This window comes from Anabrus simplex, chromosome 2, assembly GCF_040414725.1.
Source record: "Anabrus simplex isolate iqAnaSimp1 chromosome 2, ASM4041472v1, whole genome shotgun sequence".
NCBI classification, from domain to species: domain Eukaryota; kingdom Metazoa; phylum Arthropoda; class Insecta; order Orthoptera; family Tettigoniidae; genus Anabrus; species Anabrus simplex.
This window is the reverse complement of record NC_090266.1, coordinates 241115567-241254732: the sequence shown is the minus strand read 5'-3', so window position 1 is coordinate 241254732 and position 139166 is coordinate 241115567. Positions and strand designations below refer to the sequence as shown.

The 139166-nt window shown below is 38.4% G+C and overlaps 1 protein-coding gene across 1 annotated transcript; it reads left to right on the top strand.

Moving 5' to 3' along the window:
• Positions 1-25372: 25372 nt before the first annotated feature.
• Positions 25373-124194, top strand: LOC136862760 (probable cyclin-dependent serine/threonine-protein kinase DDB_G0278487). Its single transcript, XM_067138993.2, has 5 exons — positions 25373-25538; positions 55055-55327; positions 68925-69140; positions 117322-117999; positions 123698-124194. Exons 1-5 carry the CDS (start codon positions 25401-25403, stop codon positions 123866-123868), a joined length of 1476 nt encoding a protein of 491 aa, XP_066995094.2. The 5' UTR covers positions 25373-25400; the 3' UTR covers positions 123869-124194.
• Positions 124195-139166: the final 14972 nt, after the last annotated feature.

The following is a 139166-nucleotide window of genomic DNA, read 5'->3' as shown; positions in this document are numbered from 1 at the left end:
AACCAGCGCTTCGTCCTAGGTCCGACACCAGACTCCTCAGAGTGGGATGTGTCAGACCCCACCCACTGACGCTGGGGTGTATGCAGGTGAACTTATCAGAAGCTTATTTATGAAGCACAGTCTGATAACTGCATACGGGAGATAAAACTCCACAATGGAATTAATGCCCGCCTAGCAATTCCAAATGGAAATTCTAAGTTCCCATGGAGGGAATTAGATTCTTTTCCACCAATAGAGCATATCAAAAATCAGATCAAAAATTAGATGGATGGCTTTTTCGGCGTTCGCTCTATTAACCAGCGCTTCGTCCTAGGTCCGACACCAGACTCCTCAGAGTGGGATGTGTCAGACGCCACCCACTGACGCTGGGGTGTATGCAGGTCAACTTGATCTGATTTTTGATATGCTCTATTGGTGGAAAAGAATCTAATTCCCTCCATGGGAACTTAGAATTTCCATTTGGAATTGCTAGGCGGGCATTAATTCCATTGTGGAGTTTTATCTCCCGTATGCAGTTATCAGACTGTGCTTCATAAATAAGCTTCTGATAAGTTCACCTGCATACACCCCAGCGTCAGTGGGTGGGGTCTGACACATCCCACTCTGAGGAGTCTGGTGTCGGACCTAGGACGAAGCGCTGGTTAATAGAGCGAACGCCGAAAAAGCCATCCATCTAATTTTTGATCTGATTTTTGATATGCTCTATTGGTGGAAAAGAATCTAATTCCCTCCATGGGAACTTAGAATTTCCACATACCACTTAGTCGAGCAGCTCTTCTTCTTTCTCTCAATTCTTCCCAACCCAAACATTGCAACATTTTTGTAACGCTACTCTTTTGTCGGAAATCACCCAGAACAAATCGAGCTGCTTTTCTTTGGAGTTTTTCCAGTTCTTGAATCAGGTAATCCTGGTGAGGGTCCCATACACTGGAACCATACTCTAGTTGGGGTCTTAACAGAGACTTATATGCACTCTCGTTTACATCCTTACTACAACCCCTATACACCCTCATAACCATGTGCAGAGATCTGTACCCTTTATTTACAATCCCATTTATGTGATTACCCCAATGAAGATCTTTCCTTATATTAACACCTAGATACTTACAATGATCCCCAAAAGGAACTTTCACCCCATCAACGTTGTAATTAAAATTGAGAGGACTTTTCCTATTTGTGAAACTCACAACCTGACTTTTAACCCCGTTTATCAACATATCATTGCCTGTTGTCCATCTCACAACATTTTCGAGGTCACGTTGCGGTTGCTCACAATCTTGTAACTTATTTATCACTCTATAGAGAATAACATCATCCGCAAAAAGCCTTACCTCCGATTCCACTCCTTTATTCATATCATTTATATATATAAGAAAACAAAGGTCCCATAATACTGCCTTGAGGAATTCCCCTCTTAATTATTACAGGGTCAGATAAAGCCTACTCTAATTCTCTGAGATCTATTTTCTAGAAATATAGCAACCCATTCAGTCACTCTTTTGTCTAGTCCAATTGCACTCATTTTTGCCAGTAGTCTCCCATGATCCACCCTATCAAATGCTTTAGACAGGTCAATCGCGATACAGTCCATTTGACCTCCTGAATCCAAGATATCTGCTATATCTTGCTGGAATCCTACAAGTTGAGCTTCAGTGGAATAACCTTTCCTAAAACCGAATTGCCTTCTATCGAACCAGTTATTAATTTCACAAACATGTCTAATATAATCAGAAAGAATGCCTTCCCAAAGCTTACATACAATGCATGTCAAACTTATTGGCCTGTAATTTTCAGCTTTATGTCTATCACCCTTTCCTTTATACACAGGGGCTACTATAGCAACTCTCCATTCATCTGGTATAGCTCCTCCGACCAAACAATAATCAAATAAGTACTTCAGATATCGTACTATATCCCAACCCATTGTCTTTAGTATATCCCCAGAAATCTGATCAATTCCAGCCGCTTTTTTAGTTTTCAACTTTTGTATCTTATTGTAAATGTCATTGTTATCATATGTAAATCTTAATACTTCATTGGCCTTAGTCTCCTCCTCTATCTCGACATTATCCTTGTAACCAACAATCTTTACATACTGCTGACTGAATACTTCTGCCTTTTGAAGATCCTCACATACACACTCCCCTTGTTCATTAATTAATCCTGGAATGTCTTTCTTGGAACCTGTTTCTGCCTTTAAATACCTATACATACCCTTCCATTTTTCACTAAAATTTGTATGACTGCCAATTATGCTTGCCATCATGTTATCCTTAGCTGCCTTCTTTGCTAGATTCAATTTTCTAGTAAGTTCCTTCAGTTTCTCCTTACTTCCACAGCCATTTTTAACTCTATTTCTTTCCAGTCTGCATCTCCTTCTTAGTCTCTTTATTTCTCTATTATAATAAGGTGGGTCTTTACCATTCCTTACCACCCTTAAAGGTACAAACCTGTTTTCGCATTCCTCAACGATTTCTTTAAACCCATCCCAGAGTCTGTTTACATTTTTATTTACCATTTTCCACCGATCATAGTTACTTTTTAGAAACTGCCTCATGCCTGCTTTATCAGCCATACGGTACTGCCTAACAGTCCTACTTTTAAGACCTTCCTTTCTATTACATTTATTTTTAACTACCACAAAAACAGCTTCATGATCACTAATACCATCTGTTACTTCAGTTTCCCTATAGAGCTCATCTGGTTTTATCAGCACGACATCCAGGATATTTTTCCCTCTAGTTGGTTCCATCACTTTCTGAATCAGCTGTCCTTCCCATATTAACTTATTTGCCTTTTGTTGGTCATGCTTCCTGTCGTTCGCATTTCCTTCCCAATTGACATCTGGCAAATTCAGATCTCCCGCTACAATCACATTTCTTTCCATGTCGTTTCCCACATAGCTGACTATCCTATCAAATAATTCCGAATCCGCGTCAGTGCTACCCTTTCCCGATCTGTACACTCCAAATATATCAAGTTGCCTATTATCTTTAGAAATGAGCCTTACACCTAGAATTCCATGTGTCTCATCTTTAACTTTTTCGTAGCTTACAAATTCTTCTTTCACCAGAATGAACACTCCCCTCCCACCATACCTATCCTATCTCTACGATACACACGCCAGTTACAATTCATTAATCTCATATTTGGTCCGTATTGACGACAGTGATTACATATAATTTAAAAAAAATATTTGTTTAATGTCAACCTAGTCAATACTTACAATTACCACTATTGTGGTTAAATGATCATAAATAATTGAAAAATCGTGAACATGTTTCGCCCTTCTTAACGGGCATCATCAGATTACCGCTAGCAACAGAACAAGTTAGACACTCTACGGCATTCGATCCATCCAACATTCCAATCATTGAAAATTTACACAACAGAGGGGATACTACAATTATATTGATAAATATCTTCAATCCAGTGCATTGTCGTGAATTTACGACGTGTATTTTTAATTCAACGTATTCTTATTCGACTGGTTACATAACCAATTTAACTCAAGAAAAATTACCATGATCATCCCTGACCTAATCTTCTACTACATGATTAATTAGAGCCCTTGTTTTGTATATATTTTGTTCTTCGAATTTGTACTTGCTGATGAATACAGCTTAATATGGACCTTCACCAAATGTTAAAGAAAATGGATCCATTTCAATTTCAGACGAATGCCGTTTGACAATCTTCCTACCAACATTAACATATATATTTTTTAGACTAGATTATGAGATTGACCTACAATTGTTTTAACTTGTTGTTTATAAGATTTACTTATAACTTTTTAATAATGGTATCAATAACAACTTTTAATGTCACATTTTATTCCAATCTTATATGATTGATTATTGTAAGACAGTCTTAAATGCAACTATTATTTTTAAAGTTGTTCGTAGTGCTGATGATGCCCGTTAAGAAGGGCGAAACATGTTCACGATTTTTCAATTATTTATGATCATTTAACCACAATAGTGGTAATTGTAAGTATTGACTAGGTTGACATTAAACAAATATTTTTTTAAAATTATATGTAAACACACTCCAGTGCCGTGAGAACATTTCTGCATCCATTATATCATTTCTCAGCCATGATTCAACTCCTATTACAATATCTGGTAAATATATATCTATTAAATTACTTAATTCTGTTCCTTTCATTACAATACTTCTACAGCTCAACACTAACAATTTTATGTCATCCCTACTTGATTTCCAGTTCCCTGTTCCCTTATCACCGCTCCCTAGGCCATCCCGTTTCCCTGAATGTACCTCCCTATTACGCTTCCAAACAAATTTCCTAACTTATACGTAGCACTGCGGTTTAAATGAAGGCCATCCGAGCGCAGATCCCTATCTCCTACCCACCCATTAGGATCTAGAAATTTCACTCCCAGTTTCCCACATACCCACTCCATAGTCTCATTTAAATCCCCAATCACCCTCCAGTCAGTATCCCTCCTACACAGTATTCCACTAATAACAATCTCCGCTTTCTTAAACTTCACCCGAGCTGCATTTACCAGATCCCACACATCTCCAACTATGTTGGTACTTATATCAGCTTGCCTTACATTGTTGGTACTAATGTGAAACACTACCACCTTCTCCTTCCCCTCATCCCTCTCTTCTACTTTCCTCAACATCTGCCTCAACCTAATTCCTGGATAACATTCTACCCTGGTTCCGTTTCCTCCACACACTTTCCCCACGTGTCTAACGATGGAATCCCCCATGACCAGAGCCTCAACCCTACCCACCTCATTTGATCCCCTCCCCTCCTGGTCAGCCCTATCTTTCCTGATAGCTGCAGAAGCTACTTCCTCCTCCCTTTTCTCCTTCCCATGACCCTGTTCCACCTATCTTTTCCTATCCTCTACTCTACATTTCCCTTTCCTACCTTATCCCTTCCTCCTACTTCCACACATCTCAGCAACAGTTCCCTGTCCCTCATCTTCCCTCTGTTGTTCTACCTGGAGTGACTCGTACCGATTTCGCACAGACACCTGTCCTGAATTCTGATCCTGAATAGAGCCCTTAGCCTGCAATCTCCTTCCCCTTAGAACATTAGACCACCGGTCTTCTACAACTCCTCCCTTTCCTTCCCCTCCCTCTTGTACACCTACTGTAACCTGTACATTGTTTGAGGGAGTCCTATCTTCCTTCCTGTCTTCTGTGAGAATCCTAATTATCTCCGTCAAACTTTCCAACTCCTCCCTCAATGCCTCGCCACACCCACAGTAAGTACACTCGCGCTCCTTAGCCATTCTTTATGGAAAAAATGAAATTAAAAATAAAATAATTTATGTGCAAAAAATAAATGAACGGAGGAATATATTGTCTGGGATAGTACACAACAATAAGGTAATTAATATACGACTACACTACAATACTACTTAGTCGTGCTCTATTTTTTTTAAAAATCCTACAACCCCTAACAGGATAAAAACTGCTGTTAATTACTGAATATCGAAAGTAATACACAAGAACTACACAGTTCCAAACTGCAATTAAGCCTATCCTAATTACAACAACAGTATTTTAGTAAGAGTTTCTACGGATACCTCTACTACACCAGTACTACACAAATATTTTACAATGATAAAATAAGCACACTAAATTCTAATAGGATATTACTCGTATACTACTGTACAGTACACTACAGTAATTTTAAACTACTTTCAGACGTATCCTAATTACGATACCGGTACCGTACCGTATGTCACTACTAAGCACAACAGAAATGAAATTTGCAAGAACTACTGTACTCAAAGATTACCAACGAAGCTAAATGCTTAGACAAATTATTATTAGTATTACGGTCTAATAGGTACACACGAAAGATAAAACACGAATATAGCAGGCAAGATACGGCACTATCTAAATGTACTGTATCTATACTACAATGTATCTACACTACACTACACTGCGTTTGGTTAAATGCTTAAGTATCGTAAGGATTGCCGTACACGAAGAAAAACATGAATATAACTGGCAAGATACTATCTAATATATTATACCTTATCTTCACTACAATTCTACTGAAATGTGGTTATGTGATTATTACAGCTGGTGGATTACTATTATTTTCCCTACTCCACGGGATGGAGAATAAAAGTGTCCTTAATTAGGCCTACTGAAAAATACGAGGTTGTCTACAATAATTTCTCAAATATTTCTATCAAAACTACTACTACTACTACTCCAGGGACATGAACTGCAATTACTGGGATATATGAACTTTATTATTACTAGCTAACCGCTCCACGGGTACTTTAACTACCTACTCAGAAGTACAAATGAATGGAATACAAGGTCAGCTGATTTTTATTTATATTTACTTGACTACACTACACCCTTTGTTCACGACTGTAGCCAACAGTGCAATATTTGAATAGGAGGAGCGACAATAACAATACGACGACTGTTAACTATTACCGTGTACTCTCTTTAGCTTCTTTTTAAATGGAAGTTTACAGGCGTATCGTGTTTTTTAATTTAGTAAATTATTACCTTCGCGATAGTTTGAACGGATATCTATACGAAATACCGGAGAAGTTGCTGCAGAAGTTACAGTACTATTCCTTATGATAATCTGCCTTTGTAAGTATAACCAACAAACCTACAGATATTTACAAACATTTTTAAAGTTAATATTATTACCTAAAGTATTTCCTAAACCTAAATTCGAAACAAGGTACACCTAGCTAGCCTACTTAACCTAGAAAACGTAATTTACTGAAGACCAACTGAATTACTTGTTGGCCGTGTGGTCAGGGGGCGCGGCTGTCGGCTTGCATCCGGGAGATAGTGGGTTCGAATCCCACTGTCGGCAGCCCTGAAGGTGGTTTTCCATGGTTTTCCATTTTCACACCAGTCAAATGCTGGGGCTGTACCTTAATTAAGTCCACGGCTGCTTCCTTCCAACTCCTAGGCCTTTCCTCTCCCATCGTCGCCATAAGACCTATCTATGTCAGTGTGACATAAAGCAACTAGCAAAAAAAGAAAAATACAGTTTGAAGAAAAGTAGGCTAAACTTCCATCGATTATGCATTAATATCTTAACATCCATGAGGGTAAAGTAGTGGTAAATCACCTAACTGGCCGAGTGTGAATAATTACACATATGATATTATTCGAAATTCTCACCGTGGCAATAACACTTCACATTGTATAAGTGCCCCTCCATTAACCTTAAAAGACATCAGCTCCTACTGTACATTCCACTGGCACATTTATCAAATAGTAAAGTAAACTTCACATTTCAAAATCCTGTCTAACATGCAAGTTTAAAAACTCAACACACCTTGAAATACCACATTAATTTTGGTGATTAAACTTTATTTTTAAGTGGTTATTACTACTCCTACTGCTCATCTACATTAAATTAAGGAAATGCATAGATCATCCCTTCATTATGTAGTGAAATATTATCTGGAAAAGCCTGGCTCCTTTCCTTGAAATAGCAATCATCACCATCATTGTCACAAATAATTTAGTTATTTAAACTCAATTACCGTGAGGGAGTCTTGTTTTTATGTCACGATTGTGGAAACAGAGTAATCTAAATTTAATTTGTTCACTGAAGACAGCATTCACACACAAATATTCCAAACTACAGTCAAATTCTACCAATACCAGGTTAGAAGAAATAGGAAAGAGTTCTACATTAGAATATTACCTAATATATTTATATTTGCTAACTAGAAGGATCGTACTACAGTCTAAAAGATTGAAAGATAAATTATATACAACAGTACGCATATTTTCTGGTGACGAGACTCCATCTGATGTCCACAATGTGTTCGGGTTTCCAGTAGATTCATCCTTGGTGATGGGATAGCGCTTTGCATTTAGAAGCTCATGTTGTAGGCATTGAAACAGCTGGAATTCCTCTTCATTGTGGTGATCGACGAACTTTGCTGCATTGTGTGGTGTTCGTCGGCACAGCTGGGGTCTTCTTATTCCCACGTTGCGTGTTGACTTCCTTGTTCACTGGAAACTAACAAGATCAATTGCAATTGGCACACAACCAGTCGTATATTCATGGCGAAGCTAGGTTCAACACGTAACTTTTAGTATAATGTTGTGTAACCTACTTAGCAACATTGAAATAAAATTGATGATTTGTAACTTGAATAAAATATAAATAATAAAATTGCATAAAGTTGCAATAAATTTACAGGAATAATTGACTCTGTAGAGCATGAAAGAACTTGTTCTCCTAAGGTGACGGTCATCAAGCTGACAAGGCTCCAAACTTGTTACTGTTTAACTCTGAAAGTAAATTTATGTAGCTTGCCACATTTTTTCTTACTCCACCAATAAAAGATATACCACAAGTTTCACTATGTGAATTTACTCCCAAAACAAAACAAAAAAAACATAAACACCAACAATTATATACGTGATAAGACCAAATCATTTTGCCGTTTACAAAAATAAACCTCTACAAACATCTACTGTGGAATTAATAAATAACGACAACCATGTCATATTAGTCATAAAATGAACAAGTAGTAAACACTTAGCCACTGTTTCATCTAGCCACAATCAGTTCTGTGCACAACAACATATTACCTCCAGATTACACATATAAACCACCTCACACACTGTGCATTATCTTGGAGAGGAATAAACTAGAGCATGACTGACAAATGAACACTATGTAGCGTTTTCCACGGCGTGCACACCGGGAATGAACTTGCTATAATCTTGTAATACACTCGTAAAGACTCCGTAATGCCTACGTAGTCTGCTTTGTAATGGTACGATGATGATTCCACAACTAATGTTCTTCAACACTTCTCACTCCGTAATGGAAAATGCAGTCACTAGCTACAGTAATGGCTCCGTAATAATAGGCAACTTGTTGCGCGTACGTATGCATATATCTCTGCTTCCTCCAGCACTCCGTAATAATACCGCCCCTGCATGCGCGCACATGTATATATAGGCTTGCTCCACGTGGTGTAGCATCTACCAAAGTCTTCTGGTTGTAACGCTACCACTGAAACATCTTCAGGCGTTGCTCAGTCAATGCAAGCCCGTTCAAACTTGGAGCTTATGGATTGGTTACCAAGCGGCTGGTACACAAATAAGCAACCACTTGTGTTCATCCACATTGGTGAATAACAATCTTCAGCCTGTACTTCCCAGCTGTACCCCAGGTTTCCAAGCCACTTGTTGCAACACTTTCAACCTACTTCAACTGTCTTTCGTGATATAGTCACTGTATCCCAAGTTGCACAATCTCCACTGCTAGGCCATGTGTACAGACTCTTACCCAAATTAAAAGTTATACAGAATTAAAGATATACATATTCAGTATTCCCTAACTTCAAATCCTTCTGATAATACTATGCTCTTACACCTTAATTTAACAAATTCACATGATATTCACTACTGTATATTACAAGTAATTTTACGTAAATTTCCTAACCTAAATCGGGAGATTGTTATTTACAAACATTTCCTAACCTAAATTCGGGGATTGTATTTATCTACAATTAATGTTGAATAAGCCATACAGCTCGTAGAAAATAATCTATCCGTTGCCACAGTGCGAAGTTCTAGTTGAGATTTTATAGTCGGGCTCTGTTAAAATTTTATGTAGTCAATTCTCGTAATGTAGCCAGCAGAGAAAAGCAAATTGTAGATGACAAAAAGCAAAATGAGCAAAGAGAGACCGAGTTCTGCACATACCAGCTTATATTAACTCATGTGATGAAGGTGTGTCTATATTACATTCACTATTGGTCACTCAGATGTATTAGTAATTAATCATTGGTTCTTGCCTGTTTGTCCAGCACTGTACTGAAAGAAACTGGTTTCTGCTCACTATGCAGAGTGGGTTTCCAGTCCCTTACTTGCAGTAGAGAAAGTAAATAAATTTATACAGATGATGAAATCCATTAATTAGTGGTCCTGTTACACATTATTCCTACAATTAACATCTGTTCATTAATGCAGTGGGGACAATACGTATTTACTGGACATTGTAATAGGAATTGAATCATGGCTGGGAAGTAATATTATGGATGTAGACATTTTCTCACAGAACTGGAGTGTTTATCATAGAGACAGTTTAGGAACGATAGGAGGGAGAGTATTCATACTGGTGAAACAAGAATTTGTGAAGTAAAAAAAGGTTAAGGATGAGAAACATGAAATTGTATGTGTGAGACGTATCTCTAAAGATAATAGCAACTTGATATTTTTGGGATATACAGACCTGGCACTGACTCTGATGTGGAATTATTTGATAAGATAGTCAGCTATGTGTGGAATATTATTGTTAGCAGGTGATCTGAACTCAACAGATGTTAACTGGGAAGGGAATGCAAATAACAGAAGGCATGACCAACAGATGTTGAATAAGTTAATATGGAAAGGACAGCTGAATTAGAAAGTGATGGAACCAACTACTGTGGAGGGCAAAATATTCTGGATGTGGTGCTACTAAAACCAAATGATCTCTATAGAAAAACTGAAGTGATAGATGGTATAAGTGACCATGAAGTTGTCCTTTTTTGTAGTTAAATATAAATGTGATTGAATCGAATGTTGTAATAGTAGGACTATTAGGCAATATTAGGTGGTGCAGATTAGAAAGAAATAGTTATTAATGGTTCCGGTATTATGGAGAGATAGAAAGTGCATACTAGCAAACTGAATTTAGCAAAAAAGAGCTAAGGGTAACATGATGGCAAACATATTTGGTAGTCATTTGAATTTCGGGAAGCAATGGATGCATATGTATAGATATTTCGAGGCAGAAACAGGTTCCAGGAATCAGGGATCATTAATGAACAAGGGGAGTGTATATGTGAGGATTTACAGAAGGCAGAGGTACTTAGTCAGCAGTATATAAAGATAGTTGAACATAAGGTTAATGTTGATGTAGAGGAGGTCACTTATCTTAGCGAAGTACTGAAATTTGCCTCTGATAATAAAGATATTTTCATAGAAATACAAAAGTTGAAAGTTAGAAAAGTACTTGGAATTGGTGAGATTTCTGTGTAGATACTAAAGGCTACAGGTTGTGATATAGTGCCATATCTGAAATACTTATTTGATTAGTATTTGCATGAAGAAGTGATAACCAATTGAATGGAGAGTTGCATTAGTAGCACCAGTGTACAAGAGAAAGGGTGATAAACATAAACAGGCCAGTCAGCTTGACATGCGTTGTTTGTAAGTTCAGCAAAAGCATACTTTCTAATTATATTAGACATGTTTACAAAATTATTAACTAGTGTGATAGTTGACAGTTCCGGTTTTAGAAAGGTTATTCGTATGAGGCTCAACTTGTAGGATTCCAGCAAGATATAGCAGATATTTTACATTCAGGATATTAAAAGGACTGTATTGCTATTGACCTATCCAAGGATTTTGATAAGGTAGATCATAGGAGGTTACTGACGAAAATGAGGCCTATTGGACTAGACAAGAGGGCGATGAAATGGGTGACTGCCTTTCTAAAAAGTAAAACTCAGAGAATTAGAGTAGGTGAAGTGTTATTTGTTCCTGTAATGATTAAATGGTGGGTTCCCTTAGGGCAGTATTATTGGACCTTTGTTTCCTTATTTACATATAAGTGATATGAGTAAAGAACTGAAATCTCAGGTAAGGCTATTTCCAGATAATGTTATATTGTATAGAGTAGTAAATGAGTTGCAAGTTTGTGAGCGACTGCAGGGGGACTTAGACCGTGTTGCAAGATGGACAGCTGACAATTGGATGATGGTAAACGGGATGAAATGTCAGGTTGTAAGTTCCACCACGAGGAAAAGTCCTCTTAATTTAATTACTGTGTTGATGGGTTGACAGTACCTCATGGGAAACACTGTGAGTACCTAAGTGTTAATGTAAGGAATGATCTTCATTGTTGTAATCACTTTAACGAAGTTGTTAGGAAAGGTTACAGATTTCTTCGCATGGTTATGAGGGTACTTAGAGGTTGTAGTAAGTATATAAACGAGAGGGCATATAAGTCTCTGTTAAGACCCCAGTTAGAGGATGGTTCCTTTGTATTGGACCCACGCTAGGCCTACTTGATATGAAAAAGGATAGCATCATGATTTGTTCTGAGTGATGTCTGACAAAGGAGAAGTGTTACAAAAGTGTTGCGTACTTTGGGTTGGTAAGACTTGGGAGTAAGGAGATGAGATGCTCAACAAAGTGATATGTATGTAAAAAAACTCAACAAGTTAAAAAAATTTCCACCTTCCCAACATTTTAATAATTGTTGATTATTACATTAAAATAACATTAATCTACTTAAAAATGGTACAGGTTTCATTTTCTTTTGAAAACTTCTTCAACCGCCTTTATACATAAAGTACATCGGACAGACAGTGCGAGGCTTCGCAACTAGATACACGGAGCATGTAAATGCCAGCAAACATTGGAAATTCTCCCCCAGGAGTACCCACATGGTAGAGACAGGACATACTTATTTACTTCCATAGAACAAGATTTGAAGGTTATAAAGAGAATGAAGGAAGGATACCTCTTGAACACAACAGAGAACCTGCACTTCTTTCTTGATCAGTTTTATAATAAGATACTTAATCTGAATAAGGAACGATTTTCTCCCTCCTATATGAACACTTCCCCACCTCTCCCTCCTTCCTCCATTAATTCCCCTTCTTCTACCACGCAAGCTGGCTCTACTGGCACACACAGATATAATACTAGAAGGAAGGCAGCTTTGAATGCAGCAGGTAATCAGGTGTGAGTCAGCTGTGGAAGGTGATACAGGGTGACTAATCTTAACCACTCACCCCATATAAAAATTAGTTTGTATCGCTGTTTTTGGATACATAGTTATCCTCTACTTTTTTCCAGATTTTGATACAACAACTGCACATGAAGTTGCTCTTTTAATTCAAACATAATTGGTCAGTTTCGTCCGAATTAAGAAATTTTCCCTTTCCACTCACAGCAAGTGACCTACTGAACGCTCATAATTGTATATAGTTGTAATTCTTTATTCGAAGACAAAAGATAAAGTGGATTTTACGTATAACGTGCTTTTACGAACAGGATAGTGTGTCACATGCTCCAAGATTCAAACACTAATAATTTTTAAGCCTTTTCCATGTTTAAGGCAAAATGTTCTTAACCTTGTGTTTTTTATTGTGTATATCTATGAAAGCTGTACTTTGTGTGTATTTCAGTCTTCAACTACGAACACAGCTGAAGATGTTTTCAAAAGAAGATGAAACCTGTACAGCACAGTTTTTAAAGATATTAATGTTCTTTTAATGTAAGAATAACCAGAGATTATTAAAGTGGTGAAAGGGTGGAATTTTTTTATTTTTAACTTGTTAGTTTTCTTACATACTAAAATTCCACCATGGACCAATATGAAGTTTCTAATATAACATGTAAAAGTGGTATGTTTTGATCTGTCAGCAGAAAAATGTTGAATAAGCTTCATCAGAGCTTTTAAAAGTGTGTAAATCATATTGTGAAGACAAAATTTGAATTCAAGAGGACAGATTGGGGCAAATATTAATTTATAGGACGAGGAGTAAGGGTAGGGGCCGATGACCTGCGATGTTAGACCCTTTAAAACATCAAGCATCATCGAGGAGTAAGGGATTTGAATAATTCATCACAGGGAACGTTCTATAAATTTCCAAGTTCTTTGAAAACATTTAAGAAAGGGATAGGTAAACACTTGATAGAGAATCTGTCAGCTGGGTAACAACCCTAAATGCAGATCATTGATTGGTTTGTTTAGATTTTTGATGGCAAGCATAATTAAGTCTTATGGGTTTTAGTGAAACTGGAAGATTATGTATAGGTACTTTAAGTCAGAAGCAGGTTCTGGGAAGGGTATTACAGAAATCATTAAAGAACAAGGGGAGTGTACATATGAGGATTTATAGATTACAGAAGTATGTAGTCAGCAATAAGTATATAATTGAACATAAGGATAATATCCTTGTAGGGGAGGTGACTAATCCTTGCAAAGTACTGAAATTTACCTCTGATAATAAATATATTTTCAAAGAGATACAAAAGTTAGCAAAGTATCTGGAGATATACAAAAGGAAATGGGTTGGGATGTAGTACCATAACTGAAATACTTATTTGAGTGCTGTTTGCTTGAAAGAGTTGTACCATTAAATAACACTAGTATGTTTTTATTGTTCATCCACCTATTCATACTTGTGTTATTTAATGCAAATACTTTCAATATGAACCCAAAAATGAATTTTATCACATGTAATAAGAGTTGTACCATACGAATCGTAGCCCCAGTGTACAAAGGAAAGATATATAAACATAAAGCAGATAATTAACAGGCCAGTTAGCCTGACATGAGTTGCATGTAAGCTCTGGGAAAGCATTCTTTCAGATTATATTAGACACGTATGGCATAGTACTAACTGGTTTGATTGTTGGCAGTTTGTGTTTAGGTAAGGTTATTCCAGAGAGGCTCAACTTGCAGGATTCCAAGAGATAAAGCAGACATTTTATATTCAGGAGGTCAAATGGACTGCATCACTTTTGACATATCCAATGCTTTTGACAGAGTAGAGTAGATCATGGGAAACTAGTGACAAAATTGATCCTATTGGACTAGACAAGAGAATGACTGAATTGGGTGGCTAAGTTTTTGGAAAACAGAACTCAGAAAAATTAGAATAGATGAAGATTTATCTGATCATGTAGCAATTAATAGGGTGGTTCTGCAAGGCAGTATTATTCTACCTTATATCTATATATATAAAATAACTTGTCCTGACTTACTGACCGACCGACCGACTGACTGATCGCCGAGCCAAAACTACTGGACATAAAGAAATGAAATTTTGGAGATATATATATTAAGATATAGGTGCTCGCTAAGAGAGGATTTGTGGATATTCCTTCGCTAAGGGGGTGGAAAGTGGGGTGAAATTTTAAAATGAGTGTATCTATATCTCAAAACTTTAAAAGTTTACAGATGTAAATATTGGTATTTAGAATCTTAATTAAAAATAAAGAAACACATATTTTTTTTTTCTTTTCGTAAAATCCCAACAGGAGGGGTGAAAAGGGGTGAAAAGTGGGTTGAATGCCTTTAATGAGGATACTTATATCTCAATAACTGAAGATATTACAGACCTCAAAATTGGTGTTTGGGATCTCCTTTAGAAATAAAGAAACACATATTTTTTGTTTTTGGAAAATCCAATTAATGGGGGGTGAAAAGGGGGTGAATTTTTAAAATGAGTGTATGTATATCTCAAAACTTTTATAGATGTAAAAATTGGTATTTAGAATCTCCTTTAAAAATAAAGAAACACGTATTTTTTTCGGAAAATCCCAGTACGAAGTGTGGAAAAGAGTGAAAAATGGGTTGAATGCCTTTAATGAGGCTACTTATATTTCAGAACCTGAAGATACTACAGACTTGAAAATTGGTATTTGGGATCTACTTAAAAAATAAAGAAACGGGTTAATTTTCGTTTTTGGAAAATCCAAATAATGGGGGGTGAAAAAGGGGGGTGGGGTGAATTTTTAAAATGAGTGTGTCTACATATTAAAACTTTAAAATTTTACAGATGTAAAAATTGGTATTTAGAATCTCCTTTAAGAATAAAGGAACACGTATTTTTTTGTTTTCTCTAAATCCCAATAGGAGGGGTGTAAAAGGGTGAATAATGGGTTGAATGGCTTTAATGAGGATACATATATCTCGGAAACTGAAGATATTACAGAACTGGACATTTTTATATGGGTTCTCCTTTAAAAATAAAGAAAGACGTATTTATGTTTTTGGAAAATTCAATTAATGCCGGATAAACAGGAGTGAAAAATTACGGTGAACATTTTGAAAGACTATATCTACAGAATATCTAAGAAACGTAAAATGTTACAGACGTAAAAAGTGGGTATTTGGAATCTCCTGTAAATGTAAAGAAACATAGGTAATTTGTTTTTGGAAACTCCACTTAAAGGGAAACTAAAAAGGGGTGAAATTTTAAAATGAGAATTTCTACAGTATATCTCAAAAAATTTAACAGGTTACAGAAGTGAAAAATGGTACTTTTTATCTCTATAAAAATAAAGAAACGTGTATTTTAAGTTTTCGGAAATACCACTTGGGTGGAGGGGGGGGGGTAAAAGTGACTGAAAATGGTGTTGAATTCTTTTAATTAGGCTACTGCTATCTCAAAAATGGAGATGGTACAGACGTGAAATTTGATATTTGGAATCTGCTTTAAAAGTAAAGAAACACGTATTCTCGGAAAATCTGAAGAAGGTGGGGGGGGGGGGCGGTGAAAGAATGGAAAAATTGACTTAATTGTATGAGAATACATACATCTAATAAATACTAAAGTTGTTACAGGCATGAAAATTGGTATTTGGATCTCCTTTGAGAACAAAGAAAAACGCGTTTTGGGCGGGAAACCATCTTGGGGGTGGGAGTGAAAAGGAGTTGAATTCCTTTCATGAGGACACATACATCAAAAACTGAAGAAGTTAGTCGTAAAAATTGGTATTTAGAAGATCCTTTACTATTAAAGAAACAAGTATTTTTTGCCGGAAAATTCACTTAGGGAGGGGGCAGTGTGAAAGGAAGTGAAAAATGTGAATTATTTTTATGGAGATTCTTATATCTCAAAACTGCAGGTAATAGACGTGAACATTGGTGTTTGGAATCTCCTTTAAACATAAAGAAACACGCATTCTTTCAAATTTTTTTTGGGGGGTGGGGTAAATAAACTTAAAGGCAGTGGGGTGTAAAAGGAAGTGAGACCAATTGATTTTACTGTTCATAATGTACTTATAAGGAGCCTCCGGGAGAAACAGCCCTGAGATATCAATGTCAAGGTAAAGAAAGGCATCGATGTGGCCTCAGATCACTATATGTCTCTTATCAAATTCAAACCAATTCCCGCAAACTCAAGGAAGACAACCAAACAGATCACACGCTTCGACAATGATAAACTTCGGCAAAGGGTCGAGGAGTTCCAGGAGAAGGCTAGGTCAAATGACTGTGACTTTAACAACAGCAAAAGTCTCCTTGTTGAGGCCGCCAAAGACGTTGCAGAAATCAAGAGAAGCAAAAAGCATGCCTGGTGGAATGATACCTGCGAATCAGTCCTCAAAGAAAGACTCAATGCGTGGAAACAGTACTACTCTACGAAATCAGAAAATGATTGGGAAACCTACAAAACCCAACGTGCCCAAGCAGCTAGGGTGTTCAGAACTGAGAAACGTAAATACGAAAAATCTCTCATTGAAAAGATAGAACAAAACTTTAGGAAGAGTATTACAGAGCCTTCAAATGCAAACTCACTGGCTATAAACCACCATCTCTATGCTTTGAGCGAAAGGACGGCACACTGGCGACGTCAAATGAAGAAAATTGCAGCATTCTGGCAGATTACTTCAAGAATTTACTTAATTGCTCTAAACCGCAAAGCTCCATTGAGACCAAGGAACCCTTACTCAGGTACCCAGATTCCAGACCACCCGACAGAGATGAAATCAAGCGCCACATTGCCCGTCTCAAAAATAACAAAGCGCCGGGGGAAGAATCAGTAGTAGCAGAACTATGGAAATATGCCCCAGAGGAATCACTTGATATCGTGTAAAAGCAAATAGAAGAAATTTGGAACAAGGAGACCCTACCCGAAGATTGGAAAATAGCTTTCATTCATCCATTACACAAAAAAGGCAGCATGAAGAACATCAACAACAACAGAGGAATATCTTTGCTACCCGTGACTTACAAAATTCTATCACTTGCCATCCTGGAGCGTTTGGAAGTACAAGTCGAACATCAAATAGGTGAATACCAAGGAGGGTTCGGAAAAGGTCGCTCAACAGCCGAACAGATCCAAAATCTCCAAACGATCATCATATATTGTACACTAAGGTCCAAGCAGTATGTGTCTGTCTTTGTGGACTTGAAGAAAGCGTATGACTCCATTGACCGGGAAGTCCTGCTAAACATCTTAAATGAATTGGAGTTGATTTGAAACTGCTGGCATTAATTAGAGCCACCCTGACCGATACAAAATCCATGGTGAAGTTCCATGGATGTCTTTCGCATTCTTTTGACATCAAAACAGGAATCCGACAAGGTGATGGGCTATCCCCGATACTCTTCAACTGTGTTCTTGAAAAGATCATCAGAACCTGGCGGGTGAGATTACAGGAAACCAACTACAGTCCATTAAGAATAGGAACCAAATCCAAGGGGATCGCAACAGACTGCTTAGCATTTGCAAGTAATCAACTTCATTTTCCGTATCAAAATTTAATCACTAAGTTTTACAATATTGAAAATTCTTCCACCGTTTTGATACTTTTTTTGCCTTTTGGCAAATTTTTTACTTGTCAACAGTACATGTTTCGTTCCTTATTTAGGAACATCCTCAGCTGTTATTGTAGCTTAAGTGAATTGCTAAGATTTTAAACACGTTAATTTGCAGGTACATTGATTCACTTAAAAACTACTAAAAATACCAATTAAATTAAATGATATTAAAAACAATGTGGGGGTTAGTGTGTTAATGATATGAGAACGGATGATTACGTAGTTGGTCAGCTTAAAAACTATGTCTATTCATATGAATAGTTGTTAAAAATTTCATTTTGTTACATTAAAATGTCTGTTTGCGGTTAAAAGTTTTAAAAATGTTTGACTTCGTAACACTGTTCAAATTATTGAATGTTTTATCTTCTGTTCCTTCCAGGTAAGTTATGTTTTATGAGTTTGCTTATGGTGCCTTGGATTGAGTCTAATGTGGAACTTTGAAGCTGATTTCCCATTTCCTTATTTTATTTCATTTCAGAAATTGAAACTAAGCTCCCTTCACAAAAATTGATCAGCAATCAGCTTGAGGTTATACAAAGTTTATAATACATATTTACAGGGAAGCCATGTACTAGTCATGTTTAACATTTAATAAAAGATAATTTAGCATTAAATAAACTATAATTAAAAATATATTAAACATAATAATTGAAGGTTTTTCACCGGTTACGATGTCGTACCTACGACAATTATCCCCCCTAAAACCTTCAATATCTACCCTGTACATTCCTTAATCTAGGTCTTAAATTATATCAAGGTGTCGTTATATCTATTTCTTATTCTCTCTAGTCTTCACTATTTAATTACACTTAGACTACCTCAATCACACTGTCTTCTCGTTTGCGCTATCGCAGTACACATTTCGCAGCCAGATAGTTCGATCGGTGGCCACTACCTTTCCATGGGGGATCCGCTGGGTCTGGCTGTCAGTGTCCCTGTTCTCGGTAGCAATGATCCACAGGTCCTCGCGTGGCAGTCGACATTCCACTGACTTTCCCCTCGCTCGTACTTTTGTGTTCTGTCAGGGCCCACGCGTCTTCGTAGTCTACCAGTGTGATGCACGGGAGAGGCTCGCACGTCGTGGATTTGGCCCTGTTGAGTCTCCTCTTTTTCTGGAGTGTTGAATTCATTGTTCCTACCGGCATATGGTTTCGTGCCGGAACTAGTGTCCTGGTCAGGTGGCACCCTCGTTTGTTGGTTGTCGTCGCTACAGTGATCCCATCATCCCGTGGAGTTGCCATCTTCACAACGCCGGAGCCGCCATCACTGCTTGCAGGCTTCGCCCGTGTCTCCAGATCTGTCGTACTTTCACACAGCGCACTAGCTTTTTCCGCTGGACCTTGAGCTACCGACTCCACCATCACTACAGTGATCCCTTCGTCACGTGGAGTTGCCATCTTCATGACGCTGGAGCCGCCGTCACTGCTTGCAGGCTTCCCCCGTGTCTCCAGAGCTGTCGTACTTTCACACAGCGGACTCGCTGAACTTGAACTACGGACTCCACTGAGGCTCGTACTTCGTTGCCCATGGACTTGATTTGGTCCTTTATTTCTTGAGACTGGGCCTCAATTTTACACTCGAGTTTTTCAGATTGGGCCTCGATTTTTCCAGACTGGGCCTGAAGCAACGCAGTTAGTTGTGTGAATATAATGCTTACCCGGTCGTTAGTTTCTTCCTTCGAGGTGACTTCGAAGTTGAAACTGCCTGAGTCCTCCTCGTTGTCTATCAAATCCTGGCACAGCCTCTCCTGTAGGTCCACTTTGCTTCCAGCCGTCGGTAAACCTCAGGATGCCAGCGCTTTACGTAACGTCGCCACGGTCATTTGTTCGATCTTCATTGCCGAGTCTTGAAGTGTCCTGTCCTGTCCTGTCACAGTCGCCAATTTATCGTTCTGCAATGCGATTTTATTTTACGTAAATAAATATCACATGTGAACACATTCACTTCCTTATATAAATGACCTTATTTACACGGTAAGTCACAACACACAGTTATACACAGTAGCAAATGACACTACAACACTTAATAGCTGAGTACTCTGAAGTCGATTCTGACAAGTACAGATATCAACAACACTGACTCGCGCACTATAACATCCACTCTCTTGAACTCACCGACCCCACCTCGGAGCCAAACAGTTACTCGCAGTCCAACACTTGCCTTCGAGTCCAACACTGACTTGGTCCTTACTTCACTGTCTCACTAACTGACAGCGCGATATATATAGTATTCGATCAGCCATCTAGAATTATCGATTTCTGGAAGGGTTCTTACAACACTCTAATGGAACACACTCGAAACATCGATTGACCAGGTAGTTGAATGCGTACTCGATCTTTTGTTTACTGTTTACCAATACACATGGAAATCTCTACAACATTCATAATGTCTCTACATGTATCTGGATAATAGAACCTTACAGTAAGTTTCCAGAACCCTCCATATATACCAAATTATAGTACAATGTCCGACTCGTTGGCTGAACGGTCAGCGTACTGGCCTTCGATTCAGAGGGTCCCGGGTTCGATTCCCGGCCGGGTCGGGGATTTTAACCTTAATTGGTTAATTCCAATGGCCCGGGGGCTGGGTGTATGTGTTGTCTTCATCATCATTTCATCCTCATCACGACGCGCAGGTCGCCTACGGGAGTCAAATAGAAAGACCTGCACCTGGCGAACCGAACCCGTTCTGGGATATCCCGGCACTAAAAGCCGTACGACATTTCATTATAGTACAGTAAGTCTAACATACGAACATTATGGAATTTTCTACCGCTTTCGACTATATAGATTTTGAGGTAAATAATAATTTCATATGGCTATTTCTAGCCGGGTGCAGCCCTTGTAAGGCAGACCCTCCGATGAGGGTGGGCGGCATCTGCCATGTGTATGTAGCTGCGTGTTATTGTGGTGGAGGATAGTGTTATGTGTAGTGTGTGTGTTGCAGGGATGTTGGGGACAGCACAAACCCCAGCCCCCGAGCCATTGGAATTAACCAGTGAAGGTTAAAATCCCCGACCCGGCCGGGAATCGAACCCGGGACCCTCTGAACCGAAGGCCAGTACGCTGACCAATCAGCCAACGAGTCGGACGATTTTGAGGTTAAACTTATACACAATACGTATTTGAGGTTATACAAAGTTTATTAATACATATTTACAGGGAAGCCATGTACTAGTCATGTTTAACATTTAATAAAAGATAATTTAGCATTAAATAAACTCTAATTAAAATATATTGAACATAATAATTGAAGTTTTTTCACCGGTTACGATGTCGTACCTACGACAGGATCAGTGCGTACTTTTTAAAAACTGCAACACGAGAAATAATCATTTTTTAAAAAGTAAGAAGAAGAAGAAGAATGATAATACATTTAAAATTAAATGCCCCCCTGTTCACCCTACTTAATTAACATCTGAAAATATTTTACACTTTTTGTATTTACGCTTAAAGGAATCCCATAGGAGGTAATCTCTGACTTACAGGTCCTGAATTCTCTGAAATTTACACACCGTCTTTGCCACTCAAGACTATCTTTAACGCACTCTTCTCATTTGACGTGTCGTTCACACTAGCATTGGGCAGGCCTTAAACTCAAATGACATGACATTCACGCACTGCGCCAAGTCGTATGTACTAGCTTATATTTTTATCACCCCTGCAAGGATTTCCCTTTTGTGAACTATGAATAGAAGAGGAATATGGTTTGTTTAAAGCTCTTCTTCTAAGAAATTGCACCATAATTTATTGCGTAATTGTAACTTCTGGAAGCACAAACATTTCCTCAAATGTCAGTCATTCTCCTAGTCATGGCTCCGGAGCGTAGTATAAGGCAAGTGACGGCAGTGCTGTTGCTGAGTTAATTGATTGTGTTGTAGATTCAGAGGGCAGTGCTGGCGGTTATGACAACATTGAAGAAAAGATTTTAAGTGAAAGTGACGGTTCATGTGATACGAGTGACTGTGAAATCGTGGTAAAAACTCAAACCAAAACATAGTGACTGGGTGTGGGTTAGTAATAGTGATAACCAACCAATTATTCATCACTTTACAGGCTATCCAGGAGTATCAGGAGAACTGAGAGACAAATATTTAGATAATTCTTCATCGGAGGTGTCTGTATTCTTGTCGTTTATGGACCTGCCATTTCCCACGTTGCGCGGGAAACAAATATTTACACTATGGAACAATCATCGAACCCACATGGAAAAAGACTGTAACTAGTGGTTTGACACTAATGAGGATAAAAAAAGTCCTGCTTTGCTCTCTGCATTCTGACATCTCATTTTTGTAAGCATCGCATCCAGTTATATTAGAGCAAAGATAAATGTATTAAGACCCCAATTTTTTGAGAGACAATGAGTAGCGTATAACGCTAATGCCTCTAAGTATACCGGAATGTTTCGAGATTTACCACACAAAATCTTCGTTCTAACATCATTGCTGTTGAGTACAATTATTTTGAATGCATCACTGAAAACTGTGCGTGAAAATTCTGGTCACTGTTTCATTTATGGCACTTATTTCAGAGCAGCGCACAGCAGTTGTGACCGGGTGGCTTAATCGTGTAGAGGACTATTTAAATCGCGCGCTTGCGGGACCATCAAACCTGAAGCAATTGGGTTTAAATAGATTATCATTTATCACTAAAAATAACATCTTACAATAATTTTCTTCAAAAAATTATTGGTAATAGGTAGACCGTTAAATGCTCATTAAGAACCCTAATGTAGTTTTTAAAGAATAAAATATGAGAAGTAATAATAATAATAATAATAATAATAATAATAATAATAATAATAAAGGTAGCAATAACAGTGATGATAATAAGGGAGCACTAAGGGTAAAAGCACCTGTAGGGGAAGTGCTGCATGTCATTAACCAGACCAGGGTGGGGGGCATGACGTAATGGAGGGACAGCAGTTTATTGGAGTCAACGAAAGAGCAACAGGTTCTCAAATGCCTTGTATTGTATGCTGCAATGGTGATAAAGCGGGGCTTCATTCTGCAATGGTGATAAAGCGGGGCTTCATTAAGATAAGTTCCAAATTTCAAATTGGACAGAAATAAACATAGATACTTCCAGATATTGAATGTGACATGATAGAATCTCATGTTGTTCTTCTGAGAACAAAGCATGTCATTCTTTTTTAATAGTGTGTTTTTTTCCTTGTTTAATAATGTGTTTCTTCACAGGTATATTATTGCGTAATATTTATATCAAAATTGTTTGTTTGGCAGACTGGAAAACTTAAGTTTGCATTGAGGATAAAATTGGTATTCAAATGGACTACTTGGGGCAAATATTTATGTATGGGAAGGGCATTTAGGGATTGGAATAATTTACCAAGGAAGATGTTTTTGAATTTGAAATTTAAAACAAAAAATAAACACTATGGCAGATCTATGTGGTCGGAGGGAGCAGCAGAAAGACGAGCCTAAGACCATTATAAAAATGCAATAGGACAAGTACAATCTCCTAATCTTGTGCCATCTTAACAGATCTTCAGTCTTGTTGAGTGAAGTGTGGGATAAGAAGAAAGCCAAATAACGCAGGAAGTAGGAAGAAACTTAACTAAAAGATTAATGTTGGGGAGTAAAAGATCAGGACGCAGGAAAAATATAAAAGGATCCCATTTGGATTATACGAGTATTGAAAAGGAGCAAACAGGTGTCAATCCAAGTCATATCTAGAGAGATAGGAACACAATGGGATGAATGCAATGGCATTTCAATGGTAAAAGAAGGAACAGTCTGAAGAGGAGACAAGGACTGTCTCCACATCTTCATAAATTGCTGTCTTTGGAAGGCTCTCTCCTCATCAGTCCTAGATCTGTAGATCTTCATCCATCGAGTGTGTTGGCCATGTGGTTAGGGTCGCGTAGCTGTGAGTTTGCATTCGGGAGATAGTGTGTTCCAATCCCACCATTGGCAACTCTGAAGATGGTTTTCTGTGGTTTCTCATTTTCACACCAGGCAAATGCTGGGGATGTACCTTAATTAAGGCTACCGCAGCTACCTTTCCAATCCTAGCCCTTTCCCATCCTTCTATTGCCAAAAACGTTTGAAGTGTTAGTGTGACGTTAAACAAGTAGCAAGAAAACCAATTCCTTTTACTCAAACTTGCAACCTGACTTTTCACCCCATTTACCATACCGTTGTCTGCTGTCCTCCTCACAGTATTGGCAAGATGTTTTTTGCAGGCGCTCACAGTATAGAAGTCAACAAAACTGATCAAAACAGAACAAGATACTGAAGTAAAAAATTATTGAACAGGATCATGTTTGTCTGATCGTATACCACTCCATACTGACAGAATTCTGAGACAGAATTTTGTGTTGGTATGTGCATGGTTATGAAACCTCGATTTACTACCCCATACAGACATTATATTTAAGAAATTAGTAATTAAATTGCCATAAGACGTATCTGTGCTGGTGCGACATAAAGTAAATTGTAAAAGAAAAAAGTAAAAGTAAGTAATTTTCCATATATTATCTTCAATATTAATTAAGCCAGTTGTTAACTCTTTATGGTCGGCACCATGGTGTAGGGGTAGCATGCCTGAATCTTAGCCGGAGGCCCGAGTTTGATTCTCGGTCATGTCAGGGATTTTTTACCTGGATCTGGGGGATGATTCTATGTCCACTCAGCCTACGTGATTACAATTGAGGCGTTATCTGATGGTGAGATGGTGGCCTGAGTCTAGAAAGCCAAGAATAACAGCTGGGAGGATTCGTCGTGCTGACCTCACGACACCTCATTATGTGCAGGAATTTGGGCTGAGGAGCAGTCACATGGTAAGCCATGGCCCTTTGGGGCTGTTGCACCATGGGATTTTTATATTTTTGTTTTTGTTTACTCTTTGTTTATAAGCTGAACACTGATATGCATAACAGTGTACAATAATGTATGTATGTATTTTTCTCTTGTATTTAATCTGAAAGATGCAACAAAACAACTGATAATGGAATTCTTCATTGATAGGCACGATTTAATTTTAAACCTTCAAGAAAAGAAGTCTGTGCTGATAATGAAATAAGTGATGTTCCATCTTTAATGAATCGTCCTGCATCAGGTCGTTCCCTTGAAAAAGAAAGTCCAAGTCGTGAATCTAATACAGCAGGTACTCAGACAGAGGATGCTGAGGATGAATTTCATCAAGAAGTGGCTTCTCCTTTCCATGAAAATGAAAGTGTAAGTAAGACTATACCTAGTATTCTGTCTTATTCTGTACTTACCACTTCAACTCTACATGTCTGTTTAGCCCATACCTAACGTAATCTGTGCATCATTTAAGTACCTTATTCCAAATGGGAAATTTGCACATAAAATAACATTATGATTACATCACTTCCATAACTGCAAAAATGAAGCAAGTTGAATAATGACTACGAAACCAAAGTCAGTGGTTCTGTTTTAGTGCACAGCTAGGGTGACCAGAACTTCAGACACAGAAACAGGACCTACTGTATTCTTGGAAGTGGTCAAGGTAAATGCAGAATTAGGTTTTTGTCATTTGTGATATTGTTACTCTTAAAGCTGCAATCAGTATTAACACAAGGGTAATTTACAAATACGGTATGCAAGAAAGAAGAAATTATGTCCTAAATTTTATTAATAATGAGAAATAATGCATTCCTAACTGTAAATAATAAGAAATAGTGTTATTTTGAACGAGAATAAGTTGATAAATACTTATTATTCTTGTACATAATTCTCATTCATTGATATTACAAAAACACAACACAGTGTGATTATTCTTCAACAGTTCACATTTCTGGTGGGGGATGTATAGCTTTCAACAACTGCCATTGTCCAAGGAGGAAGTTGTAGAATTCAGATTACACTTTCTGATCAACATACTGTGAACACTTCCCAGTATTCAGGATAGTAAAATGATCTGAGAGGATTGAGACTATCTCCGCTTTATTATTTTAACCATTATCATTTTATCTTTTTATGGTCTGTATTGACTTAAATCCATCATCCACTACTGAAATCACTATTAAATATGAAGTTCTGCCTAGTCAATACTATTAAAATTTGTTTTATTTGTATCACTTAAGTGCCATTTCAGTGTTTCAAGGGCCTTGTTCATTCTCTTCCTCAGCAGCTTAGAAATCACAATATATATCTTGGACTTGATCTGTCATTACTTTATGATATGCGATACTTAAGTCATATTGACCCCCACCAAATCCTCTATATAAAATAAATGAATTTTCTTACACCAAATAATTTAAATATAAAATTACAAAACACCAAATCTTCTATATGCATTGCAGTTAAAGTATCAGACTTGTGAGGTATAAAAATATTTAAAATTTCATACAACCTAATTTTTATAAAATATGCATCTCTCTTACTTAATTACTAATAATATTACTGAAAACAAAGTTTGCACCTGCAATTATAAATTCGTTAAATCTCCGGTTGAACACCACCTCCAAACGACTAAACTCTTTTTGGTCTATCTGCTTATGCTTTCTCTGTACTATGATATAAAAAGAAGAAAAGCATATCTTATATCTAGGATCAAAAAAAAAAAAACTTTTATATAATTTAAGTAAAATTTAGAAAATTACAAAGACTCAGTTGAGCAGAATGTATCTTTGCGATTATATAAGGCTGACTTTGATTTCTGAATTGATCTCTTTTGGAACTACGCAAGCCAGTCTTAATATATTCTTTGTCTTATGAACTGGAATACAGAAATAAGACAGTAACAAATTCAAAACTCACGATGTGTAAATATGAAAGGAAGACTTATTTCTGTACACAAAATTAGACTCGCTGTGTAGCTCTGCAGTTCATAAATGGATAACAGTATTAGAAAAATGTCTCCGTCAGCATGCCTCTCAATACAAAACAAGTATGACCTTGTGTTACATATGATTAAAATTGAGCCGCCCTCTAGTGCCGCCCCGTGGTGTTACTTGGTGTTTTGTCCTTGACTGTGCAGCCCTATTTTTTTTTTTGTTCAGTTTGTGCCAGTCACTTGACTTGTTCAGATGTATCCATTATGTAAATCTTGTTCTTCTTGTGTGTTCAATAAACCTGCACTTTAGATTAACGAGCATCCTGTTTCCCTTTGCAATCCACAGCCTTATTAATAGACTAGCAAGATACCCGTGCTTCGCTACGGTATTATACTGAAATTTATAATTGAATGCTTATTGTTTTATATATAATCCGCCGAAATTCGCGACCTGACTGGTTATCTGAGAGAATACGCCAAAATTCGCGATCTGACTCGTTTTCTAATAGATTACGGCAAGTTTCCTCCCATTTTACAAATTTTTTTTTCCAGCAATCGATTTCGTACTTCCCGGGCTAGGTCCAGGTATTCCACCTGGTCAGTTGGGTCCCTAAATCTTTGCCATCTTTTCCTATAAGAATTTTTGATATGGATCAAATCCTTGAGGAGATCCGGCGTGGTGTCCTCTTGGGTGCCTCGGCGGTACTGAACCCGCGGCTGGACTGCATTCTTAGTCATTACCCTTCCAGGACCCGTTTCAAGCGCGGTGTGCACATTTGACGACGGTCCAGAACATTATTATTATTATTATTATTATTATTATTATTATTATTATTATTATTATTATTATTATTATTATTATTATTAGGGTGGGTGATATCAGTTGGATTTAGGTTATTATTATTATTAATATTATTATTATTATTATTATTATTATTATTATTATTATTATTATTATTATTATTATTATAGGTGTTCTGGACCCCATAGCAAGATGCAAGACCGCTACTTGGCGGTAAATTACATCTGCTGCCACTGTCATTGTAAACAATGTGACCAGCACCATTGTCGCGCGTAGCCAAGTGTGCGGGATTTCTGGTGATACGAATGACATATTACTTGCATTGTTGACCTTATTATAGAGGTGAACAAATGGACGGTCAATCTCATTCCTATTGTTTATTTCAAAGGTGTTTAAATTTTTATTTATATGCCAGGAGAATGTACTGTAATCTAAGAACGTTCTCCGAAGAAAAAGATGGCTCTTGAAAACGGACCCAGGAAAGATAAAAAATGATTGGTTTATGATCATAATAAACACATCGGAAATCTACAGCCTGTTTAAGTCATTCGACAGGGTTAGGAATGGAATGAATGAAGCCCCTATCTGGCGGCGGCAATAGGAATTGTGCCGGCTGCCGAAGCCTGTCGCACTCCTCTGGGGCAATGGATAATGAATGACAAATGAAATGAAATGATATTGGACAGTGTTGCTGGAATGAATGATGACAGGGAAAACCGGAGTATCCGGAGAAAACCGTGTCCTGCCTCCGCTTTGTCCAGCACAAATGTCTCATGGAGTGACCGGGATTTGAACCACATAACCCAGCTGTGAGAGGCAGGCGCGCTGCCACCTGAGCAATGGAGGCTCCTTATAAGTACATTATGAACAGTAAAATCAACTATTCTCACCTCCTTTTACACCCCACCGCCGTTAAGTTCATTTACCCCCCCACCCCCACCACAAAATATAACAGAAAGGCATGTTTCTTTATGTTTAAAGGAGATTCCAAACACCAATGTTCACGTCTATTACCTTCAGTTTTGAGATACAAGTATCCCCATAAAAATAATTCACTTTTTCCACTTCCTTTCACACTCCTCCCCTCCCCCAATTGAATTTTCCGGCAAAAACCTTGTTTCTTTAATTATAAAGGATCTTCTAAATACCAATTATCACGACTCTAACTTCCTTAGTTTTTCATTTGTGTGACCTCATGAAAGGAATTCAACTCCTTTTCCATTCCGCCCCCCAAGATGATTCCCCCCACCAAAAAACGCGTTTTTCTTTGTTTCTAAAGGAGATCCAAATACCAATTTTCACGTCTGTAACAACTTTAGTTTTATTAGACGTAAGTATTCTCATACAAGTAAGTCAATTTTTCAATTCTTTCACCTCCCCCCCACCCTTCATTGGATTTTTCGAGAATACGTGTTTCTTTACTTTAAAGGAGAATCCGAATATCAAATTTCACGTCTGTAACATCTGCATGTTTGAGATATCAGTAGCTTAATTAAAATAATTCAACACCATTTTCAGTCTCATTACCCCCCCCTCCTCCAGCCAAGTGGTATTTCGGAAAACTAAAAATACACGTTTCTTGACTTTTAACAGAGATAAAAAAGTACCATTTTTCACTTCTGTAACATGTTAAGTTCTTGAGATATACTGTAGAAATTCTCATTTTAAAATTTCACCCCGTTTTTAGTTCTCCTTAAATGGAGTTTCCAAAAACAAATCACCTGTGTTTCTTTACATTTACAGGAGATTCCAAATACCACTTTTTACGTCTGTAACATTTTACGTTTCTCAGGTATTCTGTAGAAATAGTCTTTCAAAAATTTCACCCCAATTTGTCACTCCTGTTTAACCGCCAGTAATTGAGTTTACCGAAAAAAAAAAAAAAAATACATGTTACTTTATTTTTAAAGGAGATCCCATGTACAAATGTTCAGTTCTGTAATGTCTTCAGTTTCTGAGATATATGTATCCTCATTAATGGCATTCAACCCATTATTCACCCTTTTACACCCCTCCTATTGGGATTTTCCAAAAACAAAAAATGCATGTTTATTTTTAAAGGAGGTTTTAAATACCAATTTTTACATCTGTAAACTTTTCAAGCTTTAAGATGTAGATACAAACATTTTAAAAATTCACCCCCTTTTCACCCCCCATATTTTTTTCCAAAAATGAAAAAAATACCTGTTTCTTTATTTTTAAAGTAGATTCCAAATACCAATTTTCAGGTCTGTAATATCTTCAGGTTCTGAAATAAAAGTAACCTCATTAAAGGCATTCAACGCATTTTTCACCCTTTTCCACCCTTATTACAGTATAAGGATTTCCCGAAAACAGAAAAGTACGTGTTTCTTTATTTTTAAAGGAGATTCTAAATACCAATTTTTACATCTATAAAAGTTTTGAAATATAGGTACACTCATTTAAAAATTCACCCCCTTTTCACCCCCCATTAATTGAATTTTCCAAAAACAAAAAAATACATGTTACTTTATTTTTAAAGGAGATCCCAAACACCAATTTTCAGGTCTGTAATATCTCAAGTTTCTGAGATATAAACATCCTCTTGAAAAGCATTCAACCCGTTTTTCCCCGTTTTCACCCCTCCTAATGAGATTTTCCGAAAAAAAAAAAAGGTACGTGTTTATTTATTTTTAATGAAGATTCTAAATACCAATTTTTACATTTGTAAACTTTCAAAGTTTTGAGATATAGATACACTCATTTTAAAAATTCACCCCCCTTTTCACCCTCCCATTAATTGGAATTTTCAAAAATAAAAAATACGTGTTTCTTTATTTTTAAAGGAGATCAAAAGTACAAATTTTCAGGTCTGTAATATATTCAGTTTCTGAGATATAAGTACCGGTATCCTGATTAAAGGCATTCAACCCCTTTATCACCCTTTTTCAGCCCTCCTATTTGGATTTTCTAAAAACAAAAAAAATACATGTGTCCTTATTTTTAAAGAAGATTCTAAATACTAATTTTTACATCGGTAACTATTAAAGTTTTGAGATATAGATACAATCATTTTAAAATTTCACCCCCTTAGCGATGGAATATCCAAAAATCCTCTTAGCGAGCACCTATATCTTAATATGAATGTATCCCCAAAATTTCATTTCATTATGTCCAGTAGTTTTGGCTCGGTGATGATGAATCAGTCAGTCAGTCTGGACAAGCTATTTTATATATATAGATTATGGGGCCAGGTGTCACGTGTGAAAACGTGAAATTTTAGAAAGTATGGTTACATTATCTTGAACATTCTGTAATTTGGCAAGAAAGAATGAGAAACAGTGTTGTGTACTATAATGTGCATTGAAATGCTTTCAAAAGACAGTTATGATACGTGGAAAATTTATATGGAAGTGTTACTCGTTTAAAATGATGCGTGGAACTACATGATTGGTGCAAAAGTGAACCCCGAGGCAAATGCAGTAACTTGCATTGTATTTGTGTAACTGAGACATGGTTACAGCAGTCACTCAAATCTGATCTCATTAAACTGAATAACATGACGTTACATCACCTAGATCGTTTAAAACGTGTAGGAGCGGTTGCACTGTATATTGCCGTAGCGACTTAAGAAGTAAAATGGTTATGACCTCAGATCCTAAGATTCCCTTTCGACCTGAATTCATGTTTGTTGAACTCCTGGTTAATAATAAAAAACTACTGATCTGAGCGGTATACAAGGCGCCAGACATACGACACATATCTGACCTAGAAGTGGCATTATCAAAGTTAACTCCGCTGTACGAAAACATAATCATTCTTGGTGACTTCAAGTAATAATCTCCTTGTTACAAGTAATGAATCAACATCCTTACAAAACTTATTCCATGGCAGGGATTACAATATATGGACACTAGATGCGATTAACCACATTAACACAATAAACCACACGTCTCACACACTGGTCAACTGTATTATAACAGACAATCTGCAGAAAGTGATAAAACATGGACAGCTTGCTATACCAGGTATTTTGTCCCACGATCTCATCTACTTATGTTACTCTCTCAAGGTACCAAAGTACAAAACTAGGTACATAATGCGAAGGGACTGCAAGCATTTTGACACTGAGGTAATGCGAAATGAAGCATATCGACTGCCTGGAATGACATTGTACTGACTAACGGCGTTGCTGATAAGGTTGACAGACTGAACTCGTTAATACTAGGACTGTATGATAAATACACTCCGAAGAAGCAAATGCGAGTTTATCACCTTTCGTCTCCTTGGCTAACAAATGAAATTAAGTCATTCATGGCAAATCGTGATGCAGGGTGTGGGAGATTTAGGCAAACTGGAAGCACTAGTGATTTTGAAAATTACCGTATTCTTAGAAATGAAGTTAAGCAATTAATTCGTAACAGCAAGTAGAAATGTATTCAACAGATAACAAACAGGGGAAGTTAAGCACTAATATGGAAACATTTGCATCAGTTGCTTATGGGTTGCAGCCTGACCAAGCAGGCTTACCCAGTATACCACATGATGATCTAAATTCTCATTTTATGAAAGCAGCATACACTAATAATGATATTAATAATATTGACTATGATGATGATGATGATGATGATGATGATAATAATAATAATAATAATAATAATAATAATAATTACACAAACTGGCAAGCTGAAAACCCTCACCAAAGCTCTTCACGAAAATCAGATATCCATAGTGGCCCTACAGGAAACAAGGTACCCAGATGAAGAGATTTTTGAATCTGAAGGCTACCGATTTTTCAAGAGCAAAGCGCAAAGAGGAATCCTCAATGGAGCTGTGATGCTTGGAACTGCGTTTGCTGTTAGAACCACGATCCTTAAATCGGTTGCAAATTTCGAACCTGTGAATGACAGATAGTCTATACTCACAATTAAATGCGCGAACAAAACCTACGCCCTAGTTAACGCACATGCTCCTACAAACGATAAGAACAAGTCTGATCCAGACGAAGTTGATAATTTCTGGGACCTACTGGATGAAAAATTGAACAAAATCCCCAAACACCATGTCAAGCTTCTTTTGGGTGACTTCAATGCCCAACTAGGTCGTGAGCAGAAGTACGAGAAAGTTATAGGAAATTACCCTGCTCACAAAAGAACCAATCCCAACGGCAAAAGACTGGTGACTATTTGCGAAAATCACAACCTGCAGGTCATGTCGACCCACTTTCGCCATCTACCCAGAAAGCAAATGACTTGGCGTTCTCCCGTCCAAGCTCTCGGGGAGTTCCAAATTGATCATGTTGCGATCTCCAGGAGAAACAGCCCTGAGATTATGAATGTCAAGGTAAAGAAAGGCATCAATGTGGCCTCAGATCATTATATGTCTCTTATCAAATTCAAACCAATTCCCGCAAACACAAGGAAGACAACCAAACAGATCACACGCTTCGACAATGATAAACTTCGGCAAAGGGTCGAGGAGTTCCAGGAGAAGGCCAGACCAAATGACTGTGACTTTAACAACGCCAAAAGTCTCCTTGTTGAGGCCGCCAAAGACGTTGCAGAAATCAAGAGAAGCAAAAAGCATGCCTGGTGGAATAGTACCTGCGAATCAGTCCCCCAAGAAAGACTCAATGCGTGGAAACAGTACAACTCTACGAAATCAGAAAATGATTGGGAAACCTACAAAACCCAACGTGCCCAAGCAGTTAGGGTGTTCAGAACTGAGAAAAGTAAATACGAAAAATCTCTCATTGAAAAGATAGAACACAACTTTAGGAAGAATGAAAGCAGAGAGTACTACAGAGCCTTCAAACGCAAACTCACTGGCTATAAACCACCATCTCTGTGCTTTGAGCGAACGGATGGCACACTGGCGACGTCAAATGAAGAAAATTGCAGCATTCTGGCAGATTACTTCAAGAATTTACTTAATTGCTCTAAACCGCAAAACGCCATTGAGACCAAGGAACCCTTACTCAGGTACCCAGATTCCAGACCACCCGACAGAGATGAAATCAAGCGCCACATTGCCCGTCTCAAAAATAACAAAGCGCCGGGGGAAGACTCAGTAGTAGCAGAACTATGGAAATATGCCCCAGAAGAATCACTTGATATCTTGCAAAAGCAAATAGAAGAAATTTGGAACAAGGAGACCCTACCCGAAGATTGGAAAATAGCTTTGATCCATCCATTACACAAAAAAGGCAGCATGAAGAACATCAACAACTACCCGTGGCTTACAAAATTCTATCACTTGCCATCCTGGAGCGTTTGGAAGTACAAGTCGAACATCAAATAGGTGAATACCAAGGAGGGTTCAGAAAAGGTCGCTCAACAGCTGAACAGATCCAAAATCTCCAAACGATCATCAGATATTGTACACTAAGGTCCAAGCAGTATGTGTCTGTCTTTGTGGACTTGAAGAAAGCGTATGACTCCATTGACCGGGAAGTCCTGCTAAACATCTTAAATGAATTTGGAGTTGATTTGAAACTGCTGGCATTAATTAGAGCCACCCTGACCGATAAAAAATCCAAGGTGAAGTTCCACGGATGTCTCCCGCATTCCTTTGGCATCAAAACAGGAGTCCGACAAGGTGATGGGCTATCCCCGATACTCTTCAACTGTGTTCTTGAAAAGATCATCAGAACCTGGCGGGTGAGATTACAGGAAACCAACTACAGTCCATTGAGAATAGGAACCAATTCCAAGGGGATCGCAACAGACTGCTTAGCATTTGCCGATGATATTGCTGTTCTCTCAACCGACATAGAAACCGCTAGAGCTCAAGTTGAAATTTTAAAGGAAATTGCCGAACAAACTTGTTTGCAGATATCGTTTGAGAAAACAGAAGTAATGACTAACATCAAAGAGGCTCCACCAAAACTCCATACAAAATACGGGGACATCACCCGAGTAGACAAATTCAAATACCTGGGTGAGATCATCATGAAAAATGGACTGGACAAAGAAGCACTTCAGGAGCGAGTACGCAAACTGGAAATAGCCTACCAAACATCCCGCACAATCTACAACAAAAAATACCTTTCCCAAAACACCAAGATACGTCACTATGAAACAGTTCTGAAGCCAGTAGTTCTATATGCAGCCGAAACCCTGTCTCTAAATGCCAACAAAGGACTCCTTGAAGAACTGGAGAAAAGAGAACGCAAAATTGTGTGGGAAATCTTGGGATCAAAGTACAGAAATGGAATCCATCAAAAGAGATCCAACAAGGAAGTCTACAGCAAAATAGAGAAAATTACCGACACAATCAGAAAAAGACGGGCACGATTTTACGGTCATCTGAAAAGAGTGGAGGGAAGAAAGTTAACTAAAGAAATCTTTCACTTTTTTGATTCAAACCCCAAAACCACAATTCCCTGGTTTAGAAATACCAAAGAAGACCTGCAAATGCTACATATCTCAGCTGAAGACGCCTTTAACAGAGATCTCTTCCGCAAGAAAATATTGATGAACAGGCTAAACCAAGACAAGCAACCGAAGAGAAAACACGGTGCCCCTTGGACAGAGGAGCGTAAGCAGGCCCACTCACAAAGAATGAGGGAAATTTGGGCTCTAAAGAAGGCCAAGTTCAGTGTCAAATGCAACAAGACTTAACATGGTCCTTGATGGCCCCAGCGAATTATATATAATAATAATAATAATAATAATAATAATAATAATAATAATAGTAATAATCTAGATGTTGACCTAACTGCTGATGATATTAATGCCATAAATACTCATTCCTGAGTAAATCAAATAAAATTCACATTCAAAATGTTAGTGCGAACGATGTGAAGCATGTAATTTACTCCCTGAAGTCAGATGCTCTGGGTAATGATGACATACCATTATCTTTCATAAAAAATGTTATTGTTGCAATATTACCTATTTAATCATTGCCTGATACAGGGAGTATTCCCAACTGTGTGCAAGTATGGTCTCATCATTCCCATTCTCCTAGTTTACCATCAGATTATCACCCTATATCCATTCTCCTACCCCTTTCCAAAGTTCTGGAACAGTTGGTTCACAAACAAGTCCTTACTTACTTGACTAACTGCTCACTGCTTGATCCTTACCAGTCTGGTTTCTAGAAAGGACACAGCACAATGACTGCCTTACTGAAAGTAACTGATGATATCCAACACGCATTGGACACTCGATAAATGACTGTACTGATTCTACTTGATTTTTCTGGTCCTTTTGATACTGTTGTACCTCAACTGCTACTTTAAAAATTGGATTCATTAAATTTCAGCCAGGCGACAATAAACTTTTTAAGTTTGTACCTCATAAGTTGCCGCCAGTGTGTCACAGTAAATAAAAGACCTGAGTGGCTTAACAAACCCCTCGGTGTCCCCCCAAGGGCCTGTACTTGGACCATTGCTGTTTGCAGTTTACATACACGATATTGCCAGATCGATTATACACTGCAAGTATCATCTTTATGCTGATGATCTGCAGATCTACTACCACTCAAGCCCTGATTAAATTCAGAGTACTGTACAACAAGTTAACGCAGATTTAAGTCTTGTATGTAATTTTGCATTGAGTAACAATCTCAAAATTAATCCTCTTAAAACGCAAGCAATAAACATTGGCACTTCAAAAAACTTATACGTCTTAAAACAATACGAAATTCCTCCTGTAGCAATAAACAATACCATCATTCCATATTGTGAAGCAGGAATGAATCTTGGTGTGGCTATAAGCAAAACATTGAACTCGTTGCAACATGTGACGAAAGTGTGCCAAAAGATATATCAAAGCCTGCATCCCCTAAAGTGGTTTAAAAATATATTTCCTTTGTCCCTGAAAATAAAGCTCATTCAGTCACATTTCTTTCCAGTTCTCAAATACAGTGATACAGTTTTTAATGATATCATTAATGAGTAAGGCATGAGACTGCAACGTGCCCAAAATGCATGAATCAGGTATGCATTCGACATATGACCCTATGCCCACGTATCCTTATACTATCTTGGTTACAACTGAATGACAGACGTAGACTCCATGCAACTACTTTGGTGTATCAAGTGCTTTCTGAAAACACTCCTCCTTACCTATCCACCAGATTTCGATACCATAGTTCACTGCACCTTTTCAGTACCCGGTCAGGCTGTATGCTAGAAATTCCTATACATCGAACCCCAGCCTACAACAGATCGTTCACCATCACCGCCACGAGCTGGTGGAATGAACTCCCCAATGATATCAGGTAAGCTAAATCTAAGACTAAGTTTAGAATCTTTTGCCAGCGTCGTCTTATAAGCACTTCCAGTCTTTCTTGATGCATGAATGAGAGTGAATATGGTTGTTTATTGTAATATGTTCCAGTTTATACTTTAGTTATACTTTGCGTTAGTTAGTTTAGTTAGTGATACTTTAGGTAGTTTAGTTTATACTTTAGGTTGTAAAGAGTTAATATTTTCAAATTAGGTCATTTCAGTTTTTATACTGTTACCATATATTAAAATGAAAATTCTTGAAATTCTTGCATTGTAAAACTGTAAAAATTATATTGTAAATTAATACTCATTTATATAGATAAAGTGTTTAAGTGTAAGAAAAGGTCAGAAGATTGCTCCTGCCACCTTCATGCGACTGATGTATGAGGTATTATCAGGATATGTCAGATTTTTGCCAAGTGTATCTCAACGACATATTAATTCACAGCAAGTATTTTCAAGAACACCTTGTACATCTGTGGAAAGTGCTGGAATGACTGAAGATTCATGGACTGACTTGCCAACTGGAGAAGTGCCACTTCGCCCAGTCCTGCGTAGAATATCTTGGCCATGTCCTAACATCTGAAGGCTAAGGAAGGCAACCGGAGAAGAATCGCACTATCAAAGAAGCTGAACGCCCGCAGACCAAGCGACAAGTACATCAGTTCCTTGGCTTGTGTGGATGGTATAGCAGCTTCGTGCCACACTTTGAAGCGAAGGCAATACCACTCACCGATCTACTCCATAACAACCGCCCATTCGGATTTACCAGCAACGAAGAGGCAGCATTCCAAGGCATTAAGCCTGTGATATGTAACGCTCCCAGTCTAGCCCATCCCGACCCTGAACGGAAGATGTGCCTGCAGCCGGACGCCAGCGACTCCAGCTTAGGAGCAATGTTATTCCAGGAGAGGAGTGAGTGCGGAAGGGACTTTGAGTATACCAGCAGGAAGCTATCTCCCACCAAACAACACTACTGCACTGCCGAGAAGGAAGCCTTAGCCATGGTGTGGGCCATGGGCAAATTCAGAGGTACTTGGAGGGAAGGAAGTTCCACCTCTACACCGATAACGCCGCTCTCAAAAGGTTAAACTCAGTCTGTCTCAAAATCTAAATTGATGCGATGGGCTCTGTTAATCGCAGAATTTCATTTCGATGTGTGTCACGTCCCAGGACTGACGAACATAGGAGCAGACAGCATATCTGGCACCCGGCGTTGGAACCTGAATCTAGGAGCACCATTGTCGAGGGGGAGTTCCCACGAAAACACTAGGGTTAGCCTAAGGGATCTGTCCTTATGACCATCAGGAAGGAATTTGATCTGGGAGTGATCAAACAGTGGCAGGAGCAAGACAAGCCCTGTAGGACCATGAGGCAGTGGATTAGGAGACAGAACACCGATAGTCGACTTGTCCCGAGGGAATTCAAGATGTGCTACAAGAACTTCAGGGTTGACGGAGGACTCTTGATGTACAGGTCGCACCTCTACGACACACCTGGAGTAGTGGTGATCCCCACACAGCACACGACGGACATCCTCAAGAAGTCCAATAACGAACCATTATATTGGTATCCTCAAGAAGTTCCACGACAGCACTGAAGCCGGACATCCAGGAGGTGAAGAGACATATCTGTCTATCCGACCAAAAATTCTTCTGGGTCAACATGCGGAAAGACATCCTGGACTACGTGAAGGGGTGCTACATCTGTGCCTGCACCAAGGTGAGCAACAGGAAGGCAGATTCCAGCCAAGGAGGAAGACTGCTACAATGCCCGTGGGAGGTCATAGGCCTGGACTTGATGGGTCCTTACCCTAGAACACCACGGGGTAAAACAGGACTCCTAGTAATCACCGACCTCTTCAAAGCTGGATTCAGGCCTTTCCGATACCTGAAGCCACGACCGGACGCATCAACAGCCTGCTACAAGACAAGGTATTCAGCCGCTACGATTATCCACGGTGAATTCTCTCAGACAACGGGAGTCAGTTCACATCGAGGAAGTGGCAGCAAATGATGACAGAATGGGGTGTGGAGCACTGGACCACCCCTGTCTACAACCCAAGTGCCAATACAACATAACGATGAAACCAGGAGCTGAAAAGAATGGTACGGGTCCACCTGATAGACAAAGTACATTGACTGTGGGTCCGTCTGATACCGCAGTCACTCTTTGCCCTGCGACGATGCATCAACCATGCCACCAGCTATTCCCCAGTGCTGCTGTTCCTTGGTCGACAGCTATACGTCACTGGGGATTGGGAGATTCATCCACTACACACTTCAGGTCAAGATGATGCAGCTGTTTTCCCGGCAGAGTGGCAGCAGTAGCAGCAGCAGAACATCAAGGAGAAACAAGCTTTGGCCGAGAAGAGGTCCCTTACCCAGGCCAAGGATCAAGATGTCCAAGAGACCCAGATCTTCCTACCAGGCCAACAAGTACTGCGATGTAACCACACAGTCACTAATAAGATTGGAGGGTTTCTCGCAGGTCTCGCACCTACGTGGGTTGGTCCCATCGAGATGGAAAAAACAGCTGGGCCATGGAGTCTACTTACTAAAGACCAACCCTTCCTTCTGTCAAGGTCCACACACATCGGAGTTGCGGCGAGCACTCAACCTCTCCGCATACAGAGTAAGCCTGGAGGAGAGGCTGCTAATGACACAGCACCATGTGGTCTTCGTGAGGAGAATGTATTGACTATCGTCAAGGAAGAGGCTGGCAGTGAGGCAACCCCAACCCCCGACATGGCACAAGCTGGTCCATTATTATTATTATTATTATTATTATTATTATTATATCTTATGTGCATACGATACGATCGCGTTGCTCTGAGGTTATATCATGAAACATGCAATGTATGTAGACATTTATACGAGTTCAATTAACAGATGAACCTGTATATAATTTATTCTTACCTTATATATAATTTGTAATCCACTACAAAATTGTGAAACACACTGTAACTTCCAGAAAGATACTGGGCAGACGAGAATGATATATCTACCAGAACACTATATCTATGTATTAAGCACTCTAGAATTTTCGAGTAGGTATTTTTTGTGACATATCTTTCTAAAAGCCTGGCCAGGCACCTATATGAGGAGGCAATCTTGATGGTAGAGAAGAGTTATTGTTTAGTAGAGGTATGGTGTTGCAGGAGTATACTTGTGACATCATGTTGTTGTGACGTGCAGTGGTTGCAGTTGCCATGTTGAAGTGATAGGCAGTTGTTAAAATGGCGGCTTTGTTGATGTGTGTATTTTGCTATTGACCACCGTGATTAAGGTTATGTGTGTGTGTGTGTTTAATTTGTAAATAGATGTGAATAAATAACTGTACCAACTGACAGCATTTTGTGTGTCTCTTTGTGGGTACGTTATTTGTAACATCTTAATCCACGCCCCAGTCTTATACCCCTATCCCAATGCATGCCCCTCCTAATTCAAATCAACAACATCCAGTAGCGCTCATTCCACTCTACCCCCCTCTGTGTCCCCTTTCCTGCTGTTATGAAGAAGCAAGTTCATATTTGTTTTGAATTGACAGGTCAGCTGACGGTGGCATTTGTTGGATAGTGTCATCCATTCATCAACTGCAGGGCCATACATAGTCAAATTTTGTGTACAGAAATAAGTCTTCCTTTCACATTTACACATAGTTTTAAGCTTGTTACTGTTTCATTTCTGTTTTCCGGTTCATGTGATCAAGAATATATTAAGACTGGCTCACATGGTTCCATAAGAGATAAATTCAGAGGTCAAGGTCAGCCTTATGTAATCACAAATATACAAAAAGTCTGTTCAGTCAGTTTTTAATTTTCTTAATTTTAACTTAAGTTATATAAAAGTTTTTCCTTGATCCTGTGTTATATGACTTTTCTTCTTTTTATCTATCTATGTATACGGGGTGTTAGGGGTATATGTGCAGATATTAAGCTAGTCAGCAAAGAAAAATACATCTCACTATATATGCTATGTACTTTTTACCTTGTCCTATTAGTTTGCCCATAACTGAGCCAAATATTTCAGGACCTAATGTGTTTTGAACAGCCGTAGCAGGAGATGCCGGTTACGTCATTCTGTCTACGCGTAGTGGAAGTACAGTAGCAGAGTATAGGGCTTGTTGAATCTGTTTCTTATTGCAGGCCAACACATGATGTTGTGCACTTCCCCTAAAGGCTTGGCAAGTAGGAGAATATGACTCACGTGCCAGGCCACTTGCTGTACTTGAACACCGGTCTAAGGTACTCTGTGTGAAATGTACACAGAATCCTTACAGTGACCTCGAAGATACGTACCAGCACATACATGCGAATCAAGTATTGTGTAGTTGTGTGTGATTTATAAGACGTCAATGGCATTACTCAGTGATCCAAGCTGATAAAATGAAAGGAAATAGTTGATAAGTAAATGAAAAATGAGCGGAACATTTCTGTGCTGTTATTGCAACAGTCTACGATGAATTTCTGGCAATAGACAATGCGAGTTGTCTATGATTATTCATAAACTTTTCAGGTCAATGAAAGGATGGTGGACACTGAAAGAAAAGGCTGTAAGTACTCAGTCATATTGTAATTAATGAGACAAATATCAAAAACCGTAGTTGCAACCATGCGTGAACATTGCTTGAAGAAAAAAAAGCTACTGTGGATTTTTTTTGCTAGTTGCTTCACGTCGCACCGACACAGATAGGTCTTATGACGATGATGGGACAGGAAAGGGCTAGGAGTGGGAAGGAAGTGGCCGTGGCCTTAATTAAGGTACAGCCCCAGCATTTGCCTGGTGTGAATTTTTTTTTTTTTGCTAGGGGTTTTAACGTCGCACCGACACAGATAGGTCTTACGGCGACGATGGAATAGGAAAGGCCTAGGAGTTGGAAGGAAGCGGCCGTGGCCTTAATTAAGGTACAGCCCGAGCATTTGCCTGGTGTGAAAATGGGAAACCACGGAAAACCATGTTCAGGGCTGCCGATAGTGGGATTCGAACCTACTATCTCCCGGATGCAAGCTCACAGCCGCGCACCTCTACACGCACGGTCAACTCGCCCGGTCCTGGTGTGAAAATGGGAAACCACAGGAAACTATCTTCAGGGCCGCCGACAGTGGGGTTCGAACCTGCTATGTCCCGAATACTAGATACTGGCCGAACTTCAGTGACTGCAGCTATTGAGCTCGGTCTACTCTGGAATTGCCGCTGGGCATTTATAATAGAAGGCTTATTCTTCTTTTTCCTAATCTGTTTACCCTCCAGGGTTGGTTTTCCCTCAGACTCAGCGAGGGGTCCCACCTCTACTGCCTCAAGGGCAGTGTCCTGGAACGTGAGACATTGGGTCAGGGGATACAACTGGGGAGAATGACCAGTACCTCGCCCATGCGGCCCCACCTTCTGTGCTGAACAGGGGCCTTGCGGGGGCCTTTCGGGGGAATGGGGAGATTGGAAGGGATAGACAAGGAAGAGGGAAGGAAGCGGCTGTGGCCTTAAGTTAGGTACCATCCCGGCATTTGCCTGGAGAAGTGGGAAACTACGGGAAACCGCTTTCAGGATGGCTGAGGTGGGAATCGAACCACCTATACTCATTTGACCTCCCAAGGCTTAGTGGACCCTGTTCCAGCCCTCGTACCACTTTTCAAATTTCATGGTGGAGCTGGGAATGGAACACGGGCCTCCAGGAGGTGGTAGCTGATCACACTAACCACTATACCACAGAGGTGGACAGAAGGCTAATTACTGGACAGTAAGTGCCGATAGGTAATGTAACGGACCCGTTTAGTTAAAACTTCTGTAATAATAACGTTACTACTACTACTACTACTACTACTATCTTTACGTTCCACTAACTAATTTTCACGGTTTTCAGAGACGCTGAAGTGCCAGAATTTTGTACCGCAGTACTTTTTTAAATGCAAGTAAATCTACAGACACGAGACTGGCGTATTTCAGCACCTTCAAATACCACCGAACTGAGCCGCCATCGAACCTGCGAAGGTGGGATCAGAAGACCAGCGCTCTATCTTCGGAGCTACTCAGACCGGCATTGGAGCTTAGAGTAAGTTGATCATGCGGTTAGGGGCGCGCTGCTGTGAGCTTGTATTCTGGTGATAGTGGGTTCGAACTCCACTGTCAGCAGCCGGGAGATAGTTTTCCGTAGTTTCCCATTTTCACATCAGGGAAATGCCAGGACTGTACCTTTATTAGACTTCGAACGCTTCCTTCTCACTTGTATCCCTTTTCTCTCCCATCATCTCCGTAAGACCTATTTGTGTCGGTGCGACGTAAAACAATTTGTAAGTACATGTTTAGGTAATTTCGGAGACATGTCTGCAATTATAATATTAATAATAATTCGGACCTGTTAAAAGTTCACTATTTTCTTTAGTGTTTTCTGACAGATTGCAAGCTACAAAATTTGAGTGGGGCGATTAACTTTGATTTTCATAATAGTTGGTAATAATAGACTAACACAGTTTTTATAATAATATTGTTACTGGATTTTCGACGGATGCAAGCTGACGGCTGCGCGCTCCTAATCGCACGGCCAACTCGCCCAGTACTAATAATAATAATAATAATAATAATAATAATAATAATAATAATAATAATTCTTTACATGCCAATGGAGACGCGCAGTGTCAGAATTTTGCCCACAGGTATTCTTTAACGTGCCTGTAAATCTACCGATCAGAAGCGGTCGTATTTGAGCACCTTCAAATACCAGCGGACTGAGCCAGGATCGAGCCTGCTAAGTTCATGAAACCAGTGCTTGAACTGTCTGAGCCACTCAGCCTGGCAACGTTTATTTTGATTCGTTTAATAGGCACTGCAAAATCAGCAGTAAGCTAGAAGGCTTTCATTTACATTCAAACATGTTCTCTTCGGTTGGAAGCACGAAAGGAAGGTACGTTTAATTAATTTATGTTTATAACATGTCCCTTACTGGTATGAAGTAAAACGTTCAATGTGTTTTGACATTTCAATTCCGATACTACTCGCTTGGAAATCCTATCCCATGCATTCTTTCATTGACGTAATAAACTTTATTTACGTACACGTCAACACGGGATGTTTCTGCATACGGCGAGTTGGACTCCCAAAAGACCATGATATTGAAATCGCACTGTGGGAGAATATTCCACGTAAGCAGTTCGACAAAAGCACTAGCCTGTCACGTGCCAGTTCGGTTGTCTGCTGTCTGGGATCTGGCTGGACTGGTTCCCCTGCCCCTACATGAAACTGGTCTGTCTGACCTTGACCTGAATAACAGCTGTCAGAGATGAAAATTATCTTCCGTACTAGTACGCGAGTTACTTCGTAGTAGTAGCGTCAGTAGTAGTAGTATTTGAATAATGCCAGTGTATGAATACCACGAATACCATGATATGCTGCTAGTGTATCGTGTGGCAGAACAGAACACGGGTCGCCCTTCATGAATCTATCGGGAAAGGCTTCGAGCAATTTATATTTTGTTTCTTATTCACTAAGAGTTAAAACAAAGGACACTTTGCATTTTTAAGGGCCGATGACATTAAGACAGCAATAATAATCATCATCATCATCATCATCATCATCATGTATAAATATTGAATAAAATAATTGTTTTATATTCATCATTACTGAAATAGGAACTATAAGTTAACATTTAACTTAAGAAGGTTGCCTAGAGTGTTTTGTTAATTTACAAAATAATGTTTAAAATTTCTTTTAGTGTAAGGCAATCTGTATGTTTTTGTTTTCTAAACTGTTGTACTGTTATGTTCAACATAGGTACATTTTTTTTGTTCACAGGCGTTTTCGTGTACATTCGTAAATCCGTACTTTTCTATTCGAGATAGTCTTGTTACCGTCCACCTGGAAGTACGGAGCCCGTACTGTATGTTAGTTTATTTTTCTACAACAGACTGTTACTTGACTATGTGGCTCTCGTTACCTTCTTCTTCCTTTTCTTCTACTGCAGCCTTATGTCTTAAAAGGTATACTGTATTCTACCGACATCATCTTAACACGCAGTAGCGTAAACTGCTGCGATTTACCAAGCTCGATAGCTTCAGTCGCTCAAGTCCAGCTCCATGGCTAAATGGTTAGCGTGCTGGCCTTTGGTCACAGGGGTCCCGGGTTCGATTCCCGGCAGGGTCGGGAATTTAACCTTCAATGGTTAATTTTGCTGGCACGGGAACTGAGTGTATTTGTCATCTTCATCATTTCATCCTCATCATGACGCGCAGGCCGCCTACGGGAGTCAAATCAAAAGACCTGCATCTGGAGAGCCGAACTTGTCCTCGGACACTCCCGGCACTAAAAGCCATACAACGTTTCATTTCAGTGTGGCCAGTATCCAATATTCGGGAGATAGTGAGTTCGAACCCTACTCTCGGCAGCCCAGAAGATGGTTTTCCGTGGTTTCCAATTTTCACACCAGGCAAATGCTGGGGCTGTACCTTAATTAAGGCCACGGCTGCTTCCTTGCCTGTCCTAGCCCTTTCCAGTCCCATCGTCGCCATAAAGCCTATCTGTGTAGGTGCGACGTAAAGCCAATAGCTGCTGCGATTTGTTATTAGCACCATCATAGTAAAATGTAATATAGTTGTGGTGGAATCTTCTTAGATACGTTCGACATCTGTGGATTGTGTATAATTTGATAACTCATCTGTACTCATGAAAGCAACCGTCGGCCTGGCGTTCAGGTTAATAGCTACATGTCTCTAACGTGTAACCTTGTTTATGTTTCTTAGATTTGTTGATGTGTATGTTTGATGTTTATACACAATACGAGATTACAGCTGACTCATCTCCACGAGCTTGACCTGGCTCTCGTCTTACGCATAGTAATCTGTAGGTAACTACTGCGACCGATGCTAACTCACGTGACATACATTTCATCTTGTTTCCTCTTAAACCACGCATATTTTACTATTTTCTTCCACGTATTTCACCTTATAATGACCTGATAATAATAATAATAATAATAACAACGTTGAATGTTTTACGTCCCACTAACTACTTCTACGGTTTTCTGAGGCGCTGAAGTGCCCAAATTTAGTCCCGCACGAGTTTTTTTTATGTACCAGCAAATCTGCCAACACGAGGCTGACATACAGTATTTGAGCACCTTCAAACACCACTGGAATGGGACAGGTTCGAGCCTGTGAAGTTAGAGTCAAAAGGCCTGCACCTCAACCGTCTGAGCCACTCAGCCCGGAAGGAGGCACGAAATGTAGGTACGTTTAATTTATTTAGTTGTATAACATGTCCATTATTCCTTTGAAACTAAACGTTCGATGTGTTTCGATAATTCAATTCCGATGCTACTCATTTGGGCATCCCATGACTGATTTCGTTGGAGTAAGGAACTGCCATCTTTCTTCTACCTTTACGCAATGCATAACAGGGAGCGTACCGTATTTCACGTCCCGGCGCGCCTATCCCAACCAATAATTATATCACACGCTCGTACAGGTCCCGCACCGATACAGGTTTTCAGGTCATTTCCATACTCACTAGACCACGGGGCTGATGGCCACAGATATCCCGATCCCCTAAAGGACATAACAGCAAATGAACCTGTATTAACACTGACAATTCGGTACATCTCCAGGATCCGAAACCGATGACCAGGGTTGTCTGAAGCCCCTAAGACGGAAACTAAATACTGACAACAACGAAACCAGTCTGGTGAGAATGTAACGTTTGTATGTGACTAATGCACATCATCACATGACATTCCTTTGACAATGCAATTTAATCAAAGCTTCATCATATAAATATGTATTCATGGTTCAGCTGAAGATGACCTTGTATATGGGGTCGAAACCGGTCCTGTAGCTTAATATAAGCAATAAAAAAAAACAAGTATTGATTGGTGGAAATTCTTTCCTATTTTTAATTGTGTAATTCGTCAATACGGAAATGAAGATTATAGATTACGAGAATGTAACGTAACATGGCATACACTACTGTAGTAGCCACCTTCAGCTGTTATCGTAGCTCAGTTGTTCTTAAACATTAAATCAGTTTGACAAGTATGTTACGTAACATCTCGTGCATTGCATAAGTAGTGTTCAGCTGTTGCACTAGTACATTTTCACGTAAACATAAACAGAAACCAGTTTGGCGCAGATGGCGCGTGACTCAAGCTATTCATTCACAAGAACAAGGCATACTACCTATTCTAAAAACATCGTATCTCATTGCTCTCGAAAATAACTTCCGAGGATTACTAAAAGTTTGATATATAGTGGTTCATCACATTGTTCTCTATTGCTAGAAGAAATATCTGCAGGTATACACCTAACACCCTGTATATATAAGATAACATGTCCTGATTGACTGACTGACTGACTCGTCAACTGAGCCAAAACTACTTGACATAAAGAAATTAAATTTTGGGAATACTGTCCAGCTCCATGGCTAAATGGTTAGTATGGCCTCTGGTCACAGGAGGTCCCGGGTTCGATTCCCTGCAGGTTCGGGAATTTTAACCCTCATTGGTTAATTTCGCCGGCACGGGAGCTGGATGTATGTTTTCTTCTTCATCATTTCATCCTCATCACAACGTGCAGGTCGCCTACACACGTCAAATCAAAATACCTGCACTTGGTGAACCGAACATGACCTCGAACACTCTTGTCACAAAAAGACATACACCATTTCATTCCATTTGGGAATACATTTATAATACAGTATAGGTGTTCATTAAGGGAGGATTTTTAGACATTCCTTTGCTAATGGGGAGAAAAGGGGAGGGATGAATTCTTAAATTGAGTGGTTCTGTATCTCAACAGTTTAAAGACATAAAATTGGTATTTGTAAGCTCCTTTAAAAATAAAGAAACACATAATTTTTGTTTTGGGAAAATCAATTTAAGGGGGGTAAAAATGAGTGAAAAGTAGGTTGAATCCATTTTATGAGGATACTTATATCTCAAAAACTGAAGATGTTACAGACATGGAAATTGGTACATGGAACCTCCTTTCAAAATGAAGAAATGTATATTTTTAATTTTCTTTTGGAAAATCCACTTGGGGGAGGGGGTGAAAAATACCAAAAAAATCTGTTGAATTATTTTTATGAGGATACTAATATCTCAAAAACAGAAGATGTTACAGACGTGAACATTGGTATTTAGAACCTCTTTTCAAAATAAAAAAACTCCTACTTTTTAATTTTGGAAAATCCACTTAATTGAGTGAAAAGAATAGAAAAAGTGGGTAATTTTTAAAAATGAGCATATCTGAAAAACATAACATTTGCCAGATGTGGAAATTCACTTGGGTGTGCGGCTGGGTGCGGGATTGATTAAAGGGGTTGAATTCTTTTTATGGGGATACTTATATCTCAAAAACTGAATATGTTACAGACATGGAAATAGGTATTTGGAATCTCCTTTAAGAATCAAGAAACACATTTTCTTGTTTTTGACTGGAGAGAAAACTGTTTCTCCAGTGTACAGTTCTATGTCCCATGTTCCAGAGTTAGCTCTGCCAGTAGCCTGGTTTTCTTAGCCGCAAAAGCCAATATCACAAACATGGTTTACAGAGAGGTTCTGGACTAAATGAAACCCAATCTTTTGGTGAGTTTTTATACTTTAGGGATTGTCAGATAATGTCGTAGTGCAGTACCAGTACTTTTATTGAATTATAAAATCCACGCGAGCGAAGCCGAGGGTAATAGGTAGTACATATACCTTCCAACTTTCCCAATTTAGGCGGCAGACTCCCGATTTTTGACTGTTTTTCCCGCCTCCTGATTGTTCTATTATTTCTCCGGATTTCACCTTATTTGTTGCTGAACTTCGAACATTTGTTTTCAAATCCCGCCATTTCAGCTTTTTGAAGCCAGTGGTCGGAAATCCTCCATTCGTTGGCCGCTTTCAAACGAAATATCGACGTTTATTAATGCGAGAAATGTGCAATGTTTATTGAAGCCTGTATATCGCGATGTGTATATCGATTGTCAATCTCTCCTTCTCGCGTGCTATGTTCGTGTTCGTTCACATCAGTCTAGTCAATTCTGGAGACTAGTCGCTAGATATGGAGTTTTTCTTAGTAATTTAGTGACTGAATTTTAATGATAATGTCTGGTGACTTTTCTAGAGATTTTAGGAGCCATTTGGAGACAATTCTGACTAATTTTAATTTATCTCAATATGAATGAAATAAGAGTTTTATCTGTACATTGCTAAGAATTTAAAAAGAATGATATTTCCGTACCTGTCATGACCACGGTAACAAGGGGAAATGCACATTTTAATTTTCTGTAATTTCTGTCTGTCACGAGAAAACGGCTGAAGAGAATTTAATGAAAATCAGTATATAACGTCGGGGAATTAGTCGCTACAATCTAGGCCATAAATTTTATTCGCGCTGAGTGAAATGGTAGTTTAGGGGAAGGTCCAAAGATTAATTCTCAGATATTTATTATTATTGGCCCTATCGATAAGTACTACATAACTTGAGTTACATATTATTAAATTTCCTATAATTTATGTCTTATACATTTTTACCGTACCGGCTGTGATAACAGAGATATTCATGAATATGGATTTTTGTTGCTGAGTCCATATCAGCGCCTAGGTACGAGGAAATGGGTGTACAGAATTTTATGTAAAGTCAGGGAATAAGGAACTACAGTTTACTATATAAATTATTTTATTCACCCTATTCGATATGGTAGTTTAGGGGAAGGTGCCAAATATTTAATTTTTAATATTTACCTTATTGGTCATGTTGAAAAGTACTACATAACAAAAGTTATAGAAAATACGATTTCCAATTATTTATGTCTTATTCAATTTTACCATACCGACTATAATAATATAGATGGTGATGGTGATTAAATTGTGAAGATGATCATAAGAACAAGAAAAAAGTCATCAGGGAACGATCGCTTGAATAATAACACAAGAGGGAGTCATGAAAGAGAGGACGACTCACTTTACATGAGATGCTCTAATATCACAGAGTTAGAAGAAAACTAAATATGAAGGCCTGCAATATAGAAAGCTCATAAAATTGATCAACAATAACATTACATTGACCGTTGTTTGTTGTGATATATTTGGTGTATTCTGCTGCCATTTATCATCGATAGATGGAATTACTGCTGCGTATCGAGTAAAACAGCCTGTCTGAATATTAGTGGGAAGTAGCTGGGGAGTTAGATCTCTATCTTCCTTAGCATGTCATTACGCTGGTTCATAAATTTTCTGACACTACTGGTACGTAACACACTGGATCATCATAGTATTCCAGCTATTCGATCCTTACTCTGAAGCAGTGATTGGAATGAGCAGTGTGCACACTTAAGCGGATTAATTACACAGGAGTGTTCGTGGCTGTCTGCGGCCTTGTCATTCTAACTCTAGAACTTTGAACTGTTAGATCGACACCGTAGTACTTTTCGTTAAAAGTGAGAAAACTTGCTGTTTTTTATTTTATCGAATATTTCATATGACAGCATTGCTTTTAACCGCGACATTCATACTGACGTCATTGTAATGACTTATGTTGACTTCAGTTGCGAAAACTATAAGGACATCTTTCTGAGAATTCCATATCGAAGCACGGGTACATCAGCTAGTTATTTGATACAAATAGCGTTGCCCTTCGCATAATCGCGCGGGCGCTTGATGCAGTATATTAATCTACTAACTGATGTACCCGTGCTTTGCTACGGAATTTTACAGTGTATACAGAATTGTAGGTTAGGTAGAGTACACGTTGTGAGCAAGACTATATTGAATTGCATACCTCTTAACGTTACCCTAGAAACGCGACGGAGAAATTACCAAACGTCTTTCCTCATATGAAGACTGCGTTAGTGAATTTTCATTGTAATGGTAGGCCCGCTTGCTTACCATCAATTATGGTCAGGTTGGGGAATTGCATTATAATGTCAGACACTCACTCTCCACCTGCCTTTTTACATTCTCAGATAGAACATAGGTCATTACATTGACGTCAGTAGGAATGGCGCGAGTAAAAGCGATGATTTCACATGAAATACTCGATCAAATGAAAAACTACACATTTTCTCACTTTTAACGAACAGTACTACGCTGCCGAACTAACAGTCCAAAGTTCCAGAGCTGGAATGACCAGACCGCAGACAGCCATGATCCGTGAGCACTCTTAGTCTTTCTTCAGGGTGGGGGTTCGAGTAGTGGAGAGTCCCAGCCCAAAAACTATGCCCTTTCGCTGATCTGTTCCCTAGAAGTACCCGATGAGTCGGAAAATCTCAATTCACTACACTGGCGGCGGAAAACATCTATCTGACTTGGAGGCAATTTTTTCCTCCAAGCCAGAGGAGAAACCCCCTCTTCACTGCTAATTTTGAATAAAATGAATGTAGAATTTAATAAAAGTGAAGAGGAAGAAGCTCTTTTTAAAAAATGGCTCTTTTCAGGGTTGAATTTTGAGTTATTTAGTGAATTGTGGTGCTATAATTTGAGATATGCCTAAATTGTAATTCTAGACCAGGTCATACTACTACTACTACTACTACTACTACTACTACTACTACTACTACTACTACTACTACTACTACTACCACGCCTCTGCCATAAGAGTGCACACTGCTCTTTCAAAACAGCGCGTCAGAGTTGGGATCGAATAGCTGGAATACTATGATGAACCAGTGAGTTACGTACCAGCAGTACGGTATCAGAAAATGTATGAACCAGAGGGATGACATGCTAAAGAAGAAAATTTTCTGACTCCCCAGCTATTTCCCGCCAATATTCAGTCAGGCTGTTATACTCGGTACGCAGTAGTAATTCCATCTATCAGATTCGAGTGGCAGCATAAGAGAAAATGAACATCACCACAAACAATGGTCAATGTAATGTTATTGTTGATCATTGTTATGCGCTTTCAATATTGTAGGCCTTCACATTTAGTTTTCTTCCGACTCTGAAATACCACTCTTATCATAGTCAGTACGGTAAAATTGAATAAAACATAAATGGTCGGAAATTGTATTCTCTATAACTTTTATTATGTAATACTTTTCGATAAGACCAATAACATAGGTATTTAAAAATTAAATTTTAGGCACCTTCCCCTAAACTAAATTTTGTACAGGGCGAATAAAATTGTTTCTAACTTAGACTGTAGTTTCTTATTCCCCGACTCTGTATACTGACTTTCATTACATTCTGTTAACCTATTTTGTCCTGGCTCGGCGTTGATATGGGCTGGGCAACAAAAATACAAATTCATGAATATCTGTGTTATCAAAGCCATTACGGTAACAATGTATGACAAATGATCGGAAATGTAATTCTGTATAACTTTAGTTATGCAGTATTTATCGATGGGACCACTAATTTACTTTACAAAGGTGAAAAAAATGAGAGTATCCTCCTAGAAGTGAAAAACAAACAAAAGACAGCCTAGACGTCTGTACATTGCGGCTTCTCTCTCTCTCTCTCTTTTTTTTTCATTTGTTCCTTCATTATCCTTTTTGGCATTTTTTAACTTGCATTATGTAAATTATTTCAACCCCCCTCATTTTTCACTGAAGGTGGCTCAAACGAGCCGAAACATGTTCGAATTTGTTTACTCCGTCTAATGATGGAATATATGATGTATTGAATTGGGAGGATACTCTCATTTTTTCACCTTTGTAAAGTGAAAACCGTCAATACGGAATGATTCTAATATCTTGTAAAGGACCACTAATAATATAAATATTTGAGAATTAAATTTTAGGTCTTTCCCTAAACTACCATTTCACTCAGTGTGAGTAAAATGATTGATAGCCTAGATTTTAGTGGCTTATCCTCTGACTTCACATACCGATTTCCATTAAATTATCTTTGACCATTTTCTCTTGATGCGTGTACGGACAGACAGACAGACAGACAGACAGACAGAAATTACGGAAAAGTATAAAGTGCGTTTCCTTGTTACTATGGACCCGACCGATACAGAAATACCATTATTTTTCATTTCTGAGCAATGTACAGACAAAACTCTGATTTTATTTATATAGATGCATTTGCTAAGTAATGGCATCTAAGTGCATGACTGATTCACACATGTGGAGCATGAGTTCATACTAATTTTGGAAGGCTTATCAGACTCTGATCATCTCCCTCACATACTTCCTGTGAGGGAATAGAGATGTGTGATTTATAGCCTTGTAGCCTCGTATAGCAACAGTCGGGCTTTGAGACAATAAGTGTTATAAATATATCATAGTACTGTATTGCGCAAGTCATGTAGAATAAGCAGTTTTGACCAATTGTATCTTCTGATTTTTCCTGATTTTTGGTTTTGTAAAGTTGTCAGGTATGCTAGTATTATAGTATACCTAGTATATTATAGCATAAGCAAACCGACCAAAAAGAGATTAGTAGTTTGGAGGTGTTCTTCAATAGGAGATGCAATGGATTTGTAATGGCAGACACAAACTTGTTTTCAGTAATATTATTAGGAATTAAGTAAGAGAGACTCGTATTTTATAAAAATTGGGTTGTATGTAATTTTAAATGTTTTTATTTTCACAAGTCTGATATTTTAATTGCAGTGCATATAGAAGATTGAGTGTTATGCAATTTTATAATATATTTTAATTTTTAATTATTTGGTATAAGAAAATTCATATACAGGCTGACCTAAAAGTTTAACATTTGATGAGGCAATACTTCACCAAATTTTGGAGGTAGAAAGGTAATAATTGACACACATGATTGGCACGACAGGAGGTTTTATTGACACCAAAATTAAGTAGACAAAATAACCAACAGATGGTGCTGGAGAGCAACACATCAGGTACAAGTGGCCACACATGCTTGACATGACACGGGGTTTTATTGACACAAACGAGTGCACGAACAGGCCAACAGATGCCGCGTGAGAGCCATGTATGGTATAAAAGGAGCTTGATTAGAATAATAACAGTAAGTTATTTATTAAAAGGAGCTGTCGTGAGAGGGGGGGCTTCAGATACACCTGCAATCGCGGCATGTTATGCTTGGTCTCCCCAGTTCTTCGACCTCAATCTGTGTGATTATTGGTTGTGGGGTTACCTGAAGTCTCAAGTCCATCGCAACATCCGACGACAATTTTCTCACCATACCTACGGGTATGTTGTACAGTGCTGTTCACAACATTGTCCCTTGACTACAGGTATTGTTGATGAATGACGGCCAACATGTTGAGCATGTGTAATAAAGAACATCGACTTTGCTAAACCTCGATTGTTATGCTAATTATTGCTTGTGTATTGTATGATGTGCCATCTGTTGGTCATTTTGTGTACTTTGTGTTGGTGTCAATAAAAACCCCTGTCAGTTATTACCTTCTACCTCCAAATATTCTGTGAAGTATTGTCTCGTCAAATGCTAACAGACTTTTGGGTCATCCTGTATTTTATATACAGGACTTGCTGGTGTTCAATATGACTTAAGTATTGCATATTATAAAGTAATGATAGATCAAGTCCAAGAAGTGTACGGTGATTTGCAAGCTGCTGAGGAAGAGAATGAACAAGGTTCTTGAAACATGTATGGCATTTAGTGATATAAATAAAACAAAATGTAAACAGTATTGATTAGGCAGAACTCGTATATTTAACAGTGATTTCATTGGTGGACTATCTCCTCTGCAGTGGCTTGCAAATTTTAACGGAAACAGGAAATGTTTCATATTCTTCCTTCACTCTAGAAAGTATCAACTCATGGTTTTTATTGGGTTTTGACAGTGTCTTTATTAAATTTTGAGATATTAGGGAAGACAGAATTGTTTTTTGCAGGACTTTTAACACGATAATTTATAAATAGCAGGATATTTAATATATTGAAAATATTTGATACTTTAAGCGCACACGTATATATTATTTGGCAAAGTATAAAAACTATATTTGTATGATTTTCCATAGTAGATATTACTTAAAAAAAAAAAACAGAAATATCAGTTTTTTTAAAACTTGTTTTCTTATTTTTCATTCTAGGCTAAAAGTCAGTTCAGTGATGACATGCCTGGCATTAATGCTCAGTATTCTTCAGGAAGCTACCATGAACTTGGAAATAATTCTATACCAGTAAGCCCTCTTAGACTAACTGTTCCGGATGATCCATTACAAAGTCCAAAATTTCAAAGTCTTAGTCCTCGTGAAAGGAAACTGGCTGATCTTCGAGGAAGCGAAAATTATAGTCCAAGTTTCTTTGGAATTCCTAATCACCAAGGTGGACATATAGATTCGGGAACGCTGCACTTTTATCAGGTATAAAATTTGTATTACCATTTATATCTTCATGTGATTTAGTTAACCTCTGATAGTTACTTCTTTTTTTTTTAACCTTTGTTTTGAGCAATGAAAGCAATTATCATCCCTTTTGCATGTTTTTCACTCTTTATTAGAAAGTACTTCAGTAACAGCTTCATATGGAAGAATGGAAAATAAGTGGTAAAAAAAAAAAAAAAAATAAAAAAATAAAAATAAAAAAAAAAAAAAAAAAGGCAACTAAGTAAGAATGAATTTGCTATTCTGGCTACACGGATACTAGCAGTTGCTAAATATGTTGATGTTTGCTGAAATAAGAACATCTAACAGTAGTTAATCTATGATGTCTATTTTCACAGCATTGGGCAATACTGACAAAATTATTGAAACTGAGTGGTGGTTTTTCCATATCTAGACTAATTGGATAATGCTATATCATGGGCAAATTACTGCTCATCGTTCTGTAATGAAGGTCACTCAGCTCGGTGGGAATATCATTAATGGTCATCTGGCTATTAGAATGATATATCTTTGTATATATTAAATTTATCATATGATTTTTACATGCACAACTACAGTATTAATTGAAAGATGACTGAGACCTATGCGGAGTCCATTTTTAAGGAATATTTGCTGTGTGATGTTGAATGTTGTTGTAGAATATTTTATTTGTAAATCCTTTCTAAGGAATATTTACTGTGTGATGTGGAATGTTGTGGTAGAATATTTTATTCGTATTCCATTTAGCTACCTAACCTGTATGGTGTAAGATATTATTGTAGTATATTTTATTTGTATTCCCTTTATCTACTTAAGTAATCACTAGATTGTAATTATTCTGTAATAGCTGGAACAGTCCAGAAAGGATTCTAGAAGGATGTCCTTTCTAATTCTGGAAGATGGAAAGTTCGCAATTAGTGTCTGTCTATGTTCGGGAATATTGCAAAAACAACACGACTAGATAAAAAGTTATGATTGGTGGATCGGGGTGGTGATAGGCAAGCTCCTGTGCTCTGATTGGTCACTCGGTAATCACACCTAGGCCAGATTTCCCTTTTTAAGTGAGCGAGGCAGGATTTCGTGGTCTTTGGTTCTCTCGTCAGTCCAGCGTTTTAACGCACCTCGGCGTATCCTCGCTCCCAGGATGGGCTACCTTGGAGTAAGCACGGTTGATTTCAGTTCCGCTTTAATTTACATTTAATATTTGCTGGTGTTATCACATAGGAGTTTGCCCTACTCGCCACTCTATTTCTCAGATGTTTTAGAAAGCACGTTTACTTTCATTTAAAATTGTATTTGTATCTTGTATGGCTTCTTACTCTCAGAATTGTATTGTAGAACTTGGATTATGCTAGGACATATTTAGTTAACCTCTTGGCCTAATGGCAAACATCTAATCTTGTATTCGTGAATTATGTAAGCCGATTGTTTGGATAGATGAATTTTTTTCGAAACTTACCTTGTAATGTGCATTTTGAAAATAATATCTTGAATCAAAGATCACCGTTGATTTTTCTGGAAACCCGCAATCTTCGTATCTCTATGGCCCCGGTAGGTTTGCCCAGGCCCGTTCCACGTTCCTTATGATAGTCGTCAAATTGCCCAACCTGATATTTATTTGTGCGTATTGGCATAGTCCATCCCATGTTTGTTGTGTGTTGAGATTTTTTAGGTACCGTGTAATTTGATTTATTTTCCTCCCTTTTTAACTGTATATCGTGTAACCGCTGAAAGCTGGTTACAGTGACAAAAAATATTAAATACAATATACATACATAAATACACACGACAAGAAATAACAACATGTCTATATCTATCCAGCCACTGTAACTCAGGAGGTGTGGCTGGTACGAAGTCTGTTGGATCACGTTCATAGGACTGCAGTCTGCACTTGAAAGTGATATTTTGCATAGGCTGGGAAGGAGAACTACAGTCACTGTGGGGACGGAACTTTGCCCTATTTGAACAAGGACTCTGCGCAGATTCCAATGTTTGTGCAGATCCTATTTAGAGTGGACAGTGGCCTCCTTGGGAGATGAAGTCCTGGAACAGGGCTGTTTTGGCTGAGCAGAGGCCAAAGCAGATGGTCTGTGTTGGTAGTCCATTTCCCTTTCCATTCATTAAATGGATTAAAGTGGTTCTCAGTTCCTGGGCATAAGCAGTAGATGGATATCTGGACTTCAGCCTGCCGCTCTGAAGATGTATGATGTCATCGTGAATAGGAAGGTCCAGATTAACCATGATCTTGTCATATTCTCTGACGAGTGACTTTTCTCTGCAAGTGAGGTGGCATGATGTGGGTGAGGACAGGAAGCCAAAAAGTGGGTGTGGGTCTGATGACTCCGCTAATTTTCTGCATGGTATTGAGCTGGGTGTGAATAAGCCAATCACCACCGATCTGCATTTAGGGCAGACGCCCAGTCTCCCTTGGTGAATTATTCCAATTCCTAACTCCTCTTCCTATAAACAAATATTTGCACCAATTTGTCTTCTTGAATTCCAACTTTATCTTAATATAGTGATCTCTCCCACTTTTAAAAACACCACTCAAGCTTCACTTGAGGACTGTTCAGCCATACTGGAGCATAGTATTCAGCCACAGAGAAGACAAGATTCATAGCAGAGGTCCTTAGGGTTTCTGCAGAGGCACTGTACGATGTACCACAAAGTTTGTCGGGGATGTTGTTGTGACTGTTTATTTTAGCTGCTGTATTCTCAAAATATGTCTGTATGAGACAGCAGTACAGCTGCATCAAGAACTTCAAACAGAAACAGCATTATCAGAGAGAGAGATTGGAACTCATCCTACAGAGATGTTGGTGCAGTGTGTCCATCGTAGCCAGAATATGTTGGAAATGGTATGCAGAAGGGCATTAACATAAACAAAGAAGGTTCTGATTGTCAGAAATGGACTACGGTAAAGATGATTATCATCTCAGGATGATGTCTTGGCTGATCGGGCAGCACTATTAACGGCATTAACACATTGTTACACATACGCCCATATCTGATGTTACTGTGTGTCGGCATTTATTACAGTTTGGACTATTTGAACTTCATTTCACCACAGGATACCAATGAAACCCAGTACATGTCTAATATGCTGCAGTGGTGCAACAAATGACATGATTTCATAATCTATTTGCTTCATGTCCCATATTGATAATTCCAATGATCACAAGTATAAAGATGGGATTTTCCACCTAATTAATACAATTATTTATTACAAGGTACTTAAAACATTTTACATTACAGTACCAGTTTCGACCCTATAACATATAATGTTAAAACACTACTTATTTTACCTTTAGTGTTAAAATGTGCTTGAATGAGAAATGTAAAAGTCTAAAATTGTTCAACAGTTCATTACGATGTCACTGATCTTGATGTTCACACATTCTTTTGATTTCTGTATTACAATGTTAAAACACTATTATATTAAATTTTTAAAAATGTTGTATTTCCAATTTAAATGGTACTATGTTTTTATAAAACTTGCATCAATAGGAAGTTATGTTTTCTAAAAGTTTAATAATAAAGTAACACGTGTTGATGTTTTTAACATACTTTGACCTCTACAATAAAACAGGTGTGAATTAAGTGTTTTGAATGGGCGAATGAGTTTAAAATCTTCATGTAATTTACTCGATGTCAAGTTGTCTAAGTTTAATGCTTCATTACCTGGAGTGGGATGGTGAAAAAGTTTCTTTCTTCATAATTGTGATCTGTTGGAGAATTGTGCTGTGTTGAATTATCTAAATACAAGAAAGAAAAGTGTTTTTCTATTAGAGAATGTCTATGAAGAATACCAATATAAATGGTCGTCATTGGACATTATAAATTTTCCAGCTAACTCATTTTTGGTTGCCAGCGTTTCGCCGTCGTGTGCTAGGGTGGGCTCATCAGTTGGTACCTAGCACACCTACCAATACGCTGGCTAGTGCATACCGTGGAGGCCACTGCGTAGGCTAACTGGTATTATAAATTTACTCATTCAGGACAAATATTTCAGATTCCCTATGGGAATCAACATCTATATCATATGAAGCATATTATAAAAATATTGTATGTGCATGTTGCTGCCTCTAGCCTGTCCCTGAGTACTTGTCGGGAGCGCACCGTGCACTGCCTCCTGTACGACGTGGGCTAGGTATTGCGGCAGTGAAGGGGAAAGGTGGTGGAGCAAGTAAGAAGGCTTGGGGATGGGCTGGGTTAGGAGAGGGAGTGTCCTGCGGAGTCTTGATTGTGTGTTCTTTAAGTAAATGTTTTTTAATGGAGGGAGGTGGCATTGAAAAGGATGTTTGTTTTCTCTGTTAGTTTGTTAAGATAAAAATTTGGGTTGGCATATTGATGTAAAATTCCTCCAATATATTGAACAAAGGGCCCTTAGAATTTACACTTAGAATTTCCATGTCAGTTTTGATGTTGGAAAATTTATGTTTACATTCTTTTGTGTGTTGTCCTATGGATGAGAAACAATTATTTGTGAGGTTATGTCATGAAACATTTGTTGTATATAGATATTTATATGATTTCAGTTAGTGTAAGAACCTGTACAAAGGCCGGTGAACTTCAATGTTAGGCCCCTTAAAACAACAAGCATCATCATCAATTTATTATTACCTGGACATATGATTTGTAATCCACTACAGAATTGTGAAACACACTGTAACATCCAGATAGATACTGGGTAGACGAGAACTCTGTAGAGTATTCTCTACATTATAACTGGGCCTTAAGCACTCTAGAATTTACAAGGAAATGTATCTTTCTAGAAGACTGGCCAGGCACATATATAAAGAGGTGGTCTTCATGGTAAAGACCAATTACTGTTTAGAGTTATGGTTTAACAGTAGTATACTTGTGACCACGTGTTCTGGGTGACGTGCTGTTAGCAGTGAACTGTTTCAACTGTGTTTTAATGTTGCAATCTCCATGTGGTGTGTGCCCAGTGATAGGCATTTGTTAAAGATGGTGGTGTGTTGATGTGTATATTTTGTTTGTGACAGCGGCGATTAAGGTTATGTGTATGGTTATGTGAAGTTAAGGTGAAATAAATAAGTGTACCAACTGACAGCATTTTGTGTGCATCTTTGTGGATACTTCAACTGGCGCCCGTGACGAGGTCGTTAAAATTTACAAGTAAATATTAGTGTAAGTGCAAAATGATCAAAATGAAAGTGATACTAGTGAATATCTCGGTCAAACAGCTCAAAGACGAATGCACGAAGAGAAATCTCCCAACGAACGGGAAGAAGAAATCGCTGCAGATGTGATTACGGGAAGATCTCGCTGAAAAAGGAGATGATCCCGAAAAGACTTTAATCGAAGTCGACGAAGATCCAGACGAAACTTCGGAAGATGAGGTAAATATGACCAAAATGTGTTCTAACCTAATGACCATGATGCAGGTACTAAATGACAAAATTTCAGTCGTCAATACCAGCCTAACAGGACAGATTGCAGATCAAGTTTTGAAATTAAATGATAAAATCTCAGATGTCAATTCACGAGTTAATTCCAAATTAACGGAACAGAATGACAAACTTGCGGATCAAATTTTGAAAGTAAACGGCAAACTTTCAGATAAAATTTTAGACTTCACTTCCGCCCTAACAGAAAGATTACAGATCAAATTTCAAAAGTAAACGACAAGATTACTCAGGCTAACTCAGTTTTAACTGAACAAATATCACAAGTGTACACGCATGTTTACAAAGTTGAACAGGGCCTAGAATCAAAAATTTCCACCGTAGATGACAAAACTTAATCGCAAATTACCGACGTCAGCAATCAGTTAACGCAGCAGATATCGGACATCAGGTCAGAACTGGAACAGGTTGGACAGATCGATAGTAGGGTATGCCAGCTGGAAGAGGATATCTCAAACCTCAAGGAGGAGGTGTAAATCCAGGTTTCTGGCATAAAGCAACAGGTATACCAGAGAATTTCTACTGTCGAGGGAAATTTTGAAAGCCGAATTTCTGTCGTTGAGGGAAATTTTGGGAGCCGTTTTTTCGCTGTTGAAGGAAGGTTAGAAAACCGGATTTCGGCCAACAGGGGAGATGTGCATAATATAAGGGAAATCATCCTTCACGCAGTAGAAAATAGATTAACACAAACAGGACGTACCACCACACCTCTAACCCCTCAAACCTAACCGGCAATACAGGACACGTAGGCCCGAAGGTGATTATAGAGAGCCTTCCAGAATTCCACGGGTGACTGGAAGAGAACCCGTCTAGCTTCATCGAGGGATCGGTCAGTCTGTTAGCAAGGACTAGCCTACCAGGGAACGTCTTCGTGCAACTCGTCACACCGCGATTAAAGGGGCAAGCCGCTACTTGGTGGAATAACTTGAAGGGACTAAATTTAAACTGGACGGACTTCAACAGTGAATTTATCGCTAGGTTCAATTCTGAAGGGGTGAAGAGCTCCGTGAAAAGGAAGCTACTGACTGAGGCACAACCACTGGCATGAGAGCTAGCACCTTCGTCCTACAGAAGTACCAAATCTTCAAGCGTCTGCATCCGGAAGGAAGCGAAAATGAGATCTTACCAGACATCACAGAGCCACTGCACGACAAGATTCGACCCCTAGTGAAAGTATCACAACCGAGATCCTTTGATGGTCTACACAAAATCATCGCCCAGCTGGAGGAGCAACACAAGAGCAAAGCTATGGAAGTGCCCAGCGTAGTTAGGAAGTGCTACCAGTGTGGAAGAGTGGGACACTTGAAGAAACAGTGCCCAGCCTCAACATCGGATAAACCAGGTCCGGCCCATTCTGTATTAAGGGGGAATGGGACTGGGAACTGGAATGCCCCTCAGTGCCTGACAGAAAAGCAACCCTGGGCAAGTAGAAGAGGGATTGGTCAGATAGTGAGTAGAATAGGCCAACACCGCCCAGCTATCATCTCAGGGATTGGCAATGAGAATTTTTCATCCATACTCGACAGCCAAGCAAGCCATTCATTTGCCAAAGGGACTGTTCCAGATTACTACCGCATATGAAGTCTCACCACGTCGGAAGGGTAGTGGGAGCAGACTAAGGACAGACTAACCTAACCGCTAAATGCATGGGCATGCCTGTTGTAATTGATGTTGCAGTGATCCAGAAGCTGACACCTGACATCATATTAGGTCATGACTTTCTGGTGGAATACAAGGTGAACCCAGACTATGCGGCTCATAAAGTCTTTTTGGGAAAAGAGAGATGTCTGAGGGTCGCCTGGCACGATGGAAATCTACGGACTCGCAAGGGTACGGAAGTCGGCGTAGACATGGGAGATATCCAGTTAACGCATCTTCGACCGAGTTAAGAGGAGGAGCTAAGACACACCTTAAAGGACTTTCCAGAAGTCATCACCAATAAAATAGGACGGACTACCACGGTAACGCACACGATTGAATGCAGCGCTTCCTCACCCATCAAGCAACGTCCATATCCAATCAACCCGGGTAAGCGCAACTTCATCAGGAAATTCAAGAGATGGAAGGACAAGGTCTCATCGAACCCTCTACATCCTGTTGGACTTCACCTATCGTCCTACCAAGGAAGAAGAAGAAGAAGAATGGGGAGTATCGACTTGGATTTCCGCAGGTTGAACATGAAGAACGTTAGTGATGCGTACTGCATACCTTACCTGAAAACCTTGCTGAAACGAGTAAGTGGGTCTAGGATTTTCAGCAGGCTGGATCTCAACTCTGGATACTGGCAAGTGGAGGTCGAGGAAAGTTCTAGACCACTGACCACCTTCGTGACATTGAGAGGATTGTACCAGTTTGCAGTCATCCTGTGGGATTGAAAAATACTCCTGCCACCTTCATGCGACTGATGGATAAGGTATTATCTGGATATGTTGGAGATTTTTGCCAAGTGTATCTCGATGACATTTTAATTCACAGCATCAAGAACACCTTGTACATTTGAGAAAGTACTGGAGTGACTGAAGATTCATGGACTGACTTGCCGCCTGGAGAAGTGCCACTTCGCCCAGTCCTGCGTAGAATATCTTGGCAATGTCCTAACATCTGAAGGCTTAGAAAGGCAACTGGAGAAGAATCGAGCTATCGAAGAAGCTGAAAGCCCACGGACCAAGCGACAAGTACGTCATTTCCTTGGGTTGTGTGGATGGTATAGCAGCTTCGTGCCACACTGAAGAGAAGGAAATACCAGTCACCGATCTACTCCATAACAACCGCCTGTCCGATGGACCAGCAAGGAAGAGGCAGCATTCCAAGGCATAAAGGCTGCGATATGCAATGCTCCCGGTCTAGCCCATCCTGACGCTCGACGGAAAATGTGCTTGCAGACGGACGCCAGCGGCTCTGGATTAGGAGAGGAGGGGATTGACTGCGGAAGGGACATAGAGTATACCAGCAGGAAGCTATCTCCCACCGAATAATGCTACTGCACTGCGACAAGGAAGCCTTAGCCATGGTGTAGGCCATGGGCAAATTCAGAGGCTACTTGGAGGGAAGGAAGTCCATGCTCTACATCGATAACGCTGCTATCAGTTGGTCGAACTCGGTCTCTGGCTCAAAATCTAAATTGATGCAATGTGCTCTGTTAATCGCAGAATTTGATTTCGATGTGTGTCACGTCCCAGGGCCGACGAACATAGCTGCAGACAGCTTATTTAGGCACCCGGCATTGGAACCCGAAGCTAGGAGCACCATTGTCGAGAGGGAGTTCCCACAAAAGCACCAGAGTGAGCCCCAGGAACCTGTCCTTATGACCATCAATAAGGAACTTGATCTGGGAGTGATCAAACAGTGGGAGGAACAAGACAAGCCCAGTAGGACCATGAGGCAGTGGATTAGGAGACAACACCGATAGTCTACTCGTCCCGAGGGAATTCATGATGTGCTACAAGAACTTCCGGATTGACGGAGGACTCTTGATATACAGATCGCACCTTTTCGACATGCCTGCAGTAGTGGTGATCCCCAGACGGCACACAACGGATGTCCTTGAGAAGTTCCACAACAGTACTGAAGCCAGACATCCAGGAGGCGAAGGGCCGTATGTCTATCCGACGAAGGTTTCTTTTGGGTCAGCATTGGATTACGTGAAGGGGTGCTACATCTGTGCCTTCACCAAGGCGAGCAACAGGAAGGCAGATTCCAGCCTACGAGGAAGACGGCCACAATGCACGTGGGAGGTCATAGCCCTGGACTTGATGGGTCCTTACCCTAGAACACCACGGACTCCTAGTAATCACCGACCTCTTCACAAGATGGACTGAGGCCTTTCAGTACCTGAAGCCATGATGGGACACATCACCAGCCTGCTACAAGAGTAGTTTTTGAGCTGCTACGGTTATCCAACGGAACAGGAGCTGAAAAGGATGGTACGGTTCCACCTAATAGACAAAGAACATGGACTATGGGACCGTCAGATATCCCAGCCACCCTTTGCCCTGCGACGACGCATCAACCGTGTCACCGGCTATTCCCCTGAGGAGGTGTTCCTTGTTCGACAGCTATACGGCACCGGGATTGGGAGATTCCTCCACCACCCACTCCTAGTCAGGATGATGCAGCTGTTACCCTGGCAGGGTGGCAGCAACTGCAAAACATCATGGAGAAGCAAGCTTTGGCCGAGAAGAGAGCCCTTACCCAAGCCGAGGCTCAAGATGTCGAAGAGTCTCAGATCTTCCTACCAGGCCAACAAGTACTGCGACTTAACCACCCAGTCAGTAATAAGATTGGAGGGTTTCACGCAGGTTTCGCACCTAAGTGGTTGGTCCCGTCGAGGTGGATGAGCAACTGGGCCATGGGGTCTACTTACTAAAGGCCAATCCTCCTGTCAGTGTCTGGCTATGAAGTGTTTACATACATTCATCGGAGTTGTGGTGAGTCACCCAACCGCTGCACCCACAGAGTAAGCCTGGTACTACCACGTGTCCACCTGAAGGGGAGGCCACTAATGACACAGCTCAGTGCGGTCATGAGGAGATTGCTTAGACTGTTATCAAGGAGGAGGCTGGTGGCGAGGCAACCCCGACCCCTGACACGTCACAATGTGGTCAAGAGGGGGAGAGCACATCCAGCGACATCGAGGAAGAAAGAAGATACAATCTATAACCAGGACAAAGTCGACGAGTGTGATAGACTGTGGAAAATGTTTCAGGTTATAGGGGGGTTATTGACGCAAGTGTGATAAACTGATATAACTTGAAAACAATATTCTCTCACCCATGGGTAAATAATGCAACTATCGACCTCGAATAATAATAGTAATAATAATAGTAGTAATAATAATAATATTGCACCATATGTTCATACGATACAGTTGCGTTTTTTGTGAGGTTATGTCATAAAATATGCACTGTTTATAGACATTTATATCATTTTAATTAATGTATGAACCTGTATATAATTCATTCTTACCTGTATATATAATTTTTAATCCATAATTGTGAAACGCACTGTAACTTCCAGAATGGTAATAGGTAGACAAGAACGATTGAGAATATTCTGTACACTATGTCTATGTATTGAGCATTCTAGAATATTCATGAAGGTAGTTTTTTCTTTTTTGTAATGTAGCTTTCTAGAAGCTGGCGAGGCACCTATATAAAGAGGTGATCTTGACTCTATTGTTTAGTAGGCGTTTCACTGGTGAACACGTGTTGTGGTTAGGCTGACATGCCGATGTAGGCAGTCGGTAGTCATCTGTTTCAACTGTGTTTCAAGGTTGCAATCTCTATGTACTGTGATAGGCAATTGTTAAGATGGTGGCTTGTTGATTTTCTTGGAATGAAGTGTTTTGTTTGTGATGAAGTGATTAAGGTTATGTGCATTTAATTTGTAAATAATTGTAAATAAATCCGTGTACACAAGTTGACAGGATTTTGTGAGAGTCATTTTGGATGCATCGGTGTGTCATTGTAGATAAAACGTGAGAAACTGGAAGAGAGAGAGTGCGCGAACTGTATAAGTGTGTGTCCTGTGTACTTTTGTAAATTGTGAGCTTGGTAATCGCGTGCGCGCGTGTGTGGTTTTAGAGCTTAGTTAATAAATCTTAGAAATAGGTTGCTACCAGGTTCTGTCTTATTTATTTACCCCGCCGACACGTAACAATGCTTACATACATACATACATACATACATACATACATACATACATACATACATACATACATACATACATACATACATACATACATACATACATACAAACAAACTTTGTTGAAATAGAACTTGATTTGTAATAGCTGCGAACTTGCATTCGGAGGATGGTGGATTTGAATCCCACCATCAACAGCCCTGAAGATGGTTTTCTGTGATTTCTAATCTTTATATCGTGTTGCTGAAAACCTCTGATGTGTTAATGCAGTGCAATGTTAAACCTCTAGCAAAAGAAAATCTGATTCAGAGGAAATCCACCATAGAACTTCACTCGAGAATCCAATGCTTAATGGGTCAATTCACTGGAAGAAATGAACTCTCACTATCCCAAGCAGAAGTAGATCAGCAACAAGATATTAATCCGGCAATGCTGTGCGGTACCATATAGTACCAGTGTGCCTTCAGATTTTCTCATACTGATCCTTATTCGCGCCTCTCCAATATGTGAATGCTGGGAATATTAAATAAAAATTAAAAAATCGAAAATTGAAATCTCTGGCATTGCCGGATTAAGAGAAGGTGTCACATATGTCCTTGGCCTACGTGTCTCAGAATCAGAGATGTGTCACGTGCAGTCAAGCAGTCTGTAATGAACTCGATGAAATCAGCTATGTGTGTAACGATTGCAAGTTCAAGAAACAGTATTGTTGAATACATACATACATACATACATTATCATTATAGACTGTTATGCCTTTCAGCGTTCAGTCTGCAAGCCTCTGAGAATTTACTAAACGTCGCCACAATCCTCGATTTGCAACTAGTGTTGTGGCCTCATTTAGTTCTATACCTCTTATCTTTAAATCGTTAGAAACAGAGTCTAACCATCGTGATCTTGGTCTCCCTCTACTTCTCTTACCCTCCATAAGAGTCCATTATTCTCCTAGGTAACCTATCCTCCTCCATTCGCCTCACATGACCCCACCACCGAAGCCGGTTTATGCGTACAGCTTCATCCATTGAGTTCATTCCTAAATTAGCCTTTATCTCCTCATTCTGAGTTCCCTCCTGCCATTGTTCCCCCTGTTTGTACCAGCAATCATTCTTGCTACTTTCATGTCTGTTACTTCTAACTTATGAATAAGATATACTGAGTCCACCCAGCTTTCACTCCCATAAAGCAAAGTTGGTCTGAAAAGAGACCGATGTAAAGATAGTTTCATCTGGGAGCTGACTTCCTTCTTACAGAATACTGCTGATCACAACTGCGAGCTCACTGCATTAGCTTTACTACACTTTGATTCAATCTCACTTACTATATTACCATCCTGGGAGAACACACAACCTAAATACTTGAAATTATCGACCTGTTCTACCTTTGTATCACCAATCTGACATTCAGTTCTGTTGAATTTCTTACCTACTGACATCAATTTAGTCTTCGAGAGGCTAATTTTCATACCATACTCATTGCACCTATTTTCAAGTTCCAAGATGTTAGACTGCAGGCTTTCGGCACAGTCTGCTATTAAGACCAAGTCGTCAGTATTGTTGAAAGTGTGCCATTTATATATGGAATAAACTTTGACATGATGAAAAATTAATTGAATAGTTCTTATATTTCTGTATGTTATTATTGTTACAATTTATGTAGTTGTATTGTAATGTAAAAATTTCTCTCAACAATTGAATTTAATTAGAAGGAATATGCGTACCCAATATTATCACAAAATTATTCATGTTTATCACAACAAAGCACTCAATCGGACCCTGCTTGTTCGACTGTTGCACTAAAATGGCTTTCCTAGAATAGGTTTAAGAGGAGTTGTTTTGATTACTGCCCCCCCCCCCCCCCTCTCTCTCTCTCCCCCTCCCTTTGTCAGTGTTATCTACTGACTCCAAATGAATAAAGAGTTGTTTTGATTACTGCCTCTTCGCCCCACCCCCTTCTCTCTCCCCTTCTTGAATTGGCAGTTAAAATTTGCTTACAGGTTTATCTTATTAAGTATGGTAGGTGGAAAAGATGGGATATGATTTCAAAATGACAAGGTTGATTGTACCCTGGTAAGAAAATAATATCAGAAATATTGCCATTGGTGCTTTCACAGCCCGTGCTTATAAATGATACAGGCTTTTGGGCTTATGCCGTGTCAAGAAAATAATGTGAAATTCTTTACGGTTTGCAAAGAACTGTGCTCTGCGTCATCAGAAGAATATCTTGACTGTCCACGAGAAAGCCTTCTTAAAAATTGTTTAAGAGCCTTTGCCTTGTTAGAAGCCTTTCTCGTGGACAGTCAAGATTTTCTTCTGATGACTTAAAGCACAGTTCTATCAGAAATATTATTGAATAGGTTTTTTGAGTGAAACTTTTCTTTTGAACATTTTTATTACGGTAGTAGGTCAAGTGTTTTTCCACTTATTTTGTACAAAATTTTATAACTTTGTTACATTTTTGAAATTTGGTTACAAATTCTAGTAAGATTCTCTTGGACCATTATTATTATGCTGTTTATTTTTTAGGCAGACGATCAACAGTTAAAGACACGAATGCGACATCTAGCATACCAAGAAGAACTTAGGCAGCAGATTGAAGAAAAAAAGCGACTTGAAGCTCTACAGAGAGAGAAGGAAAGAAAAGAGGAGGAAGCCATTATGAGGCGTGTAAGGGAGCAGCAAGAGAAGATGAGATTGGAATATGAGCAGGAAAAGGCTCAGAGGCAAATTCGGCAGGCACAGGTAGGCCTGAGAATTTGTTCCATTAATATAACATCAAAAGGGAGAGAGTGTGTGAGGTTGATTTTGGAATTAGAAAAGTGACTTTGGGTTGTGGGACAGCTGGAGAGAAGCTTTTTGGCTAGGAGGGAAGAAGTGAAGCTTTGGAACTTAGTGTGGTAGTTGATTTCTGAGCCCAAGTTTGTAATTTTTTTTTTTCAGGCATCAACTGTTGTTGGAAGATAAACTGTTAAATGTGTCAGTACAGTATTTTCTGTACACATGCTTGCTTTTAACATGGTATATGTCAGCCAGGATGTATCCATAAAATGCTTTTCCTTAATGATTACTTGAGCTCATTCCTTTCTTTTTAACTATTTAAGAGCATTAAAAACCACATTAAGTAACCATTACTCGTTTGTCATCCAAAATCACTTCATTTATTCTCTGACAGCACGTTTTCTTTCCTTTGTCTAAATGCTGTTCATTATTTATTTATTTATTCATGGAAAATCTTGAAATTATTAATCTATAATCTGTACGGTTTTCTAATGTTTCTGTGCGATCAAGAGAGAAATCAGGTCCGTAGTAGCAAAAAGAAAGGGGGAGGGATTTATGGTTGCTGTGTAATCTGCTCTGGCGCTAGTTTCCCACTCAGAGTTAACAGGAGACTGGGAGTGTCTCATGCTAAAGGCCACCTCTAGACAAGGAAGGACTGTGTTTGTAGTATGCTGCTACCTGCCACTGGATGAAGTGACTGCTTGGATGATTAATTTACAAGCAACACTGACAACACCACATCTATTCTAAATATCATATGAAATAATTTTCATGTTGATCTGTATTGATGGACAATTGCAATAGAATGAAAAAGAATGTCAACCTAATCAATACATATTTTATTGATGCGACTATACAAACATCACACTGTGGTACTAGTTTTGACCTTAATCTAGCTCATCTTCAGTCATGTATATCTAAAATTGACAAAAGTACTTAACATACTGTGTCCTTGAAAGAATTAGACACTAGTGTCCAAAAGTTAAGCTTAATCACTAAATCACCTGATAGGAATGACAGACGGATTGCTAAACAAATGGAAGCTAAATCACACACCATATTTCACACAACTTGTCCAAAAAAAAAAAAACAGTGTCGGAAAGGTTCTGATAGCTAAGGTACACCTTTGACAACAACTAACATAACTTTTTTTTTACAATCCTTGGTAAAGCTAAAGGTTCCACCTATTCAATACATTATCATAATGGTCTGTTTAGAATATCACATATTTATTTAACTTATTGTAAAATACATCTTTGGGACCGGTTTCGGTAATCCACTATGCCATCATCAGCCATTGAAAGTTTAATAGCAAGGAACATTCAAAAAAGTAAAAATATGCTATAGAATCAGTATAGAATGTATGCTTGGCATACTTTTAACAGCAAGTCCTATTCTAATGAAAAACATTAAAAAGTAGCTAGATAACATTTACCCATTGTACTATACAAATAACATGTCTTGTTTTGAAAAAATACAGTATCATTTAATACGTCTAAAATTATTTTGTATATGATTGAAAAAGTCTATGATTTAGTGTAGCTTTTGTACAAGAAATTCATATAAAATTGATAAGTGATTCTACAAAGCATTTGCCATTTTAAACCACAGTTTTTAACAGCAAGTCCTATTCTACATGAAAAACATTAAAAATGGCTAGATAACATTGATCCATTGTATTATACAAGTAACATGTCTTTTTTTAAAAATTAGTATTATTTGGTGCATCTAAAATTGTTTTTTAGGTGATTGAAAAAGTCTATAATTTGGTGTAGTTGATGTACAGGAAGTTAAAATTGATAGATGATTCTAGAAAACATCTGCCACTATTAAAGCACCGTTTTTTGGTTCCTCATGATATGCGACTTATACTGTTTGATAATATATACAGGTTCTTCTGTCTTAAAAATTATTGACAAAACAGTCTATGTTTGACTAATATAAGGAGTAGCAGTTTTCTGATATGTGTAATCTTATTTTAGTATTTGAACCTGCTTCGTAGTATTTTTTCAAGATAAATGACTGTATGGCTGAGGCCGAAACTATGGTTGAGATCTTGAATATTATTTTATATGCCAGGTGGATGTGGGCAGTAATTAGTATTAATCTCGAACCAGCACGGACCTAAAAAGGAAATTGTAAATTGAGTATGAGTTATTGAGAATGAAACGCGGTACTATAGAAAAGAATTAAAGATATGAAACTCACCTCAGGTTGAATGTAACAGCGTGTAGAGAGAGTGAGGAACAAATGCTGTATGTCAAACGCCAGCCACCTGGCTCGCGTGTGTGGCGGGGCGTATTATGTAGAGGAAGGGAAAGTAGGAGAGGTTGCAGTCGCGTGTATCTGTGTGTCAGGGGGGGCGTGGGCTTTGTCGGGGATAGTAAGCTAGCGCGCTACGTAATATTTTATGTACTGATTGATTTTTAGGAATTTTTAAACTGTTAATCAATGAAATAATCATGTCAAATAAAATTGTAGGTTTTTCCGAAATATCATTTAGATTGTAATTGGGATTGTAATATTGATCTAGAGTAATGTAACATTGCTCCGTTAGGTCTAAGAGTGGGCCTTTATTTATTGTTTCGATGATGTCCAAGTCCTTGTTGGTACCGTAAAAATTGTGTTTGTATTCCTGTATGTGTTGGCCTATTGCCGAAAATTTTCTAGATTTTATGGCATTGACATGTTCATTGTATCTGATATTAAATGATCTCCCAGTCTGTCCAAGGTAAACACTGGTACAGTCATTGCAATGAAACCTATATACACCTGATCTATCAAATGGTTTTTGTACATTAACCGATTTGGAATTGTAGAAAATATCTAAATTTCTATTGTTAGTTTTGAAGGCAATATTGACATTTCTTTTTTTTTTTAAATATTGGTTAATCGGAAGATGTCAGAGTTAAAGGTGAAAGTAGCATATGTCTTTGTTTTGGGTGTTTCTTTTTGTAATTTAGTCTTTGGTTGGTGTTTAAATTTATAAATTATGCGTTCTATAAAACATTTGTTGTAGCCATTATAAGATGCAATTTTGCGTATAGTGTTTTCTTTTTTACGTTCTATATTGGACATGGGTACATTAAATGCTCTCTGTATTAAATTATTGTATGTAGCTCTTTTATGACTAGGAGGATGTTCAGAGTCGTGTTTGATGGTCGTGGCTGTGTGTGTCGGTTTTCCATAGATTTTGTATTCAAAAGAAGATGGGCGCCTGGTAATGGTTAGATTTAAAAAATTTAGGGTTTTATTAATTTCGGATTCTATTGTAAATTTGATATCATTATCGATGTTGTTGAGATTTATTAAGGTGGAAGGGGAATCAGTAGTGCGTTGATCCATTATTATAAATGTATCATCTATAAATCTGGCCCATAAGGCTATATTATTGAATATCTTATTATTTATGATTTTAGTGTGTTCCAGAAAATCTATATAAATGTCAGCTAAGATACCTGATGCCGGTGAGCCCATAGCCAGTCCGTCCTGTTTATAAATTACTTTGTTAGAAATGAAATAATTATTGTTAGTTAGGAACTTCAAGATTAGTATGAAATCGTCTATTTCAAGTTGACTAATTTGGCTGTGAGCACGCAAATTTTTTAGAACGATTGGTATAACTTTTTCAGGTTCGATGTTGGCGTACATATTGGTGATATCGAATGAATGCATGATATGATGTGCCTGTAATTTGAAATTTTCTAGTCGTTGAATTAGTTCTGCAGTGTTTTTTATTGATTTGTTGGCTTGAAATGTATAATGCTTACTTAGAAATTGTTGTATGAACTGCGCTGTTTTGTACAGAGGGCTAGGTCTTAAGTTTATTATAGGGCGTATAGGAACACCGTTTTTGTGTATTTTAGGTTGTGCTTTTACTGTTGGTAGACCGGGGTTCATATTGATTAATTTGTTCTTTTCACTGTCAGTAAAGAGGCATGTTATATTTTTAAGAATTTGTTTAAGTTGTTTTTGAATAGATTGCGTTGGATCTTTATCTATGGTTGTGAAAGTTTTGTCTGTAAAACAGTTTCGTGTTTTTGTAATGTAATCTGTTTGGTCTAAAACAACAGTGGCGTTGCCTTTATCTGCTTTGGTGATGATAACATTTGAATTTTTTATTTTATTTTTAAGCTGACAGATCTTTTTTCTGTCTTCAAGCTGCGTTGTATTAAAATCTATAGTTGGTGTGCTGAAGATATTTTTAATTTGTTTTTTAGCTTCATACCTAACTTCGTTTTGAATGTCTGTAGGCATTTTATTGATAGCTGCTTCTGTTTCGATAATTAGTTGTTTAGCCTTATTGGCGGTGTTGCAATTAGGCCAGTTATGTTTTGGTCCTTTGGAGAGCATTATTATTTCTTCTTGGTCGAAGTTAATTTTTGATAGGTTCACAAATGGCTGATGAAATTGGGCTAGATTTTGAGGTAGGCTTTGAGTTTGTGTATTATTTGAGGATGTGTTTCTAGATGGCGCTTTGTTCGAGTTGGCTTCATTGAGAAGAATCTGGAACTTTCTATCCAACGTATTTTGTTTGTGGGAAAGTATTTTATTTAATGTATTTTGTACTGTGTTTTGGAAAATATTCCATTGTGCAGCTGGTAGTAATTTGGTGACTTCGAGATGAGTTTCATATAATCGGTTATTTAAAAAGGATTTTTTCTTGTGTAGAAATTTCAGTTCATTTTGAAGCCAAAGTTTATTGTTTTCTTTGATGTGTTGAAACATACTTTCTGTTCTTTAGAAATTTTGGAGTTAATTTATTTTCAATACACTTTTTAATAAAGTTAATATCCTTGCTCAATTCCCCTATTTTTTATACGTAAGTTTTTATAAAGATAGGCTTTTTTTTCTGCCTGGTAGGCAGACTTATTTAGTATTAAAAACTTCATTTTTTAATTTTTTTCGTATTGACTTAAGATTTTACAGTGCTTGGTAAAGCTAAAGGTTCCACCTATTCAGTACATTATCATAATGGTCTGTTTAGAACATCACATATTTATTTAACTTATTGTAAAATACATCTTTGGGACCGGTTTCGGCAATCCACTATGCCATCATCGGCCATTGAAAGTTTATTATTATTATTATTATTATTATTATTATTATTATTATTATTATTATTATTATTATTATTTTTTCCTTAAATTGTACATGTACAATTTAGGGGTGGTAGATGGAGAAAGGGCAAGCCTCACATACACGGAAGGGCCTCCATCTCCACATGTGTACATAAACTCTACTGAATATTTACATACAAACTTATGTAGGCAATTTTAAATTTACATATTTACACTACAAACACTGTACCCTTAGAATAATAATTATCTTGATTTATCCTGAAAATATTAGAGTAAGAACACCCAGCCATTTATACTCTCACTCAGACCCCTGTATACACACTCATTCACAACCACTCCCACACGCGCACGCATATACATTCGCCCACATACACCTGTACTTGCACCCATCCTCCTTGCACTTCTAATTTATACAAGTTATATACATCACATATAGGTTTATATTTACATATACAATTTCTTTACTTCGCGGAGGAAGTGAGGAAGAGGAAGTAGCTTTACCTCAGATGGTATAAGGTTCCACGTACGAGCAGCCCTTGAGTAAAACCCATTTAAATATGAGGTTGTTCTAGCGAAGGGAGGGACAAGAGTAACTCCTTGGCCTCTTTTAACAGAGCGGTAATTGAGCTGCAGGCGGTGGAAAGGGGAGAGGTGTGTGTTATCTGTCAGGGATTTCCTAAGGAAGGCTACATCTATTTGTGTACATAACGAGTTCACTGGTGGCAATGACCTGGCTGTGTTTAAGGGGATGTGTTTGTTGATTAAACGTTCTGCTCGTCGCTGGATACCTTCTAGTTTCTTCATATTTTCCGTTGTAGTTGGATGCCAGGTCGGAAGGCCATATAATAGTATGGGCCGCACAAGGGAAATATAAGCTGTTCGTAGGGCTTTACTTCTTCCTCCCGAGAGACATCTGCAGACGAAACCTAGCGCCCGGTATGCCTTACACCTCACTTCCTCCACGTGTTTATTCCATTTCAGATTGTCCGTAATGTGAATACCGAGCAGTCTGGTGGAATTAGAAATCGGCAGTTGGATTCCACATAGAGTAGGTTGGTTCTGGAGTGGTTAATAGCAAGGAACATTCAAAAAAGTAAAAATATGCTATAGAATCAGTATAGAATGTATGCTCGGCATACTTTTAACAGCAAGTCCTATTCTAATGACAAACATTAAAAATAGCTAGATAACATTGACCCATTGTATTATATTAAAATATTACGTAGCGCGCTAGTTTACTATCTCCGACAAAGCCCACGCCCCCCCTGACACACAGATACACCCGACCGCAACCTCTCCTACTTTCCCTTCCCCTACATAATGTGCCCCGCCACACAGGCGAGCCAGGTGGCTGGCGTTTGACATTCAGCATTTGTTCCTCACTCTCTCTACACGCTGTTACATTCAACCTGAGGTGAGTTTCATATCTTTAATTCTTTTCTATAGTACCGCGTTTCATTCTCAATAACTCATACTCAATTTACAATTTCCTTTTTAGGTCCGTGCTGGTTCGAGATTAATACGAATTACTGCCCACTTCTACCTGGCATATAAAATAATATTCAAGATCTCAACCATAATTTCGGCCTCAGCCATACAGTCATTTATCTTGAAAAAAACTACGAAGCAGTTTCAAATACTAAAATAAGATTAAACATATCAGAAAACTGCTACTCCTTATATTAGTCAAACATAGACTGTTTTGTCAATAATTTTTAAGACAGAAGAACCTGTATATATTATCAAACAGTATAAGTCGCATATCATGAGGAACCAAAAAACGGTGCTTTAATAGTGGCAGATGTTTTCTAGAATCATCTATCAATTTTATATGAACTTCCTGTACATCAACTACACCAAATTATAGACTTTTTCAATCACCTAAAAAACAGTTTTAGATGCACCAAATAATACTAATTTTTAAAAAAGACATGTTACTTGTATAATACAATGGATCAATGTTATCTAGCCATTTTTAATGTTTTTCATGTAGAATAGGACTTGCTGTTAAAAACTGTTGTTTAAAATGGCAAATGCTTTGTAGAATCACTTATCAATTTTATATGAATTTCTTGTACATAAGCTACACTAAATCATAGACTTTTTCAATCATATACAAAATAATTTTAGACGTATTAAATGATACTGTATTTTTTCAAAACAAGACATGTTATTTGTATAGTACAATGGGTAAATGTTATCTAGCTACTTTTTAATGTTTTTCATTAGAATAGGACTTGCTGTTAAAAGTATGCCAAGCATACATTCTAAACTGATTCTATAGCATATTTTTACTTTTTTGAATGTTCCTTGCTATTAAACTTTCAATGGCTGATGATGGCATAGTGGATTACCGAAACCGGTCCCAAAGATGTATTTTACAATAAGTTAAATAAATATGTGATGTTCTAAACAGACCATTATGATAATGTATTGAATAGGTGGAACCTTTAGCTTTACCAAGCATTGTAAAATCTTGAGTCAATACGGACAAAAAAAATGAAGTTTTTAATACTAAATAACATAATTTGGCAATTTCTTCCACAATATAATATGCTGTTAATAGGGTGTATGGTTACCCCCAACAGCCACACATGCTTTGCAGCGACGTGACAAGCTGTCTATCAGATGGTCCAATAACTCTTGTGGCAGTCGATCTCATTCGTCCGAAAGGGCAATGCGAAGGTCTTGGAGGGGCCTTGGTGAAAGCTGATGGGATGCAGTTCGCCTCCCCAATGCATCCCAGGCATGTTCTATAGGATTCAGATCCGCAGACCCCGCTGGCCAGTCCATGTGATGAATGTCTTTCCCAGCCAGAAATTCATCCACCGGAGCAGCGCGGTGCGATCGGGCATTATTGTCCATTAAGAGGAAGTCTGGACCAACCGCACCTCTGAAGAGTAGAATATGCGGTCTCAGTACCTCATCCCTGTATCGTCGAGCGTTAACACTGTTCCTCGGACCCCCCATGAAGATGTGCAGGTTCATACGGCCATTCAACATGATGCCGCTCCACACCATGAAGCCACCACCACCATACTGGTCCCGTTCCACGACGTTCCTGTGGTTGTATCGGCTACCCAGTTCTCTCCAGATTAATGTGCAACGGGAATCGTTCTGTAAACTGAAGCGGGATTCATCTGTGAAGAGCACATGCCTCCATTCATTCATGGTCCATTTTCGATGTTGACGGCTCCACAGTAAACGAGCAAACAGCCCTGCTGTTCTGAACCTCTGGTACACAGTTTGCTGGGAAACGGCAACCCCTCAGACGACTGCAAGCTCCGCCGACAATTATATGCAGGTGCACTCCGATGTCGTCGGGCGGTTAAGGCCAGATATCGGTCCTGCTGTGGGGTGGTCACCCTTGGTCGACCTGGTACTGACCTACGACTAACATCTCCTGTGTCTCAAAATCGTCTCCAAAGCCTGGAAATGACACTTCGTGGCACATTCAAGAATACGGCAACTTCTGTCTGTGTCTGGCCTGCATCCAGCGGCCGAGTATTATACCCTGCAAAACGGGATCGAAATGGCGTTGTTGTGCCATTATGTTCTCACGTTCACCACAAGGCAACACTCCGCACACTATAACAGGGCAAACACGACTGAGGGAATATGGGGTGCAGGCACTGGCTGTGTTTACCTTGCGGTTACGCCACTAATCAAAGCAGGGAACGCTCCTTTCCTATACGGAGCGAACACGTAAGGTTGGTGTAGGTGCATATGTCGTGCGATTTGGGGTCTATTTCCGGTTGCCCTGCTTACTCGTAACTTATGCTTAACTTTTGGACACTAGTGTGTAACTTAACCTTAAAATATTAAGGTGTGTGTGTATATATATATATTCAACCCTCTACCCTTCCAGCCTTTGAAATATGGCACCGGCTAAATCAATCCCAGGGTCACTAAACTGATAATACCCACTGTGATATCTTCGAATCATACAACTAATCTTAAATTATTGAGCAGGAAGGATAAGAGAGAAGATAAATTAAATAAAAAGATCTTAATGAGAACCTTGGTAAAAACACAATTTTATTAAAATAAAAGATAAACTTTGGCAAAGTAAAAGAAAACTCCCTACATAAAAAAATTTGGCTAACATTTTACTGTACAAATCCATCACTCGTAAATCCAGTCAACTGTAACCATTATAATTTTATTCATATATAAGATTTGTTTAATTCACTCAATTATTCACTCCAAGTCACTCACTCTTACCTTTATGTGTTTGTCTGCCTAAATATCAAATCAATTTACTTCCATCATAAATTACTACCATGAAAAAAACAACAATCTTGTTACTGAATTCCAAATTCATCCAAATACATCTCAGTAAATTGAACTCTTATTACATCTCATTATCATTTGCCGACATTAATTTAATCAAATTATTCCTTTAATTAACACTCTCAGTTTTTATTATATTTGATTATCACCATATTTCAAAAGAAAATATATTTGACCACTTGAGTAACCTTTTAAATCCAAAAATTTGAAATACATTCCTGTACATATGAACTCTTTAACTCATATCCAATCTTCCTTCTATCCATATATCATTGAAAAATATAAAGTTCTTTCTGAACATAAATTGTTGAACTTGATTCTGAATCATTTACTCATTATATGTTCAAAATTATTAAATTATTGAACTGTTACAAACAAAATTAAATTGTTACATAATGTTAAATCATTAAATCATTAAAATGTTAAAAATTATGAAATCATTACAAAAAAATTGTTAAATTTTCTTAAATCATTCTCTTATATCAACTTCCTCCTCTCATCTCTATACACCTAACACAGAATGCAACCGGATCGATAACTACTCCTGATGCAAATGAAATTAAGTTACCATTCTGATTTACCAATAAAATATTACTTCACATACACATAATCAGCTGTTTCACTAATACATAAAATAAACATGAACTTGTAGTGAAGGGACCTAAACTAACTTAATCTACACTGAATCTATGACAATAGGACAGAACCTTTTGTCTCAAACAACACAAACACTTAAAATGAATTCACAAAGATCAAACACAGGTTACAACCACAAATCAAAATTTGCATTGTCAAATACTCAGTAAATGCAAGTCACATATGCAACAAATAAATCAACATCAATCATAATTACCAGGGATACCATGTTCATTGACCTGGTCGGGAAACGAAGTTCCGACCGTCTGGATCGTGACATTACAGTGACCTATAATTACCTATCTTATAATGGAATATCATGAAGAATATTATTGAATCCTTAAATCTCAGTGTGCTGTTCCTAATCATTCAATCGGAATTATCTAATAAAGGACATTTATTGTTTCTTTTTATGACTCTGTTCAAAAGGGTTAATATAACTTTAACATACACGCAGAGCAGTAAGAACATCTTATCTGGGAACGCAACTCATTCATTTATTTCACGCATACAGCAATTATTTCTGTCAACACAAACTAATATCTCTCCGTTCTAATTAAATCCATATGTTCCTCTCAAAATCATCTTCCGTATATCTTAGCCTCCCTGGGTTGTAAGATCAATTATTCCGTAACAACAACATTTCCAATGCACAATATATATCACACATTTTGCATATCCACTGGTTCAACTCGCACTAGGATTCATCATAACTCATCGAAAAACAATTTACTTCGTTTGCCGGCAATATATCCAATATCTTGTTCCATAATATCACTGGTTCATTACCTGCTACTAGCATTTGAATATTAAAGGTCCTACTCCAAGCTAAGCTCAACTAAATCACAAAATGAAGTATATAACAGAATATCTATTACCTAACAGCACATTCTCATTTACTTGTCAAATATATTTTTACTTATTTATGACACAAACTTTAACTATCCACTGTAATGTCGTAACTGGTCACTGGTTCATATCTGCTTCATGATATCAATGAACTCTCTCTCAACGATTAACGTTATCCATGCAACATGCCACAAACTATCACTAACATACCCCAATAACTACAAACATACTGAATGCCATCTATTTTAATTAATATATTTACACACACGAGTATCATTTTAGAAGATCATGCGTTCATATTTCAATCCAAGATCATAACTCAACACACATTTCTTATTATTATAGAAGATCATAACTCAACACACGTTTCTTATTATACAAATACTCACTCCTCCCAAGGCATCAGTATTAAAATTAACTACCTGAACCTAACTAACCCTTCCTACTTTGAAAAATAAAAATTGGACTTAACAATTTCATGCAAGAGAATTATTTACAAATTTAACTATAGCTGTTATATGCATATGTGAAATAATATAAATCAGGAAGTACTTATTGAAATCCAGCGCCGCTCCATGTCAGCCATACAGCAGGTCGGCCCCCATTATTTGGTTCACTCCATCATAATGGTAGCATTACCGTGTACATAAATGCCTTTCTTGATGTCCATTGTCTTGACCCATATTCTGTACGACATCACACACGTTATCCACACGTGTTTTACACTAAAATACACAAATAAAATATACATAAATTATACACAATTACACATTTACAATCTTGTCACTCGCAACAGTTTAGTAAATACTATGTCTCTGTTTCCCATTTTCACACCAGGCAAATGCTGGGGCTGTACCTTAATTAAGGCCACGGCCGCTTCCTTCCAAATCCTGGGCCTTTCCTATCCCATCGTCGCCATAAGATCTATCTGTGTCGGTGCGACGTAAAGCCCCTAGCAAAAAAAAAAAAAAAAAAACAATGTCTCTGCAAACTCCGCTATTTTCCCGACACGTGGCACTCCAAAGTGTCCTGCGACTTCACACCATTTCAGTTATTACTGCTTGACGAACATGTTTATACACGTGATACTTTGTCTCAGAATTTTAGCAATTAACACTCCAAATTCTCTGATAATAATAAATCCAGCAGATCCAGTTATGCGTTAGCAAATTTGTAAGTTGGCCGGCCCCGTGGTGTAGGGGTAGCGTGCCTGCCTCTTACCCGGAGGCCCCGGGTTCGATTCCCGGCCAGGTCAGGGATTTTTACCTGGACCTGAGGGCTGGTTCGAGGTCCACTCAGCCTACGTGATTAGAATTGAGGAGCTGTCTGACGGTGAGATAGCGGCCCCGGTCTAGAAAGCCAAGAATAACAGCCGAGAGGATCCGTCGTGCTGACCACACGACACCTCGTAATCTGCAGGCCTTCGGGCTGAGCAGCGGTCGCTTGGTAGACCAAGGCCCTTCAAGGGCTGTAGTGCCATGGGGTTTGGTTTGGTTTGGTTTGGTTTGGTTTGGTATGGTATTAGGTTGAGAAATGCTCAAATCCACGTTCCGCGACGACACCCATACATCTACGTCCGTACTGTTCCGAATCACATAGCAGAGTGAGTATCTCCTGGATCGCGTGGCTTCCTTCGTGCGCTTGCCTCGTGGCATAGAGTTGAGGAAATCCCCTGATCAGTTGCATAACATCCTGCCTTTAATAGCTACATTTTTAAATCACAATAATTTACTAGGATATTTTTTCAGACTACGTAGAGGTCTGAATCTTCTTCTACACTACCTCCCTGTGGATTTATACCAATACTAGCAATTACCCGCGGCTTTACTCGCGTGGATTTCGTAATTTCATCAAAAACTGAGTTTCATTTACCCCAGAAATTCATTGTAAACCATGTTTGTGGTATTACGTTTTGGGGCTAAGATGACCATGCGACATATAAACTGTACATGTGAGAAACATTCTACTCTCAAGTCAAAAAATAAATAAATACCTGTTCTTTATTTTTAAAGGAGATTCCGAACACCTATTCCCACATCCGTAACATTTTCAGTTTTTGAGATATACATAATTATCCCCATAAAAGGAATTCAACCCCTTGATCAATCCTTCCCCTACTCCGACGCCCATCTAGGTGCATTTTCCAAAAACAAAAATACTGTTTCTTTATTTTTAAAGGAGATTCCAAATACCAATTTTCACATCCTCAGTTTTTAAGATATAAGTATCATCATAAAAAGTTATTGAACTATTTTTCACTTCTTTTCACCCTCAGTTATGTGCATTCTCTGAAAACAAAAAGGCACATGTTCCTATATTTTTAAAGGACTTTCCAAATACCAAGCTTCTTGTCCCTAAAGTGTTAAGTTTTTGACATACAGTGTAGCTATACCAGTAATCATTTTAAAAATTCACCCGCTTTCCCAATTCTTTTCAGCCCCTTCACTGGATTTTCTAAAAACAAAAAATATGTGTTTCATTATATTTAAAGGTGATTGCAAGTACCAGTTTTCATGCCTGTACGTCTGTAACACCTTCAGTTTTTGAGATAAATGTATACTCATAAAAATAATTCAACTTCATCTTCTTCACTTCTTTCCACCCCTATCCCACCTTAAGTGGACTTATAATACCAATATAAATGGTCCGTTATTGGACATTATAAATTTTCCAGCTAACTCATTCCTGGTTGCCAGCGTTTCGCCCCCTTGTGCTAGGCTGGGCTCATCAATTGGTACCTAGCACATCTACCAAGACGCATGGCTAGTGCATACCGTGGAGGCCACTGCATAGGCTAATTGTAGCTACCGGCAGTGCCAATGAACTATGAGACACTTTGCCTCATTACCAAAAATTGATGCCTGCTTAGCCATCAGATGGGAATCAACATCTCATACAAATAGTTCAAGCCGGGCTGAGAGGCTCAGACGGTTAAGGCGCTGGCCTTCTAACCCCAACTTGGCAGGTTCGATCATGGCTCAGTCCGGTGGTATTTGAAGGTGCTCAAATACGACAGCCTCATGTTGGTAGATTTACTGGCACGTAAAAGAACTCCTGCGGGACTAAATTCTGGCACCTCGGCGTCTCCGAAGACCTTAAAAAGTAGTTAGTGGGACGTAAAACGAATAACATTATTATTATTATCAAATAGTTCAACTAATTTTTCAATTCTTCCACACCCCCCCCCCCCTCTGTTAAGGGTTTTTCCTGAAAACTGAAGAATACGTGTGCCCTTATTTTTAAAGGAGATTCCAAATACCAATTTTCACGCCTGCAACATCTTTAGTTTTTAAGATATACTGTAGATACTCTAATTTTAAAAATTCACCCCCTTTTTCAGTTCCCCTTAAGTGGATTTTCCAAAAAAAAAATTTATGTTTCTCTACTTTCACTCGAAATTCCAAATACCAGTTTTCAAATCTGTAATATGTTACATGTCTGAGATAATTTGCAGATATAGTCTTTTTAAAAATTCGCCCCGTTTGTCACTCCAGTTCACCCCCTATTCATCGGATAATCCCAAAACACAAAAGTACAGGTTTCTTTATTTTCAAAGGAGATTCCAAATTTCAATTTTCATATCTGTAACATCTTCAGTTTTTGAGATATAAGTCTCCTGATAAAATGTGTTCAACCAATTTTCCCCCATTTTTCACACCCCTTAGTGGGATTTTACAAAAAGAAAAAAATTTGTTTTTTAATTTTGAAAGGAGATTCCAAATACCAATTTTTACGTCTGTAAACTTTTTAGTTTTTGAGATATAGATATCCTCATTTTAAAAATTCACACCCTTAGCAACAGAATATCCAAAAATCCTTCCTTAGCGAGCACCTGCATGTTAATATGAATGTGTCCCCAAAATTTCATTGCCTTATGTCCAGTAGTTTTGGCTCTGCAATGATGAGTCAGTCAGTCAGTCAGGACAAGTTATTTTATATATATAGGCCTATAGATAGTGGTGCTTTCATGGTGGTGTCCATATTGTTTTCTTACTAAGCATCTAGCGCACTGTACTCGGATTTGCTGTTCAGAAGTCCTACCAACTTAATTTCTTTGTAGCTCTGTCGCACACTTTCTCTCTCTAGTGTGGAAGAGTTCTTTGCTTCTCTCTTGTGCAATCTAATGACCCTGACACGTGTACTATTGGACTATTACCTTGAGGAAGTGGGATTACAACATATATACGGCTTCTCACGTAACTCTGTTTCATTAATCCCATAACTTTATATCATTTTTAATATTATATGCCAATGATATCCATATTCACCTTTTGGGTTTAATATATAATAAAACATTATGGTTATTCCATAAGGAACAAGCGGTAAAACTCAATTCTTAAGTAATAAAATTACGTCCAAATGACACCACATAATATATTAAAATTGTAATGAATGTTGTTATTCATCTCATCAGGTATCATTTTTGTTGAATCTTGTGAGAAATATTTCACTAAAGTTGTTATTGTTCACAGTTTGAATTTTGTTAAGCAACTGAGATGCCTGAAAGAAAGTTAAAGGAAGAATATAAGAAGACTTGTTTAAAAGCACAGAAAAATTGAATTATAACTCATGTTCCTTGTGAAAAAAACAGAACTACTACTTCAATACCTTTCATTCAGAAGTCCTACTACACCTGTAGTACCATTAGATATTATGATTAAGGTTATATATTTGTTTCAAGGACACAATAAGTTATACTTTTGTCAGTTTTAGAAATGCATGCCTGAAGATTACCTAGATTAAGGTCGAAACTGGTATTGCACCATATAACCCGTGATCCAGCTGGTGAACACGAAGAATCCTGAGGTGGACCATTCGTGTCAGCAGTATAAAAACAAACGAAGGCATTTAAAGACGTGGCAGGATTTGTAAGGTGTCAGGCAAATAACACAGGAATACACAGTAAATTAAACATTTATTAATATAAATCAAAATCAAATCAATTTCACAAAACTAGTCCGTTTTCTTGATGAAATTTACATAAATATTCAGCCTATGTATAGTTCTTCCACTCACTTTAGAATTTATACAAAATTATTATAAATTAATTTTATTTGATCTTCATGATGAGGATGGTGGAATTTTGACAAAACTGAAAAATAGAACAAATTTCTATTAGCCAACTGCCAACAAATATAAATAAGTGGAAATCAGCTTCCCACACTTTTGCCAGAAAATTCACACCCCTCTTAACATTTCAAAATTAAGTCTGGACAAACCCTATCACTATATTTCAGAATTTAAAAGTTTAAATTTCAGTTCTCCTCTGTAAGACTTACACACTTCTCTACACAATTCTTCGACATCTACATGTCCTGGAACACTTCCACATGGTTAGCCCTACCCTTCATGGCTAATTCCTACCGTGAATTGACGTCTTGATTTGTCTCCATCTAAATGAATTATTTCACGAGTAACACCATTAAATTCATAGTTCAGATTACCACAAGGTAATACGCATTCCTACCGTTCTCATTTATGAGAATCTGCTAATGAATTATTTGTACATTAACTTCATAATTCTTGAAACTTAATTTCTCACACATGAAGATATGATTTAGCTTCTTAATAGCTTATATAATACCTCTTGCGATTCTTCATAGCTATGATATGAGCTATCTTCACTATGCACATATAAACTCACTGCTATTTACATTACTATGAATCACAGACTTATCTGAGACACAATTTAATTCAAATATCAACACTAGCTATATATAACAAACTATCACATGTATGCATTTGGTTATTTACTTCCTCTTAGTTCATGAACTGGACTACTTTCCTTTGGCATGGGATTTGGGAATTTAAATCATTCTAATAGACCTTTATAACATAAAATTCTATCCTTTAACAGCTTTTGAATTGACAGTTACTTTACAGAATTTACTTAATTTAATTTGGGAATCCTTTGGTTTCACTTCTTCCAGTAAGTCTAATATGAAATTCCTATCTCACTTTCATTAACATTTGGGGACCCTCTTCGGAGGCAGCCCTACCCAGGGAGTGGCGCCCCTGCCTATGAGAGTCCCAGAGCACACTGACCCAGTGTGTAACATCTGGTATGGGTCCCAGCTCAGGGTTACGAGTGAAGACCTCAACGGCATCTACGGTGGAGAAGGTGGACTTCGGTACGGTGGAGATGGCGGAAGGGGCATACCCGTAGTGTCTGTACTCCAGAGGAGCGGCTAAGAAAGGCGTCTGTCTCCATGTTAGGGGCGGCCTAATTTTGAACCTGGCAGTAGGTATAAAATGCCTTTGGGTGTGGCAAGCGCATCGTAACAATAGCCTATATGGACAAAGCAGATATGGTGCCTCGGAAAAGATTAGGGCGTCCCCTGCTAAAAGCGACGCGCAGCTCTTCAGGTGCTGGGGGAACTGTGCAAAATGGGCAACCAGCACCAAACTACATCAAAATTGCAACAGTTAATGTACTGACACTGACGGGAAAGACAGAAGAACTGGTTGACTTCATGATAGAAAAAGATATAGCCATACTTGGACTGTGCGAGACCAAGAAGAGGGGTACAGGGGAGATCCCTCTGAGAGAAGGATACAGGCTGTATTACAGCAGAGGACCTGAAGCAAAAAATGGAGTGGCCATCATACTTAGAAGAGAAATCCAAGAATATCTGGAATATACAAAGTACGTCTGCGATAGGATGATGATGATGAGACTCCAGTTTGAAAATGGCGTGAAAGATCTATTTCAGTTGTATGCCCCACAAACTGGTTGCATAGATGAACATCTAGAGGACTTCTTAGAGGAAGTGGAGAGACAGATAGAAGATAAGGAAGTACTATTGATGGGAGATCTAAATGCACAAGTTGGAATGGAAAGACAAGGAAAGGAAGATGTTGTAGGGCCCTTTGGATATGGAAATGTAAATCCAGAAGGCGAGTTGTTGGTGGATTTTTGCATGAGGAATCAAATGATTGTTGGAAACACCTGGTTTAGGAAGAAGAACAGTCAGAAGATTACAAGATATGGCTGGGGAGACAGACGAACAAAGACCATGATTGATTATATAATCATAGAGAAAGAACACCGGAAGAACCTTGTAGATGTAACAGCCATGCCTGAAGAAGCCTTTGGTGGAGATCATAGAGTTGTGATAGGAAAATTGAAAGTTGGAAAGATTGAAAAACCCCAATTAAGAAGATAGAAAAGAATTAAAGTGTGGAAGTTGAAGGAGAAAAGCATACAAGGAGAATTTCAAAGGGAAATAATACCCTTGGTACCCAGGGCAGAGGTGGGGAATGTTGAAGAGGAATGGAAAAGATTTGAGGAAGCACTGGTTGGATGTGCAGAAAAGGTGTGTGGTAGAACATCAGGAAATGTGAAAGACAAAGAAACACACTGGTGGAATGATAGGGTAAAGATTAAAGTGAAGGAAAAGAAAATGGCATGGAAAGCATGGAAAACATCTAAGACTGAAGAAAGTAGAAGAAAATATGTGGAGGCAAAGAATTTGGCCAAGAAAGTGGAGGAAGAAAAGAGGAAAAGCTGGGCCTTATTCACACAGACATTGAGAGATGATACGCAGGGCAGCAAGAAATTACTGTATGGTATCTTAAGAAACAAAAAGAGAGATCAAGTAAACACCAGATTTGTGAAGGATGAAGGTGGCATAATTTTAACAAAGCCAGAAGAAATAAGAAATAGATGGAGAGAGTATTTTCAGAAGCTGCTGAACATAAGAACAGATGACAGTCATTCAATGGACGACCAGGAAAGGCAATTAGTTGACGAAGAAATGGATAAAGAAATTACAATGAATGAAATTGAAATGGCAGTAAGAAAGATAAAAAATGGAAAAACTGCTGGAATAGATGAAATTTCAGTGGAGATGATAAAGGCAGCTGGAGCTGTAGGCCTGCAGTGGACATATCGGGTTCTCAGGAATGTCTGGGAGAATAAGGAGGTCCCTGAGGATTGGCAAAAAGGAATAATCATCCCAATTTTCAAGAAAGGTGATAAGAAAGTTTTGAAGAACTACAGGGGAATTACTCTAATATCCCATGTTGCTAAGAAAATGGAAAGGATACTGGAAAGTAGAATAAGGTTGAGGGTTGAGAAGCAGATACAGGAAAATCAGTTTGGTTTCAGAAGTGGAAGGTCAACAATAGAGCCCATTTTCATTATGAGACAACTAATGGAAAAGCATTGGGAGTACGGGAATGATATGGTGATGCCATTCATTGATATTGAAAAGGCATATGACAGTGTCCCGAGGACGAAAGTTTGGGACAGTCTGGTGCAAAAAGGAATTGGACAGGGATTAATAAAAATGATCATGGCATTGTATAAGGAATGTTGTAGTTGCGTGCAAACACAAGTTGGCAGGACAAGTTGGTTCAAAATAACTAGTGGGCTGAGACAGGGAAGTGTTCTATCACCAATCCTGTTTACAATAGTAATGGATGACATCATGAGAACGGCAAAAGCAGCATATGGAGGAAGAGAAATGAACATGATGTTATTTGCAGATGATATTGCGATTTGGGGAGAAAACGACAGGAAGGTTCAAGAACAGTTGAATGTGGTGAATGGGAAGATTGAAGAATGTGGATTGAAAATAAGTGTAGAAAAGAGTAAAACTCTTGTTATGACTAGAGGGGAGAAAGAAGGGAAACGTCAGATTAGACTTGCAGACAAGCCCCTGGAAGTAGTGGAAACGTTTAAATACCTGGGGAGTGAATTAATGGAGAGTGCTCTACTGGATGCTGAGATTAGTAAAAGGATTCAAGCTGGAAGTTGTTTCTATCATAGTGTAAGAAATATGTTATGGGACAAAGATGTGCCAATGGAAGCAAAGGATACTATGTACAAGATGTATTATGTACCCATAACAACTTACGGAGCAGAAACTTGGACAATGACAAAGAAGGATGAGAGTCGAATACAGGCAGCCGAAATGAAATTCTTGAGGAGTATGATACAGAAGAGTAGAAGAGACAAAATATGGACTGAGAAAATCCGAGAAGAAATTGGAGTGGAAAAAATGAATGATAGAATAGAGAAGAGCAGACTAAGATGGTTTGGGCACATAAAGCGAATGAGCGACGAAAGAATGCCAAAAAAGGTGATGGAAATGCAAATCCAAGGAAGGAGAGGCCGTGGACGACCACGATTGAGATGGAAGGATACCATCCAACACAGCATTATAGAAAGAAACCTGGACTGGGACACAGTGTTGGAGGAGGAGTGGTGGAAAGACCGAAGAAAGTGGAGAGGAACCATATTTGCCCCTACCCGGCTACAGCTGGATAAAGGGAAATGATGATAATGATGATGATGATGATGATGATGAATCTGAATTCAGATTCCACTTCAATACTAATTCCAGATACCTTTCCAAAAGAATTCCTATCCAACGATGCACAGTAATCAATCATGACAGAACATGAAAAATCTTTCTAATACATATTGCAAAATTGGCCATAATATACCATAATACAACAAAATGCACTGCATTTACACACAGCCACATGCATACAAGGTACATGATATTTGGGTGAAAATTTAACACGTGGTTGAGTTTCATTACATTAAATTCAGATTTAAATCTATGGTGGGTTCTGAAATTAGAAGCTTATATTTCTAAAATTTTCACTAACGTCCCAAAGCTAACAGCTTACTGATCAGAATAGAGGATATCATTCAATTTACAAAGAAAATATTCTCCTGGGTTGTAGCATGGATTACATACATCTGGATCTAGTTCCTCGCACCAGTACGTGATTTACCAAATTCACAGAATTTATCGCATTAGGGGATGATTGTTACTGATTGAGTTGTGTACTTCATTATTATATATATATACTAGCAAGATACCCGTGCTTCGCTACAGTATTATACTGAAATTTATAATTGAATGCTTATTGTTTTAGATATATAATCCGCCGAAATTCGCGATCTGACTCGTTTTCTGCGAGAATCCACCAAAATTCCCGATCTGACTGGTTTTCTATTATTTTACGGCACGTTTCCTCCCATTTTTCAATCATCCTTTCCAGCAATCGATTTCGTACTTCCCGGGCTAGGCTCAGGTATTCCTCCCGGTCAGTTGGGTCCGTAAATCTTTGCCATCTTTTCCTATAATCATTTTTAATATGGATAAAATCCTTCAGGAGATCCGGCGTGGTGTCATATTAGGTGCCTTGGCGGCACTGAACCCGCGGCCGGACTGCATTCTTAGTCATTACCCGTCTAGGAGCCGTTTCCAGTGCGTCCGCACATTTGACGACGGTCTGGAATATTATTATTATTATTATTATTATTATTATTATTATTATTATTATTATTATTATTATTATTATTATTATTATTATTATGTGTTGCTGGAATGGCTGATGACAGGGAAAACCAGAGTATCCGGAGAAAAAACCTGTTGCGCCTCCGTTTTGTCCAGCACGAATGTCACGTGGAGTGACCGGGATTTGAATCACGGAACCCAGTTGTGAGAGGCCGGCGCGCTGCCGCCTGAGCAATGGAGGATCCTTATAAGTACATTAATAACAGTAAAATCAATTGGTCTCACCTCCTTCTACACCCCACCGCCGTTAAGTTTATTTACCGCCACCCCCCCCCCCCCCAAAAAAAAATAAAAAGAATGCTTGTTTCTTTATGTTTAAGGGAGATTCCAAACACCAATGTTCACGTCTATTACCTTCAGTTTTGACATATAAGTATCCCCATAAAAATAATTTACTTTTTTCACTTCATTTCACAATACTCACTCCACCCCACCCCCCACCCCCCAAGTGAATTTTCCCGCATAACATACTTGTTCCTTTAATAGTAAAGGATCTTCTAAGTACCAATTATCGTGACTCTAACTTCTTCAGTTTTTGATTTATGTGTCCTCATGAAAGGAATTCAACTCCTTCACACTCCCGCCCTCCAAGATGGTTTCCCCACCAAAACGCGTTCTTTGTTTTTAAAGGAGATCCAAAAACGAATTTTCACGTAAGTAACAACTTTAGTTTTTATTAGATGTGTGTATTCTCATACAATTAAGTCGATCAATTTTTCAATTCCTTCACCCCCCTCCCCCCTTCATTGGATTTTCCGAGAATACGTGTTTCTTTACCTTTAAAGCAGATTGCAAATATCAAATTTTATGTCTGTAACATCTTCATTTTTGAGATATCAGTAGCCTAATTAAAAGAAATCAACACCATTTTCAGTCACTTTTACCCCCGCCCCCTCCACCCAAGTGGTATTTCCGAAAACTAAAAATACACGTTTCTTTATGTTTAATACAGATAAAAAATACCATTTTTCACTTCTGTAACATGTTAAGTTTTTTTAGATATACTGTAAAAATTCTCATTTTAAAATTTCACCCCTTTTGAGGTCCCCTTAAGTGGAGTTTTCAAAAACAAATCACCTATGTTTCTTTACATTTACAGGACATTCCAAACACCCACTTTTTACGTCTGTAACATTTTACGTTTCCAAGATATTCTGTAGATATAGTCTTTCAAAAAATTCACCCCAATTTGTCACTCCTGTTAACCGCCATTAATTGGATTTTCCAAAAATAAAAAAAATGCCTGTTTCTTTACTTTTAAAGTAGATCCAAAATACCAATTTTCAGGTCTGTAATATCTTCAGGTTCTGAAATATAAGTAGCCTCATTAAAGGCATTCAACCCATTATTAACCCTTTTACACCCTTCCTATTGGGATTTTCCAAAAACAAAAGAATACGTGTTTCTTTATTTTTAAAGGAGATTCTAAATACCAATTTTTACATCTATAAACTTTAAAAGATTTGAGATATAGATACACCCATTTTAAAAAATCACCCCCTTTTCATCGTCCCATTAATTGGATTTTCCACAAACAAAAAATATGTTTTTCTTTATTTTTAAAGGAGATCCCAAACACCAATTTTCAGGTCTGTAATATCTTCAGGTTGTGAAATATAAGTAGACTCATGAAATGCATTCGACCCCTTTTTCAACCTTATCCACCCTTCCTATTAGGATTTTCCGAAAACAAAATATACGTGTTTCTTTATTTTTAAAGGATATTCTAAATACCAATTTTCCATCTGTAACCTTTAAAATTTTTGAGATATAGATACACTCATTTTAAAATATTACCCCCCTTTCCACCCCCCCCCCTTAATTGGGTTTTCCAGAAACAAAAAAGTATGTGTTTTTTATTTTTAAAGGAGATCCCAAACACCAATTTTCAGGTCTGTAATATCTTCAGTTTCTGAGATATAAGTAGCCTCATTAAAGACATTCAACGCATTTTTCACCCCTTTTCACTCCTATTGCGATTTTCCAAAAACAAAAAAACATGTGTTTCTTTATTTTTAATGAAGATTATAAATACCAATTTTTACATCTGCAAACTTTAAAAGTTTGGAGATATAGATTCACTCATTTTAAAAATTCACGCCCTTTTCACCCTCCCATTAATTGGATATTCCAAAAACAAAAAAATACGTGTTTCTTTATTTTTAAAAGACATCAAAAGTACCTATTTTCAGGTCTGTAATATCTTCAGTTTCTGAGACATAAGTACTGGTATCCTGATTAAAGGCATTCAACCCCTTTATCACCCTTTTCCACCCTTCCTATTGGGATTTTCTGAAAACAAAAAATACGTGTTTCCTTATTTTTAAAGAAGATTGTAAATACCAATTTTTACATCTGTAAACTTTTAAAGTTTTGAGATATAAATACACTCATTTTTAAATTTCACCCCCCTTTTCACCCCCTTAGCGACGGAATATCCAAAAATCGTCTCTTAGCGAGCACCCTCTGAGAATTTACAAAACGTCGCCACAATCCTCGATTTGCAACTTGTGTTGTGGCCTCATTTAGTTCTATACCTTTTATATTTAAATCGTTAGAAACTGAGTCTAAACATCGTTGTCTTGGTCTCCCTCTACTTCTCTTACCCTCCATAGCAGAGTCCATTATTCTCCTAGGTAACCTATCCTCCTCCATTCGCCTCACATGACCGCACCACCAAGGCCGGTTTATGCGTACAGCTTCATCCATAGAGTTCATTCCTAAATGAGCCTTTATCTCCTCATCCCGAGTACCCTCCTGCCATTGTTCCCACCTGTTTGTACCAGCAATCATTCTTGCTACTTTCATGTCTGTTACTTCTAACTTATGAATAAGATATCCTGAGTCCACCCAGCTTTCGCTCCCGTAAAGCAAAGTTGGTCTGAAAACAGACCGATGTAAAGATAGTTTCGTCTGGGAGCTGACTTCCTTCTTGCAGAACACTGCTGATCGCAACTGCGAGCTCACTGCATTAGCTTTACTACACCTTGATTCAATCTCACTCACTATATTACCATCCTGGGAGAACACACAACCTAAATACTTGAAATTATTGACCTGTTCTAGCTCTGTATCACCAATCCGACATTCAGTTCTGTTGAATTTCTTACCTACTGACATCAATTTAGTCTTCGAGAGGCTAATTTTCATACCATACTCATTGCACCTATTTTCAAGTTCAAAGATATTAGACTGCAGGCTTTCGGCACAGTCTGCCATTAAGACCAATTCGTCAGCATAGGCCAAACTGCTTACTACATTTCCAACTAACTGAATCCCTCCCTGCCATTTTATACCCTTCAGCACATGATCCATGTAAACTACGAACAGCAAAGGTGAAAGATTACAGCCTTGTCTAACCCCTGTAAGTACCCTGAACCAAGAACTCATTCTACCATCAATTCTCACTGAAGCCCAATTGTCAACATAAATGCCTTTGTTTGATTTTAATAATCTACCTTTAATTCCTTAGTTCCCCATTATAGTGAACATCTTTTCCCTTGGTACCCTGTCATATGCTTTCTCTAGATCTACGAAACATAAACACACCTGCCTATTCCTCTCGTAGCATTTTTCAGTTACCTGGCGCATACTGAAAATCTGATCCTGACAGCCTCTCTGTGGTCTGAAACCACACTGGTTTTCATCCAAGTTCCTCTCGACGACTGATCGCACCCTCCCTTCCAAGATGCCTGTGAATACTTTGCCTGGTATACTAATCAATGAGATACCTCGATAGTTGTTGCAATCCTTCCTGTTCCCTTGCTTATAGATAGGTGCAATTACTGCTTTTGTCCAATCTGAAGGTACCTTACCAACACTCCACGCTAATTTTACTACTCTACGAAGCCATTTCATCCCTGCCTTCCCGCTATACTTCACCATTTCAGGTCTAATTTCATCTATTCCTGCTGCCTTATGAAAATGGAGTTTATTTACCATCCTTTCCACTTCCTCAAGCATAATTTCACCACCATCATTTTCCTCCTCCCCATTAGCTTGGCTGTTTGCAACACCACCACGATGATTTCCTTTTACATTGAGAAGATGTTCAAAATATTCCCTCCACCTCTCCAGTGATTCCCTGGGATCTATTATGAGTTCACCTGAATTACTCAAAACACTGTTCATTTCCTTTTTCCCTCCTTTCCTAAGATTCTTTATTAATGTCCAGAAAGGTTTCCCTGCTGCTTGACCTAGCCTTTCCAGGTTATTACCAAAATCTTCCCATGACTTCTTTTTGGATTCAACAACAATTTGTTTCGCTCTGTTTCTTTCATCTACGTACAAATCCCTTGTTTGGAGCCATTTCTGATAAACATTCTTTTTCCGTTTACAAGCTGCTCTCACTTCATCATTCCACCAAGATGTTTGCCTTTTCCCATCTTTACAAACAGTTGTTCCTAGGCATTCCCTTGCTGTTTCTACTACAGCATCCCTGTATGCCACCCATTCACTTTCTATATCCTGAACCTGCTTACTGTCTACTGTTTGAAACTTCTCACTAATCATATCCATGTACTTCTGTCTAATTTCCTCATCCTGGAGATTATCTACCCTTATTCGTTTGCAGACAGATTTCACCTTCTCTACCGTAGGCCGAGAGATACTTAGTTCACTACAGATCAGATAGTGGTCTGTATCATCGAAAAATCCCCGGAATACTCGTACATTCCTAACAGATTTCCTGAATTTGAAGTCGGTTAAGATATAGTCTATTATGGATCTGGTACCATTAGCCTCCCATGTGTAGTGGTGAATAGCATTATGCTTGAAGAATGTATTCGTAACTGCTAAACCCATACTAGCACAGAAGTCCAGCAAACGCTTCCCATTCCCATTAGCTTCCATATCTTCCCCACATTTACCAATCACCCTTCCGTATCCTAAAGTTCTATTCTCAACTCTCGCATTGAAATCGCCCATTAGCACTATTATATCCTTGCTATTCACCGTGACCACGATGTCACTCAATGCTTCATGAAACTTGTCAACTTCATCCTCATCTGCACCCTCACATGGTGATTACATGGATCCAGTTCTTGTCCTAATTCCTCCAACTGACAAATCTACCCACATCATTCGCTCATTTACGTGCGTAAGAGAAACTACGTTGCGTGCAATGGTATTCCTGATAAAGAGCCCTACCCCAGACTCTGCCCTTCCCTTTCTAACACCCGTCAAGTACACTTTATAATCTCCTATCTCTTCCTCATTATCTCCCCTTACCCGAATATCACTTACTCCTAGCACATCCAGATGCATCCTCTTTGCTGACTCAGCCAGTTCTACTTTCTTTCTTCCATAAGCCCCATTAATATTGATAGCTCCCCATCGAATTCCATTTTGTTCGCCAAGTTGTTTCCAAGGAGTCCCTCGCCTGTCAAATGGGAGTGGGACTCCGTTACTCCCATAGATCCGAGGCTTGCTTAAAATGTTCTGAGCTTGGTAAATTCATGAAGCAGGATGCTACCCTACTTGCACATAGTCCAAGTGAGGATCTCTCCTCTAACGGGTTATGGACCACCGGTGAATTGTATAGTCCTAGCCACCTGAGCACAAGGAGGGCCTTGACTCAGAATATGTCCGAGATGCCCACTTCCATTCCATAGCAACTGGTATCCCGACTCTCAGGACCACTTACTAGGCCACTCAGCCGTTGCCCATGGTTCACGAACTAGGACGTGACTACGGTAACCCACAAACATGAACCATATTATTATTATTATTATTATTATTATTATTATTATTATTATTATTATTATTATTATTATTATTATTATTATTATAACTCTCATTACTTCACCGCAACAAACACATGCTCACTTAAAAAAATCTCACCCATTTCACCTTCTCAATATCAATTTAGTAATCACTACCATCATGGGTGAACCTATATTGCACACGCTAACTAGAACTTGATTGAATCTCTGAGCACACTTCGCTATAAATGAGAACTCTAAATAACTAGCATCTTAATTAACACTCAGTCATGTTTATAACAGACCATTAAGATCCTATGGATATTCATTTTTATTGTCATTTTAATTACAAACATTTAACCCTCAGCTGAAAGAAAGGGTCTGAAGGATCACCTAACACTTGTACGATCACATCAGAAATTTCAGTATACGTTTTAAGTTTAGAAAACCTTTAAATATGACATGCGTGATGTTTAAGGCATTATCAGAACCTTTTACTGTAGTGGACATTCAAATTTAACTTGCCATTATTATTCCAAACTCAGAAATTAAACCTAAAAGAAAATCTAAGTATATAAATTCACTCAAATTCAGAGGATAGTTCTACTTCTATCACATGACCATTTGACTAACACCATTAAAGCGTGAAGTTGAAGAGATATCCAAAATACCTTAAGCTAATGGGAAATTCTATATCAAAGGAGGATTTCATATTAAACGCTACTGAAAAGTTAAAAGAAATATAACAAAGGTACTTAAATTTGCTGCGCATAATCTGGATATCGCTGGCTGACTATCAGGTCATGTTGGTTTCCCCTTAAAGTCGGGCATTCTCGGGTTTTGGTGGTGGAACATTTTGGGGACGAACTCCCGCGTTGAGTATACCAATGTAAATCCCGCTGATCTTCTTCCTGGTAGGTAATAAAGGAGCAGATCTGGATATTCCACATACACACTCACATTTTTATATCACTGCAGATTCTGAAAATTAAAAAGTACATTAGTATTCACTCAAACAAAATTATTGCTACACTTCTACTTGAGAGTGATACCTAACTTTTAGATGAAAAAAATCCAAATTCTTGCCTCTATTTGACAAATTACGTGTTGAGCTTAGTTTTAAAAATGAAGACACAAATTCCCTTAATATAAACATTCCTGTCAGACTTTCAGGACACTGATAATTGTCTTGAATATGGACAGTTTCCACAGTACAATTCTCTTGATGACTTAACAGTTTAACTTGTTGATGGTTCACTTCACTTTAGTTGAGTTATTGAAATATCTTGATCACAAACCACTTGATAGTTTGAATAAACTGGGGCTACCTCCCTCGATGGAATGAAAATAAGTTAAGTCCTGTCTCGACGACATGAGTATCAGAATAATAACTCTCAATGACAGAATAATAATGAATGCGATTCTTTACCTGACGACCCAACTTTCAAGGAATTATAATGAAAACGAGTGCAATAATTACGGGATTATTTCTCTCCTCGTATTTCACTGATGGGATGGGATATCGAACAATCGTGACATACTTCTTGGCCTAAAATTCTCCTTCGTTGGTTTGAATCCTGGCTCTACAAAGGAGAAAAGAAAAAGAAAAAAAAAAAAAAAACAGTTCTAACTTCTTATACACACTGAAGCATAGCAAGTCACGAACTTGACCAATAGCATTCATTGACAAACATCTGTTTGCTACGAGCAATGTGAATGTGTTGAGGGCAAGGTTCAAGGTTATCACTTGCATAACAACACAGCCAAATAGATCGATCCAGTAAGACATAAATTGTATCTCGCCGAGCCGGAAATGAATAAAATATACCGTAATGTCCCCAAATATACAGATACAATACCACAGTGTGATGTTTGTATAGTCACATCAATAAAATGTGTGTTGGTTAGTTGGACATTTGTTTTCATCCTATTGTAATTGTAACTATTCTAAACACGCAGGATGTTCTTATAGTTTAGGAGACTTAACATCAGGCATTTGTTATGGAGAAGAGATGATTACATCTGACCATCAAGCTGTAGAATTCACATAATCCTTATTGCAAATTGTGTCCCGTGCCATAGAGGAAATTAATGTTTGCATGAGCTATGGTCGATGTTCCTCAAATGAGAGGTCTCCTTTTGTTGTGACCTTGGAGTTTTATTGAAGACTTCCTCTCTGTCGATGAGGTTTTAACCCACTTTTATGACCTCCTTTGCACCGTAATGAGACACTGAACTATCCTGGATAGTTAGAATGTATAAGTACCCATGCTTGTACAACACAGAGTTACTTACTTACTTACTTACTTACTTACTTACTTACTTACTTACTTACTTACTTACTTACTTACTTAATCCGGTCCTCTTGTACCATGAGGTGTCGAGGATACGAGAGATCTCCATCTACTCCTATCTCCGGTAATGGCAACGGCCTCTCGTACCGAGAGTCCCCTCTCCTGCAGTGCTTCTCTAATCCCCTCCTCCCATGTCTTCCGTGGTCTTCCTCGAGCCTTCCTTCCTTCCACTCTCACCTCCCTCATTAACCTCGGCAAGCGGTCTGTCGACATTCGTTGGACATGGCCAAACCATCTCAATTGATATTCTTGGATGGTTGTCTCCAGTGGCTTCATATTCAATACTTTCCGGATGGCTGTATTCCTGATCCTGTCTCTCCTGGTTTTGTCCTCTACTTTCCGGAGGTACCTCATCTCTGCCGCCTGGATTCTGCTCTTGGTTCTTTCTGTTAGCACCCAGGATTCGCAGCCATAGGTCAATGTGGGAATAAAGGTGGATTTTTAAACGGCTAATTTTGTGCCCTTTGAGATCTCCTTCTTGTTGAGGAAGTTTGTTCGGATGGCATTAAACAAGCGCCCTGCTGTTCCTATTCTTTCTGTTATTTCCTCCTCCATCTTCCCATCTGAGCTGATGATTGAGCCAAGATACTTGAACTTGGTGACTTGTTCTAATGGTTTACTATCGACCATGATACAGTGTCTCTCCTCATTCCTGCTGATAACCATAGTCTTTGTCTTGTCCACATAACACAGAGTTAATAGATAAATTAATGGAAAAGGAGAAGGCAAGGAGGAAGTTTCAAGAAACTGGACAAAATAGTAATTACATGCAGTTTTTGACCATTTGCTGTGAATTTGAGCGTATTTTATTGAAAAAATACAGAAATTACATAATTTCGATCAAATTAAAATTAGCTGCCAACTGGAAGGGGTGTTTGGAATTTTGTGAACAAAAAACAGGTTATCCCTCCTGCCATCCATTATGCTTCATGATGGGAAAGAATTACAGGACAAAAGGAGCATTCTGAACAGTCTTGCAGATACTTTTGAAAAGTATCACTGACCTTCATTGTGACCTCTCCTGCAGAGGTATTTTCTATTCTTGCATCTTTGGATTCTTCCAGATAATTTGGTCCAGATGATGTACCCGCAATGCTAGGTAGGCCGCTTAGCATCATTATGAATATGTCATTCTCGTCCATGTGTGGGGAGGATAACTTACATAATACCAGTTATCAAAAAAGGAGACAGAATGGTGTTCGATAACTATTGGCCTGTTGTTATTATTGCTGATTTCAAAGGCGGCAGAGAAGATGATGTATAGTGAATTTTACAGTTCAGTTTCGCAGTATATTAATGTAGCATCGCACGCTTTCGTACTGAAATGCTCGATCCTGTCCAGTATAGCGGTGTGTATCAACTTCATTTCAGAATCTGTGGATAGAAGGAAACAAGTTGATGCTGTTTGCATTGACCTTTCCAAAGCCTTTGATTCAGCTCAACATAATGCTCTGCTCAATATATTGTCAGCATATGGGACAGGAGAAAATGCTTTGGAGTGGATTAGATGGTATCTCCCAAATAGGGCTTGTGCGCAGTAAAATCCAATGTTATGCCAAAAGCCATATTGCCCTACTTCCAGTTTCCTCCATTGCTCTTTATTGGGTTCTCCGTCTTTTTCTTTCGTGATATTCATAAATGTTATAAGAATTTTAATACAACATAGCAAATGCCTTCTTTATGCTGATGATCTGAAGATCTTCAGGGTGGTAAATAGTAAGTTGGACTGTAAGTTGCTACTTGATTTGAATATTTGAAAATGCAATGCGATTACCTTTTCATGTAAGTTCAAGCCAGTAAATTACTCCCAACATTTATGCTATTTTAAAATAACTTGTGTGAATGAAATAAATGATGACGGTTTCAAACTGTTATTGTTGTTCTTTTGAGAAACATTCAGACTAGATTTGTAGGAAAGGGTTTAAATGACTTGGCTTTCTGGAAAGAAACTGCACCAAATTTTTGTCCTCTAGGACTTTGAAAACTTAGTTTTGCACCCTTATCAAGCCATCGTTAGAATACTGTTGCAAATCATAGCTCCTTTCCTAGCATTATTTAATACGGAACCTGGAAAGGGTCCAAAGAAGATTCTTGAAATGTATCAGCTACAAAGGTCTTTGTGTTTCTCTCTTCGTCCAATTAGGAGTCTTGTTTTGAGACTGTAGGAGGACATTGCACTTGCGCTGCAGATGTGCCACTGCCCTTAAATGTCTGACAAATAGAGTGGATTGTTCAACACTTTTAGGGTCAATTCTATTTCATGTTCCTCGATGGAATACTAGACAGTGGTATATTTTCCATGTGCCTAAAATGAAAACTGTGGCCTAGGAAAGCTCGGCTGCTGAGGGTTCTAAAATCACAGAATGGGCTGCGTGAATCAGTTGACAGTTTTCACTCACCACCCTTTAAAATTAGATGTGCCCTAATGACCTCATGAATGTAAGGTCCTCTCTGTATAAAGTGTATATATATTTATATAAATATCTCTAGTTTAAGTTTAAACGTAGTAGTTATTTTAGGAGATTTGTTTGTGTATATTCTTACTTTAGGAGATTTCTTTATACAATTTTTCTTTAGAGAGAGAGAGAGAGTGTATGTACATGAGGGCTGTTTTCTTTTCAACCTCCGATTGGCTACGAATGAAAGGCATATTGACTTTAAATGATTTTATCACTAAAGTTTAGTAGTTTTACACTTATTTTTCCAAATAATCGCCAAAACGATTTATGCATTTGTCGTACCGTGACACCAGTTTTCCGATGCCCTCTGCAAAGAAGTCTGCCGCCAGTGAGGTAACGTGCATCTTGATAGCATCCTGAAGTTCTTCGTTTGTACGCCACAAATGGAGGTTTACGATCATTGAACTTTCTACAGCAATCCCAGATATTTCTAGGTCTTCTCTGTATACAATTGTGACTTAACACTTAGGATACCCGAATATTTCTTTATGTTGGGCGCCAACAGTGTTGACTGACGATCACAAAACTCAGCAAATGGCATCAGCATTAATGTTTCTAACTCGTTATCATTGTGAGTGGGAAGAAGTATATTGTCATGGACGAAGAAACTTGGGTCCTATATGATACTCCAGAAACCAAAGAAGAGTTTAAGCAGTGGATGCATCCCTTTTCTCCAAACAAGCTAAAAAGTGTAAACTGATACTGAGCAACAGGAGAACAATGGCTACTGTTGTTTGGGACCATAAAGGTGTGTTGTTGTTGGACTTTATGGAGCAGGAGGCTGTCCAGACGCACATTACCTTACTGGCGGCAGACTTCTTTGCATACGGCATAGGAAAGCTGGTGTCACGATACAAGTGCCTAAATCGTTCTGGCGATTATGTGGAAAACTAAGTATGAAAGTACTAAACTTTCAGTGATAAAATCATTTTATGTCTGTGTCCTTTTGTTATAGCCCATTGGTGGTTGAACAAAATACAGCCCTCTCTGTTTGGGAGCATATCCTGTTGAGCATTCAAGCAACACTCTCCAATATAATTTCATTTAATCTCTCAGTCATTAATCATTGCCTCAGAGGAGTGTGAAGGGCTTCGGCAGCCAACACAGTTCCTATCCTCACTGCTAGGTAGGGTTTAATTCCTTCCATTCCTGACCTGGTCGAATTGCTGGAAACAAGCTGTAGACTTTCATTTTCATCCTGTTGATGATAAATCTATGTGTATCTATCTATCAGTCGGTATGATAAAAGTATACATAGTCCACCTAGTCAATACAGTTAAATCTATATATGTAAAATAGCTTGTCCTGACTGACTGACTGACTGACTGACTGACTGACTGACTGACTGACTGACTGACTGACTGACTGATTCATCATCGCCGAACCAAAACTACTGGTCATAATGAAATGAAATTTTGGGGATACATTCATATTAAGATTTAGGTGCTCGCTAAGAGAGGATTTTTGGTTATTCCATTGCTAAGGGGGTGAAAAGGGGGGTGAAATTTTAAAATGAGTGTATCTATATCTCAAAACTTTAAAAGTTTACAACTGTAAAAATTGGTATTTAGAATCTTCTTTGAAAATAAGGAAACACGTATTTTTTTGCTTTCAGAAAATCCCAATAGGACGGGTGAAAAAGGGGTTGAATGCCTTTAATCAGGAGACTGGTACTTATATCTCAGAAACTGAAGATGTTACAGACCTGAAAATTGGTACTTTTGATCTCTTTTAAAAATAAAGAAACACGTACTTTTTGTTTTTGGAAAATCCAATTAATGGGAGGGGAAAAAGGGGGTGAATTTTTAAAATGAGTGTATGTATATTTCGAAACTTTGAAAGTTTACAGATGTAAAAATTGGTATTTTGAATCTCCTTTAAAAATAAAGAAACATGTATTTTTCTTTTCGGAAAATCCCAATAGGAAGGGTGGAGAAGGGTGAAAATGTGTTGAATGCCTTTAATGAGGCTAATTATATTTCAGAACCTGAAGATATTACAGACCTGAAAATTGGTATTTGGGATCTACTTTAAAAATAAAGAAACAGGTATTTATTTCGTTTTTGGACAACCCAAATAATGGGGGTTGAAAAAGGGGGTGAATTTTTAAAATGAGTGTATCTACATCTTAAAATTTTAAAAGTTTACAGATGTAAAAATTGGTATTTTGAATCTCCTTTAAAAATAAAGAAACATGTATTTTTGTTTTCAGAAAATCCCAATAGGAGGGGTGGAAAAGGGGTTGAATGCCTTTAATGAGGATACTTACATCTCAGAAACTGAAGATATTACAGACCTGAAAATTGGTATTTGGGATCTCATTTAAAAATAAAGAAACAATTTTTTTTTCTTTTGGAAAATCCAAATAGTGGGGGGGGGGGGGTGAAAAGGGGGGATTTTTAAAATGAGTGCATCTATATCTCAAAACTTTAAAAGTTTGCACATGTAAAAATTGATATTTAGAATCTTCTTTAAAAATAAAGGAACACATATTTTTTGTTTTCTGTAAATCCGAATTGGAGGGGTGTAAAAGGGTGAATAATGGGTTGAATGCCTTTAACGAGGATACATATATCTCAGAAACTGAAGATATTACAGAACTGAAAATTTGTATATGGGATCTCCTTTAAAGATAAAGAAACACATATTTTTTTTGTTTTTGGAAAATCCAATTAATGGCGATTAAACAGGAGTGATATATTGGGGTGAATTTTTTGAAAGACTATATCTACAGAATATCTGAGAAACGTAGAATGTTACAGACGTAAAAAGTGGTATTTGGAATCTCCTTTAAATGTAAATGAACATAGGTGATTTGTTTTTGGAAACTCTTCTTAATGGGAACTAAAAAGGGGGTGAAATTTTAAAATGAGAATTTATACAGTATATCTCAAAAAACTTAACATGTTACAGAAGTGAAAAATGGTATTTTTTATCTCTATTAAAAATAAAGAAACGTGTATTTTTGGTTTTCGGAAATACCACTTGGGTGGAGGGGGGTGGTAAAAGTGACTGAAAATGGTCGTGAATTATTTTAATTAGGCTACTGATATCTCAAAAATGAAGATGTTACAGACTTGAAATTTGATATTTGGAATCTGCTTTGAAAGTAAAGAAACATGTATTCTCGGAAAATCCAATGAAAGGGGGGGGAGGGGGTGTAGGGAGGTGAAAGAATTGAAAAATTAATTGACTTAATTGTATGAGAATACTTACATCTATTAAAAACTAAAGTTGTTCGGGCCTACAGACGTGAAAATTGGTATTTGGATCTCCTTTAAAAACAAAGAAAAACGCGTTTTGGGGGCAAATCATCTTGGGGGGCAGGAGTGAAAAGGAGTTGAACTCCTTTCATGGGGATACATAAATCAAGAACTAAAGAAGTTACAGTTGTGATAACTGGTATTTAGAAGATCCTTTACTATTAAGAGAAACAAGTATTTTTTGCCGGAAAATTCACTTGGGGGGGGGGGTGAAGGTGAAAAAATTTGAATTATTTTAATCTCAAAACTGAGGTAATAGACTAGAACATTGGTGTTTGAAATCTCCTTTAAACATAAAGTAACAGGCATTCTTTTAGTTTTTTTTTGGGGGGGGGGGGGTAAAAGGAGGTGAGACCAATTGATTTTACTGTTCATAATGTATTTATAAGGAGCCTTCATTGCTCAGGTGGCAGTGCGCTGGCCTCTTACAGCTGGGTTCCGTGGTTCAAATCCCGGTCTCTTCATGTGACATTCGTGCTGGACAAAACGGAGGCGGGACAGTTTTTTCTCCGGGTACTCCGGTTTTTCCTGTCATCATTCATTCCAGCAACACTGTCGCAATATAATTTAATTTCATTTGTCATCCATTAATCATTGCCCCACAGGAGTGCGACAGGTTTTGACTGCCGGCACAATTCCTATTGATATAGATGTTGATTCCCATAGGGAATCAGAAATATTTGTTCCGAATGAGTAAATTTATAATACCAATATAAATGGTCCGTTATTGGATATTATAAATTTTCCAGCTAACTCATTCCTGGTTGCCAGCGTTTCGCCCCTGTGTGCTAGGCTGGGCTCATCAGTTGGTACCTAGCACACCTACCAAGACGCTGGCTAGTGCATACCGTGGAGGCCACTGCGTAGGCTAATTGTAGCCACCGGGAGTGCCAATGCACTATGAGAGACTTTGTCCCACTAACAAAAATTGATGCCTGCTTGGCCATCAGATGATATAGATGTTGATTCCCATGAATGAGTTAGCTGGAAAATTTATAATGTCCAATAACGGACCATTTATATTGGTATTATAAATTTATTCATTCGGAACAAATATTTCTGATTCCCTATGGGAATCAACATCTATATCATCTAATGGTCAAGCAGGCATCAATTTTTGTTAGTGGGACAAAGTCTCTCATAGTGCATTGGCACTGCCGGTGGCTACAATTAGCCTACGCAGTGGCCTCCACGGTATGCACTAGCCAGCGTCTTGGTAGGTGTGCTAGGTACCAACTGATGAGCCCAGCCTAGCACACGGGGGCGAAACGCTGGGAACCAGGAATGAGTTAGCTGGAAAATTTATGATGTCCAATAACGGACCATTTATATTGGTATTACAATTCCTATTGTCGCCACTAGATGGGGGCTTTATTCATTCCATTCCTGACCCTGTTGAATGACTGGAAACAGGCTGTAGATTTTCGATGTACTTATTCTGATCATAAACCGATCATTTTTAATCTTTCCTGGGTTCGTTTTCAAGAGCCATCTTTTCCTTCGGAGAACGTTCTTAAATTACAGTAGATTCTCCTGGCATTTAAATGGAAATTTAAACACATTTGAAATAAACGATGGGAATGAGATTGACCGTCCAATTTTTCACCCCTATAATAAGGTCAGTAATGCACGGAGGTATGTCATTCATACGGCCATAAATCCCGCACACTTGCCTACACGTGACAATGGTGCTGGTCACATTCTCAACATTGACAATGGCAGCAGATATAATTTACCGCCAGGTAGCGGTCTTGCATCTTGCCGTGGGGTCCAGAACATCTATGATAATAATAATAATAATAATAATAATAATAATAATAATACTGTTATGGACTGTCGTCAAATGTGCGGACCGCGCTGGAAACGGGTCCTGGACAGGTAATGACTAAGAATGCAGTCCGGCCGCGAGTTCAGTATCGCCAAGGCACCCAAGACGACACCATGCTGGATCTCCTGAAGGATTTGATCCATATTAAAAATGCTTATAGGAAAAGATGGCAAAGATTTAAGGACCCAACTGACCGGGTGGAATACCTGGACTTAGCCTGGGAAGTACGAAATTGATTTCTGGAAAGAGTGAAAAAAATGGGAGGAATCTTGCCATAATCTATTACAAAACGATTCAGATCATGAATTTTGGCGGTTTCTCTCAGAAAACGAGTCAGATCGCGAATTTCGGGGGATTATATATAAAACAATAAGCATTCAATTCTAAATTTCAATATAATACCGTAGCGAAGCACGGGTATCTTGCTAGTATATTTATAATTTAAGATTGCAAAAACATAAAAATAGTAGTTCCGTACATGTTTCAGCTTATTTAGGCCATTTACAAAATGGCTATAACGAACGGTTCCAGCAAAAATTTTGTGAATAAAGTCATCACCAAATTGAAGAAAGAAACTGCTGACAGTGAAAAGAAATTCATTCCATTTACATCATTCTCCTCCTTTCCCCTTATGCAGCTCTTGCTGGGTCGGGGCATTTATGGTACTTCTCCTTCCACCAGTCCTTTTACATCCCCGTCCAAGTTTTTTCTTCTTCTTGCACTCTTTATTGAATCGATGCACGTTGTTCTAGCCCTCCCCCCACCTCTCCCTCACTCTCTCTCTCTCATATATATCTGTTTTTGTATTCTTTCTTCCTCCATCCCCTACATGTCCAGACCATCTTCATTTACTCCAATCAGTTCTCTCATTTAAGCTTTCCTTTCAAACCTCCTTTCTCAAATGTTTGTTTCTCAATCTGTCCTTCCTATCATACTTCTTAGGTATTTCATTTCACTGGCTTGAATTCTACTCTCCTCCTGATGTATCCACAAAGACGCACACAAGTTATTTACACATATTCTACACACATTAATGAACTGCCATCTTGACAAACATTTGACTGCTACAGTAGTATGTCGCAACCAACTACCAACATAACGAATTCACATACTTGAATTCACACACTCTGCTAATACGACTTCCACACAAGTCTCATTAAAACAACTCAACTCTATGTAGGATGCTAAAAGGTTTGTTTTGTCACCTATTCAATACATATAAATTTTACAATTTAGGAATTTATTATTGATTCCACTTGAGACATGTTTCACCCTTCATTGAGGGCATCATCAGTCAAATTATCTCCTCAAGGCAAAAATCTGGTACCTGGTTAGTAGTTGGCATGCACAAATTAATACATATTATTAATATACATTACAAAAATTAAGTAAGAGAAACAGTTGTACAATAGTGATGGTTGAACATATAGGTTTATAGAATAAGAAGTCAGCACCAATGCGTAAAATTAAAATAGTAGAGTTTGGCAGTGGTGCTCTAACAGTTGACGCAATCATAGGAAAATATAAAGTTTTAAAAATATTTACATTATAACAAGGGAGAAAGGGTGTAGTGCTCGGCGTCAATGTTTGTAACCAAAAATTAATGTCAATGGTTGGTAACTATACAGTATTTACATTGTCCAATTGAAGAGTTGAGAATAAAGTTTTAAAAATATTTACATTATAACAATCAGGGGAGAAAGGGTGTAGTGCTTGGCGTCAATGTTTGTAACCAAAAATTAATGTCAATGGTTGGTAACTATACAGTATTTACATTGTCCAATTGAACAGTTGAGAATTTTACAATTTATATACATATTTACACAAGAGCAGCTTGGTGAGCAAGGATATAAAAAAATCTAGTACCAAGTGCGTCCTGTTGTTTTAAAGGTTGGAAGAAGAATGTAGCATTGACATTTCAGAAATTTGCAGAGTGGTTTATCTTAGTTAAAATCACCGGGGATAGGGAAATTTCCATAGCCAAATGAGGTTTATAGGCATCAAGCTGAAAGTTGTCTGGTTGCAGCACCGAGATCGGTACGGAGACTGGTCAGTGTAGATGGAGACTCATGGGTATTCAGTGCGTTTGAATGGCAACAATGATGACAGTTATTTGTAGGTAATTGCTTATTAGGAATATGTTGCGGGTTGAAACTTTCGCTTATTCTTTTAGTTGACTTCTGTAGTTTCGAATGTTATGTGAAGACATCGGTGTGAGATGCCGGTGAGACTAAATTGATAATATTCCATGGAAAAAAGTATGGCGGACCTCGGGATGAAGTTATTGTTTTTTGTTGCTGGTCTGGTGAAATAGAATAGAGTTGCTTCTGTTGTGAACTGCAGTGGAGAGATTAGAATGTATACGGTAACTGCAGAGTCAGAGCGTTGTAGCTGGGATGAGGCATCTTCTCATTCTGACTGCGAAGAGGAGCCGTTGTGGCACGCCATATTCGTACCGATGTGCGCTGGGTTCTGCCGTGTTGTTGAAAGTTTTATTGTATGAAGTGGAAGTTATCTGTAATGAGATGTTAATAGTATTAGTTGGTGTGTAAGAAAGGTTTATGGTAAGTAATGAAGAGTAAATGTCATGTTACATACCTGATGTGTTGCTGAGAGGTAAAACAACAGGACGCACTTGGTACTAGATTTTTTTATATCCTTGCTCACCAAGCTGCTCTTGTGTAAATATGTATATAAATTGTAAAATTCTCAACTGTTCAATTGGACAATGTAAATACTGTATAGTTACCAACCATTGACATTAATTTTTGGTTACAAACATTGACGCCAAGCACTACACCCTTTCTCCCCTGATTGTTATAATGTAAATATTTTTAAAACTTTATTCTCAACTGTTCAATTGGACAATGTAAATACTGTATAGTTACCAACCATTGACATTAATTTTTGGTTACAAACATTGACGCCGAGCACTACACCCTTTCTCCCTTGATTGTTATAATGTAAATATTTTTAAAACTTTATATTTTCCTATGATTGCGTCAGCTGTTCTCCAGAGCACCACTGCCGAACTCTACTATTTTAATTTTACGCATTGGTGCTGACTTCTTATTCTATAAACCTATATGTTCAACCATCACTATTGTACAACTGTTTCTCTTACTTAATTTTTGTAATGTGTATTAATAATATGTATTAATTTGTGCATGTCAACTACTAACCAGGTACCTGATTTTTGCCTCGAGGAGATTTGACTGATGATGCCCTCAATGAAGGGCGAAACATGTCTCAAGTGGAATCGATAATAAATTCCTAAATTGTAAAATTTATACGTATTGAATAGGTGACAAAACAAACCTTTTAACATCCTACATTCAGTATCTTCAATACGGATAACAATGATTTTTATCACTTGCAACTCAACTCTGCCCTCAAGACTGCCTCTTTATATACGTTGCCTGGCCAGGCTTCTAGAAGAATATGACACAACATATTTTCTTGTAATTTCGAGTCTCCACTAGCCTATTTACAATGTAAAGAAATTTCTACACAATTCTTGTCGCACATTGCATTGTCCTGGACTTATTACAGTGTGTTGCACAATGTTGCATTGGATTATACATCATATATGCAGGTAATAATAAATTATATACTATTAATTATGTGTTCTTACATTAAATAAACTCATATTAATATATATTAAGCAGATGTTTCATGGCATGATGCAAGTGTGATAAACAGATATAACTTGAAAACAATATTCTCTCACCCATGGGTAAATAATACACATATCAAGCTCAAATTATTATTATTATTATTATTATTATTATTATTATTATTATTATTATTATTATTATTATTATTATTATTATTATTATTATTACTTGTGATGTACATCCATTTAGTTATTATTTATGTAGTCGAATTATCGTATTGTGTGTGGGGTTATGTCGTGAAACATGTGGTGTACATAAATATTTATAGAGTTCATTTAATGTAAATACCTGTCAATTAATATTATATAATTTATTTTTACCTGTATATATAATTTGTAATTCACAACAGTATTTTGTAACACACTGTAACTTCCAGAAAGGCACTAGAACGATGGAGGATATTCTATACACTAGATCTATGTATTAGGCACTCTAGGATTTTTGAGAAGGTATTTTTTGTAATGTAGCTTTCTAGAAGCCTGGCCAGGCACATATATAAGGCAATTGTCTTGATGGTAATGACGAGTTATTGTTCAGTAGAGTAATGGTGTAGCAAGAATATATTTGTGACCTCGTGTTGACATGCAGTGGTTGGAGTCTCCAAGCTGAAGTGATCGGCAATTGTCAAAATGGCGGCTTTGTTGATGTTCTCGGTGCAAAGTGTTTTGTTTGTGATACTATTATTAAGTTTATGTATGTGTTAATTTGTAAATAGATGTGAATAAATAATTGTGCCAACTGACAGCATTTCGTGTGTGTGTGCGTCTTTGTGGATACATTAGGCATTTTCACACCAGGCAAATGCCGGGGTTGTACCTTAATTAAGGCCATGGCTACTTCCTTCCAATTTCTAGGCCTTTCCTATCCCATCGTCGCCGTAAGACATATCTGTGTCGATGCGACATAAAGCAAATAGCACCAAAAAAAAAAACAACAACTTGTCACTGTCCAGGTTTCAGCCGCATAGATCAGTATGGATGCCTTCCTTATTCCAGACACTCTGGTAGAATGCTTTGCCCTGTTGCACTCTCTTGCTAATCTCCATATCAGTTCTTATATTCTGCATTAATTCACTCCCTAGGTATTTGAAATTGTCAACTTCAAGGCTTTAACCACAAAGTTTCACAATGCCTTCCCTTGTCTTTTTCCTCTTGGTATCACCTAGGTCTTGTTTCTCTCTGCGCTGATCTTCATTCTGTACTTTTCAATATTTTTTTTCAGTGCATGAATTTGTTTTTGTACTTCTTTGCTGTTTATTCCCCAGACAACAGTAGTGTCTGGAAATTATTACTATTTCATCTCTCTGTTTTATGTGCTTCCTTTGTCTCCTTTACAATTTTGTCTGTAACCATTAGGAACAAAAAAAGCAACAGCACACTTGGAGGTCTTGGTCCAGATACATTTCTTTTTTTTTCTCTATTGGCTTTACGTCGCACCGATACAGATAGGTCTTATGGCGACGATGGGACTTGAAAGGGCTAGGACTGGGAAGGGAGTGACCGTGGCCTTAATTAAGGTACAGCCCCAGCATTTGCCTGGTGTAAAAATGGGAAACCACGAAAAACCATCTTCAGGGCTGTTGCTATCGAGCTTGGTAGATACATTTCTAAACCATTCTGTCTTTCCAAACGGTGTCTACGCTGGTGACACAGTTTTTGTACATTGCTAGCGGCATTTTTACAGTTTGTGTACCCAGTCTCTTTTTGACCATGGTTTCCCAAACCATGTGAACACTGTCACATGCCTTTATTAGATCTATGAAAGTCATGACCGGATCCTTTCCATATTCCCAATTCTTTTTCATTAATTGCCTCCTGCTAAAGATTGGATCCACTGTAGATCGTCTACTTCTAAAGCCATACTGTTCCTTTTGTAACTCTCCTGCTTCCTTTCTTCTCATTCTCCTCCCTAATATTCTTTCCAGTATTTTTGCCACTTGTGATAAGAGTGATTCTTCTATAGTTATCACACACTTTTTTGTCCCCCCTCCTTAAAGACTGGTATTATAATTCCCTTTCCCCAGGCTTCTGGTACACATTTCTGTTTCCATATGCACTTTAACCATCTGTACACCCATTGTAGTTCAACAGGTCTAGCAGCCTTTATTATATCCACACTAATTTCATCCATCCCTGGTGCCTTACCATTTTCATTTTACGGACTGCTAATTCCACCTCTAACATGGTTATAGCATCTTCTACTGATGAGTCATCACACTATTACTACCATCTCCTCTGCACAATTCCTCACATTCAGCAGTTTACTGAAATACACCTTCCATATTCTCTTTATTTCTTCTGGGTGTATTATCAATTCTCCACCTTCCTGTTTTATCAGCTTTGTATAAACTGTTCCTTTCCTATTACTTTGTATAATTCCATACAGCATTCTTTTACTGAACACTCCATCTGTTCCCATCTCTTGTGTTGTTTCCTCCCAACTTTTCCTCTCTTACCTATTTCTTACATTCCTTTTATTATCAAGATACTTCCTTTTGCATTCTTTTTTTTATCTCTATTCCATTCTTCCTATGCTTTTCTTTTTGCTTTCACTGCTTTTCTCACCTCATTCCACCATAGTGTCTCCTTTTTTTTTGTCACTATCATCAATGTTCTACCACAGTACTCTGCTCCACCGAGCTCGATAGCTGCAGTCGCTTAAGTGCGGCCAGTATCCAGTATTCGGGAGATAGTAGGTTTGAACCCCACTGTCGGCAGCCCTGAAGATGGTTTTCCATGGTTTCCCATTTTTACACCAGGCAAATGCTGGGGCTGTACCTCAATTAAGGCCACGGCTGCTTCCTTTCCATTCCTAGCCCTTCCCTGTCCCATCGTCGCCATAAGACCTATCTGTGTCGGTGTGACGTAAAGCAAATAGCAAAAAAAAAAGTGTTCTGCTCCATTTACTAATGCCCTTTTGAAGTAGGGCTATTCATCTTCCACATATCCTACTTCACTAACTGGAATTTGTTGTTTCAGTCTCTCCAGATATTTCTCCTATGCATTCTTATCTTTTAATTTCCACACTTTTACACTGGCAGAAAAAATATCCAAACACCATGAAATAAGGAACGTAGAATACGGAAATTTGGGCAATAGATTTGTCGAGGTAACTATATTTAATTCATTAATGGTACGAGACTACAGGTTAATATCTGCACAAGGAAAGCCATTGGCAAATGTGCCTTGCTGGTCCATTAATAACCGGTGAAATCACCTGACTGTAAATGGAGGCATGTAAACATGCATGCATTGTGTTGTACAGGTGCTGGATGTCACCTTGTGGGATGGAGTTCCATGCCTGTTGCACTTCGTTGGTCAACACAGGGACGGTTAATGCCAGTTGTGGATAACTCTGGAGTTGTAGTCCAATGATATCCCGTATGTGCTCGATTGGAGCAGATCGGGGAATCGAGGAGGCCAAGGCAACATGTTGACACTCTGTGGAGCATATTGGGTTACAACAACGGCATGGGGTGTTCATTATCCTGTTGGAAACCACCCTTTGGCACACTGTTCATGAATGGCGGCACAGCAAGTCGAATCACCAGACGGACGTACACATCTGCAGTCAGAGTGCGTGTAATAACCACGAAAGTGCTCCTGCTGTCATAAGAAATTGCTCCCCAGACCAGAATTCCCGGTGTAGGTCCAGTGTGTTGATGCTGCGGACAGGTGGAATACAGCCGCTGACCTGGCCTCCTCCTAACAAACACGGCCATTACTGGCACCAAGTCAGAACCAGCTTTCATTGGAAAACACAATGGACCTCCACTCCATCCTCCAATGAGCTCTCGCTTGACACCACTGAAGTCGCAGATGGCGGTGGTTTGGGGTAAGTGGAATGCACGCCGCAGGTCATCTGGCTCGGAGCTGTCCTTCAAGTAACCGATTTCAGACTGTTCGTTATGTCACTGTGGTGACAACTGCTGCTCGAATTGCTGCTACAGCCTCATTCCGCTGCGCCACAGCCATATGCCGAATACAGCGGTCGTCCCTCTCGGTGGCGCCATGGGGACATCTGGAGTCCGGTCTTCTTGCAAGCGTACCAGCGTGCCAGCACGTATGCAAAGTGGAGACATTCCTGCCAAGTCGTTCTGCAGTAGCACAGAAGGAAAATCCACCTTGATGTAGCCCTGTTATATGGCCTCGTTCAACTGCAGTGAGCTGTTGATACTGGCCTCTTTGTCGTCGTAAAGGCATTCTTAACCCACTCTGCAATGTCATGGGGCCGCTGCTAGCACTAATGCAAGTTGCAGGAAATTTGAATCAGTGTCATCTTTCATATGCCCGACTCGTTGGCTGAATGGTCAGCGTACTGGCCTTCGGTTCAGAGGGTACCGGGTTCGATTCCCGGCCAGGTCGGGGATTTTAACCAGCCTTGGTTAATTCCAATGGCCCGGGGGCTGGGTGTTTGTGCTGTTCCCAACATCCCAGCAACTCGCACACCACACTTAACACTATCCTCCACCATAATAACACGCAATTACATGGCAGATGCCGCCCACCTTCATTGGAGGGTCTGCCATACGAGGGCTGCACTTGGCTAGAAATAGCCACACGAAATTATTATATCTTTCAGATGTATAAACACGCCTACCAACGTTTGTTAATCTAGCATGACCCGTTCTTGGTGTTAGGATATTTTTTTTTCCATCAGTGTATTTTACTATGTGTTGTCTCGTTTAATTTTTCCATTTTCTTCACTCTCAATTTTACTATCACAATTCTATGACCTCCATTGCATGCGTCTCCTGGTAAAGCTGTTAAATCCATCAACTGTTGGCGATTTGTCCTTTCCACAAGAAAGTAATCAGTTACTGATTTAATTCTCCTCTCTCCACAACCATATCTTGTAAATTTTCCTGCTTTTTTCCTTCTGAAACCATATATAGCCCACAAACATTCCATTCCTATCACAAAACTCCACTAGTTTCTGATTTATTCCTTTTCCCATATCCATATGATCCGATTACTTCTTTCCTCCCTTGTCTTTCATTTCCCACCTGTGCATTTAAGTCTCCCATGACAATCACTTCCACATCAGTTATCTGCTTTCCTAATTTCTCCAGGAATTCCTCAATACCCTCCTCTTTGTTCCCTGTCTGTGGTGCATACACTTGTATGAAGTCCTTCACTTCGTTCTTCAATCTCATTTTAATTTTCGCTATCCTGTCGCTGATGTACTCTACTATATCCACATACTCTTCCAGCTGTTTTTTTTTATCAAGCCCAGTCCATTTTTTGTATCTCTGCCATCACACCAGTATAGTGTATATTCTTTCCTTTCTCTTTCCATTTAACTTCACTCAACACCATAATTTGTATCCCCTCTTTCTCCGTAAAGTCCACTACTACTTCTGCCTTTCCTGTCAGGGTCATAAGGTTGCCCACCTTCATGATGCTGGCTACTGGTTGCTCATTTTTCACAGTTCCCCAATGCCCAAGGAACTGCACTTCACGTGGAGCAGGGCACACCCTAACCTTTTCCAACTCAACTTCCGAAGTGCCATATATATAGGCTGTTATTACGGTGGGGTTGCCACTCCCAGACGCATTTTATACCTACTGCCAGGTGTAACTTTAGGCTGCTCCTCAATAGTACAGACACCTTTTGTAATATGCTTCTCTGAAGTACAGACATTGCTGACGGAAGAAAGTTCTTCCGTTTTATCTGCTGTTGGGACTGGGGTCCTCTTCTGCCATCTAAACCATTGACCATATTCTCCTTTCTGGTGAATTTATGTGTTGTTTCCTACACAAAGGCTTCACCTGGCCTCAAAACGGCGGGCTCCTCTGTCCGTAGCCATTGGTCCTCCCTTTGGGTGTCAAGTTCGGTAATGGCCACTTGACTCACCGTCAGGCAGTCACATGTAGTACTGTCTACTGTCACATGCGGTAGCACTATGATTCTGACCTGACCAGTACATTACATTTACATACAATAGTAACAAGATTTTTAGAGTCGCCAATATTTTTTTTAAATTTCCAAGTTTCCTTTTAGACCAGTAATTCTAATGCCAGGTTATTTTATAACACTCATGTCATTCTTAATAATAATACATTTTAAATTAGGATGTTTATAGATTGAAATGTAATCACGGCCAAGCGAGCTGCATAAGCCAGACGGGTAGTAGCTTCAATATGCGCTGTCAGGAACATGTCACCGCAAAGAGATACAAGTTTTCTGCTAAGAATGAGTACATGGAGGACTTCAATCGTTCCTGTAGTTCTATTGAACGTGATATAGACACTTTAAATACAGTATATTGCAGAAAGGCAAGTTGCTCAATATTTGGGGAAAATTTCACATTCATGTAAATCAAAGACTGAATGCAGCTTTCAATCTCAATGAAATTTCTGAAAAGGTCAGCATTTTATATGATGAAATTATAAACTTTGACAATAACCTTAATTTTTTGTCAATAGCCTGTAATTTGTCAGCCACACGTCCGCTGTCAGCACCTCGTACTCCATGTTTTCATTCACCCTCCCCTCACGCTCTCCCTTCCTCTGATGATGCTACCATTACTCATACAAAAGCAAATATGTTGTAGACTTAGTTTCAGCTTAGCTGGCTTGCTGGCTAGGTGTGATGCAAAAAATGGAGATAATAGAGGGTGGATTTAAAAATTTTAAATTTGATTTCCAATGTACATTATTGTTCTTCTTTTCTTATGCCTGTTTCTTTTTCTTTTAGATGTTTCACACCTCTTAAGGCGATTCTGTTGCAGTTGAAAATCAAACATTTCAATGGCCTCTATTTTGTTGGCAATATATTTCGATGAGTTTACACATTTTTGGAATTTGAGAAATTTTGGCTGTAAATATGAGGTTTTGGAACAGTATTTTTAAATGGAGTTTCATTACATTAGGAGAACTGGTTTTGCTATGTCTCCAAGATTAGACGGTTTTAAGGTCCACATTTTACTTCTATTATGCTTCATGGGTAACTCATTCTTATCCCTTTGTTGTTTTTAATATGTAACATTTTATCAATGCTTTTATTATATATGAATAAGATTCTCCACATTAAGCAGTTTTCAGATATTGCAGTCCAATTGTATTATTCCAGTGCTGCTGAAGATGGCCTAAATAGGCTGAAACATGGTACTGGTACTGATTACAATTTTTACAATTTTTTACAATTTGTTACGTGTATCTGTCTATTGACTTGGGCATTCTTTTCTTTTGATACTCTCCCCGTTAAATCCTTAAGAATATAGAGTACAATAAAAATGGCTTAACATTTGGTGTAAATGTGTATGTAAAACCAATAAGCAGTCAAAATTGTATTATGATGTAGTTGTCTATTCTTTCATTATTATATAGAAAATTGGTTTAAGAATTCTGATTCACTTTTCATTATAGGTATTTATTATGATGAATCTCCATGTTATGGAACTAATGTAAGATAATTCAGACCTTGTGTGTCATCATAGGTGTATCACTGCACTACAAATTTTGCGACTGTTCACTCTATAGGATGTTTGTAGTGGGGCTAGCAGGTATGTTCATACTCCCATGATGTCCTCTTTCATATCATTCCCATTTATTTCATACAAGTACTGAAGTTTAAGTAAAGTGTCATTTTTTCTAATTTCCTATAATTACTGAATATTGATGTTTGTGTCATTTTTAATAGTGTATTGGACATGAAAGTTATAAATAATTGTCCTTTTCAGAGACTTCATATGGCTGAAGAATTCCAGCGTCGGCAAGAAGAATTGCAGTCGGAAGCACAACAACTTCGTGAAGAGGAAATGAAGCGGAGAAGAGGTGGTGGTGATGGTCAAGTTCAAGAACCAGTGCAGAAGGAGTTTAATGAAGAAACAATATTGAAGCAGAACATGAACGACCATCAAGCTAAAGAACTTGAAGAGAACCAGTCAGTCAGTTTTAGCTATTTATCACACTCTCATCCTGTTCCTGCTCTCCGAACTAAATTGTTAAGCGAGGTTAATTCTGATTACCAGTCACCTAAAGAAATCACTCAGATTTTAGATAATAATTTTCCCAAGGCTCTAAATTATCCACATACCAACCACACTTCTATAAAATCTGCCCATTACGTGTCCCAACAATTGCCCAAGCCCAATGTAACTAAAGAACATCATAAACGGCATACTAAGCGCCATAAACATAGAAGTGCACATCTTGATTTGCCAATTGACTCAAATGCACCTAATCAACGGAAGATAGCACCAGAATTGCAGAATCAGAATTTTCCTGATGAACTACCCACCTCTATATCACACAACAAATCTCATCCTGAACCTGCTTCAAAGGAGCAACATCATAACCAAAAGATGCCTTTATCTCCTCATGTCGAAGTTTTAAATTATAATGAACAGTATACGGAGGTAAGTAGTGCTCTTTATGAATTTGTTATGTTGTAGCTTATATTTTTGTACATTATTCATTAACTATTGTATTTTACCAGAGCAGCTTTTGTGTAAATCATGAAAGTAATTCATATCTTAAGAGGAATACCTGAGATTTATTAAAGTATATTGAACACTGTTTTAGAATAATAGGGAAAGAGTTATTTTCTTTCGGTCGGCCTGTTATGAAAATTGTTGTGGAAAAATATTTGTTATTTTTAGTCGATATAGTGTAAAATTGGATAACTCCTGAAGTGAAATAGATTCTATATAATGAAATAACCATGACACATAGGTATGTCAAAGCATAATGGCTTAGGCTCTCATGGCCAGCATTACAGCGAATATAGAATAATTTTCTGGGCTTGTAGACAATGGTCCTAATCAGTTCCTAGCTCCCGACAGTTCATTGAAGACTGTGCCCAGCATATTCAAGGATCAACTCTCTCTGGAGATCAGTATTGGATTGAAACAATGGCTTTGTTCTCCCACTGTATAAAGCAGTCGTAAGATGTTGTGTGTGTTGTCTAGAATTTAGCTGTCGTGAGGGGTTTAATCCTAATAAGTCTGCAGAAGGAAGGTAGCCAGTTGGACGGAGAAGCTGGAAACAGCTGGGAGAAAGGACAACCAACCGGTAACCACTTGCCACCACTGTCGACCAAGTAGTATGAAACCCAGTGACACAGCTAAATTCATAGTTGCACAAAGAATATCTGGGTACCAATATACAGTATATGGTATCTGATGGGAGCGTTGTCACAGCTTCAGTCCACTACTTAAGAGAGGGCAGGCCCCTGAAAATGCCAGGTACAGTCTCTGATGAAACATGTGAGAGCTAAGAATCCAACTGGACTATGCCCTACAAGCATGGAAAATTCATTATATATTCACAGAAAGGCATGTTTGATGTCGCCTATTCATTGTTGTTACTGCAGGAAGAATTTCTGCTTCTGCTGGCTTCATTCACATTTCTCCTTGGCAAATATTTGTCTCTATGTGATTATATATTTACGTTTGAGATTCCGGTTTGTCTTCAAAGAAGAGAGTTCAAAGGATGCAGTATCCACTGGCGACCTCCACTAACCTGCTACGCTGGTGTAGCAGCGGGACAGGTGATACTCGCACGTGGCACATCCCAGGTGATGGTTAGGGGAGTCCTAACCGGCTTGCCGGCGGACTTGAGGGAAATAAAATACCTCTCGTAGACCAAACACACAACCCCTCTGTGGGTGGGGGACGCAGACGAAGAATTCATCCACGGTATCCTCTGCCTGTCGTCAGACGCGACTAAAAGAGGCGACCAAGGTTTGATTGTATCAGAACCATGAAACTACTTGTGATTAGTACCACCACGCGGGGAACACCATGGGTCACTTTTACTTGCGCTTAGTACCACTATGTTGGATACCAAATAGGTTTGTGATTAGTAGCAAACGAGGGCTCGACGGCTTTTACAGTACCTGTGATTACTAGCACTATATGAGCGACACCATGGGATGAGGGAACCCATGGTTCTGGCTTGCCTATGATTAGTATCCACTGTATGAGGAACACCACGGGATAGTACGAGTCTCTGTGGTTAGTACCTTTATGTGATGAACAACACAGGTTTGCGTCACCTGTAGATAGCACCGCAAATATGCGAAACAGCGTAGATCTGTAATACATGTGCGAATTTCCTTACCTGTGAGTAGTACCATAATGTGTGGAATACCCCGAGTCTACGCTACTCTTGATTAGTACCGCAACATGACAAATGCCATGGTTCTACATTCCTAGCGATATGTACCATTGTGAGGGGCCGCTGACTTGGATTTTGGACCCCTTTTAATTACAAGTACAGTGTTCTCCCTAGGACCTTTCTAATGGGCGCACCGCCCAGCTGTTTTTAGAGACCGCCCGGCTAATATAACCTATATATGTGCTAATTACATAATATTAATAGGTACATATTTGAGTCGTTGGGTACTCCGAAGCATTTAAATGCTGTAAAACTGTTAATTTAAATGATAAATCATTATTATTAGCATAATTGGATCAATTACATCGGAGATAAAATGTTTAGCTTGACCACTACGCAGTCACGATTGGGGGTCTGGATTAGCGTGGAATCGTATGCGAGCCCTCTTTTCCGCATGACGTCACAAATCCGTATGGCAGTCCGAATGTCCACAGCAACTGAGTGGTAGGCCTAAGTCTACTGTTACATGATTTGGAAGGTGCAATAGAACACTTGAAGTTCAAAATACTATCTTATATCTTGTTTGTGATAATAACATTACAATAGTTCAATTTTGCAGTTAATGTTTACATTTCTAATATTATTGTTAATGCCCTGAGGTGAATGAATTGAAATTTCTTTTCATATTGAAGTGTTACATAGTATTCCCCACCCGGCTAGTATTCTTGCCACCCGGCTGACAAACATTTCTGGGGAGAACGCTGCAAGTATCATCGACTCAGTATTGTGCTATAGAAGCAGTCCCTTGGTCAGTATTTCTGTTGTTCTACGCCAGCTTCTGTGCATGTGAGGCACTGTGGGTCGGTTCCACTGATCGCTTTAAATTCATATCCATCCATTCATTTTTCGTCCTCATGTTTTGAATTTTGGTCAGTGGATGTTTTTGGGCTTTTAATTTGTCATTTCATTTTGTCTCATTTCGTACCATTAGGGGCCGATATCCTAGATGTTAGGCTCCTTTAAACAACAAGCATCATCATCAACCACTGGCGACCAAAATATTATGTGCACTTGAGTTTGAAGGTCGTTTAGAAATAACCAGTAGGTAGAGGCACCTGTTCGTGGTGAAAACTTCTGCCTAATTTCGTCATTTAAAAAGTTATTTTGGTATATTTTTTGCTAGTTTTATTTTCGTTAATTAATTTTGCTTAGCTCAGAACATTTTAAGCAAGCCTCGGACCTATGGGAGTAACGGAGTCCCACTCCCATTTGACAGGCGAGGGACTCCTTGGAAACAACTTGGCGAACAAAATGGAGTTCGATGGGAAGCTATCAATATTAATGGGGCTTATGGAAGAAAGAAAGTAGAACTGGCTGAGTCAGCAAAGAGGATGCATCTGGATGTGCTAGGAGTAAGTGATATTCGGGTAAGGGGAGATAATGAGGAAGAGATAGGAGATTACGAAGTGTACTTGACGGGTGTTAGAAAGGGAAGGGCAGAGTTTGGAGTAGGGCTCTATATCAGGAATACCCTTGCACGCAACATAGTTTCTGTTAGGCACGTAAATGAGCGAATGATGTGGGTAGATTTGTCAGTAGGAGGAATTAGGATTAGAATTGTCTCCATGTATTCACCATGTGAGGGTGCAGATGAGGATGAAGTTGACAAATTTCATGAAGCATTGAGTGACATCGTGGTCACGGTGAATAGCAAGGATAGAATAGTGCTAATGGGCGATTTCAATGCGAGAGTTGAGAATAGAACTTTAGGATACGGAAGGGTGATTGGTAAATGTGGGGAAGATATGGAAGCTAATGGGAATGGGAAGCGTTTGCTGGACTTCTGTGCTAGTATGGGTTTAGCAGTTACGAATACATTCTTCAAGCATAATGCTATTCACCACTACACATGGGAGGCTAATGGTACCAGATCCATAATAGACTATATCTTAACCGACTTCAAATTCAGGAAATCTGTTAGGAATGTAAGAGTATTCCGGGGATTTTTCGATGATACAGACCACTATCTGATCTGTAGTGAACTAAGTATCTCTCGGCCTACGGTAGAGAAGGTGAAATCTGTCTGCAAACGAATAAGGGTAGATAATCTCCAGGATGAGGAAATTAGACAGAAGTACATGGATATGATTAGTGAGAAGTTTCAAACAGTAGACAGTAAGCAGGTTCAGGATATAGAAAGTGAATGGGTGGCATACAGGGATGCTGTAGTAGAAACAGCAAGGGAATGCCTAGGAACAACTGTTTGTAAAGATGGGAAAAGGCAAACATCTTGGTGGAATGATGAAGTGAGAGCAGCTTGTAAACGGAAAAAGAATGTTTATCAGAAATGGCTCCAAACAAGGGATTTGTACGTAGATGAAAGAAACAGAGCAAAACAAATAGTTGTTGAATCCAAAAAGAAATCATGGGAAGATTTTGGTAATAACCTGGAAAGGCTAGGTCAAGCAGCAGGGAAACCTTTCTGGACAGTAATAAAGAATCTTAGGAAAGGAGGGAAAAAGGAAATGAACAGTGTTTTGAGTAATTCAGGTGAACTCATAATAGATCCCAGGGAATCACTGGAGAGGTGGAGGGAATATTTTGAACAGCTTCTCAATGTAAAAGGAAATCATCTTGGTGATGTTGCTAACAGCCAAGCTCATAGGGAGGAGGAAAATTATGTTGGTGAAATTATGCTTGAGGAAGTGGAAAGGATGGTAAATAAACTCCATTGTCATAAAGCAGCAGGAATAGATGAAATTAGACCTGAAATGGTGAAGTATAGTGGGAAGGGAGGGATGAAATGGCTTCATAGAGTAGTAAGATTAGCATGGAGTGTTGGTAAGGTACCTTCTGATTGGACAAAAGCAGTAATTGCACCTATCTATAAGCAAGGGAACAGGAAGGATTGCAACAACTATCGTGGTATCTCATTGATTAGTATACCAGGCAAAGTATTCACTGGCATGTTGGAAGGGAGGGTGCGGTTAGTCGATGAGAGGAAGTTCGATGAAAATCGGAGAGGCTGTCAGGATCATATTTCAGTCAGGAATGTAGAACCATTTGGTATTTGTATTTGCTGGTATTTGTCATGTCGCAAATTTTAGGCCCCTTGGTTAACGCCCTAATGAATGTTGGCACCCAAAATTGATGCCAACGTCTTTTTTACGTGTACCTCAATGTGTTTTCCAAGTTTCATCGCAATCGGCGACTTAACCATTGCCGATGTTCCCTTGTAAGACAGGTATGCCAGCAGTTCATATTGTCATCCTTGGAGTCATTCCCACATGGAATCTCTGTAAAGTGATGTGCAAAACATTTTGCGAGTTTCTCTTGGGAAGAATATACACAGAAGAGTGATATTATTTATTGTCTTTGTGCAAGGGAATTTTTAATTTGAAAGTGTTACACAACTCAGTATGAACTTTTTTTATTATTATTCAGAGGAGAGTAGTATATAATACTAATATTGCAGGCTAACTACTTGAATTACTTCCTCACAGTTTATAGAGAAAATAGAAAAAAAATGAGGAAGTTGGGTACATGGTTCAGGTCGCATAGCTATTAGCTTACATGCAGGAGATGGTGGGTTTGAATCCCACCTCTATCCCGGAAGGTGGTTTTCACACCAGGCAAATGCTGGGGCTGTACATTAATGCCATGGCTGCTACCTGCCAATCCTAGTCCTTTCCCAGCTTCGCATCGCCAAAAACCTTCAATGTGTTAGTGCAACATTAAACCACTAGTAAAAAGAAAATGTTTATAGAAACAATTTCCTGATAACTTTGAAGTATGTTCTGTACTAAAAAGTGAACTTCCTAAACTTTGTTTGGTTTAACACTTAGATTAGATTAGATTTGTTGCCATTAGTTGCTGTATTTATTTATCCATGTATAATGTTTTTTGTGTGTTGCATTTCTGTATATTATAAAACTTAAGTCTTCAGAAAAACTTGCCTCTCTTCTTAATGCGGATTACTTATGTTTGCAATTTTAGATGCCACTAATCCCGAGAAGTCATCGTAGATCTGGTGATATAATATCAGAAGCTCGACCTTCCAACATACTCACTCAGCTTGGAGATTTTAGGCGACAGATGCAGATTAATCACAGGAAGATGCAAGGGGATCTACAAAAGAAATTTCCTGAGAAGTCTTCAAGTTTTTAATTAGGTGCCTTATAACACTTAATTTTACAAATAGAACTCAACTGATCAACTTATGCCTGGTGAAATTTCTGTGAGTGCAGATATTGTCAGAAAACTGTTGCATTGTGCACTTGAAGCAAGTCTACTACTGTAATTTTATAGTCCATTGATACTGGGTGTACACACAAATATTAATCTTATGTTGTTTATATATTTTTTCAAAATGTTTTTAATGTTTGTAAATTATATTCAGTAGTCTGCAAATATTGTGTAAATTAGTAAATAGGCTGTATTTATAATCTATTAGTTTCATGGTCCATATTGATAGTTCAAGTATGAAGGATGAGTTCTCCACCTAATCAATACTTTATTTTACATAGTGTCAATATTATTTACATAAAGACAGTACCGGTTTTGACCTGTAAATAGGTCATCTTAAGCTGCTAGAGAACCTACTTAACAGCAACTGTACAGAATAAATACTACTAAAATTAAAATTAAACAAATAAGCCATTAAATAAACATGAATGCCACTATTCTAAAATTACTTAATGTTAAGATGTATACATATGGTAGTGTTAGGGTTGAAGGGTTTTAAACTGGCCCCATGATTACTACATATTACAAAAGTTCTATTTGCTTAGGTTGAAATTGGATACAATTCTTAGAGTTTATGAAGAATCACTGACATTCTGGTGTCAGGCTCAGATATCTAATGTTAAATGCCAGTACTATGTCCAATGGTTATTCAAAGTGCATTGTTGGGCCGCAAATATGCGGGAACGTCGTGTTCATTAGAATAAGAGGTTTAGTAACCTGTTTACAGATACATAGCTCTTTCTCAGTCTATATTAATGATAAAAAACATGCTAGTTTATATTAGACTTCCTTATTGAGGTTTACGTTGCTGTGCGCGACATATTGAAATCAATGAAAGTGAGTTGTGGGTGCTCCTCTCTTCATATTTGCATTCCCTCAGGTAATTTTAAAAGATCTGAGAAAGAAGAAAAGGAAGGTAGGTATTAGAATAACTGATTGAGAGTGCCTTTTAAATAGGTTGTGTATACGTGTGTGTGTGTGTGTGTGTGTGTGTGTGTGTGTGTGTGTATGTGTGTGTGTGTGTGTGTGTGTGTGTGTGTGTGTGTGTGTGTGACTTACGTGTGGGCTGGATACGTCCTCGAGCATAGTTAGGAGCGTGCTGCACATAATAATGCTTCTATTTTATACAACACTAAATCGGTCAATGAAAATAACAAATACAGCCACTCAGGAGTATACCGCATAAAATGCAACTATTGCGAAGCTAGCTACATTGGGCGCACAGGTAGATGTTTTTCTATCCGATACAACAAACACATCAACGCCCCTGAATATAATCACTTTTTATCCATAGGGCAACATGTTGAGGAACACAAGCATAAATTCACCAATATCGAGAATGACATGGAAATTTTAAATATAAACCCCACAGGCCCATTACTCAATATAATCGAAGATTTTTACATCAACATGGACCAATATGCTAATCCTAACTTCAACTTAAACAAAATCACAGATAAAACAAACATTCTTTTCAACACAGCCATACCCATTCTAAAAGACACATATTTAAAAAGAATCGGCAAACAAGGGCCCACACACGCCCCACTCTACACCACCCCCTCCACAAACTGCTTCCCCCTCCCCACCACCTCTCTTTCTCAATGTTACGACAGCCATACAACGTACACGCAACAATGTGCAGCACGCTCCTAACTATGCTCGAGGACGTATCCAGCACACACACACACCCCGTATACACAACCTATTTAACAGGCACTCTCTATCAGTTATTATAATATCTACCTTCCTTTTCTTCTTTCTCAGATTTTTTTTTAAATTACCTGAGGGAACGCAAGTATGAAGAGAGGAGCACCCACAACTCACTTTCATTGATTTCAATATGTCGCGCACAGCAACGTAAACCTCAATAAGGAAGTCTTATATAAACTAGCATGTTTTTATCATTGATATAGACTGAGAAAGAGCTATGTATCTGTAAACAGGTTACTAAACCTCTTATTCTAATGCACACAACATCTCCACATATTTGTGGCCCAACAATGCACTTCGAATAACTGCTGGACATAGTACTGGCATTTAACATTAGATATCTGAGCCTGACAACCAGAATCTCAGTGATTCTTCATAAACTCTAAGAATTGTATCCAATTTCAACCTGAGCAAATAGAACTTTTGTAATGTGTAGTAATCATGGGGCCAGTTTAAAACCCTTCAACCCCAAAACTGTACCACATGTATATATCTTAACATTAAGTAATTTTAGAATAGTGGCATTCATGTTTATTTAATGGCATCCTTGTTTAATTTTAATTTTACCGGGCGAGTTGGCCGTGCGCGTAGAGGCGCGCGGCAGTGAGCTTGCATCCGGGAGATCGTGGGTTCGAGCCTCACTGTCGGCAGCCCTGAAGATGGTTTTCCATGGTTTCCCATTTTCACACCAGGCAAATGCTGGGGCTGTACCTTAATTAAGGCCATGGCTGCTTCCTTCCAACTCCTAGGCCTTTCCCATCCCATCATCGCCATAAGACCTATCTGTGTCGGTGCGACGTAAAGCAACTAGCAAAAATTTTAATTTTAGTAGTATTTATTCTGTACAGTCGCTATTAAGTAGGTTCTCTAGCAGCTGAAGATGACCTATTTACAGGTTGAAACCGGTACTGTCTTTTTATGTAAATAATATTGATACTATGTAAAATAAAGTATTATTACGTGGAGAACTCATCCTGCATACTTGTAGGCTGTATTTCTCTATTTAATGTTCATCTAGAGACTGCAGGTATTTTATATAAAGATTGACACTAATTGACATTATTCAGTGTTAACCTGCGACCGGTCGGTGGGAGAATTGTAACTCGAGTGGTCGCACATGAGATTTTCTCTCACATTAAACTTCATTGAAAATAAATATATCTTCCTCAATTTTGCAGGGAGTAAGAGTGAAATGAACTACTGAAATGAGACCCAAAATCTGCGTAATACGTTTTAGATTTAGAAATGAACTGATTAGCTGTATATTACAGAAAAAAAAATTACCACTCGATGGAAATTAGTCTTTAGTGCAGTCACATGTCAGTATGTAATATTCACAAGAGTGCATGGCTGAATGTCTCAAACGGCTAAGGCGCTGGTTCTCTGAGCTGAAGTTGGCAGGTTCGATCCTGGCTCAGTCCGATGTTGTTTGAAAGTGCTCAGATACGTCAGACATAGATTTACTGGTATGTAAAAGAACTCCTGGGGGACAAAATTCCTGCACCTCGGCATCTGCGGAAACTGTAAAAAGTAATTATTGGGACATAAAATCAATAACATTGTTATTAATATAGAACTTTCTGACAGACGCAATACAAATGCAAAAATTAAGTACAATAGGTCTCCTCTCTAACATTTGAGTCGGCTGGATTTTTTAACAGCGCTTATTACCCAACATTCTTCCTCAACTCAATTTTTGAAGACTAATTTATCAGTAACTGCAAATGGAAAAGGTTTTGTGCCTGATTTAAGTCAAATACTAACGTCTAAAACAGGAGAAAGTTTCCCCTCTTGACTTCAATATAACACCAACGCTACTGGTCGCGTGATGAGAGAACATCTCACACAGGGCGCACAAACTCATACAAATCTTTGTTCCGGATGGAGGAGAGGATGCTTACCCTTCAAATGTGAATCGCCTTACTCACAACAGTTATCAACTCAGCTAGAAGAGGGAACAGTCACCTCCATTGCATCACTGAGAAGTAAACTCACAATACAAAATAATGTGAGAGAAAATCTCATATAGCGACCACTTGTGGGTTAAGAGAGGAATACACATTTACGAAAATTAACTTCATACCATAAATAATGTCGGTATTTTTTTAAACACTGAACACTGTATATAGATATCTTTATGCACATATGAAATAATTCAGTATTTCCTTTCAGCTGGGAATACCAAATTCTGTGGAGGGTTTATTTCTGTGGATTCAAAACCAAATTCATGGCTGCATTATTCCTTATGAAAATTCTCATATCTGCCTCCAGTGTTGCTCTATTCGATGCTCTGCTTAATGGCTCCAATGCTTCTCCTTGTCAGCTGGAGGTGGTCAACTGAAACACACTCATATAACTTTTCTATCTCTGAAGGGCTTCCCACGGTCCGTCAATTGAACCCTTCAAGAAGCCAAAAGTGTAAATGCCTGTCAATGAACTATCTGATAATTTTTACTTGATAAAAATAACCTAGGGTCTTGTATTCCATTCCGTTGTCTCCAGACATCTGTTAGTGGAAGCAGAAGTGTGACTTGCGGACTTGCTAAGATGAAACGAGAATTTTTCTGTGTACCATACAAAAGAACTGTTTCAGGCAGTTCATTTGGGGCCGTTACATTAGTTTGGTAGTTGACACAGTTGACATGTGCCCTTTATTAAATTAAGAATTGTTTAAATCTGCAGTGATCATGAATCTGTTGGGAAAAGTTTCTTTGCATTCCTTTCAGAGAATTATTTCTAAAATGGTAACAGTATAGTTTTCAATTTTTTTCAGTTATTCAGCAGCGTATTTATTTACTGTTAATCACACATTTTTATTTTTCTCAAACCAAATGGAATTCTTACAGTTTTCTGCTGTTTGTAATACATTCAAATTTAACAAGGTAGTAGATCATGCAACACCTTTGTTGATAGAGATCCTAATCGATACCAGTGATTTCATTGCATTGCAATAGCCTTTTCTGGGTATGGGGCTGAATGTTAGGATCTCATACTGCATTGATGACTGCTGGTTACATTTTGCCCTCTTAGTTAGTATTACATCTTGTTCATGGGCACATGGAAACCACACTGTTTGCATCTTTTTTATAATGATACAGGAATTATATTTTGCAGATATTTTTCACAAATTGATTTAATTATATACAACATTCTTGGAGTGATAAACCAGAACACACTTTGAAATATTAAGCAGATATGCTGCAACAAGTGTCCATCCAAATCTTGTTGTTGGAGCCAGTTATTTCAGAAACAACCCTTCATGTATTATTTCCATGGATTAAGGAATAAGTTTGTCTTCCAGGTTATCTGTATGAAATATTATAGTGCTAGTGTATTTAACTTGGAAATCTTCCACTCATTATTAGAAATAGGTAGAGTAGTCTTTCTACAGCATTGCCGTTACTGTTAAGAAGATTTTTATACTTGATTTTGATGTGATATCATTATTGAGTTTCTTGAAAGTACTGAACTTCTTTTAGCTTCAAAGAATGTTTGAAATACCCCCCTCCCCCCTGTTTTAATCTCCTTCAGTCCAGTTCCAAAGCTGAATGGGCAGTGAATTGACCTTTGGTTCAGACGCCCCCGAATGTAGTTCCCAGCCGGGTTGAGGATTTGAGCTGCATATAGTTGAATCCTATAGCTGTGTGAACGTGCATATGTGTGTGGGGGGGGGAATTTGTCTTAATATACATCTTCATTTACATACAATGCACCACACTACTAACCACCACATAAACACATAATAGTGAATATATTCCTCCATGTAGGATTGGCTTTTAGCTCTAAAACTGGGCTTAATCCACATGAAGTACCCACCTTCAATTCAGTAGCAAAAAACTAGGTAAATTTTAATCACCTTCTACTTTGTGCTTTTCTATACATTTGTTCCTTTTTTCATTTCCTAGTTGTGATATTGTTATCTACAGACTTCAGTATATCTTCAGAAGAGATTGCCTATTCATCATTTTAGTCCCAAATGTCTTCATTCTTATTTACATTTTTTTTGTAAAGCCTAATTTTTGAGGCATTTCATATTTGTCATTAGTTTTAGCACTGTCACCAACTTCATTGCTTATTTCACCCATGTATTTTAAATTACACTGTGTGAATATTTCCTTACTTTCAGCTGAGAAATTTTTGAAATCTAGTACTGCTTTGAAATATTGGGTACCTTAAACAGTCTTCAAACCTGCCAGGTTAGTGTCAGAAGACCAGCGCCTCAGCCGTCTGAGCCGCTCAGCCCGGGCTACCGACAAGGGGTTCGAACCCACTTTCTCTCGAATGCAATCTCACAGCTACGTGACCCTGAATGCACGGCCAACTCGCTCGGTAAACGACTTCCTAGAATGAACACCTAGGTAATAATTATGACTATCAAGCAAATAGTGAACCTCAATGATCAAATATTTGCATACATTTTTGTGCCGATTAAGAGCCGCACATTCAATTCATGGGTTTGTCATAAGAATACATGTCTGCAGTAGGTTAACAAATGGAAAGGGCCGCTGCCACGCACAGTCTGAACTCAACCACAGTTAATAAGTATGTATGGCAAAATTTAAGTTACATGGTTTCATTCAAGCTAAAAGTGATGAAATTCACAGAAGAAACAGCGGGCCACGATTTTTCTCTTCACGAAAAACAAGTCTGGAATTGAGGCGTAGTGAGCAACAGTGGTCTATGCCCCCCCCCACACACACACACACACACACACGCACGCATATACAATAAACTGAGATATTTGCAGTTTAGTGTTTCAACTCCTGGAAAGAAATCTTAGCCTGTTGGTACATCATTTAATCATTCTCATTACCATATGTACAGACCAAGTAATTATTCAAATTTAATATAACTTCTGTTAGTTTTGAATTTTTGAAAATACCATAGTTTTTTAATATGCTTGAAAAATACAGACCAAAATTTTGACATGATCTTAAAAGAAATATATCTATAATACCACTTTTAAACATAGTTATGGCAATGTGCTGTCAAGGTTTTGAGAAATTGTTAAACAGAATATAAGCTTTTGTAAGTGGGTGCACAAACAAAATAAGGGGCTTAGGAAACTGAAAGAACTCAATTTTTTTTTTTTCAATTATATTTAAACACCATTATTTCTGGATCATCCTCAACTTCATTACCATCTGCAACCTGTGGCTGGAGTTCACTGTAGACACGATGATGGTGTGTCTAGCAGCAACAATCTTCTTATCTTTTGGATACAGTTTTTACAGGTTCTGGACTGTTAATATATTGTACAGATGATTATTTTCCCATTGTTTGATGTTCTTTCCTTTAGGTTGACTACCTGTTGCGTTCATAGTAACTTGAACTACCTCTCATGGTGCAAGTGATAAATAATAGATCTTACATTGCACCCATTATTGCCTAGCTAAGCCCAGCCAGTGAGCGAGAGATCCCAAGGTGGACCGTTCGTTCATTGGCTATTGTTTTCTAGAGGCATTTAAGGGAAAAGAAGGGTTGATGACCTAGCCAGGTTAAAAAAAAATTTAAAACAACACACTGACATTTATTAACACAAGCAGATCACAAATGAAAATGTTCTTACTGATATTACATTTTTTTACATTGAACTTTCATAATATCCATTTCTTCCTCAGTCTTTGAGAGGCACGTATTTCTTAACCTCCAGCCTTACTGTTCTGTAACGAAAATCAAAAGAAAAATTAGGCCTACCGCCTTTTAAAAATCAAAATATTCGGCTGAAAGACTTCAAAAACTTAACAAAGAGGTTCACAAAATAACTAGATAACTGTCTTGCTAATGTTTTTACAACAAAGTAGTTAAAGGCTTCATGACTTTAAAGTAGCCTCAACACGTGGTTTAAGCTGAATTCTACTAAGTTTTATCATTTAAAGTATTTAACATTGGTCAATAACACCAGTATAAGCTTTAATAGAAAATCGAAATTAATTTCAAAAACTTCAAAATTAATTAAATATTATTCTTATTATTATCAATCTCTCCTTATTTAATTAACACGTTCTTCACCATCACACGATCGTGTTTCTAATTAATTTCTCACTGCATCATTCACATAACAATTGTCATTTACATTCCAAAATAATTATTCTCCAATTAATTATTGTGACTCATTATTACCAGAATTCAAAGTAATTATGCAGCTAGTGAACATCTACTCCTGATCTTTGCATGGCATTTACGTTTCAAATTAATTTTAAAATATTTCAAAATTCAAATATAAATGTGTTAGAAAAACTTTGTTATCCACGTGTGAGCTAGTTAAATAATAATTTACAAATCAATTGCCTTTGTGAAAATAACGAGGTGATCTTTCCTTTTAAATCACGTTCATCAAGAAAGTAAATCCTTTCCTAGTCTACAACTTAAACTTACCAAATTTTCCCTTAGAACAAACATGATACAAGAAAAATACACTTTTACACACACACACACACACACACACACTCATACTGGGAAACACGTATTTTATATACATTATTTACATCGAATCCTGTTCCTGCAAGTTTACTCTTGATTTTTAAGAATGGTCAGGTCGCGTCATATCCAGTAGGAGATAATTTGTGTACAGAAATTATTTTTTATCATCAAGGGTGACTAGTGATCGAAATTAGAGATATCACTTGGGTAGGAATATGCTTCTCACAACGATGGAGATTCATCTAACTTTTGAAATTATAATTGAAGATTCCAATAAAATCCGTAATCACTACCAGCACATGGGTGACAAGTTGAAACTATCGCGTCCGTGAGCCTCAATCGCATTATTATTATTCCCTATCCGTGAAATACACACGCAACACGTGCTCCATTAATTATAATTTATCTTGCGCTCCCAATAACACAAGAACAAGTCAATCATCATAAATAAATCATCCAATCGCTCAATTACATAATGAATATCCCGCAGGATTGGTCATATTCCAGACACTTCATGAACAGAGCACATTCAATCTCACATATAAGGAATCTACTGTAAAGTTATGGCTCACGAGCGTTTAATTCTCTTTTACCCTATCTTTATTAATTTTTATTATTACTCAAGTGATTATTACATCTACCAATCCTCGTGAAGTATCATAAAATTAGATGACTCGATCCTGAGGAATACAAGTGATCTTTAAAAGACATTGGGTTCGACCCTATCTCACCAAATGTACACGTAAATTCAAGTCCGATAAATTTCAACATTACAAAAAAAAAGTAGATTTATCGCGTGGTCAGTGATTTTTAGATATTTAGCTCATAAGCACGGGAAATCATTCAAAGACAGACTACATGTCTACTCTAACAGGTTCAAAATTTCATTCACACACGTGACTCGTCTACCACGACACCTTAAGAAATGGAAGAATGAAATGTTTCTAACTACAACAAAACTAATAGATCTACAATTTAAAGAAGAAAGACCTCTAGTTTTACAAAGGATGAGACAGAAATTAAATTAAATGGTACTCAAGTTTTAGATGAGGTTCGATCCCAGGTAGCAGCCAATCATTCCAGCATTTCCCCGGTCAGTTTCCTTCCAATGACCAGAGACGCCTCACATTTTAGAGATCCATGGAGACTTGGTAGTTGAGGTCCCCCGATGAAGTTGAATTGCAGTTGATTGCAGAATTATCCATGTTGATGTGCTGCGGCTTTCAAGACGACTTGTGTTGAATTCCGGACGTAAGCTGTAACTGAGATGGCAAGAATAAATATGGGCACAAACACATGCAGAATTTTGATTATTCTTCTAGATCAGTGGTTCCCAACCTTTACCAGCTGACGCCCCCCTTTTCAGATACGGGTTGTCATCGCCCCCCACCCCCACCCCACCCCGTCGCTCCTATAACCTCTCCGATAATCTGACGTGGGGGATATGGACCTAACCTAAAGACACTACATTATGAATTATTCCATTATTCAATTATTTATGAAAAAATAACATGAAGTCCGCGCTTTATATCTATGATGTACTAACTTCATTTTAGCACAATACAAAGAATACACTTTTACAATAAATCCTTAAATTAGTCAACAAATGTCAGTGAGAGGGTTGACACTGTTTTCTCTTGGTAGGATTCAGTATGTTTGGTTTGATATTTGACAGAGCATCGCGGAGATCACTTGCAACATCAAGCTGACAGCGCTGCTTTGTTTTTATGACACTCAGCGTTGAAAATCCTAATTCGCATAAATATGTCGTTGAAAATGGGACAATGACACGCAATGCTACTTTGGCTATTTCAGGATACACTGCAAGACAGTTTACCCAAAAGTTGCCCAATTCTAATATTTTGTAATCATCTTTTAGCTTTGAATCACACTTCAAATCTATGGCTTCTTCTTGAAGTTGTGCTGGCAGTGCTTCAATGTCAATGGCAAACGGATTTCTTGTTAACATCCAAGACCATTCATCTGACGAGATATTAGAAAGTAGAAAATGAATTCTTGGGCCAGGGAATCCAAATGTGACTGAATTTGCACCTTAAGTTTATTACGATCACGTTCATTTTCCGGCAAAATTTCATTAAGGTGGTGAAAGGATGAGAAGTTGTTCAACTGAAGCCGGCGTTTCCCTAACTGTATCTTTTCCAGGAAAGCTCTGATGGCATCATAAGCAAGCAAAATATTGGAGTTTTTGTCTTGGAGCCTTAAGTTCAAACTGTTCAAAGCTTAAAAAAAATCGCTAAGATATGCCAATGAGATGATAAAATTCGCATCAATAAATACTTCATACAGATCGTTCAAGAAGAAGAAAAAATTCAACTTCAGACTTTAATTCAAACACTGAGAGAACATGTTCCCTTTTGATAGCCAGCGAACATCTGTGTGGAAAAGGAGAGTTTTGTGATCGGCTTGAAGGTCAACACAAAGGGCTTCAAACAATCTTGTCTGTAAGGAACTTGTCTTCACAGAGTTCACAATTCTTATAGCGACTTTAGAGTGTTATTAAAATCTTGGGGCAAGGTTTTAGCCGCCAAAGCCTGCCTGTGAATTATACAATGGGTTCCCATAATGTTTGGAATTTTTATCTTTGGCCAGTTTGAGAAACCCAGAAAGTGACCCATCATAGCAAGTGCACCATCCGTACATACACCATACACCCACTACATTTTCCCAGGAAAGTCCATGTTCTTTGAAAAAACTATCGATGGCAGAAAACACATCACAAGCTTTCGAAGTTGTTTTCAAACATTGGGAGAATAACATTTCTTCTCTTAAAATTCCACTGTCGACAAATCGACAATATACAATCAGTTGACAACAATGGGCCACATCGGTTGTTTCATCACACTGAATTGAAAACACTGGAGATGCTTTCACCTTCTCCAAAATTTGCATTTTGATGTCTTCTGACAGTTCTTGGAGTCTGCACTTCACTGTGTTATCAGAAAGAGAAATTTTAGACAATTTCTGCCGACCCCCTTCACCCAAAACTATATTTACTGCTAATAACATACATGGCTTTACTAATGTTTCCCCAATTGTGTGTGCTCTTTTATCTTTAGCAATCAGAAGAGCTAGTTCATGTGATGCTTCCGCTGCTTTCTCATTTTCTTGATTAAAGGTAGCCGATGAATCTAATTTCATACGTTTTAGTGAGTTGAATTCGGTTGGGAAAAATTCTGTGGGTTTGTCTTTTAAGCCTGAATGATTCGTGTTTAAATGTCTCTCCAAACGCACAGGCCTCATCGCATCATTACTCAGAATACAGTGGCAGATTACGCATTGAGGTTGTTGTACTCCGTTCCGTTCAACGACTGTGAAGCCATATTTAATGTAGTCAACATTGTACAGTCTCTTCTTGGACATCGTTATCAATTTTTTAAAGTCGCAGTATTAAATAACACAATTCACACAGTCGCACTGTTACAGCGAAGCATACACAACACTCAAAATAAACAACTTGACAGACACGTCCACTGCGAAAATATACGAGGCACAGAATTAGCAGTCGAAGTGCCTGGCCACTGATGGTCTATCGGCGATGTCTTGTCATGCCCATTACTGCACCATCTCTGATAGGACAGTTGTGCTATGTAGCTCCCGCCAATTTGACTGCAAGGGAAGAATAAGAATGTGTAGGGGTGGGAACAGAACATTCAAGAACGAGCTACCCACAGAACGAGTCTACATGCCGCAGAGTGAGAGGGAAGGAGGAACTTCCACTTCATATGTTGCTTCTGAAACTCCGATATTCTTTGTTCTTCAGGGTTAATGTCGACTCCTGACTGTAGTAACTTATTGCCAGTTAAGATCTTTGGTGAGAAAATGTCACTGTTTCATTAATTGCTGTGGTTAAACATTAATTAGTTGTAGCCCAAAATACCAGTATGCCTAATAGAATTTCACGCTAGCCTTGAAAGCGTAACTTGTTGTATTCAATAAATTTACTATAATTTAGCCTACTATTATTGCCTTATCTCCTGTTGTTCTCGCTACTAGTTCAATTTGATATAATACCGACACGTATACGATTACCTCTTTCGTGTAATATATTTTATGAGAAAAACCTTGTACAGTATGTAACAATAATACTGGAAAATGAAAGCAACTACATCGTTGATGAGTTGAAACTTGTCGCGTATGGTCATAGTTTACTTTCACGCAAGTAGGTCCACAAAGTATGCAATTAAACGTGCGTTGAGTGCTCTTGTTCCCGCATCTGCTCTCATGCTTTATTTTGCTCCTCACAACACAGCAAATTCCTTATTTCACATCCAACCTCGCGGCTCCGCAGAGGTTTGTGCCGACAGTTGGCAACTACCAGTGCTTTTGAACGATTGACTTGGCGCGACAATCACTTGGAGAGATTCGACAAATGTTTATTAAATAAAATTGTAATATTCGAGTTAAAAAAATTAATTCGGAAATCACTTCACGCCCCCCTAGGGGGGCGCGCCCCCCAGGTTGGGAATCCCTGTTCTAGATAGTCACACTTAACTTGGATTTTGAGATGATTTTTATTCCGTAGGAGCTAGCTAATTATTTCACTAAATTGTGGCAGAACGGGCGTCTGCTTGTACTGAAAAGTTATTTCTCCACGGGGTCGTAGCATCGCACAGCAGCATAGAATAACAAGTACAGAGTGCAGAGAATGCAGAGTATTCAGAGAGTAGAGAGTGATTTACTCGGAATGAGGCTTTTTATATTCTCGGCTTGGGAGGCGTGTACTCCAACGAGAACGATAATTGGTCATTGGGTCTCCTTTAATTGGCTCAGACTATTCTGGAATCAGGCTGTCTGTCGTTCACGCGTGGCAGGGTAGTGCATGGACTTGTCTCGTGATTTGCCTTGGCCTTGTCGAAGCTCAATCAATACATCGCCCCTCTGAATGACGAAAAAAACTGGTTCTGAGCTCGCCACACTACTTCCCAAATGACAAATTACAGCTCCAGGCAGACAATAAAACTTTTAATATCCACTTGTTGGAAATATATTAGATATCGCCAAATTTGACGGGGACAATATTGGATTAATCTTTTTTTCTTTCTTTTCTACTTCACAACTGAGGAAAGCAATGGGAAACTACCTCGCTCCTCATTTCCCTAGTACGCGTCTTCAGTGATGCCCAGGCCATCTATGACAGCTAATGTTGGAACTGTTGAGGATCCAACCAGCCTTCTGCCTGAGGACTGAACATACATATACTTTCACAACAACAATCTTCCAGAACTGTATCTTCGGTCTTGATTGACTACTCCTTTTCCTAGTAATGCAAGAATTCAAGCTTGAAAATCGAAGAAATCATCTTTTGCCATCTATATTACATGAAAAGGAATTTTCACTCATGCATTCTGAACCAGTCTATACCAATTCTCAGGAGTGAAAATATGGTCGTTCTTTTGAATTTTCTTGTCTGTTACACCAAAGTCACTATCACACAGAAGAAATGTGTGACCTTGCAGTAGGTAATGATGTTCAGTAGCATCGAATACCCCTGTCATTAGAATAGCATTGAATACCCCTGTCATTAGAAAAATATAATAGATCATATAAAGTGTGTTGTTCTTATTTTGTGCAGCACATGAATCAGAAAATATGCAGAGTATTCTCTTGCCTAATGTATTTTCTGGGTTACTGAGGACCTTAAATAAACAAGAAGCTATTTCAGAAGACCCCTTGAAACTACACTTTCAGGCTGCACATTTCAGCACTGTTGTTATTGCATAAGTGTATGCCTAGGTTGTAAACCCATAACTGGCATAAATAAAACGCCACTTCAGTAGGGATTTTTGGTGTTTGTAGGTCTAAAGTTATCAAACAGTACTCACTGACCTCTCTGCGTGACTCTTTACGAAATTGTGTGAGAAGATTATATGCCTGTGTAGCACGACACTGATGCAAATTAATGTTCAGTGGTATGAAGTCGTCTTAATACTTCTCTTTCTTGCTTTCCATGCTCTCCCCTTTTGTCAGAATGCGGAGAATATATTATGTTTTGTTATTCACGTCATTGTCACTACCACTGCACTCGTCAGGCTGATCTTCGAACTTCTCTGCAGATTTTTCTTTTCTGTCCCCTCTAGCTGTCAACAGATGTCTTTTCAAAATTCCGAAGATGTCACAAAACCCTTTGGAACATATCCTTATAGACATACCTTCTTTCTTCATGGAATAAAGGAATGAAAATTTTAGTCTATTTACTTCACTTACTTTTCTTTTGTCGTCGTATGCTCTTTCACATGCATTGCGACTGATAAGGCTAAGTAAATATGCATTTTGGAGGTAAAAAGACAGTCTTTCTCATCAAATAAGCATGTGAAAACCACACCATTTGAAGATAGACTTGTCCGCCTTTATTACACAGTTGCAACCTTTACCGCTCCGTTTTGCAGGTACAGTCTTGTTTGTTTTAGAGCTAGTATATTCTAAGTACGGTACGTACATGGTTCAGACAAGCTGAATATTCCATTTAACATGTTGTTCTTTCAGATAATGAAACCAAAGTTAGGCCAGTACTTTATCACTGTGTCCTTTATACTGATTCTGTTATGACTTATCGGATATAATTCACCAAAATCTGAATCAAGTTGAAATTTCAATACTCCTAAATTAGGTTCATACAGCAGGCTGGATATTAGGAAATTGCAATTAATATTTCCATACAATGTGATGTAAACAGTAACAGCATCACGTCTGCTCCCAGTCTGACGTCATACGTAACAATAGACCATTAAATTCCATTACAGTTTTCAGTGAAGTTGTATTGAAATCGTTGCTCATTTTAACCATATTTTTGTGCAATATTTCCATGCTTAATTTGCCGGTGGATGTACCGGTCTCAGCCTGTTATAATGTTACACTTGTCAAAAGCTGTAATGTCAGTAGTGTGCCATCTCTTTATTATTATATAAATACCTTTTCAATGGCTAGAATATGTCCCCAGGTCTTTTAAAAATTTTATCTGAAAATTTTCTGCCTAAGAGCCGCACACCCTATTTTAGAACCTTAAAATTGGCTTAAAAAATGTGGCTGATATGCGAGTAAATACAGTACGCGCATACATATATTC

Coding starts and splice junctions, on each gene's coding strand:
- LOC136862760 (XM_067138993.2), top strand. CDS start 25,401: ATGAATCGTCCTGCATCAGGTCGTTCCCTTGAAAAAGAAAGTCCAAGT. Junction 25,539..55,054: donor CTTTCCATGAAAATGAAAGT/GTAAGTAAGACT, acceptor TTTTCATTCTAG/GCTAAAAGTCAGTTCAGTGA. Junction 118,000..123,697: donor ATAATGAACAGTATACGGAG/GTAAGTAGTGCT, acceptor TTGCAATTTTAG/ATGCCACTAATCCCGAGAAG.